General features: G+C 47.6%; 4 protein-coding genes across 6 annotated transcripts in view; all 4 read left to right on the forward strand.

Annotated features, from left to right (window-relative positions):
• The first annotated feature begins 43,741 nt into the window (after positions 1–43,741).
• Positions 43,742–87,967, forward strand: LOC113573073 (A disintegrin and metalloproteinase with thrombospondin motifs 16). Of its 2 annotated transcripts, none has more exons than XM_035530414.1 (22): positions 43,742–44,172; positions 44,267–44,366; positions 46,221–46,555; positions 52,534–52,924; positions 54,505–54,710; positions 57,872–57,955; positions 58,576–58,735; positions 60,868–60,973; positions 61,216–61,353; positions 63,288–63,441; positions 67,050–67,145; positions 69,614–69,762; positions 69,955–70,127; positions 70,612–70,742; positions 71,655–71,778; positions 73,097–73,341; positions 75,010–75,136; positions 75,998–76,124; positions 83,961–84,165; positions 84,892–85,101; positions 85,888–86,035; positions 86,851–87,967. In XM_035530414.1, the coding sequence occupies exons 1-22, from the start codon at positions 44,089–44,091 to the stop codon at positions 86,964–86,966; spliced, it is 3,609 nt and encodes a 1,202-aa protein (XP_035386307.1). In that variant the 5' UTR covers positions 43,742–44,088; the 3' UTR covers positions 86,967–87,967. The 2 variants fall into 2 exon arrangements, with proteins under 2 accessions (XP_035386307.1, XP_035386308.1); XM_035530415.1 differs by having other exon boundaries at positions 70,645–70,742.
• A 4,091-nt stretch (positions 87,968–92,058) lies between these two features.
• Positions 92,059–109,713, forward strand: rprd2b (regulation of nuclear pre-mRNA domain containing 2b). Its single transcript, XM_035530493.1, has 11 exons — positions 92,059–92,260; positions 101,163–101,292; positions 101,430–101,557; positions 101,927–101,973; positions 102,079–102,205; positions 102,296–102,471; positions 102,944–103,223; positions 103,769–104,059; positions 105,106–105,309; positions 105,811–106,081; positions 106,148–109,713. The coding sequence occupies exons 1-11, from the start codon at positions 92,059–92,061 to the stop codon at positions 107,871–107,873; spliced, it is 3,582 nt and encodes a 1,193-aa protein (XP_035386386.1). The 3' UTR covers positions 107,874–109,713.
• Positions 109,714–111,590: 1,877 nt separating this feature from the next.
• Positions 111,591–121,591, forward strand: tars2 (threonyl-tRNA synthetase 2, mitochondrial). Of its 2 annotated transcripts, XM_027003103.2 has the most exons (18): positions 111,591–112,085; positions 112,982–113,160; positions 113,653–113,767; positions 113,852–113,973; positions 114,084–114,192; positions 114,503–114,567; positions 114,657–114,735; positions 114,895–115,041; positions 115,137–115,235; positions 115,890–116,056; positions 116,691–116,853; positions 117,082–117,219; positions 117,578–117,655; positions 118,848–118,948; positions 119,066–119,167; positions 119,249–119,321; positions 119,432–119,546; positions 119,862–121,591. In XM_027003103.2, exons 1-18 carry the CDS (start codon positions 112,002–112,004, stop codon positions 120,002–120,004), a joined length of 2,079 nt encoding a protein of 692 aa, XP_026858904.2. In that variant the 5' UTR covers positions 111,591–112,001; the 3' UTR covers positions 120,005–121,591. The 2 variants fall into 2 exon arrangements, with proteins under 2 accessions (XP_026858904.2, XP_035386385.1); XM_035530492.1 differs by lacking the exon at positions 117,578–117,655.
• An 8,635-nt stretch (positions 121,592–130,226) lies between these two features.
• The window catches only part of adamtsl4 (ADAMTS-like 4), a 33,304-nt gene continuing 26,378 nt past the window's right edge, over positions 130,227–137,152 (forward strand). The window contains exons 1-4 of the mRNA XM_027003102.2: positions 130,227–130,475; positions 131,516–131,585; positions 134,882–135,486; positions 135,676–136,159. Coding sequence (XP_026858903.2) covers positions 130,453–130,475; positions 131,516–131,585; positions 134,882–135,486; positions 135,676–136,159 — 1,182 coding nt within the window. The 5' untranslated portion in view covers positions 130,227–130,452. The remainder of the gene's footprint in view (positions 130,476–131,515; positions 131,586–134,881; positions 135,487–135,675; positions 136,160–137,152) is intronic.

The following is a 137,152-nucleotide window of genomic DNA, read 5'->3' on the forward strand; positions in this document are numbered from 1 at the left end:
GTTTGCTCATGTCGAGAGAACAGGCCGTTTAATTGCCGGCGTGATTTCCATTGGGCTCCGAGGGGAAGCTTAGCCGCGCTGGCTTATCTCAGAGAGCTCATTATATTAATGCCGGTAATTATGTGTTTTGCTTACTTTTGATGTGCCAGTGCTGAAACAGGATGCACTCAGTAAGAGGATGAACACAGAAATGCTGGTGCCGTGCGTGTGATGTAATGTCTCTCTGCTGTTGTTGTTGGTTATTGTTGTGCGTGTGTGTGTGTGTGTGTGTGTGTGTGTGTGCGTGTGTGCGTGTGCTTTCTGTAAATCCTGACAGTCTAAAAAGAAGACGGGGAGTTGGAAGAATAGCATTACAGTTAGGTTATGAGAACTGAGGAGCACATCTGTGTTCCCTTTCTTGTATTATTCATTTATGTTTCTTAGAGGCACAAGGATCACGCGAGGGAGGTGTCAGAGAGGAAGGGAGAGGCTGCTGAGAGAAGCAGGAGAGCAGGGAGGGAGGGTCCTCCACCCAGAGCCCTCCACCCACCGTCCTCCACCCAGAGCCCTCCACCCAGAGCCCTCCACCCAGAGTCCTCCACCCAGAGTCTTCCTCCCAGAGCCCTCCACCCAGAGTCCTCCACCCACAGCCCTCCACCCAGAGCCCTCCACCCAGAGTCCTCCACCCAGAGTCTTCCTCCCAGAGCCCTCCACCCAGAGCCCTCCACCCAGAGTCCTCCACCCAGAGTCTTCCTCCCAGAGCCCTCCACCCAGAGTCCTCCACCCACAGCCCTCCACCCACAGTCCTCCACCCACATTCCTCCACCCACTCTTCTCCACTCTCTTCCTCTCCTTTCCCATCTTATTCAGTCTTCTCCTCCCAGAAAGAAAGATGCAGACACTGCCCTGCCAGTGAACACCCGGTGAACGTCCTGCCGAGCGCTGGCTAAAAACCCAAGTGTAGAGGGAGCGTCTGGGGATGGGGTGGTGAGGGAGGAAGACTTACTGCCCGACATTGCCCTGGGCAGCCTGGGATAATAACTCAGGAAGCGCACAGGCCAAAGGAGTTGTTTTTCATTTGGTCTGGTCATGGAATATGCTGCCATTGTTACCATTGTTCTAGGCACCAGTAAACCCCTGACTGACCACATTTCTAGCAGTTTCATTAAAAACACTGACCATGCCGTGAATGTCTGGCTTCTGTTTAATTTACACAGCGCTGCGTTTCCGTGCTTTAACCTTTCTGACTTGTGCCACGTGACGTAATTATCTTCTCCCGTATCAGAAAAGTGAAGACCATGCACTTCTCTGGTGTCGTGGAAACACAGCGGCCCACTGTGTGGGGATTGTGTTGACGCACTGGATTAGGAGAATAAAGCTCACTTTAGTAATCTGCTGCAAAATCACTGGAAGAGAAAACATTTCCTCTCTTCCGATTGGGTTCTCTTATCTCAGTTCCTGTTCATCACCCTCCCCCAAATTGTCTCTCTCGCTCTTTCTCTCTGTCTCTCTGTCTGTCTGTCTCTCTTCGTGAAGTGTCTTTGCTGAGATGCCGTGTGCTTTCAAATGCCGTGCCGATCGTTTAGCGCTCCCTCTCCCTCTCTCTCTCTCTCTCTCTCTCTCTCTCCTGCGCACCAGCACAGGCCCCGCTGCACGTCCAAGCCTGGCAAAAAATAAGACCCCAAGCAGGCGATCCCACCACCTCATAAGTGTCAGTCGCTCGGGGCCACGCAGCTCCCACCTGCTTGTTCCTGCTCCTCCTCCAACCCCCGTTTCTCTCCTTCCCAACATCGCTGTCTTTGACCTGTCAATGCGGAGGATCCAGGCAGGAGAACATGCCCTTCTGAAGAGCCTCCTCTCTTTGGTCCTGGGCCCCGAGGAAGAGGGCACAGGGCTTCAGGCTGGCAGCGACACGACGCTTACCTTCCCCTGCGCCGTGGCAACACGCGTCACCCGCTGCTCAGATGCGGGTTTTCAGGGTTTTGGTTGTTTGTTTGTTTGTTTGTTTTCCCTCCTTCTCCCTCCCTCTCTCTCTCTCTGTCTCCCCCTCTCTCGCTCCCTGTTCTGAAAGGGCCGCGTTAAACGGAAGATCAGGAGGCCCGCCTTCTGCAGATTAAGACTACAATGGCCACATTCTCGGGTGTCAGACCGCACGTCTCAGAGGGAAAACAAAAGGTGAATTTACATCTTGATGTGCGCGTGGAGAAGACGCAGCAGACACATGGGAGAGACCTGCCATTTGACGAAAAATAAAGCAGGCTTGATATGCGAGGCCTGACATTCGGAGAAATGAACCACACTCAGGATGGATGGGGGGAGGCGTTCTCTCTGGATATTCTGAAGTTTGGGAGCTGATCCAGGTTTCAGAGTTCTGTGCTCTGGCTTTGTATTTGTGCCACTCCCCTATGTATCAGAAATGTCTGTATGTGTGTTTGTGTGTGTGTGTGTGTGTGTGTGTGTGTGTGTGTGTGTGTGTCAATAATATCTTCCAACAAGCAAAGCCTTGTGGATGCTGCTTCCTCAGTTTTGGAGCCATCTTAAAACCCTATAATTACATCTGATATGAGTAAGACATAAGCAAGACATGACAGCGTTTAAGTGAAAGCCTAAGAAAGCAGATCTACAGGCTGTCCCAGTGAGTCACTGGACATGACGTGGACTAGGCTGTGAGGTGTTGGGTTCCATTGTTCTAGGCTGTGAGGTGATGGGTTCCAGTGTTCTAGGCTGTAAAGGGCTCAGTTCTGGTGTTCTAGACCATTAAGGGCTCAGTTCTGGTGTTCTAGGCTGTAAAGGGCTCAGTTCCAGTGTTCTAGGCTGTAAAGGGTAAGTTCCAGGGTTCTAGGCTGTAAAGGGCTCAGTTTCAGTGTTCTAGACTGTAAAAAGCTCGGTTTCAGTGTTCTAGGCTATAAAGGGCTCAGTTTCAGTGTTCTAGGCTTTAAAGGGCTCAGTTCCAGAGTTCTAGGCTGCAAAGGGCTCTGTTCCGGTGTTCTAGGCTGTAAAAGGCTCTGTTCCGGTGTTCTAGGCTGTAAAGGGTAAGTTCCAGTGTTTTACGCTGTAAAGGACTCAGTTTCAGTGTTCTAGACTGTAAAAAGATCAGTTTCAGTGTTTCAGTGTTCTAGGCTGTAAAGAGCTCAGTTTCAGTGTTCTAGGCTGTAAAGGACTCAGTTTCAGTATTCTAGGCTTTAAAGGACTCAGTTCCAGAGTTCTAGGCTGTGATTTATTTCCCTGTATTAGTCTATGAGGTTCTGGACCTCACTGGACAAGACTGTGATGTGTATTCCCTGTTGGCCAGTGTCCATGTTCAGTTTGCAGTGTTCCTGGCTCTCTGGATTCTCCCCTGCGATAAGTATTCTCGTCTAAACCGCTGCTTCATTCAGTTCACCTCGCCAGAATGCCGGGTGACTTTTAATATTCTCCCTACAACACAGGTTCGCAGTGTAAGGGGCTCTTTAAATATGTAAAGTATATACTTCAATCTGGTCTGTGATAACAGCATCTATTATCTCCCTGCCTGCTCCGGACGAGGCTCCGCTGTACACGCCGAATCATTCGGATCAGTGTCTTATCGGGGATAATAAGCCGCAGAAAGTTCTCATCGCCGGCGGTGAGGAAAAAAGTTGCAGTTCATTTGGCGAGCAACTAATTTCGGCGTGGAGACACTTCAGATTTCAGGGGGGAGGTAGTTAAGTCGTGGTTAAAAAGATGAAAAACATCCCCGCTACAGGTGCGAACAGGCAATTAGCCGTCTCTTCGCATCAAGGCCAGCCTACTTTGAGGATCATTATCTTGTTCATTTACTCTTCCTCTCTCTTCTTCTCTCTCCCTCTTTCTCACTCTCTCTCTCTCTCTCTCTCGAAAACAGGAGGACAGCAGAGGCCTCTTCTGTTGTGTCTTTGTTCGTGTGTCATCGGTGCGTATCCCATTTTAAAATCCAGACAGAGAGAGCTCATTTATATCGTGGAATAACCTGTGTTCTGTTAAGCAGCAGCGCTGACAGATGAGCTCCTCGAAGCAGTGATTTTTATTACAGAGGGTAATGACATCTCGCGGGGTGTTTATTGCAATTGGGGGGGGGGGGGGGGGGGGGGGGGGGGGGGGGCTACAGTAAGTGAATGCCCCAGCATTCCATCTGTGCCCAGAGATGTGTTTGTGGGTACCGTGTTTTTTATAGCATGAGCGTGCAGATTGTAATTGCTGTCTATTTACACCTCTGGGGAAAGAGGACGTCGCATCTTTATTTAACAGTAGGCAGCAATTAGTGGGAGTGTGTAGGCCACCTTTCCTGCATCCCTCAGACCCCACAGTTTGATGATGTGTTCCACGTCTCTGGAACTTTCCGTCCACTGCCCTCTCGCTGCTTGTGCGGGCCTCATCAGCAGAAGCGACAGTTTGTCAGACCAAGGGGAGCGTCCCTCCTGATCCCGCCTTCGTGTGTCCTAAACAAATGCGCCACCTAAATTGCTGGCGAGATCCCGTGCTCCAATTTGTCTCAGCAGAAGAAGAAGGACGTCAGCATCATTATCGCCGCCGGGTAAACGGCCCCGCTCACCCCCGTCGGAGGCTTCAGACCCGCAAAAGCAAACCCCTATTAAAGTCGGGAGCGCAAGAAACAAGGAGAGAAAGAGGTGGAGAAGGGGCTGTTTCGGGTGGAGAAGGGGCTGTTAGCAGGAGGTGGAGGGGTAGAGACGGTGAGTGGATGAGGAATAATGGTATTGGTATCAAATTTATTCCAAGGATGGGGGTGGGGGGTGGGGTGGAGCAATTCCTTGCTCATCTCCCTCCTGACTGTGAAAGGAGACACACCGTGGGGTCGCAGGGTCAAGCCGAGGGAGACAGCGGCGTGTGGGAACTGTCACGCTCCGCCACCTGTTTTGACATGCAGCGGGCCGTTTGTTGTCTGTCGAACATGCAAATTCGCCGGCCGACTGTCATAAGGCAGAAGCGATCTGCAGGAGAGAAAATGAGCCCACCTGTACCTGCTGAACGAAGTGATGGACAAGCGTTCAATCCCCTCCCCCTCCCTCCCCAAAGCCCCCAAAGCTACCCCCCCCCCCCGCCGCGACCCCGCCGCCCGCCGGCCCCCCACCCGCAGTGCAAAAAAACGCTCTCCCTCTCTGTATTCAAAGAGAGGCAGCCTAGAGCCCGAGGGGCAGGCCCCAACCTCGGGCCTCTTTAACGGCTCCGGCACCGGGCACAGCTGGAACCCACCTGACACACATTAGTCATCTCATAACTCAGCCTCCTTCATAAAATAATCACATTTTACAAAATGGCTCCAGCAACCTGATTCATTAAAACGTGTTAAAATGACAGATTTAACCGCAGTGTAACTAGACCTGGTGCGTTAGAAGGGTCACGATAAGTGGAATAGTGTCACGCTGTCATTAATGAACTTATACATACACTGACAACTTCTTACAGCCATTATAATGATATTAGTCGCTATGTCAGTGTTATTTTTCCAGGTTAGATTTGTTTGTAGTTTGTATCCTCTTGTAAATTAGTCCGGAATTCAACTGACAGATCTGCAACCTTCCTCCCCAGACTGCACACCATCCAGCCTAATTGAGCAGGAGAGGGTGGTATGGGGGTGGTGCTCTGAGCTTCTTCAAATGCCTCTGGGAGTTTTAATTGCTTCAGCGAGAACTCTGTGACGTCTCCCGAGTCTAGTCTGTGGAACGGATTTCAGACATCATAGCCTGGCTAACTGCACTGGGGTGTGGAAGATCTCACTGGGGTGTGTGAAGCCTCTGCAGAACTGAACCTGCTATTACCAGTCAGATGCAAATGTATTAAACTGCCTTTTTACAGTGACTTGAAATGTGTTGGCAAAGCACCATAAATGTTGCCATTTGCAAAGGTGAAGACAGTGGGATCCCCAGTACTTCAGGCTATGAGTGGATGGGTTCCAGTTTTCTAGACTGTGAGGTTCTATTCCACAGTGTTCTAGACTGTGATGTGAGGGGTTCCAGTGTTCTAGACTGTGAGGTGCTGTTCCACAGTGTTCTAGACTGTGATGTGAGGGGTTCCAGTGTTCTAGACTGTGAGGTGCTGTTCCACAGTGTTCTAGACTGTGATGTGAGGGGTTCCAGTGTTCTAGACTGTGAGGTTCTATTCCACAGTGTTCTAGACTGTGATGTGAGGGGTTCCAGTGTTCTAGACTGTGAGGTGCTGTTCCACAGTGTTCTGGGCTATGAGGTGCTGCGTTCCAGTATCCTAGCCTGTTATGTTCCACACACCTGTGGAACTCTTCCATGGCCAGTCACCGAGCTGAGTGATTGATTAACTGATCTTCCTGTCCTGTCCCTGGGTTGTCCCAGTGGTTCACACCAAGATCTTTCATTCACACACATTTTGAATGGAGAACTTAGAAGTGCCACCTAATTCTTGCCCAACACCTCTGAAGAGGTGGGAGCGAATCTGCGTCAGTCTGAGTGAGTTTAAACTCTACACATCTACCCATGTGTGGACACCTGCTCCACGCTGTCTCTGCATTGTCAGATCATTGGCCATTCGTTTCTTCCAAATGGCCCACTAAAAGCGCGGGATTAAGCTTTCCTCTTTACCGTCACAGCTGCTAGCTCGCCTCTGTGCACAGCCCGCTTCAGTGGAATACGTTCAGACGCCACCTTTACAGTTCCAGGGGTGGTTTGCATAAATCTGGCTGATATTCGCAGAGAATCACACATATCAAAGGTTTCCCGTCTTTGAAGTGTGGTAGTCTTTAATTCCCAAACAGATTCTCATGATAAATAAATGCATTATTTATGAAAATGGAAAAAAAAAGGGGGAGGAAAGGGGGATGGTTGGAAAACAACACTCAAAATGCATGAACTCAAAACAACACTCAAAATGCATGAACTCAAAACAACACTCAAAATGCATGAACCAGGGCAGGCAACATGACATCCTGCCTGGTGCTGTCTGTCTATACCACACAGCACTGCATTCCAGCATATGTCTGCCTCGCTGGTGTCTGTCTCGCTGGTGTCTGTCTCGCTGGTGTCAGCCTCGCTGGTGTCTGTCTCGCTGGTGTCTGCCTCGCTGGTGTCTGCCTCGCTGGTGTCTGTCTCGCTGGTGTCAGCCTCGCTGGTGTCTGTCTCGCTGGTGTCAGCCTCGCTGGTGTCTGTCTCGCTGGTGTCTGCCTCGCTGGTGTCTGTCTCGCTGGTGTCAGCCTCGCTGGTGTCTGTCTCGCTGGTGTCTGCCTCGCTGGTGTCTGCCTCGCTGGTGTCTGTCTCGCTGGTGTCAGCCTCGCTGGTGTCTGTCTCGCTGGTGTCAGCCTCGCTGGTGTCTGTCTCGCTGGTGTCTGCCTCGCTGGTGTCTGTCTCGCTGGTGTCAGCCTCGCTGGTGTCTGTCTCGCTGGTGTCTGTCTCGCTGGTGTCTGTCTCGCTGGTGTCTGCCTCGCTGGTGTCTGTCTCGCTGGTGTCTGCCTCGCTGGTGTCTGTCTCGCTGGTGTCTGTCTCGCTGGTGTCTGCCTCGCTGGTGTCTGTCTCGCTGGTGTCTGTCTCGCTGGTGTCTGCCTCGCTGGTGTCTGTCTCGCTGGTGTCTGCCTCGCTGGTGTCTGTCTCGCTGGTGTCTGCCTCGCTGGTGTCTGTCTCGCTGGTGTCAGCCTCGCTGGTGTCTGCCTCGCTGGTGTCTGTCTCGCTGGTGTCTGCCTCGCTGGTGTCTGTCTCGCTGGTGTCTTCCTCGCTGGTGTCTGTCTCGCTTGTGCTTGGACAGGGACCAATGTCCAGTTGCTTTATTTCACTCTTCTTCCCACATGGAGCGTTAATGAAGAGGACTCATTTCCCAATTTAAATTAGATTAAATAGCATTTTTAAGCATCCTATTATTAGCTATATACATATACACGTGCGTTCCGTTAAGTGCCATTGTAAATTAATCAGCATTGCAGAGTAAAGCACATATACATTCAGGAAAGATACATTTTTATAATTGATGCATTCTGTGCCGAGATTTGACCGCAACGCTGTTCTCTCATACGCCATCATCGGTCACTGAGGCTACGCTTAAAAACAGCCCGTTATGCATTAACGCCACCGCCGGGCTCATCCATTAATGCCAGCTTAAATTTAAAACCACGTCCCACTTTTCCAGTCACTCGGCACCCACCAACCTGCCCGACCGTTAGAGCAAGTGTTAAAACACGCCGCCTTGGGCAACGAAGTGTGTCTAAACGTCCTTCGCAGATCACTCAGGCGGCCTGCCACTCAGGCTGAGAGCCTGTTATACAGACTTTACTTAATAATTAGTTAATGGGGAACAGGGGAATGCCTGCTCGCCGAGGTGAGGCGGGGGGGGGGCGGTCACGCGCACCGAAACCGCTTCCATAACAATACCCGGCTCCATTCTGGGTTTTACACGGCTTGCGCCGAAGCATGACCTGGCTGTGTCTTAGACGTACCTTAACAGTTTCCTTACGTGGGGTGCTGAGTACGTGAAGATCGCATATAAAGCCTCTGAGTTCATTAATGCGGCCTGCTGGGCATGGGTGGGGTGGTGGGTGAAGGATATGGGGAGTAGATCCAAACACAGAGGCCATGGGCAGGCAGGGATTAATGACGCATGAGGTGCCATGGCAGTGGCTCCCTTGCGGGTAAGTGATGAGCCGAGGATGCTCCGTGGAGGGCGTCCGTTTAACCTGGCCCGCTGCAAGGCTGTTTCCACGCCCCGCCTCTGCCCGCTATGCCACGCTATGATTTAACCACGCCGCTCCGCACACGTCGGCCGAGCTCACCTTCATCCCCATCGGTGTTCGCCGGCGGAAGGTCATCCTCCACCCGCTCTAGCATCATAAATCTGCCCTGGGCCACCGCACCACACCCGCCGCGCCCGTGCAGCAGGCGGCAACACCAGGAGACACGGCGGGCGATCGGAGACTCCGCTGGGGATGGGAGCACTGGAGGGGAGGGGTACCGTGGGGAGTGGAGTTGGGGGGGGGGGCTTTTGAGGAGCTTTATGCCTGGGTGGTTTGTGCAGTCTGGGCTGAGATGACAGGCCGGAGCCACAGGACCACAGGCGTTTCGCGCTCACACAGCCCACGATGGAAACGGCGCAGCCCGGCCGACGGTCGGATTAGCATACGTCGCAGCTGCGGGGCTGCGGCTGCCTGCGCGGTGCACGTCTGCAGGAGGGCAGATATTTTATTCATCTCTCCAAAAGGCCCCCGACACCGAAGGCGATTTTTAAAACAAAGTGAACAGCGCAAGGGGGGAAAAAAAAACACTGTACGTCTGCACTGAAGACACTGCCTAATCGCAGAGGAGTGTGTGTGTGTGTGTGTGTGTGTGTGTGTGTGTGTGTGTGTGTCACCCCAACAGTCACTGTAGATACCAGGGTCCTTCAGTTCTTCCCCCCACCTGTTTAACTGAGCCAGTTTCACACCAGGTGGGTGTGCATTTGCACGCGTGCGCGTGAAGCACCCTGAACGATAACTGCCACCACCCAACCATCTTCACCACACCAGCAGGTCCCCCGCCGTCACCATCCCGATAAGCTCCACCGCCTCCGGCACCAGGAGGTTCAGACAAAGCACTTCAGTAACTCGCCTCTAAATTAAGTGCAATAATCATAATCATAATCATCGCCCCTTTTCTTTTTTTTTTTTTTTATAATGGATCCATTTTTGTGACTCTGAAATGTCTTTTCTAAGGAAAAGAAAAGGGGTTCATGAATGCCTGAACGTAACTGGGTTATGCTTTTCTTTGGCAGCTGACTGGCTGTCTCAAACAGCACCCTGCTTCTCTGTTCACTAAGCCAGCCTCACCAGGTCTGGGAAATCCTCGCACGTCCTCGCTGGGGGCCTGCTGAAATCTTTTTGACGATTTTCTGTAGTTCAAACAGGGGGAAAATATATTCCCTTTGACTCACTGGATACCCAGCCTTGAATGTGCCCTTTTTGTCACAAAAACACTACACTTCAAAACACTACACTTACCTCAAAACACTACACTTACCTCAAAACACTACACTTCAAAACACTATGGTAAAGAAATGCCTTGACTCATCACAATGGTTCTGTCATTTTATCATTTCCTCTTTGTCTTTTGTTGCAAAAATTATGGAACAAATAATGCCTTGTCATTTGTTTTTGGGTTTTTTTTTGTAAGATTTAACATTTGAACAAATGATTAAGATAACTGTGTTGAGCAAAGATTTATGAGAAGGTTTGGAGAAACACAGTTGCTGCTTTAGCACATGCATGCAGTCTTCTAGTTTTTCCATGCAGAAGTCTGTGCCCTCTACCTCAAGGTCGAAACCGAACTTTCCCCGAGCGCTTTCCTGTTTTTCTCCAGTGTCCTCCTGATTGCCGTGAAGCACACAGGCGCCACACCCCCCACCCCACCCCCGTGTCTGGATGCGCTTCGTCTGACGCAGCACCTGTCCGCACGGGTGAAGCCGCGAGGTGGAGAGGTCAGCGCCTGCCTGCCACGGCCCATGTCATCCGGGGTCAGGGGCGGCCCGAGCAGACCGGCCCGACGCTGTTCCTGCTCCGATCCCGCCGTCTTTCCCTCGGGCCCCGTGCCAGCCTGTGGACTCCGAGCTTCCGTTCACATAGAAACATGCTTCTACAGAACCTCGGTGGCAGCAGAGCAGTGTGAGGTAGTAGAGATATGAGGCAGCAGAAGGGTGTGAGGCAGCAGAGAGCTGTGATCCTGTGCTTCACTCATTGGACTGTACAACAGTTCCAAGAGGGAACCTGATGATCTACGTGAACAAACACTCGCAGGGGACACACAGGTATCACACGCGGAGTGTATCATTTCAAATCATTCCACAAGACATACAGTCAAGAGAAAATGCTCTGTATTGAGATGTTTGGGGTCTTTGTGTGTGTGTGTGTGTGTGTGTGTGTGTGTGTGTGTGTGTGTGTGTGTGTGTGTGTGTGTGTTTGATGTGACTGAACGTTCAGCATATGCACAAACCCCAGCTCTACCCCAGACAGTGATTGATGTTGAGATCCACTGATCCCTTCTGTATTCGTGCACACACGCTCACACACATTCACATACACACACTCTCACACAAACACACTCACAGACATATACACACACTGTTCACTCAACCATAACACACCAGCACTTTGGACCCTGCTCTCCACAGACTCTTCAGAGTGTGTGTCTGTCAGCTTACCCCTTAATCTGCCACATACACACACACACACACACACACACACACACACGTGCGATCTGGGGGACTTCCCGGCAGCATAATTATGGCGTAGATCCTCCTGTGTCAGTGTGTACATCAATAATAGTAATGACAGGACTGATCCAGTTACTGAGCGTTCAGTACATCAGGGGAGATGGAGGAATGGCTTACACAGCAGCTCTCTCACACACACACACACACACGCGCACATTGCTGTGCTGTTAGTGCTAAAGAAAACAGCACGTTGAAAAGTCCTTCCGCCCAGGAGCTGAGGGAGGAAATAGCGATTGTCAACCCTGAGCCTGAGACAGAGCGTGCTCAGGAGACAGGAGGAAAGTCTCGCTACGTGTGTGTACGTGTGCATGTGTGTGTGTGTGTGTGTGTGTGTGTGTGTGTGTGTGTGTGTGTGTGTGTGTGTGTGTGTGTGTGTGTGTGTGTGTGTATGCGTGTGCGCGTCCGTGTGTGTGTGTGCGCGCATGTGTGTGTGTCTTTATGTGATAGGGAAACACAAGAGAAACTTGTATAAGTACAGTGACGAGTTTTCGAAAATGTCACATACCTACTTATTTTGGTGGGCCTGATTGTAATATATGTGTGCATGTGTGTGTGTGTGTGTGTGTGTGTGTGTGTGTGTGTGTGTGTGTGTGTGTGTGTGTGTGTGTGTGAGAGAGAGAGAGAAAGAGAGAGAGAGAGAGAGAGAGAGAGAGAGAGAGAGAGAGAGAGAGAGAGAGAGAGAGAAAACATTATGGTTTTGGTGAGAGAGGTGCACTTATACCTTGCACAAATCTATCTATCTATCTATCTATCTATCTATCTATCTATCTATCTATCTATCTATCTATCTATCTATCTATCTATCTATCCTAACAGGTTTTCAAGGTTATATATTTTTTATTCAGTGATGAATATTATGTATACTCAAATTATAGACATCTTCTATAAACCATGACATGATGCAGCTGATATCTATGAGACAGCGCAGCGTCTTTGTAGTATGTAGGATGTAGTCTGAAATATGTAGTATGCAGTATGTAGTATGCAGTATGTAGTATGTAGTATGTAGGCTGTAGGCTGTAGGATGTAGTATGCTGTATGCAGTCTGCCATGGAGGTTTTAAACACCATCATCATGGGTGAACTGGAGGGGTTTGGCCAGGACTCTACAGTGGATGCCTGCCTTTCCACAGACTGCTTGAAAACACAGACCTACTTCCTGTTCCTTGCCTGAGCTACTTCCTGTTCCATACCCTGATCTACTTCCTTTTTTACCACTTCATCTACTTCCTGTCCCATACCCAAATCTACTTCCTATCCCGTACCCAAGCTACTTCCTTTTTCATCTCATCTACTTCCTGTCCCATACCTGAGCTACTTCCTGTCCCATATCCAGAGCCATTTCCTTCCCCAAAGTTGATGCTTCTCCCGAACTCATACCAAGAGTCCATTTCAGGACCTATTGTTTTCACAGACAATCATTTGCAATCCATCAAAATCTGCACTGGCCCACCCTGTAATGTGAGCACTTTATCCTGTACACACACACACACACACACACACACATACTCTCACATGTCTACAATTTCTTTGCTATAGCAAGACAGCACTGCCCCCACATGGCGAAACATACATAGTACACTCAAATGGCTTGCTGTCCTCCGAGGATTAATTAAGCAGGAGGCTGAGAAAAGTACCCAGACCATCACCACCACCCACACCAACAACCACACCCACACGTACACCACCAACATCACCCACACTAACACAATCACCCACCCCATCACCCATACCAACACCAGCACCAGCACCCACACCAACACCCACACCCATACCACCAACATAAAAATCACACACACCATCACCCACACCCACACCATTACAACACTCACACCCACACCAACACAAACACCCACACCCACATGTACACCACCACCATCACAAACACTAACACAATCACCCACCCCATCACCCATACCAACACCAGCACCAGCACCCACACCAACACCCACACCCATACCACCAACATAAAAATCACACACACCATCACCCACACCCACACCATTACAGCACTCACACCCACACCAACACAAACACCCACACCCACACAATCACACACACCATCACCCACACCCACACCATTACAACACTCACACCCACACCAACACAAACACCCACACCCACATGTACACCACCACCATCACAAACACTAACACAATCACCCACACCAGCACCATCACCCACACCAACACCACCACCATCACCCACACCATCACCCACACTAACACAATTACCCACCCCATCACCCACACCAACACAATCACCCACCCCATCACCCACACCCACACCAACACCAGCAGCCACCCCATCACCCACACCCATACCAACACCCACACCCACACCATTACAGCACTCACACCCACACCAACACAAACACCCACACCCACACAATCACTCACACCATCACCCACACCTTCACCAGTACCCACACCCACTCCCACATCAGCCCCCATGGTTCTTCTTATGGTTCTTCTATGGTTCTTCTTACAGTTCTGCCATGGTTCTTCTTACGGTTCTCCCATGGTTCTTCTTATGGTTCTTCCAAGATTCTGTTGTTGGTACAGTTCTGTTAGCCATTCTTCATATGGTTCTTTCACAGTTCTTATTACACTTGTACTTCACTCTTCATTTAGCAACCAGAAACTCCAACAGTGCGAAAAGTCACAGAAAAGTGAGACTTTTTATGACGTAATTTATTTTTAAGAAGAGAGATCTCTTTTCGCTCGGGCATTTGTCAACTTTTCAAGAATAGCTGGGTGGGTGTAAACGCATGTGACACAGCTAGCATGGCGGCTCGGAGCAGATCAAACTAGGAGCCCCCCTATGAATGTGTGCTCACTGATTAGACTTTCTGAAGACACACACACACACACACACACACACACACACACACACACACACACACACACAAGCACAGTGTTACGTCATATTCACCTCATCATTCATGGCTTGTATGGCAGCCAGACAGACAGAGCCTAAAAGATATTGCACCATCTTAAGTGGCATGTGAACCCATCTAACTCCAACTGAGGGAGACGGAGACGCACTCCGAGTTGAAGCACGCACGAGAGAGAAATAAAGTTGCGCTCTCTCTAAGCACTCTGCAAACAGATCCACGAGGCCAGGATTCCCCATGGCCTTTTTAAGCGGAGCATGGAATTCCAGGCAGGGCTTTGGCATCCTGTACAAGGACTTCATGGGATCATTGCCTCTCAGAGTCTCCGGAGAGGCGTTGGGTCTCACAGAAACCCGGTGAGGAGGCAGGAATGCTCCCAGATATTACGCTCCCAGAGGTCAGAGCTTAGCCCTGGGAGCTCTCCGCCAGGGCCCACATGAGGTGGGAGTGGCCCAGCTTCAACAGGCACCAGGAGAAAACTCACCGGGCGAAAACTCGTGTGTGCTGGTGACGCTCTGATTCCAGTCTGATATCAGTCTGTGGGCAGTCTGACGCCAGTCTGCCGTCCTGACAATATCATAGTAATGAAGCCGTTTTTAAAAGACTGGAAATAACAAGAATTTCATATGGAATAAACCACATATTTTCCTGTACCCAAGTCAGAGCTTTTGATTAGAAATGTCAATATCCGCCTGTACGATAATGAAGATAATAAGTGTCGTGAGCGTCTTTACAATGGCTGTCTGGTGAAACGTGTCCACCAGCCCAAATGCTGGCCGTCATTCCATGAATAATGCAAATGACACAGCAGCCTGTACAGTAATCGGACACATCCTTATGAATTATAATGTGTTTTTTTTCTTATTTATTTATATGTTATCTCAGCTTCTTGCGTGCTTCAGAGTGATTTATCGCTTGCCAATTAATTATTAACCTGCGTAAGAATTTCTGGCTCACATTGTGAGAAAGAAATGCATGTCCTACATTGAAGGAGATGACAAACACCTCAAACTCAGTCGTCTGGCGTCCGAGACTAACAAGACCGTAACCCAAGGAGGACCCTTATGCTCCATTACCGAGGAACCACTGGGATTGTTTGTGTGTTAAATGCAAGAATTTCTTTGAGTTTCAGCTAATCAGTGTCGCAGAACCTGAGCTTAATTGTAACGGGTCGGATGCTGTTACTGTACATTGTATTTATACTAAACCCATATGAGAAAATCAAATAAAAAAGGTTAATCACCCCTGTACTCACATACAGCACTGCCAATAGTTTAAAAGAGTAGTTTTTCCACATTTTATCATCTTTGTTGCAGTTAAATGTAATCTATAGAAAACACGAAAGCAAGAAAGAATTCCAGGAACTGCAGGTCCCAGTGGAGGTGAGGGCTAGTCCCTCTCCCACCCCAGCCTCGCTCTCTGATCTGCTCTTGGGACTTTGCACCACGAAACTTAGCTAAAGCGCTTCTCTCTTAACAACAATCTGGATCCCTGCGATAACCAGTGAAAAATGTCGGAGGCAATCCGCTCGGCTGCGGCTAAAACCTTCCCTGATCGCACCTCTTCATTAGGAGGCGTCTAATCTCGGCCCGATAAGCCCGAGCCGCTAATGCTGCGGAGTCAAAGTTCGAGCTGCCTTCGATGTTGCGATGCTTACCTTACCCAAGTTCCTGCATGTTCATTAGACAGTTTTATCTGTGGCCGCCTCTCCAATATCCATCGAGATGTAGTGGGAGAGGAGGAGAGATATATAGAGAGAGAGAGAGAGAGAGAGAGAGAGAGGGAGAGAGACGGAAGGACAGAGAGCGGGCTAGAGAGGGCAGGTGGATTTGTGGAGAAAGATAAGGACTGGCCGCTTTCCTGAGACAGAGCTGACCATCTCGTCTGGGTCTCTTTAAGCTTTGCCCTGTTGGAGCTTTAAAACTGGCTAAGGAGAAAGAGAGTAATAGAAGGAGAGAGAGAGAGTGAGAGAGAGAGAGAGAGAGAGAGAGAGAGAGAGAGAGAGAGAGAGAGAGAAAGAGAGAGGGGCCTGTGGTTGCCATGCCGGGTCCTGGAGACGCTTTGGCAGACGACAGTTCCACACTCTACTCATCAATTTTGCATCTCCATTTAAAAAGCCTATCACCAGTCTCGCATACCTTCCCTTGGCCCGTGGCACACATAAACAGACACTATTTATACACAGCCCACTCCCCTGACAATTGGTTTTCAAAAGGAAGATGCGATTTGGTACCCTTCTGATATCAAAGCCGGAGCATGGCAGATGAATGGGCCTGTGTTGGGCATTTCAAAACCCAACAAAGATTTGGATGACAGCAGAAGAGCCATTTTGCATGAGCAGCGTTTCCAAGCTGCACTCCTCGTCCATGTTTACCGCTACCCTGCTCACCGCGATCGATCTGGTCACGTCTACAAAGCCACTAATTACGGCTAACGTGGGGCTCTTAGCTGAGTTTGAAGGTAATGGAGGAGCTGATGCCAGTGTTGCTCACACACTGAGGAGAATCTGAGGACGGGACAGAAGTCATGGTCCGCGTTGTATACATCCCAGAAACCACGTCCCCCCGTCCCGAGAGAGCGCGCATGCCGTCGATGACTTGCAAAACCACAACAGGAGCGAACTGTGTTGCTGTTATGTTACTGGCAATTCACCAGTAAAGTGATATTAACCAGTAAAATTCTAGCTTGATTGGTGACTATATGATTTTATGTGACAATTCTCAGCTAGACTAGACAACAGAGGACATTTTCTTTTTTTTAAACCTGAAAACAGGGCTGGCGTTTAGGGAAATATAGTCATTCTTTATGATTTCTCCATCAACTAGTGTTGAGTAGTGTTGAGTATAGTCTTGTGTGGAGCATGCTATAGTGTTGAGTAGTGTTGAGTATAGTCTTGTGTGGAGCATGCTATAGTGTTGAGTAGTGTTGAGTATAGTCTTGTGTGGAGCATGCTATAGTGTTGAGTAGTGTTGAGCATGGTCTTGTGTGGAACATGCTCTAGTGTTGAGTAATGTTGAGCATGGTCTTGTTTGGAGCATGCTCTAGTGTTGAGTGGTGTTGAGCATGGTCTTGTGTGGAGCATGCTATAGTGTTGAGTAGTGTTGAGCATGGTCTTGTGTGGAGCATGCTATAGTGTTGAGTAGTGTTGAGCATGGTCTTGTGTGGAGCATGCTCTAGTGTTGAGTAGTGTTGAGCATGGTCTTGTGTGGAGCATGCTCTAGTGTTGAGTGGTGTTGAGCATGGTCTTGTGTGGAGCATGCTATAGTGTTGAGTAGTGTTGAGCATGGTCTTGTGTGGAGCATGCTCTAGTGTTGAGTATGGTCTTGTGTGGAGCATGCTCTAGTGTTGAGTATGGTCTTGTGTGGAGCATGCTATAGTGTTGAGTAGTGTTGAGTATGGTCTTGTGTGGAGCATGCTATAGTGTTGAGTAGTGTTGAGTATGGTCTTGTGTGGAGCATGCTATAGTGTTGAGTAGTGTTGAGCATGGTCTTGTGTGGAGCATGCTCTAGTGTTGAGTGGTGTTGAGCATGGTCTTGTGTGGAGCATGCTATAGTGTTGAGTAGTGTTGAGCATGGTCTTGTGTGGAGCATGCTCTAGTGTTGAGTGGTGTTGAGTGTGGTCTGTGGATGAAAAATATGATGGTGCTGAGTAGGAATAAACTCTGGTGATGAGTATGATAATAATATGATGTGGTGATGAGTATGCTCTGTTGTTAAGTATGAGTATGACCTGGTAATGCCCTCTGACCCTGTTCCATTTGGGAGCACTGCCCTTAACCCCCATACTCCATACATAACTTGAGCTTAACTGCCCCCATTATTCAACGCTGCAGCGTTCTGAGATCCCGTCAAAAACCGTCTTTCTGTGAGAGGACGTTTTTATTACGGATGTCCCCCAGTCCACAAAAGGGCTTCCCGAGCTTGTCTGGGGGCCCGCCTGTCATTAGCCTTCATGAACGTTTCATGAAGTAATGCATCCCTGCCACTTCACGGACGCCATGCTAACGTCACACACTGTTTGAGTGCACGTATGGCCCAGTGGTTTTCTTTCCATGCAGTCACTGACAGCTCCAGATCTTCTGTGCACTGTGTACCCTAACCCTTACCCTAATCCTGACCTCAACCCTAACCCTAACCCTGCCAGCGGGCCACAGATGGTACATAGAGCTCTCCACAGGCACCTTGCACATGGCCACAAGCACAACCCCATATTCCTCTATATTCTTCTATATTCATCTATATTGGTCCACATCTATATTCATCTATATTGGTCCACATTGATTAAGATCTGAATGTGCAGTCAGATTTATAGCAACACAAAAATACTTAATAACAGAGAAACCCTGGACCTAGATCCCTATTCTTGAGATGTTTTATTAAAATTATCCGCAGATTACAGCGTGACGATATGCCCTCTCTACCCACCGATTAGAAACACGTATTAACGAGAAACATCGTGTAGGTGTATAGTAGCGACTATAGCGCATATGTTGATATAAGTTTCTAAGTGACAGTTTATATAAGCCATCCTCCAGCTCTTCCACAGGACAGCTGGCTGCTGTCGGGCCACTCTCGACTCAGCACTGACATTACCACGTGTAAAAACTCCAGCAACACTGCCGTACCTGATCCGCTTATGCCAGTGAAACACCCACTACCACGCCACTGTCATGTCACTGTCAGTCCTGCGTGGAAAACGGCCCTCCGCCCGAACACCACCCCGGTCTTCAGCGGCCCCATAGTCCCACACTTGGTGACGGGCAGGGTAGGGGGGTTGCGCGCACAACCAGCACACCAACAGATGGGTCGCAGACTGGAACTGCACGACTATGCAATGCACATAATATAGGTGTACTTATTAAAATGGCAGAGTCTATGTGTAAGGTGCACGATTCAGATGAAGAGTGTTGCCAACACTCGCTGATAAAGTCCTCGTGGATGGTGTTTATTGACTAACGTGTTGCTGCTGCACCTGGGTGGGAACACAACGTTACCTTTGCTCCCGTGTCTGATCACGCTTGCCTCCGTGAAGGCTGGTAAGAGTCCCACGCAGGGATAGTTCTCTTCAGCATTGTGTTGCTAGAATTCATTTTGACTCTGGGCTGCGTTCATTATCCTTTCTTGTTATATTTTAATCTTTTTTAACATATTTCTTTTACATAGAGTGCACTTACTGAAGGTTGGCTGTCTGCTCTTCTGAGTTAACTAATGCTTCTGCCCAGCTAGTTACATGAGAGTGCACTGTCCTGAGAGTGCACTGTCCTGAGTTTCTGCTCTTGGTTTTGCTTGAATAGTTTAAAAATACACACACACACACACACACACACACACACACACTCACACACACACACACACATACACACACACACACACACTCACACACATACACACACACACACATACACACACACACACACACATGCATATGCGCACACATACACACACAAACACACACACACACACACACACACACACACACACACAAAAACACATGCCCACACTCACACACATACACACACACACACACACACACACACACACATGCATATGCGCGCACACACACACACATACACACACACAGAAATACACATGCCCACACTCACATGCACATGCCCACACACCCACACAAACACACACTCACACACACACATGCATATGTGTGCACACACACACACACACACACAAATACACATGGCAACACTCATATGCACATGCCCACACACCCACACTCACACACACACACACACACACATATAGACACACACATATACATATACATATGCACACACATACATGTACATGCCTACTCTCCCAAATACACTCACACACACACCCACATTCAACATCTGAGGGTTTGCTAGCTCTGTGCATGACCTCGCCTGGTGACACACCTCAAAAAAATCAACTGCTCACAGGCATCAAAAGACACACACATGCCCACAAACACTCACACACACACACACACACTCTTCTCTCGTTCTTCATGCACGGTGACTTTCAGCCGAGAGCAAGGTCAATGGTGGGAGAGTGGGAGCAGCTTACAGACAAAGCCCCCCCCCCCCCCCAAACCCACACACACACTCTCACACTTACATCCCTCCATCCTCCGAGATGGCTACACGAACGCTCCCCACCCCACCCCGTGCACCCAGCCCCTGGCCCATTCGACTCTCTGAAGTTCTCTCAATCAAAGTGCTGCACTGTGGATAATCAAAGGCCCTAAATAACTCCAGTTCCCAACATGGGCCACTGGAGGATTAACAATCCACTAGCCAGGACTGGCTTCTTCGATCGGGGGCACCTAATGAGAACTCCCCAGCGCCCCGAGATCACAGCCCGGACTCCCTGCCTGGCGGTCCAGAGCCATGGAAGCCCTCCACAAATCCTTACGCGATCCTATCAGGACAGATGAAAACAGATATTGGCTCCGGTGTGTCGGCTGATTAAAAGCACGGCCGTGGATTAGGTGGAGATGCAGCAGCCCTGATCGCAGTGGCTCATTTACATGGTATTAGCGGCCTGACAGATAGCAGCCATGAGAGGCATCTAACGCAGCCACTGGAGCTCCATGTGGATCAGGGCCAGGGGCTGTTTACTCAGATCTGAAGCAGGATTAGGTCTTGTTTGCTCGGTTACCCATAATGCAGCGCTGCCCGCTAAGTCCTTGACGACACGGCTGCGACAGGCACTGTCGCCATCGTTATTTAGATGTTTTGTTTTTCGACAGCCCGTCCCGTGGCTGCAAGTCCGTGAGGAGACGTGGGCCTGTGGCCGCACAGGCTTTGATAAAATTCGCCAGATATTCCGCCACGCTGGAGCCTTCTCCAGGAAACAGATCGCAGTCCCTGATTGCCTCTTTGGAACCGCACGAAATATTAAGACACTGCTCACCGAAAGCGCCGTTTATCATTATTTTAAAACAACGACAGCTCGAACCCAATTCAACCCTTATTCTGTATTAAGCTAATGAGCTGGTATGAAGCACATAAGGAAAGATGCCAAACAAGGTTGAAGCCTGAAGACGTTTGAAGAGGTCCCGCGCACAGAACAACGAGTGCGGCTGTGCGACGGCACTCGCCGTTGCTCCCGGGAAAATTCGACTACTCGCTCATAACCCTGTGTATTCAGAAAGCCACCACCGAGACACAGGCGCCTATCACCATGGAGACGAAGGCGCCCATCATCCATACACAGTCCATATTAATAGCAACACAGCACTGGTAATGTGACAATTAGTCAATCAACTGTCTCTCCCCCTCGCCGACAGCTGTGCAGCTAGCAAGGGAACAGCAGAGCCGGACTCCGACACACATCTGACAAGTTGCTTCCTTGTCACGTCGCAGCCTTCTAACTTTAACATTTTTATGTCTCGCCTTGGCAGGTTATTAAAATAAATGAGCCCTCTTTGGACTGCCAGAACTCTGCTACCTAATGGGACATGAGGAATCCACAGACCAGCAGCACACTCTGACTGATCACAAAGGCAGTGAAGGAGGCTAGCTAAAGTGGACAATTAATGACTGGAAATATATATATATAATTTTTACACAATTTTTTTGCAAAGACCATTGAATATTGCCTGTTATTTTACTAATGCAAGTGATGGCTAATTTCTTTTTCTTTTTTTTCTTTTTTCTTTTGGCCTGGTTTTGACAGGGCAGCGAATAAGCATCTGTGTCCTGGTGTCACTGTGAACAGCAACCCCCTGGTAGAAGACGAGCCAGCCGGCAGTTTGCAGCTCTCCCTAGGAACTGTGCTGGTGAGGGCTGAGGGCCAGGGGAGGACTTTACACGTCACACGTCTCCATAATAAATGATGTAAGCATGACTGCCTGATCACAGCCTTCATCTTATTTGAATTCATTAATTTCATGTGTGTAATTTGGGGTGCCTGGATGTCTGTTTAAAACATTTTTTGGTGTTGCTGATTTATACGTGAGCACAAATACTTGTGTAAAATAATAAACACTCAACAAAAATTGACTGTTACGCTATTTGTGTGTTTTAAAAATATATTATCCACTAAATGAACTTAGAGTGGGTGAGTCACTGGCAGCTATTTTGGGGATACTTTTTTTATATCAATGCAATTAATATCACTAAGTCAAATGTCAAGCATTTTCTGATCTATTTATCCAGAGCTGAAGATATGTCTGACTTAAACTTCTCCTATATATCCAATATAAATTCATATAAAATTTAATACCATTCGTAACATTACAAATTTTTGTGGACTTAATGATTTTGAATCACTTTGTGGTTCAAATAACACTCACACTTTTGTTATTATATTCTACTGTTTAATCAGTCTGTACTACACTGTTTAACCACTGGACTGTTTAAGTACTGTAATATTTATTTGTATTTAATTATGCAATGTTACTCACTGTTTCTAAGACTAGTTTACATCATACTGTTATCATCACCATAACAGTCCCTCTTCATCCTCATTTTTTAACTTGTGACTCCCCTAGGGATCTTCATCATCATCATCATCATCATCATCATCATCATCATCATCATCATCATCATTTCTCTCACTCTCTCTCTTTCTCTCGCTCTCTGTCTGCTTCTGTCTTTCTCAGCCATCTGTTTCTCTCTTTTGCTATGTCTTTGTCTGTCTCTCTCTCTCCGGCTCCATCTCTCTCTCTCTCTCTCTCTCTCTCTCTCTCTCTCCATCTGACCCCACTGTCAGCAGTGCTTTCATCCCTGATTCCAAGGACACTCGTCTCTGTCTCCCGGGAGGAGACCTGCCACCCTCAGCTGGTTTGCTGGGTTTGCACACTGTTATTCATTCTATTAGCTCTTTCCACTTCACGCCTGATGTGCTCTTGTTTGGCTTTACGTTTCAAAAGCATCTGCGTTTTTAAAATTCATACGCGCCCCTTCACTCCTGATCTACATATCCTCCCGGGCACCTTTCCCGCTGGCGCCTCGCTCAAACCCACGCCACCCAGCACAATGTTTCTGTTTGCTCCTCTGTTTCCTGTCTCATTCAAGAACGAACAACACAAACTCTTAAACATTCCTGACTCATGACCGGTGGATTTGCCATTATTTGATTTGCTTGAAATTTCACCTTTGTTATTTTTGTTTGCCGTAGTGTTTATATTCACACCAAAAATGAGAGGAACCGAATAACACAGGATGATGTTGGGGTCTCATTGTTTTTGCCTACAGACAGAAATGTTGATGTGTGGTTGATACGTGGTTGATGTTTAGATGATGCGTGGTTGATGTGTGGTTGATGTATGGTTGATGTGTGGTGGTTGTTGTGTGGTTGGTATGTGGTTGACACATGGTTGATGTGTGATTCTGTGGCTTCTGTGTGGTTGTTGCATGGTTGATGTATGGTTGTTTCGAGGTTGTTGCATGGTTGATATAAGGTTGATACCTTGTTGATGCGTGTTGCTTCCCTAATTATTGGTTCTGAAATGGATGCCCTTATGACAGACCTAAAGCAGGTGAGATGATTGGCCCACGTGCGAGTGAGATGATTGGCCCACGTGCTGCCTTCACCTCCTGTGTTGCTGTGTCACACCGTTGCTCAGGTGAGTCTGAGTCTAATCTCTCACCCATTAGCGTGCATGCACACCACCCTCCTACTGACATACACACAACACCATCCTACTGACACACACACCATCCTCCTCCTACTGACACACAGCCATCAGGATTCCATCTAAACTCTTCTCTGTATGGTGAAATATTGTCAGGGTTGGGGGGGGGGGTCATAACATTCCCAACATTCACTTTTCTCCAGTTTTCTGGAGGCTCGGGGGGGGGTCTAATGATCGTGAGGTCTTCTCCCCCGGCCGCTGATGACAGGTCGTGCTAACCGATGATGGCGCCCATGCACAGCTGCACGCCGCTTATGTTATTTCTGCTGACAAGGCAGCAGAAGCCGCCTCATTTTTTTGACATTTGACCATGCAAATTCGCCGCTGCTACATTATTCCGCATTTACCACCTCTCTTCCCAGCTGACAGTGCAGCCCGAGCCGCGCTAATAAAGGGTGCGGGGGAGGGGCCGGTTAAATATGGATGCAAAAGGTGACTTAATGAAAGATTCCTCTAGGTGCTGTCACACCCCGGCCCATCTCGGCCAATCGGACAAGGCCCGGACTCCAGCCCAGGCCACGCAGGGCACCCAGATGAAACAACGCGCCGGCGGATAGTTAATGGCCGTGATCAATTTCGTTTTTTGGTCTTTCGTCCAGGGAGAACGGGAGGAAAACACGAATATTTCCTCGAAGTGTGTGTGTGTGTGTGTGTGTGTGTGTGTGTGTGTGTGTGTGTGTGTGTGTGTGTGTGTGTGTGTGTGTGTTGGGGGGGCGGACAGAGAGGCTAGCAGGTATGCTACCACTCTTTAGCTCCTCATCTCATCTAATAAGGCGCCTCTCTCCGTTAGCGAGTTTATTTATTAATCTCCTGGCACTTGTAGGTTCCTCATATATTCAAGCCGCTTTCTCCCGGGCCCGGCGGGGGTGGGCAGGACTTGTGGGATGGGCAGGCTGAGTAGCTGGTTTGATGGTGCTGGGTGGGTCACCTCACCTGCTGGGCTACAAGTCATCAGGGATGGTGAAGTGACAGCTCCTCCCCCGGACAGTCTCGTCGTAGCCACCCTGCCCTTGTAACTGTTAATAATGTGCCACGGCTGCTTTAAATAAGGAAACCTTTGATGGGTTTTCACAAGCCCTGGCCTCCCCACCTCTCTCTCTCTCTCTCTCTCTCGCTCTCTCGCTCTCTCTCTCCTCTCACTCCCTGCATCACCCCTCCAGCTGCTTCTTTGTTGCTTTCTCTCAGTCTTTCTCTCTGTAGGTCTTCATCTACCTCTCTCCTTCCCTCTTTCTCCTATCCTCACTCTCTCTCCTGTCTTTCAACACCAGTCTACTTCATATTATGTCGGTGTGCGTGCGTGCGTGCGTGTGCGTCGTGCGTGTGTCGGGGGGGGGGGGATGGGGGGGGGAGGATTGTGTGTCAGGGATGCTTCTTGCGGCATGTGCAGACTGCAGGATTTGACAAGTAAATAAACCTCATTAGAGGGCCGGGTAAAGTAAAGCACTCAGTACGCTGACAGCAACGCGCACTCCCGGGCCTGCACAACTGCCAGCCGTCGTGGCAGCAGGCGTCAGTGCCCGAGTGCTCCGCCATCCGTGCTGGCACGGCGCTCTCCGCGCTAATTAACGGCCAGGTAGGGGTTAGTAAATCAGAGGTGGACTTTTGAGAGGTTAACTTTTTTTTTCTTTCCCTCCCCCACGGCGTCGCTGTTCTTAAAATCGACCGAAATATTTGAAAGTGTTTTTGATCGCTGGCTCGCTGTGTCCACCGCTGACCGTTTTGTTTGGATCGCTGATCATTCACGGCGTCCTTGCATGTCTGCACTGCGGACAGATTTAACGTGAACAGGGCGACGGATTGCGTTTTTTGAGCCTTTGAACTGTAGTCTTTGTTCAAATTGACACGGCATAGAAGTGGACCCGAACCTGTTTCACAGATCGAAAACTCTTTACATTCAAATATGAACGCGCTTCCATCGGACTGTTTTTAATAGCTGCTCAATTATTGATCTCCATAAAGAAGAACCACATATGCACTGGAGCCAGGCGGGGATTGTGAAAACCAGCTCAGTGAACGTACCGCAGCTCTTGCGATCACAGGCAGACCCGTTTCTGACAGCGAGGTCACCACGCACCTCTCCAGTGTGGTGGGCTGTGCGGTGTTAGAGGTTTGGAGTGGTGCCGCCTTCGCACGGCTATTTCAGTACTATGCCTCTATTATTTCTTAGGCCCCTACGCCGCACAATACGTTCATAAGGCGATAACTGTTAATTCGGTGTAAAACACTAAACTCGCCCTTCAGATTATGTGTATCTCTCTACGCTGTCTGCCTTCTGGTGCAAGTGTCATTTTGCTTCCGCGGTTGCGGGTTTTTCTCCAGTTCTTTTTTGTGTGTGGGGGGGGGGGGGGATGAAGGAGGGGGGAATGTTTGTTTCTGCTCCATTTCCTCTTTTTCTTCACTCTTTCGGCGCTCCAGGCGTGAGCCCTGCTTATTGGATCTCTCTGTTCTGCCCAGACTGCTGTTGCGGCCCGCGTTTGAGCTGCTCCAAAATAATTTAGAGCGTTGTTGACATTGCACTCACCTCCCTGAATGCGGTTAGCTGCTACTAAGTGCTTTGTAGTGAAGCCAGCTTGCTTTTATTTGGGGTTTGTCTGAGCCCATAGCAGAGAAAGCCAGTGCTTTATCAATAGCGAGAGGGACCGCACAGCCCGGAGCGCTGGCAAATATTGCGGCATTCCGAGTCTTGCCAGGAACCTTCAGCCGAGCGGCGCTTCCGACGATGCAATATCTCCAGGTTTGGAGGAAAATCACTTTCCCGGAATCCACACCAACTTTCGACAATATTTATTTCCTTCAGAAACGTACGCTGGGTGGCGTCTCTACACGAGACGGGACGATGGTTGTCGGAAGAGCTGCTTCACACACTCACACACACAAAATAAAAAAAACGCACAGCAGCAGAAACACACACACACACACACACACACACACACACACACACACAAACGGCACCCGCACTTTTATTTGCGACTTGTGTTTAGATCTGCCGACATGTTTGTTGGCAGTTTGAACGAAATCTACGCGCTGGAGTAGGAGCTGAGAAGGTTGGGGCTTGTTTTTTGTTTCTTAGAGGGGTTTTTTGTTTGTCAGTTAATCAGTTTTGGTTGCTCGTGTCAATATTTAATTACGTAAACAAACACACACAAACAATTTAATTGGAACGTTATCAAGGAAATAATCGGCCTTCTCGTCTCACTTAAAATTCTGTCATGAAAAATGTAATTATGGTTGACAAAATTAATTATGGAGTGTGCACTGGGAACTAGCAATCAGAGGCAGAGAAGTGCAAGAAGCACCCACTCTAGGAATTATGCAAGTATCCGAGTCCACCCCAAAAACGTTATGACACAAATAGTCCTTCATTAGATGATGCTCTGCTCTAGTGTTTATTTCTGAGTCATTTATAACTCCCTAGAACAGTGTAAGTCTCAGGAATGACTGCTGTTACTATATTTTCATGAGTATTTTTTTTTTCTGCATGACTGTTTTGAAATTATATGCCAAATTAACACCTAATTAATTATCACCTAAAGACTGTGGCTTCCCACCCAGGAATCATGACATTTCATCATTATTCTGGCTTGGTAAGAAATATACTGTATTAATGAATATACTGTTTTAAGTGTTGAGGACTTCAACATTTAACACACCTAACACACAAGGGATATGAATCAAGCTTCCAGGGTCAGTAATAAAAGGTGTGTGTGGGGGGGGTGGCCCTCGGGTAGGGATTGGGGTAACACTTGTTCCTCTGTGTTGAAATGAAACTGCATAATTAATGGTGCACAGACAAAGAAGTACGTGAAACAGTGTGTGTACACAGCATGTTCTCTTAATCAGCCCTGGCTGACTGAGGCGGGATAAAGGTCTGGCCTGCCCCCCTGTGGCCAGACAGAGGAACTGATTTCATCTCTGGAATCAGCATTCTGCTCTACAAGCTCCTCGTAGGCCTCACTCACTACTAATAACCCCGCCAGAAATGTAGTGGGGGGTTTTTTGATGGAATAACCTAAACATGTTGGTAAATTAATAACAAATTTGTCATCTAAATTACAAATAGTTCCTACTAAACATAAGGAACCAGGTGGCGGACTGGACTGCAGAGTTTTGTAGGCAACAGAAGATTCTGATACTTCCTGTTCGTGTTGTGTAGACGTCGTGCAGCCACAGATAACGGAGGTTCCCCTGCAGGCATGAACTCAGGCATTTAAGACAACACCTCATTAAGTTCTCCCATCTCTGTTCCTGCACTTTATCTTTCTTTCTACTCCCCTCCCTCTCTCTCTCACTGCTTCTTGACGCACTTCAGAGCGTTAAATAAATATGTCAGAAGACATGTTGTCTCCTCTCTGGTCTGCCCGTCGAGTCTCGGTGCTGACCTACAGTCTCGGTGCTGACCTACAGTCTCGGTGCTGGCCCGCGGTCTCAGTGCTGACCTACAGTCTCGGTGCTGACCTACAGTCTCGGTGCTGACCTACAGTCTCGGTGCTGGCCCGCGGTCTCAGTGCTGACCTACAGTCTCGGTGCTGACCTACAGTCTCGGTGCTGACCTACAGTCTCGGCGCTGACCTACAGTCTCAGTGCTGACCCGCGGTCTCAGTGCTGAACCGCAGTCTTGGTGCTGACCTACAGTCTCGGTACTGACCCGTAGTCTCGGTGCTGACCTGCAGTGACCTGCAGCTGACCCGCGGTCTTTTTGTTGACCCGCGGTCTCGGTGCTGATCCGCGGTCTTGGTGCTGACCTACAGTCTCGGAGCTGACCCGCAGTGTCTGTGCTGACCCGCATGGCCTGACGACACGATGGCAGCGTGGATGAACATTACACACAGACAGATCTGAGTAGCCTTCAGCTCTCTTAAACACACTACACACACATGAATACTAAAACCCACTGTAGAACAGTTTGGGCACACTAAAACAGGTGAAAATCTCCTAACTGCAACTCACCCGAAGTTTACTGTATGTTATCACTCCTGATTTTAACCTTTATATAAATGTTATAACTATTTTATATTAATTTACAACATATTTTTCAATTGTCATGCTGTGTTTAAAACTACCTGAAATGACAATGTACTTTTTTATATTAACTCATGTCTAATGTCATTTTAATCATTATCAAAATCATCAAAATTCTTTTTTTGCAAAATCTTTAAAGTCTTTAAAGTGCACTGGCAAAAAATTTAATAAATGAATAATTATATTGAATAATATCATGGAATGTTTATACACTTGATCCTCCACCTGTAGCAATCATCAAATATGATCAAATATTATCAATTATTATTATTATTATTAATCATCAAATATGATCAAATATTATTATCATCATAAAATATGGTTTTCAAAAAGGAGGGCATGACAGCACACATGCATAACCACTTTTAGCAAATTTATATATTAGACTTACAAGACCAATAATAATTTCCTTCAGAGCCTATACAGACAGTTAATCTTATTAATCCCCATTTAGCTGTTTCTTACCAATAAAAAATTAAACACGTACAGAGTAAAAATATAGATTTATTTTTATGGTCATAGAATAAATTTTTAAAAATTGCCTTAAGAATCCATTTTCAGTAGTTCTGATGTATTCAGGTGTACTTAGATATGGAAATGGATATGGCAGATGTTCAATCCACATGTGGGAATCTAGTCTGACACAGATTCACCCACAAATGCTGGTGCTTCACATCTAGAATTCTGTCAGAATTTTTTTTAATTTCTGTTTTATTAGACTTACAAGCCTGAAAAGTCATTTAATGAGTGTAGGTGGTGGGGTGTGAGTGTAAGACTTCCTGGGTCAGTAATGAAGCTTGTTTATGTCGCTAAGATTTATGTCAAATTTTTGTCATACATGGACAAAACGGATGTGGCAGCACAATGAACCCAGTGATTGGGCATTTAACGAGCCCGCCCCTCAGAACATCACTATCAGCTGTGTGATTGAGCGTTATTGGGCCTTGTTAAGGCACCACACAAGCGATCGTATTGAACAGGGGCTTCATATAGCTTGTCTGTAGCTCAGTAGCTGCGTTGCTGTGAAGCGGTTACACACGCTAAGAAGCCGTCTGACCAATGGTGACTGTAGAACGCAAATGATAGCATGATAAACATGATCAATATGATCAATAAGAATGAAAACCAAATCCCACACATTTTAGGCGTTTTAGAAATCCTGGCTACACGCATTTTTAGGTCCCAAAAATGTGGACAATGTCCAGGAAAGAGAGGATGTATGGTCACTGTCGCTAAAACAGTTGGCTAGTAGATGCTAATACATTTATGTTTAGCAGATGCTCTTATCCAGAGCTTAAAAGTCAACTTAAACGTGACGACAAACATCTTATCCACTTAAAAGTGACGACAAACGTGCTTTGCCATCTACTCATAGAATACATCCTAGCCAAGACAGTAGAGTCAAAGATACCGTTGAACTAGAATACCAAACCAGCTAGCAACCTGATTTGACTCTGTTAATTTTGTAGTGCTCACTTCTCATGATCCAGTCAAATGGTGATCTCCCACCCATAATTTTTTCCCTGCCCTGCAGCCAGCCAGCAAGCTCTACTCACCTGAAGATCTTGAGGAGACATGCAGTGTTTGATGTGTAAACCTTCCTGTCAGTTTCCTGCAGTGATAAATCATTATTCACTACTCTTTGCACCTTTTGAAGTTCCCTTCAACCTGAACGATTTATTCCCTTCCATACAGTTTGAACCGTTCTTCAATGATTTATTCCTTACAGTTTGAACTGATCTTCAGTGATTTATTCCCGACAGTATGAACTGATCTTCAGTGATTTATTCCCTACAGTTTGAACTGATCCTTTCACTCCCTACAGTGTAAACTAGAGGAAGCTGGAAAATGGGTCTTTCTGCAGGTGAGTTCATCACTGTCACCAGCTGTGTGTGTGTGTCTTTCTCACAGTCACCCGTGGATCTGGATTCCTGGCACGACAAGACAGTTTGATTCCGCCGAAAACCCACAGAGAGAGAAAGACAGCATCAGATTACGTACAAAAGGAACCACAAGTCATGAAGGCCCTGCAACTTTTCAGACGAGCTCGGCCCTGCAAATCCTTACAAATTTGCAGCGGTGAGATCATGCAGAACGAGTCCAGGATGGCCTGTGTGCTTTGGGCTGGAGCTCTGAACCTTCGGTGACGTCTCACAGACCAGAGATGTTCCAGTCACTCGGCCTGAGGGCTGGATTCACCTCACTGTTCCCAGCAGCCAGGTGGGATGACAAGGTGAAGCTTGTTTCGCAGAGCAAGCAAGTTCTCAGACTCTCCAACCTCAGCCGGGAACAGCAAAGACAGCTGCTTTTATTATTTGTTCAGTAAAAGTATTTTTTGTGTTACAGCTACACCCCATGATATGAGGACACCTGCGTGGCCACTCTGGTACTTCAGTATGAATGTACTACCGTCGCCAAATGTACAGACAGAGCTCTAAACACAGCGAGTAGCGCTCTGAGCTCTAGATACACTGATTGGCACTTCATCCCTTATTTCTAATTATTCTGATTAGTATTCCATGACTAAGCTCTGGATTCAGTTATTAGTAGATCTCTAAGCTCTAGATTCAATTATTAGTATTATATCACTAAGCTCTCGATTCGGTTATCAGTATTACATCACTAAGCTCTAGATTCAGTTATTAGTATTATATCACTAATTGCGTAGTGCGTAGTGATTAGTGATTAATTAGAGATTAGTGCTCCCTTCACTGAGCTCTAGATTCAACAGTTAATGTTCAGCATCCCCATCTGTTTTACATCTGCAACCCCACATTGTGAAGCTGCTGTTGTGTAGTTTAGATAGTTTAGTCATTGTTTCACACACCTGTCAGAACAAAAGTCCAAGGTCTGCTCAAGAAGGTAGAATAATGTTTCTCTGAACACATCAGTCATGTACAAACACTGCTGGAAATTTGGCTTGTTTTTGTGTCTGAAGCAAAAACCTTTCAAGACTCCACATGTACAGTATTATCGTCTATATAATATTATTTACAGTTGTCTGAAACCAAATGTTTTAAGACTCACCATTTGCAATATTATAGTCTACATAATATTATAGTCTGGCTTTAAAATGGCAGCCTTCTGCAGCACAAGTCTGTATGCAAAGCTTCAACTGTGTGTAAAGCTGTTTCCTAACCAACAGAGGGCAGTATTGAGTTACATGGTTATTTCACAGACGCTCTTCCATAACAGTTGGCACTGGGGTGGCACAGACTGCATGCCCATTCCCATGACCAGGCCAGCTTCCTCCTGAACTTTGAAGGTTGAGTGATTTCTTCCCCTCAGTTGTACAGTTTTGTTTGTTGAAAAATGCCTGTGCTATCTGTGCTACCTGTGCTAACTGTGCTAACTTCACTCTTTGCTGGTCCCTCACACCCACACAAACCTGTCACTGAGGGAAATTACTGTCATTATGTAAGATTTCACTGTAATGGTCTATACATGACGTGTCGTGATTAAAACCTAGACACACACACACACACACACACACACACACACACACACACACACACAGGCAGTACATTTTTTATGTGCTCCTAACAGGCACAGTATAACGCAGGTTCTTATAGTAACTCCTCTAAAATGCTTTAACTGTGTGACCAACAGCAGTAAACCTCTGTGTGAGAGAAGGCTGAGCTGCTGGCCTGGAGAAAAGCAAAGCATGTTCTCTTGAAGAGCGAGACTTTCCTCAAAGTTCTCAGGTTCTCCTGAAGAGCGTGACTGTCCTCAATGTTCTCACATTCTCCTGAAGAGTGAGGCTGCCCTCAGTATTCCCACGTTCTCCTGAAGAGCGAGGCTGTCCTCAATGTTCTCATGTTCGCATGAAGAGTGAGGCTGCCCTCAGTATTCCCACGTTCTCCTGAAGAGCGAGGCTGTCCTCAATGTTCTCATGTTCGCATGAAGAGTGAGGCTGCCCTCAGTATTCCCACGTTCTCCTGAAGAGCGTGACTGTCCTCAATGTTCTCACATTCTCCTGAAGAGTGAGGCTGCCCTCAGTATTCCCACGTTCTCCTGAAGAGCGAGGCTGTCCTCAATGTTCTCATGTTCGCATGAAGAGTGAAGCTGTCCTCAGTGCGCTGATATTCTCCTGAAGATCAAGGCTGTCCTCAATGTTCTCACATTCTAATGAAGAGTGAGGTTGTGCTCACGTTCCGATGTAGTCCATAGTTTCTGGGAAGCGTGTTGTGAAAAGGAACTTGCCATCTTGGCGGGAGTGGAGGTGCATCTGTCTGAGAATTTTTGCCCGGTGACCTAGGAATGTGACTAAATGTCTGGAATTTTTCCAGGTCTGATGGTTTCTCACGCTGAACTCTGACCCCGCACTCTGGCTACAAGAAAGAAAAACGCACTCACATTAGCACTCACACTTCCCCTGCTTGTTGGAGATCATTCAGATGAGCTCTTTATTACGGAGGGTATTTGCATTCGTTGTGGAGAAAGAACACATTGAATTTGTGCTTAAGGGTGAAGTGCTATGGAAATCAAACAGCCAAGTTTGATCCAGATATGGGTTTGATCCAGATATACTCAAATGAACTTAGCAGCAGTTTGGTGCGATGTGAATAACTGTTTGAAAATGGGTGTCACTTATCTCAGTTAGCTGAAGATGTATTAAATTTGTAAATGTTGGCCAGTGGACATGCCATCTCTGTCTGTGTGTGTTTGTGAATTCGTAAACGTGCTCTGCAGCCAAACGCTAACGTTGCTGTCGTTCATTTGTTATTAGACTGAAGCCATCAAGCTTCATTCATGCCCTTCTGGGTTTTTGAGGGCACAGCAGTTCCAGACAAGTGCCTACCCTTCCCATAGACCTCACTGTAGACCTCTTCATGCACCTCCCCATACACCTCCTCATGCACCTCCCCACACACACCCCCATACACCTCCTTGTACACCTCTCCATATACCTCCTCAGGCACCTCCCCATACAGCTCCTTGTATACCTCCCCATACACCTCCCTATACACCTTCTCATACACTTTCCTGTACAGCTGCCTGTGCGCCTCCTCATACAGCTCCATGTACTGCCCATCATTCCCCTCCTGACCCCAGGCTCCGCCCCCTATGGAAAAGCCCAGACTTCTCTGTGCCTCACTCACCATCCCACTGCTGTCAATCAGGTGTTTATCCTGATTTAAACACGCCCCTCTGGAGAGGATTAATTAGCATCACAGTGGGATTAGCGCAGCGCAGCAAACTCACAGATTCTGTTCCTTGGGGAGCCGTAGGCACTGAGGTTTGCGTGTGAGCCTCACTAAATGCACTGATTCGTGTCAGGAGGCATCAGCAGGAACAAATTAGGCAGTACAAAGAAATTTGGTGGAGCAGGACCGGTGCTAGCAGTGAGCGCTAACAGCCCGGGCTGGTTACAGCATGCCAGTTATTACACTTCAATGACATTTCCAACCCTGCTCCAAACGGAGAACTCCAGGGACCAAAGTGACAGTGCCTGGGCAGAGGGGCCTGCAATGACTCAGATAGGGAGTGTCTAAAAAGTGTCATTTCCCTGTGATTGAGGAGAGTACCAGAGCGAAGTCTTTAAGTTGCTTTCTCATGAGGTGCCCTGTCTCCTGTCTGCAGTGATCAGCTGGCTGCCCTGTTTGGGTTATCTCTCCCCCATTTAGCAGTCCAGTCTTTGTGATGCCAGAGAAATTGGGGCGGGGGGTCTCTGTTCTTTTCTTTCTCTCTTTCTTTTGTAGGCTGGTACGGAACGGGCTATAGGTTCCCAACTCGTGTGGTCTTGACCCCCCCCCTCCCCCATGCAGCAGGATTTCTGTGTGTGTGTATGTGTGTGTTTTGTGTTTGGGTGTGCGTGTGTATATGTAACTATATATAAGTCTGGATGGAATTAAAAAAGAACATTATGCATGTGTGTGCATAGTCTGCTTTTGGGAATGTGTTTGAGAGTGTGTGTGTGTGTGGGGGGGGGGGGGGGGGGGGTTCATCTTGGGGTGCAACCGGAGTCGCTGCAGCTGCTGTGGACCGGATGAAGAAAGCTGTGCTGTGGAATTAGAGTGCACACACCCACACACACACACCCACACACCCACATACACCCACACACCCACATACACACACACATACACCTACACACCCACACACACACACACATACACACACACACACACACATACAACCACACACCCACACACACACATACACCCACACACTCACACACATACAACCACACACACACATACACACACACACACACACACACACACACACATACACACACACACACATACACACACACACACACACACACAAACAAACACACACAAACACATACATGTAAACACACACACACACACACACAAAGGTTAGTTCTGTCACCAACTCCCAGATCAAGCATGACTGTCAGTGTTGGACCAACAGAAAGCCCCTGGTGGTCACTTTAGAAGTGGACGCTCATGTCCTATAAATGTGAAGGACAGAGATGCCCCTCCTTCAGCCCATGTTACAGCAGGGTCGCCTTCTTCATTAAAACCCATTATACTGAATTATAACACAGTGCTGTTCAGCAGAAGTGCCCCATTCAAGAGTGGACCAATAGCAGAAGAACATTACGCGTACCCACCAGCTATTACATCACACATAGCCAATATCTATGACATCACACGTACCCACTAGCTATGACACCATGCTTACCCACCAGCTGACATCACACATACCCACCAGCTATGACATCACATATACCCACCAGCTATGACATCACATATACCCACCAGCTATGACATCACATGTACCCACTAGCTATGGCATCACGCTTACCCATTAGCTAAGACAACACACATACCCACCACCTGACATCATGTGTACCCACTAGCTATGACATCACAGATCTGAGGTGGTGGTGGGGTTGGGTCATTTAATTGGACCCCAGGCTGCAATTGGCTGGCACTGCCAGCTGGAACCAGCAACCGCATTACTGTTTGTGATGGGGGTTTCATGGCCACACACACCAGGTGGCGTTTGTCGCTGTACTTTCTTGGTCTCCCTCCTGCAGTGTGAGAGATCGCGGTTGTCCCCACAGCGCCCAACGTTCTTCCGCCGCTGAGTCTGCAGAACAACGTCCGGTCCCTGCGCATCTTAGCACCGACGACTCTGCCGCTCCAGCTAAACTGGGCCAGTGACGAGGGGACTGACCACACAAGAACGCAGACCTTTCACACAAGGCCAAGACAGCAGGCCGTGGGCCGGCATGCCACCCAACAGGAGGACAGAGGAAAGGCGACAGAAAAAGAGAGAGAAAGTGCTCCAAGCTGGCAGTTAGAGGGGGTGTCTGTGGGGGGATCGCGACTAAATTACCTTGGTGGCTGTACTTCATCCAGGCTCGGCCTGGAACCTGAAATTTTAGGGCAGCAGTGACAGGAATGGGTTCTTAAAGCACTGTGGAGTTTGTGTTTCTTTAGCGAGATTCTGTTACATTTGTGCACATGTGACGCCAGTCCCACACTGAATCAGTGTGTCACCAGCTTAGTGGTACAAGCAGAACTAAATGTGATCTAACGTGGCAAATAGCTGTCGTACGTGCTCTGTCATCTCAGTCGCACGGTCTGCTTTACACTAACGTTCCCGTCCGAGGTGGTTTTTGGACGGCTTTTTTTTATTTAGTACTCTCCAGCCGTGTTCTTGTGTTGGGTGGCCTCTTCCCATGGTGGGTGGATCTTTGAGTCTTTAGTCCACCATAGAGAGGCAGAGAGTGAAAGAGTGATGGATGGAGAGAAGTTGGAGAAAGGATTGAGAGAGGGAGAGAAAGAGGGTGAGACCAAGAAAAAAGAGGGAGATTGAGAAAGAGGGAGAGAGGGAGAGTGAGGTGGTGAGAGAGGGAGAAAGAGAGAGAAGAAGAGACAAAGAGGCAATGAACAAAAAACCGGCATCTTGGATATTAAAGTTTGAGAGCCAGTCAACCCCTAACCCCCCCTTATTGATCAATAGCTAAATCCCTTCAGCAAACACCTCCAGGGGCACTGTTTTATTGTGCAAAACAGACTTTCCTTACCACTCTGTCTGAGTCACGCATTCTGCATGTGCGTGGAGAGGTATGGTCAGATTCACCTCTGAAATGAAGACATTTCAATTCAGCCATTTTAACTGCATACATTTACACCATTTCAAAAAAGATGTGAAGGAAGTTGTAGTCAGCAGTCAGTTCAGAACTGTTAGTCAGAACTAGTAGTCAGTAGTGTTGCGTTTAAGGGTGGCTGCTTCTGAACATCTGTGGCAGCTTTCATCTGAAGCTTTGCTGTATTACTTCTCTACCAGCAGTACTGTCGGTTAATTCATCCAGCGTTTCCACGCAATGAGATATTTCGTCCAGGGCTTCTATACAGTGAGATATTTTGAGCAGGGTTTATATACAGTGGTGTATAGCATCCAGGCCTTTTGTTTGGTTGTAAATGTAGCTGATTTTGTCCCCCTGCCCTTTCTGAAGCTGCGACTCATGCGAACATACTAACTCATACTACTTTTTGGTTTTATGTTGAAACGTTCTGGGGTGTCCATGATTTTATAAGGGTACCAGTACACTTGTACATAACTGTGCTCTTTTTTAAATGTAAGAGTAATTGACTAACTTCCTATATCAATTTTACAGAAACTGTAAAACTTCAGCAACACTCTCTGAGGTTACCCACTGTTCTCCTGTTTCATGACTCACATGTTTGGCAAGAGGTTGGCACACAGCACAGCCAGAGTGTCCATGAACTCCGAAACACCTGCTCATGTGAAGCGTCCATGGCCAGCACACAAGAGTTCACAGTCCATGTCCATTTTAAACTTCTCTTTGTCTTCACGCCAGATTATGCTGCTATCACCATTGCAGCCTGGCTATAGTCGCCAGGCTCCTGTCTGAGGGTGATTGAGGGCTTTATGGCGATTAGCATCATGTTAGCCAGCAATTAGCGCTGTGCTAGCCAGTGATTAGCACTATGCTAGCCAGCACTGCCACGTTTAAATATGCTTAAAGATCATGAAGTGTGGCAGGTGGACTGGAGGGGGTTTTGGCAGTAATGCGAGAGTCAGTCCTGACCGGATCACTACCCAGACCGGATCACAAGTCAAACTGGATCACCACCCAGAGAAGTCACTGTATATGGGCTGGACAAAGAGAACAGAACAATCTCACACGGGAGGGAAAAGGAGTACTAAGAGATAAGCATACAGAAAAGAGGAGACTGGAGAGAGAGAGAGAGAGAGAGAGAGAGAGAGAGAGAGAGAGAGAGAGAGAGAGAGAGAGAGAAAAGATGGGAAGATAACAAATGGAAGGTTGATCTCAGTCTCCTTCGTGAGAGGTTTTCAGAGTTAACAGCTGGGCAGAAACTTCATCAATCCTAAAAGTCCTAACTTTAACAGTCAGAATGAGACCACACTGTTCCATGTGAAGTTGGTCCCACTCTTCATTCAGAATGATCACTTCTGATCACTTCCAAAGACAAATAGTGGGTCTCAGACCTGAGAGTGAATCTCTGAACCTGAGAGTGGATCTCAGACCCAAGAGTGGATCTCAGACCTGAAAGTGGATCTCTGATCTGTCCCAGGCTGAAACTGTGATGGGTTTGTTTGCTATCATCCTGATCATCATCAGCAGCAGCAGCAGCACTAACCTGCTCACTAGGGTTCTGGGAAGCTGTGCAGTGTGTGTGTGTGTGTGTGTGTGTGTGTGTGTGTGTGTGGACACATGGCGTCTCCATCTGTGTGTACAGTGTTACTAGGCTGGATTGCACAGTGGAAAAACCATGACATACGAGGACAGAGAATTAAAAATGAGGGCAGAAATCTCTGAATGGAGTATTACACTCATATAAAGACATGGGAGTTCCTTTTTTATGTGAAAACAGCCCTTTAGCATGAGGGAATTATTCAGTGTTTCACATGCAGTGAGGTGTATTAGGAGGGTAGTACATTTATCATCCAAAACAACTTATAGTTATGACTGAATACAACAGAGGGTTAAGGGTCTTGCTCAGGGGCCCAAGAATGGCAATTTGGCAGCGGTGGGGCTCAAACCAGAAACCTTCCCGTTATAATGCAAGGGCCTGAACAGACTGAGCTACCACTGCCCAGGTAGCAAGTTGGCTAGTTTATCTCCCATATATAGTAGGGAGCAGAGCTGGTCCCTGCGTTACTAAGAAGCTGGGCACTAATTGTAGAGATGACAGGATGCTGGACTCAGCCATGTTTGGCCTGGTTGTGGGGAAGTCCTGGCCCTGGTCTCAGCCATGTTTGGCCTGGTTGTGGGGGTGACTGGGGATACAGAAGCCTGTGTAGTCAGACTGCTGTAGGTATGTGTGGTCTCCATTAGCCCAGCCCATTCTGTCTTCCTGAGGGACACCAAGGTGAAAGCCAGACATTCTTACTATGGGTCCCTTTCTTGCTGCCTCTGTCTCTACCTCTTTCTCTGGCATATGGTCTGTTTTTTTGGGTCAGTCTGTGAGTCCTTGGCTCTGAGGTTTGGGTCAGTGGGATCTGGCTTGACTTCCGACCCCCCCCCACCCACCCACCCACCAACCACTCTCCCCCAAGGTTTAGGCTAATGCCACAGGGGAAACCATGAGGAGAGAGAGGAACGCTGTTCCTTCCTGTGGAAAAGGCCAGTGGGGCTGAAGGGTTCTGAAAGGGCTTTTTTATCCAGCACAGGTTGCCAGATACGCAGCCCAGAAAGCTCCTCTGCTTGGTCCTGACACATAGTCCCACTGCCATGCTGCTTTTATGATAAGCTTTTTGGTGTATTTCAACATTGCTGTCCTGTCTCAGCTCCTTCAGTCTTTCTTCTTTCCTTTCGGAAGCTGTTTCGCTAGTATTCTGTGCCTCATGAGAACCGTGTCTATGGTGGAAATGTTCACCGAGGCAGGGCTGTCTCTGTGGATGACTGTGCTAGCACAGGGCTGTCTGCATGTACGCACCTCTCTCTGTGGATGACTGTGCTAGCACAGGGCTGTCTGCATGTACGCACCTCTCTCTGTGGATGACTGTGCCAGCACAGGGCTGTCTACATGTACGCACCTCTATCTGTGGATGACTGTGCCAGCACAGGGCTGTCTGCACGTACGCACCTCTCTCTGTGGATGACTGTGCTAGCACAGGGCTGTCTGTACGTACGCACCTCTCTCTGTGGATGACTGTGCTAGCACAGGGCTGTCTGCACGTACGCACCTCCCTCTGTGGATGACTGTGCTAGCACAGGGCTGTCTGCACGTACGCACCTCTCTCTGTGGATGACTGTGCTAGCACAGGGCTGTCTGCACGTACGCACCTCTCTCTGTGGATGACTGTGCTAGCACAGGGCTGTCTGCACGTACGCACCTCTCTCTGTGGATGACTGTGCTAGCACAGGGCTGTCTGTACGAACGCACCTCTCTCTGTGGATGACTGTGCTAGCACAGGGCTGTCTGCACGTACGCACCTCTCTCTGTGGATGACTGTGCTAGCACAGGGCTGTCTGCACGTACGCACCTCCCTCTGTGGATGACTGTGCTAGCACAGGGCTGTCTGCATGTACGTACCTGCCTCTCACTCCGTTCTCCATCATGGTCTCTTTCATTTGATCCAATTAGCTGTATTTATCTTCTTTCTGTCTCCTGTCTCTCCTCTCCCATCTCTCTTTACTCACTGTCTCTAATTTCTTATTGTTCTTTTCTGCATCCCTTACTCTCTTCTCCTCTCCTCTCTTCTCCACTCCTCTACTCCCCTCTCCCCCTGTTTTTTCCTCTGTCCTACCAGTGTTCATCCTCATCCCCATGCCTGATAATGGAGGCTCAGTTGTGAGAGGAATTTTACCAGAGAGGTGAACGTGTTTCCACGGGCGCTGTGCCATGGTCCACTCAGAGTCAGGCCGGCCCCAAATTCCTAGACAGTTAATTAAACTGCACTCCTGCAATCCCGCACTCTGTTTGGGGTGTGTGTGTGTGTGTGTGTGTGTGTGTGTGTGTGTGTGTGTGTCTTTTTATTGAAGCAGTGCCTTGGTGTAATATTTGATTGCATCTGTTATAACAAGGTTATTTGGATGCCCTGTTGGTGCAAGGACATATTTCTGACAGTGTGGTTGGAAGTAAGAAGGTTATTTGCGTAGTTCAGTTTGAGGTGATTGTAGCCAAGACTATTTTGCAAGATGCAGTGTTGTAAACACACTGTTTGTGATGCACAGAAACTCTCTGCCTTGTCTGATCACCAATCTGATCACCGGCTCCCTTCTCCCAAAAAGTCAGATCATCAGTGCCATGCCTCCAAAGTCTGATCATCAACTCCCTGCTCCCCAAATCTGATCACCAGTTCCATGCCCCCCAAAAGTCAGATTATCACTGCCATGCCTCCAAAGTCTGATCACCACCTTCTGGCCCCTAAAATCTGATCACTAGCTTGTTGTCCCCAAAATATGCTTACCATGTCTCTGCCCCAAGTCTGATTTCATTAACCCCGAAGTCTGATCACTAACTCCCTGCCCCCAAAGTCTGATCACCAGCTCTCTGCCCCTAAAATGTCTCTTCATTTCTCAGAATTTTTTTTCTTCTTCTATTCGTAGTCAACACTCTATATTTGCGTGTGTTGCACAGTTTCATTGCCTCTGTCTTTGGGACAAGCCTGGCTCTGTGCTTTCTGCAGCTATTGGGTTACATGTAACATATAGGACAGGCACGCAATGTGACCGCCCGTCGTATGGAACAAGGGGGTATCCAGTGGCCGTGTTTCACCTCTTGGCACTAGGAAGAGGTTCTTTATTTTCTGCTGGATAAAGAGTCATTCTGAAGGGCAGGAACAGTGTCAAATTTATCCACAAGAGTCCGAAGAGGTTGGAATGAAGCCGGAGTCCGACAGGGTTGAGGTCCTGTGTAGGTGTACAGAGCCCAGACGTAAAATAATATTTGTTTCCACGACGGCATGAATAAGAGTGTAGCATTATCATAGCATAATTTTCATCACACCCCACATACAGACAGCTGATTTACAGACAGCTGGTTTTCCTACTGTGAGAGAGATTCCCGTTCCAGTGCACTTTGTCTTAACATGTTGGCAAACTCCAGGAGGGTTAACCTTAAAAGCTCTTAAATCTGAACACATCTCTGATGGGGTGCCATAATGGAGCCTTGTGTTCTTCTGCAGCAGTAGCTGCCAAACCCATAAAGGGTAGCGAACTGTTGGTCCACCAGACTGCACAGCATGCAGGCTCCTGGTAATCCCATGGAGTGGAGGCTGTTTTTGCTAATTTATCTTAATTTGAACTACACTCCCAGGCCATAACCATGATTTCAGCCCAAATTTCCAGATGGATGTGTGGAAAGGTCTAATCAGAATGTCGTCACTGGGGTGTGTCGGGGCATTAGTTGACTGTGACACTCGCAGTCAGCGTGCACACTCACACACACAGGTGGCCGGCCAAATCTGCTCGAGCTGATGGTCAGTGTAGAAAATATAACACAAATATATCACATGCAGCATGGACTACACAATGAACTACAGTAAGTACTGCAGAGTGAACTACAGAAGTAAGATTTATGTGCCTTGTGTGTCTGATATGTCTGTGTGTGTCCACCCACTTCTCCACCCATGCCACCATCTGATGAAGAACAAAGGGCAGTGGTAACTGAAACATTTTATTGCTGTTTCCAGGGCTGTGCCCATTCTCAACATCCTGCATGTTCTGTGCACAGATGAGAATCACAGGCAGACCCTGTGCACAGGTGAGATCCACACACAACTGCACAGGTGAGAATCATACACGACTGCACAGGAGAGGATCACACGCAGACTCTGTGCACAGGGGAGAATCACACACAGACTCTGCAAAGGTAAGAATCACACACGACTGCACAGGTAAGAATCACACACAGAGTCACACAATGCAAACCATGCTGTCAAAGGCCATATTAATGCCATATTAATTAAACACCTCAAATCCCTTTTGGGATATGGCCCTGAGCTGACAACATGCAACATGCGATGCTATTCACTGTAAATGAGTGAATAGGCACCGGTTAACGCAGTTCACTGTGGAGAGGAACCATGAGCAGGCTGGACACGTATCACAGTTCTAAGAGAGCTGGTCTACTACCTGTGTTGAACAGAACCACGTGGATAAAGGCACGTCTGCTCCGAGGAATTACGTGACCACCCGCGCCGGCTGTTTCAGGGCGAGTGGGTCGGGTTGACAAAGGCCCCGAGCTGGCCAAATGAAGTTTGCCCAGAGTAAATGTGTGCGTGGGCAGGAGAGACCTGGGGGTCGAGAGTGGGAACTGACCCAGACCCGGAGACAAGTCCCGCCCAGTGGCCCAAAAGTACACACAGGCCCACTGCCATTGTTCAGCTCAGCAAACAGGGTCGCTGCAGCACAGGGTGTAACCCGTGAGAACTGAAAACAAAGATTTCTTCCTCTGATGAGCGGTAACAGGTGCAGAAGTGAAATGTATTCGCCCCCGCCCACCGCAAGCCCCTTCCTTGTAAGTGAATCAAATCAACCAGTGACACCGAGAGAAGAGCTGCATTATGCATTGAGCATGGCTTATGATGACGGGATTGGTTTGTCTCAGTTTCACGGTGTTCCATGCTAGGATTAACCCGGGGGGGACGCATTTACGCACCCCTTTCTCCAGAGTCCTGCAGCGCCGCTTTACGACGGAGCCTTAAAACCGTCTCCCTTCCACAGAGCCAGAAACCCATCTCAGCACATTTACTGCGGCCAGCTTGCAAAGCCGCCTTTAAAACTGACAGACGCTTCTACTTTCCCTCTGAAATACCAGTAAATTAGCCATGGCTCTTCCAGAAGGACCATGTGTCACACTGTATGAGGTGTGATATGAATATATGCACTATAAAGTGACTTGTCCATAGGTTAGTGGAGACTAATCTGCAAACGTCCCTGCCTGCAAGGTTTAAAACCAGATCACCAGTTCGAAACTCTGAATCAGCTCACATGTCTCCCACCCGCTAGGCGCGCCCATCGCTTAACACGCGCACAGGTGTAACTCGTGATTGGCTGCCGTGAAACTAAAGCGCGCTCACGGGCGGTGCGGGGAAATGAAGACACGCGAGCGTGTCTTGCGCGAAACAGAAGCAAAACTTGGACATTAAAACAAGATGTGATTAGTCCGTTTACTGAGGACACGTTGAGGTAACCGAAACATATACGTGCTCTGGGGGATGTGTCTTCACAGCTGCGCTAAACGTTTGCGGAGGGATGGACACAGGACCGGTGCTATGAATTTGGACATGAGTACAGTTGCGGTAAATTTCCTAGGATAATACAAGACGCAAGAAGGACCGATGTTTCATTCCCGACTGCCCAGACGGCTTTTGGACCTTAGCTCACGGGGGTTTGTCTGGGCAGAGATTTGGATCAGAGGTTAGAAGTGGACCTGTTGCGCTCGGCAAGTCATGGCTTGCTTTGTGCCAGACAGAACAAGCTTGACATCAACTTTCGTTCCAGTAGCGATTCTTTTTATTCTGGGAAACTATGAGGTGAGCATTAGTTCAGAAATAAAAGTGAAAAAAAAACAAAACAAAAAAAAACTATGTATATCTTTGTTACGCATCTGTATTTGAAAACTTTTAGTGCTTCCAGCTAAGCTCTCCGGTCCCCTATACGGAACCTAACGGAAATGACGAGTCTTCATCCTCGTTACTGGAATCCCTCCGGCTCCCGCTGGACTCAGGTGAGAAGCCAGCACACACTTCATAAAATGCCACGTTTGAATGACAGCGGCCTTCAGTTCCACCGGCTTTGCGATTTCTTTACGAGGTGTCACACTGTTAAAATTAGACTGGAATCGCGTCCTTTCTCAAGTTCCAGAAAAGTGCTCTAGGCGCTGGATTGAGAAGTGCACACCGGTAAAGGACCCGTCGGGGAGCGCTAGATAACGGGACTGCGCCTAACGGGAAAAGCATCCGACAAATGTTAAGCTTGCATGGACTGAGCTGGTAAACAGTACACGCGCAGCATCATGACGTCCCTGTCAATTGCCAGACTACTGTGATTTTTTTTTTTAAGTGAGGAAAAAAAAGAGAGAGAGAGAGAGAGAGAGAGAGAGAGAGAGAGAGAGAGAGAGAGAGAGAGAGAGAGAGAGTCAGGGACAGAAAGAAGGAGAGAGAAAGAAGGAGAGAGTTACTCCTGCAGACTGGCAAGAAACTCTCCATCAAAGCCTCTCACTAGCTTTAGCCCGTCTGATGTTATTTGACTCGATCCAGGGGACTGTGTGTGTGTGCATGTGTGTGTTCAAGACACAGAGGCATATGTGTGTTAGAGAGAGACAGCGATTTTGCTATTATGAGTCCACGGACAGCAAACATACTGTTTTTATCTGTACAATGATTTAGGGTTGAACTGTGCAGACTCAGGAATGAGAGATGCACAGTGCGCACTCCCTCACCATGGAAACGCCACTCCATATAGTCTCTCCACTGCTCTGGTTAGACAGAATCTTATTTGCTCATGTCTGTGTGATAATTATTATTATTATTATTATTATTATTATTATTATTATTATGTGACTCATATCCAATCCAATGGATTCTCCCCTTCCTGAGACAGAATCCGACAGGACTCTCAATGCTGTGAGTTTTTATTACCTAAGAATAACTACACAAGCATTTCTGCATTTGGGTGATTTATATGTGACCGTTGTCAGCCGGCAACAGTGAGCTGGATTGAATTAACCCTTGTTCATATACATTTACATTTACGACATTTTTTATTTGCTCACTTCTCTGTGGAGGGCTAAATAATAATCTGATTTTAATTTCACATTTTTATTTTGAGAAGTTAGCGTGTTTAGTGCAGTCACTGGCTGTGCAGGGTAACCTCCAGCTCAGGAGAGAACCGAGAATAGAAACGGCTAGGGTTGGGTTATTATGATAGGGTTATAAATGGTTAGGGTTGGGTTATTATAGGGTTATAAATGGCCAGGGTTGGGGTTATTATGGTAGGGTTATAAATGGTTAGGGTTGGGTTATTATGATAGGGTTATAAATGGCCAGGGTTGGGGTTATTATGGTAGGGTTATAAATGGCTAGGGTTGGGTTATTATGGTAGGGTTATAAATGGCTAGGGTTGGGTTATTATGGTAGGGCTATAAATGGTTAGGGTTGGGTTATTATGGTAGGGTTATAAATGGCTAGGGTTGGGTTATTATGATAGGGTTATAAATGGCCAGGGTTGGGGTTATTATGGTAGGGTTATAAATGGTTAGGGTTGGGGTTATTATGATAGGGTTATAAATGGCCAGGGTTGGGGTTATTATGGTAGGGTTATAAATGGTTAGGGTTGGGGTTATTATGATAGGGTTATAAATGGCTAGGGTTGGGGTTATTATGGTAGGGTTATAAATGGCTAGGGTTGGGGTTATTATGGTAGGGTTATAAATGGTTAGGGTTGGGGTTATTATGGTAGGGTTATAAATGGCTAGGGTTGGGGTTATTATGGTAGAGTTATAAATGGCTATAATGGTATACACTGGCTAAGTATTGCTGTTAATATAACATGGTGTAAGTATTTTTTGCATGTCCTGTAGAGTATGAGATCGTCGCGCCATACGAGGTGGACCAGCAGGGGGAGTATGTTTCCCACGCAGTGGCGCACCACCATCGCAGGAGGCGTTCGGCAGAGGGCTTTGGGACCATCCTCGGTGGCATGGCCAATTTCAGGCTCCACGGGCTTGGCGAGGACTTCCACCTGGAACTGTCACCTGCCTATGGCCTGATCACCCCCGGCTTCATGGTCCAGACCCTGGGCAAGAATGGCAGCAAGAGCCTGCAGCCCTTCCTCGAACAGGAGTTCTGCTTTTACCAGGGGTCAGTCAGGTCAAAGGCCAACTCCTCTGTGGCCCTGTCAACATGCACTGGGATGGTGAGTAGGTCTGAGCAGTTAGCCAATGAGTACACAGGATGGCAGTCAAAACAATGGAAGATAAACATTATGCAGTTGTTAGTGTCATTTCTTTAGCTACAAGTGTCAGAACCTGTGAAAGAGTCATAGCTGTAATCCTGGTTCTTCTTGCTCTCTGTTCTGCAGCAGACATCTGCATGCTGTTGCTTTGGTTCTCTTGCTATGGTTCCGCTGCTGTGTCACTGGGAGAGTTCTGCTGTTATCTAGAGGATGGGAATTCTCAATTCTCAGTCGCACCTCGGACCCAAAACAAGTAGAACAATGGATTGAAATATTTTCCATATCACACACGGAAATCAATTCATATTCCTTTTTTAAGACCAAACATTGCCTAGATTAATTAAATTCAATCTGTGTGAAAATTTCAGTCATTAAAAAAGTAGATCAGGACCAGCCCGGGTGTTGTGGGCAAAACTGTAGCAGGGCTTTGGGTTCTGATGCCGTGGCTCTCTGCTACAAGTGGCTCTCCTTCCACCCTCCATTAATTACTTAGTAGCATGAACTGCAAACCCAGTTACCTTGACATATTCCCTCCTAGATTATTGAGCATGATGACAGAGACCCTTTGCAGATGTTCTCCCTGAGTCTCAAATGATATCCTGTTAAACAGACACGTGCCCTATGGCTCAGATCAAACCCAAGTCATGCCATGTGCTGCTTGTGGCTGGGAGGGAGTGCAGAACGCACTCTCATAATATATGTTAGCATCACAGTCCGAAACTTTGCATGCTAGAATATCTCATTACGAAACGGTAGCGCTGGCCTTGGCATGAGACATACTACATTAACTAAGATTAACTTGGGAGAGAATGAGACTGAAACAAACTACAAAAATAAATAAATATATGGCTTGGCAGGCCCAGGAAGACACTCCCTTCCCCCTCGTTAACTGGGTGTGTGGTGGGCTAAGCTTCCCAGCACAAAGGCCCCTAAGGACCCGGGTCCGGTCCGGGGTTGGCAGAGTGCGGCCGGTGCAGTAAACGTTCTCATGACTCCATCCTGACAAAATGGGTCTTTGTCGCCCCACCTCCCAACACAGGAGATCCTCCTGGGTCTGTCCATGACAGCGCGAACCCGGCATGTGACGTTCCCCTGAGCCAGTGACTCACTAACCCACATCGGTTTGGCTTGAGGAAGAGCGAATTGTCTGCTGGAAGGCGGCAGAGCCCCAGGGTCCGCCAGACAGTACGCAGTATCGGTATATCAGTCCTGAGTGAAAACACGTAGCACATTCACATCATTAAGGGTCTATCAGGATGCATTACGTAGTTCTCGATTCATTTTGGACAGGACCTTTGGTAGTGACAGGCACTCAGACCCGAGCAGAGAGACTGACCTCCGACCCACAGATATTCTTCAAACTGTGCCTGTCATATGTAATGCGCCAACGTCATGTTATTTTGTTATGCTTTTGAGAAAACAGTGTTGTGTCCCAGATTCCTCCAGAGGTCTTCCTGTTCAACCACCACTTAGCATTTAAAGTAAACATTACAAATATGACCATAAGCACAAGAGCTATTTGTAGCATTGCATTCTGGTCCCTCCAAGCCATCATGTGCAGGGAGTTTTTAGTTTGTTAGAGTTGAAACTAGGGGAGAGGGCTTTTATGCACGAGGATCGGAGACAGTAGCATTCAGGAAGGAAGATTAATCTGAAAAGTGAGTCAGTACATGGTGACATACTTTGTCAAAGCATTAGCTTGCAGTACATCACAACTAGGCTGGGAAGGAAAACATGACTCCCAGGTGAATTAATCTGGGTTTATGATGGCTCAGGAAGCATTTCACTATGACTCCTAAAAATCTTGACCAGTGCATCAGAGTGAAATTAATGTGACTTATAGGAGACTGGTGATGACCCAAACTGACATTTGAAATTCTACTTTACATCAGCGTTATTTTTCTGCCTCCTGATTGGCTGATGATGGAAGACACTGATTTTAGATCTGAGTGTTATTACCAGCTGTGAATGGCTGTCTGTCGTGCTGTTGCTGTTTGCATTCGAGGGATCTTACTGTTACACTCTCCAAGAGCCCTGGTACAGTGTGGGGTAGACGAGGGGTGTGGGGTAAGGGAGGAGTGTGGGGTAGAGAAGCAGGAGCAGAAGAGAAAAGGGATGCATTTAAGAATGATGTGAAAAGCTTTGAGGAAGAAAAATTGTCGTTGTATTATTCTCAAGTAAAACACACAAAATTCCCCTGAACTGTTAATGTGGGCCAGTAACTGAACTTGGGTTCTTCCATTGTTTTCTGTCTATAATCATTAATGTGTGTGACTCAGCCACTAGACCGAGGCATTGGTTTAGTCTGAACCAAAGACAGTGAGTCTGCAGCCATGCCAACATTCTCTTAAACATGGACAACTTCCCTGTGTCACTGGCCACCTTTCACCTGACAGTGTTAACTTCCCAAAACTCCAAAACGCCTTCGTGTGATAACACTCGTCCGGTGGCACACTCTCTCTCGGGGTATGTGGCCATAGTCCCCTGACTGTTCTCCAGTGGATGGGGGGGGGGGGGGGGGTAGACATGCAATCAGCTTCCAATAACCCCTTGAAAGTGAGCCTGTTGTGGCTTTTGAGTGTAGAGCGGTCAGCCTTATGTTTCCAAACCGCTAGGATTACATCGTCCTCAGATGTGTGCTCCTCTTCGACTGCTCTGTGATACTGTTTGCTCTCCACCTACATTACATCACTGGGACACGTCTCCCATTACCCAGCCCAGGGTCACTATTGACATAACCTCGGATATAATGGAACGCATGTGATGGCAGCGAGATGCACGTTCAAGCACGCAAAGGCTGTCACTTAAAAGTAAATAGCCCTAACGCGACTTGGAGAGGATTAGGCTCGACACGGACCCAGGGACCATCTGGGCCTCAGGCCTAGCAGTGAAGGGCCCGGTGTGGGAACAGGTTCTGCTTCTCGGCGCAACTGGCCCTGGGCAGCCCGGAGTTCACCGACGTTGGTCGTACGGAACGCCCGTCCAGTCTGCAAAGTGGATCAACCGAGTTGCGGTTTCAGGCCAGAACGGTCAGGTAACTAGGGCCATTGAAGGCTTCGCTGGTCTGTGGTTAGCTTAGTGGTTCAGGCAGTCAGTGGCTTTTAAAATCTGGCTTGTTTCTGGCAGAAGTTCTTCTGAACTTCTCACTGTTAAGCTGTGCCTTCATAAATTTTAGAGCTAGTGCCAGGGTTTTTTTCAGCACTGTAAAATTGGCTTTGACAAGTGTTTAAAGTGAGTTTATGGACATGCTCTAATGGGGGCAAACTGCACAGGGGTCATAACAGCGCACTGAGTGAACAGCCCAGATGGGCCCCTTTGTGTGATCAGTGATATTATATTATAAACATTATATAACTAGTACTGTAGTACACAAGGTTTCCAGAGAGTCAAGACATTTTGGACTGGGGTCTTTCATCAGCTGTGCAAGCGAAGTGCTTCAGATGCTTCTTAAGTTCTAGGAGCTGAAACCAGTTGTATATGTGTACATTCCTGAAACCAGTTGTATATGTGTACTGCAGACAGTTAAGTTAGAGTCAGCCCCTTTTGAAGTTGGAGTCAGCCCCTTTTGAAGTTGGATTCAGCCCCTATACAGTGCACGTCCAAGTCTACACATACGTATGACGTCTTCTGTGAAAGATACAAAGGATGTGTTTTTTAATGACAGCTTAAAAGGGCCAAAAAAGATCATATTCAAACAATGAGTGTCCTGTACCCCAGTGTGCTGAAGTGTCCTGTATCCCAGTGTGCTGGAGTGTCCTGTACCCCAGTGTCCTGGAGTGTCCTGTACCCCTGTAACCCAGTGTGCTGGTGTGGAGCCTCTCTATGTGCTGTAGTGTGGGCTTCACACACACTGATGGCTCAGTGTTTGCCTACATCTTTCCCAAACACACACACACACACATATTCCTGATCAGCAGCTGTGAAACGTGGCTTTTTCCAGTGATCATCACGAGAACGCTTCAGAACAAACACCCTGTTCTGACCCAGTCCCAGATTCCCAGTTCTGCTCAATGGGCATCTGAAACTCTGTGAAGGCCTCATCCCCAGACGGGCTTTTGTTCGTCCACTCTCGTCCGAGAGGCGGAGCTACCGTCAGCCCAGCGTGGGCAGCTCGGATAGACTGCTGTGCAGACAGGCTTTGGGGAGTTCGACCTCTGACCTGGCCTGGATCAGGGCAAGAGTGAGATTGCAGAGATCTTGGGAACTCTGAGCTGATGCGGAACCTAAATGAAAGTTTTCATTCCACTGTTTATGAGCCACACAAAATAAACCAAGTTTTTTTGAGCTTTTAAATATGGTCCGTTGTTCTCTGCTGGTGTGTAGCTTATTTTCAGAGTTTTACCTGCAGGGAAGACAGTTTTCCTCTGCTGTCTTTTGTCATTTAGAAATCTTCATGTCTAAAAGCTTTGTTGCTTGGAGACACCTCATTGCCATGGTGCTAACAGTGCTGACCCAGTGTGTGTTTCTCTATAGTCAGATATGATTGGTGTGTGTTTCACTGTAGTCAGGTCTGATTGGTGTGTGTTTCACTGTAGTCAGGTTTGATCCACATGTGTGTTTTGCTGTATTCAGGTATGATTGATGTGTTTGTTGTCATGGTATATCCACATGTATGTTTCGATGTAGTCAGGTCTGATCAGTGTGTTTCCCTGTAGTCAGGTCTGATCAGTGTGTGTGTGTCCTTGTAGTCAGGTCTGATCAGTGTGTGTGATTTGTTGTAGTCAGGTCTGATCAGTGTGTGTGTTTCCCTATAGTCAGGTCTGATCAGTGTGTGTGTTTCCCTGTAGTCAGGTCTGATCAGTGTGTGTTTTGTTGTAGTCAGGTCTGATCAGTGTGTGTGTTTTGTTGTAGTCAGGTCTGATCAGTGTGTGTGTTTTGTTATAGTCAGGTCTGATCAGTGTGTGTATTTCCCTGTAGTCAGGTCTGATCAGTGTGTGTGTTTCCCTGTAGTCAGGTCTGATCAGTGTGTGTGTTTTGTTGTAGTCAGGTCTGATCAGTGTGTGTGTTTCCCTGTAGTCAGGTCTGATCAGTGTGTGTGTTTCCCTGTAGTCAGGTCTGATCAGTGTGTGTGTTTCCCTGTAGTCAGGTCTGATCAGTGTGTGTGTTTTGTTGTAGTCAGGTCTGATCAGTGTGTGTGTTTTGTTGTAGTCAGGTCTGATCAGTGTGTGTGTTTTGTTGTAGTCAGGTCTGATCAGTGTGTGTATTTCCCTGTAGTCAGGTCTGATCAGTGTGTGTGTTTCCCTGTAGTCAGGTCTGATCAGTGTGTGTGTTTCCCTGTAGTCAGGTCTGATCAGTGTGTGTGTTTTGTTGTAGTCAGGTCTGATCAGTGTGTGTGTTTCCCTGTAGTCAGGTCTGATCAGTGTGTGTGTTTGTTGTAGTCAGGTCTGATCAGTGTGTGTGTTTCACTGTAGTCAGGTCTGATCAGTGTGTGTGTTTCCCTGTAGTCAGGTCTGATCAGTGTGTGTGTTTCCCTGTAGTCAGGTCTGATCAGTGTGTGTGTTTCCCTGTAGTCAGGTCTGATCAGTGTGTGTGTTTTGTTGTAGTCAGGTCTGATCAGTGTGTGTGTTTTGTTGTAGTCAGGTCTGATCAGTGTGTGTGTTTTGTTGTAGTCAGGTCTGATCAGTGTGTGTGTTTTGTTGTAGTCAGGTCTGATCAGTGTGTGTGTTTTGTTGTAGTCAGGTCTGATCAGTGTGTGTGTTTCCCTGTAGTCAGGTCTGATCAGTGTGTGTGTTTTGTTGTAGTCAGGTCTGATCAGTGTGTGTGTTTCCCTGTAGTCAGGTCTGATCAGTGTGTGTGATTTGTTGTAGTCAGGTCTGATCAGTGTGTGTGTTTCCCTGTAGCCAGGTCTGATCAGTGTGTGTGTTTTGTTGTACTCAGGTCTGATCAGTGTGTGTGTTTTGTTGTACTCAGGTCTGATCAGTGTGTGTGTTTTGTTGTAGTCAGGTCTGATCCGGACGGAGCAGGCCGATTACTTCCTGAGGCCGCTGCATCAGCAGCAGCTGTGGGCGGAGAACTACACAGCACCACCTGACCACCACCCTCACATCCTCTACAAGAGACACACGTCACCACAGACAAGTGGAGGGAGAGAAAGGAGACACACACCACCACAGACAGGTGCAGAGAGAGACAGGATCTCGTCCACAGTGCAGAAACGCCATGGAAAAGAGACCGAGCTCATGGATGCATTCAGAGACAAAAGGAGGCCCAGACTCTCCACACACGAACACACGGAGCTGGGCAACGGTTACCACGGACGCCACAATCGCCATAGCAACTACAGACATGGAACACGGCAGAGGCAGCATTACTGCGGAAGAAGGAAGAAATGTATGTAAGCTTATTCTATTCGACATTCGTCTGTATGAACATGTTGCTTTATTCTGTGTTCATCTACACTGCCTTACTCCATATTAAACTAACGTGCTGCATTTATCTGCATTACGCTGACACACATTTCCAACCCACTAAACACACAAATCCCAAAGCTACTGTGTTTGCCATGTACAACCCAACTGCACAGCTCTGCTTCTACACCTGCCCTGATTCAGCTTGCCCCCACCTGCCCCCACCCCGCCTGTTCATTTAAGACCATTCGAATGTTACAAAGGCTTCAGAACCTGAGTGCGCTCAGTCATACCTGCGAGCACGGCCGTGTGTGAGTGTTCACCACACTCGCTCCTGGGTGAGGGTCACACACACTTTATGTGTAGTTGTGGAGTAAGTGTGATGGGGTTGCACCTGGTCGCGGGGGTAACCCCAGCCTGTTTACATTTCATCCTCCTGACATCATCACACACCTGTGCGATGTTTGGACAAGGTCACATGACCGCCCAGCCTGCTCTCAGGTCTCTTCATGTCAACATTTCACGCTGCGGGAACCCCGAGCTTCACGCTGTGCCACTTCATACATGTCACAATTCTACTCTTCCCTTTTCTTCTGCTTTGTTTTTGTTGGTTTCCATGTGCTCTTGTTTACTTCTCAGCCCCACCTTGGTTTACTCCCCCCATTACCTATTTGGTTAGTGTCTCCAGCTGTTGGTACTTACCCTCGTCTACCCCTGTGTATTTATACCCCTCCATTCCTTGTCTAAACTGTGAAGTATTTGTTTTGCTGTCTGTATGTTTCTATGTTAGTTTTACCTGGGTACTTATTATAAAGGCTTTATTCCCTTTGCACATGCAACCTGCTTAATTTATCCAATCCTTACAATACATAAGGACTCAGTAATGAACCGAAGCCACGCGCATCCCTTCAGTGTGTCGGAGCATGTCAGAGGAAAAGCGCGTCGGAGGAATGTTGTGTGCAGACAACATTGCGCACATGGCCATCTGGGGATCGTTAGCTTGTCGTGATCCGTGCAACCTTCTGTTCATGCTGTCCAGCAGAGCCTGTGTGGCTTCTCTGCTCCCAAAGTAACCGAACATGCAGGCAGGAATGACTGGCTCCAAGTCAGGCTTGGTGTGTGTGTGTGTGTGTGTGTGTGTGTGTGTGTGTGTGTGTGTGTGTGTGTGTGCGTGTGTGTGTGCGTGTGTGTGTGCGTGTGTGTGTGCGTGTGTGCGTGCGTGTGTGCGTGCGTGTGTGCGTGTGTGTGTGCGTGTGTGTGTGCGTGTGTGTGTGCGTGTGTGTGTGCGTGTGTGTGTGCGTGTGTGTGTGCGTGTGTGTGTGTGCGTGCATGCATGTTCCCATGCAATGTCGTGCCAGTTAATTCAGGCCGATTAATTATGGAATTCCTGCTTTATCAGCACCGACATTGCTGAAGTGTGTGTGTGTGTGTGTGTGTGTGTGTGTGTGTGTGTGTGTGTGTGTGTGTGTATAGACATGACTTCATATTATAAACCTACAAACAGTTTATGATATGGACAGAACCTGAGTACATTTTGGCTTTGATCTTTTCCTCCCCTCACAGACGTGCTTAAGCCCCCTGGTAAGGACCTCTACATTCTGCCCGATGAGTACAGCAGGTTCCCAGCCAGACGCAAGCGGGCGCCGGGACCTCCAGCTCGACCTAACCAGAAGTTAAATGTGGAGACGCTGGTGGTGGTGGACCAAAAGATGATGGAGAACCATGGGCGAGAGAACATCACCACCTACGTCCTGACTGTCCTCAACATGGTACGTTCTCTGCCAATGGTCTCTTCCGTATCTCCACTCCACTTTTATTGATTTTATTGATTTATGTCTGATTCATCTCTCCTCTGTCTGATTAATCTGTCCATCTACATACACTTTTCTTACTGTAAAACAACACGAGATGGAGTGGGGGGCAGGGGGTGTTGTGGGTCAGACACCTGAGAGCGATCAGACGTTTCAACACCAAGGTGTTGCTGGATTCCAAAACAAACCGAACCAAAAGGTCCCGTGCGCAGGTCCGGCGACTGAGTTATGACATCTGAGCCTTTTAAAACGGCTCCTTAATCCTTAATCTCACAACTCTGTCTCTGAGGATGGAGGTCTCACGTGGGGAGGAGGCTTCCCTGGAGAGAGTGTGGCGCCTGTAGCCAGAGAAATCAAGGCGGGCCAGATCGGAAACCTTTCGCAAAAGCCCGGATCGCCAGTTTCTTCAAAGCGAATCGCTGTACCCTATTTGCTGTTTGCCTTTATCGCCTCAGTTTGTATTGTGTGTTTTTTACATTGTATTTAGTTATTTAACAGGGACAGTGTTCATTAGTCAACCGAAGGAAACCCTGTAAATGAGACAGAGGGAGCCCTGTAGGCTGCCTCTGGGCAGATTTTAGAATGGCAACCTAAAAATAACAGGTCATCACAAATAAAACATTTAAATAATCAATGCAGACTAATAATCAATCCAGTACAAACATAATTAAATCATTAAAAGTGAAAACCCGGCAGACAGTAGATGTCACGGTAGGCCGGTCAACCATCAGGAGGGACACGCCCACTCCTGCTCAGAAGCGCCTCACACACCTGCCATAGTCCCAATCACACGCATACTAACCTGAACCACCTGATCCTTATTTCCTCTCTCACTATATCTCACTAAGCCCACAGGTTCCTGAAGCCAGCGCTGCACATTAGTGGACCAAAGAGCCGCACGCTTTGCCTGAGCTCCGCTACACTCATCCAAGCCAAACGCCTGTTTGGTTTAACCGTTTTTTATGGAGAATAAAGAGGACTTTATTTCAGTCTCGTCTCTATCTCCCTCTGTGCCGCAGGCAGTTCAAATGTTCACACATTCGATCGTTAAATAAGACAAAGCTTCAACTGACCAGTAAGAGAACGCTAGTCCTTGTTTCTCTAATATGAACGGGTAGTGCGTTCCATTCTGTAGATGCTGGATGGAAATCTTAGTGCTTGTCCTAATCTGAGTGCTTCAAGTTTCAAGTTTCAAGTTTGGTTTATTCGTCACATACATAGTCATACACAGTATAACTCGCAGTGAAATGGTGGAGAGTGCTCTGTCCTAACTGAGGAAAAGAAAACAGGGGTGCATAGAGAAAAATATATATATATGCAATATATGTGCTTGTCCTAATCTGAGTGCTTGTTCTTTGCATGCAAACTGTTTTAAGTGGAGGGGGGGGCAATATTGTATAATATCTTAAAAACAAGACAATGGTTAACATATTTAACCAAGTTTTCCCTGTTCAGAATTCTGATACGTATTTAAAATTTGATGGCTGTGAAAGATGATTGATTTCTAAAAATGTAAGACCACGTTAAAGTGGCTTCATTGTAGATTTGTTAGCCTGTGTCCAATTTATCAGGACAAGGCAAGTTTATTTATTTAGCACCTTTCATGCACTGTGGTCACTCAAAGTGCTTTACAAATAAGAAAATACAAAGAAACAGATACACTGCCTGGCCAAAAAAAAATTAGGTCACACACGCTAATATTTTTGTTGGACCGCCTTTAGCTTTGATTACAGCACGCATTCGCTGTGACATCATTTCCATAAGCTTCTGCAATGTCACAACATTTATTTCTGTCCAGCGCTAATTTTTCCCAAAGATCTTGTAGTGATGATGGGAGATGGGGTTCAGGTCTGGACTCTGTGGTGGCCAATCCATGTGTGAAAATGATGTTTCATGCTCCCTGAACCACTCTTTCACAGTTTCAGCCCGATAAATGCTGGTATTATCTTGGAATATGCCTGTGCCATCAGGGAAGAAAAAATCCACTGATGGAATAATCTGGTCGTTCTGTATATTCAGGTAGTCAGCTGACCTCATTCTTTGGGCACATAACATTGCTGAACCTAGACCTGACCAACTGCAGCAACCCCAGATCATAGCACTGCCCCCACAGGCTTGTACGGTAGGCACTAGGCATGATGGGTGCATCACTGCAGCCGCCTCTCTTCCTACCCTGATGCGCCCATCATTCTGGAACGGTAAATCTGGACTCATCAGACCACATGACCTTCTTCCATTGCTGCAGAGTCCAATATTTATGTTCCCTAGCAAATTGAAGCCATTTTTGCCGGTTAGCCTCACTGACAAGTGGTTTTCTTTAGGCTGCACAGCTGTTTAGTCCCAATTCCTTGAGTTTCCTTCGCATTGTGTGTGTGGAAATGCTCTTACTTTCACTATTAAACATATCCCTGAGTTCCACTGTTGTACTTCTACAAACAGTCACCATACGTTTAAGTGATTGCCAATCATGATCATTCAAGATTTTTTTCCGACCACATTCCTTCCTTGAAGATGATGTTTCCCCACTGTCCTTCCACTTTTTAATAATGCGTTGGACAGTTCTTAACCCGATTAAGTAGTTTCAGCAATCTCCTTAGATGTTTTCTCTGGCTTGATGCATGCAAATATTTTGACCCTTCTGAAACAGATTAACATCTTTTCCACGACCACACGATGTGTCTTTCGGCATGGTTCTTTAAGAAATGAGAAACTACTCACTGCATCAGTTAGGGTTAAATAACTTGTTTCCATCTGAAATAATCACCCATGAAGTAATTATCCAATAGGAAGCTCTTACCTATTTGCTTAGTTAAATCCAGGTGGTGACCCTTTTTTTGGCCAGGCAGTGTATAAGAGAATAGAAATAAAACAGAAATATGGTTAAAAATGAATAGAAATAAAAACAGAAATAAAAGCACAGACATTCGCAAGATCTAGCACCTCAGAAAGGCTATTGCAAAGACAGTTAAAATTCAGACATGAAATTAAAACAAGGAAAAATAATTTAAGAATAAAGAGAAGAATTAAATGTATCAGCAAAGTGTCATATATTAGTTTCTTCAGATCACCTGCTGCTGGGAATATGGCACACAGGTGCTCACAGAGTTTTTCCTGTGCAGGTCTCCACCCTGTTCAAGGACAGAACCATAGGAGGGGACATCAATATAGTGATCGTGGGTCTGATACTTCTGCCTGAAGACCAGGTGAGGGACTCACAGTTTCAGTCTTATTTTGCATTGTGTCTGCTCATATGTGTCAACACTGGGCAAGGATCCAAAGTAGTTCTCCATTTTTTGCTTAAAAAGTGTATGTGTGTGTGTGTGTGTGTGTGTGTGTGTGTGTGTGTGTGTGTGTGTGTGTGTGTGTGCGTGCGTGCTTTTTTTAATGCTCCTAAGAGAGTCGTTTCTTTGGCCCATGCGGCCTGGCCGACATCATTTTACGTTGACGGCATTCCAGTACTGTGGCAGCTGAGTGTTGTGTCTGGGAACATGGGCCCAAAAGGCCCCTGATACTGTTACACCTGCTGTAACGTACACAAAACCTTGCAGGTGGAGGAACGCAGACAATCACCATGGTCTCCTCTTTTGACCGCACAATTAATGCCAGTTACCCACAATTCCTTCTGCTTGTCCTGTGGGGTTAATTGTCTGTAGACTTATTAACTAAAGGGGTTAAGAAAGGTAATGGGTAATTGGTCTGTGGAGGGTTTATGCTGGACTGTGGCCAATTCTCCTGACAATACTCACCTCTTTTCTCTTCTCTTTTCTTCTCATGTGTGTCCCCATATTTTACTTTCCTCCTCTTGCTCTCTCTCTCTCTCCAGGAAGGGCTGGTGATTAGTCACCATGCCGATCACACCCTGAACAGTTTCTGCCAATGGCAGTCAGGGCTGACAGGACGGGAAGGTCGTCGTCATGACCACGCTATCCTCCTCACTGGACTGGACATCTGCTCATGGAAAAATGAGCCCTGTGATACTCTGGGTGAGACTATTGATCCAGGGCCAGTGTCTTTCTGGCTATACAGTTGCATTCATTACGAGATGAAAGGGAAAAAAACTTGGTCCTGGATCAGCATCCTATAAAATTCAGACAACAATCCAGTCCAAGGTGTTTGCCAAGCTGCGCTGGACTCTGGACCTGCTGGACCATAGTGAGATATCCCTGGAAAAGGTTTCCTTTGTAATACTCCACAGCAGCTGTTCCAGGATCAGCTTTATGTTACTGGGACCACATGGGATATGTACCTGTGGAAGTAAGAGTCATGTGTCTAGGGATGTAGGGGTTTTGTGTCTGGGGCAGTAAGGTTTATGTGTCTTGGGGAGAAGGGATTTAGTGTCTAGGACAGTAGGGGTTTAGTGTCTGTGGCAGTACGGGTTTGGTGCCTGGGACAATAGGGTTTAGTGTCTAGTGCAGTGGAGGTTTGGTGCTGGGAAAATAGGGTTTCATGTTGGGACAATAGGGGTCTAATGTCTGGTGAAGTAGGGGTTTGGTGCTGGGGCAGTAGGGTTTAGTGTCTGGTGAAGTAGGGGTTTGGTGCTGGGGCAGTAGGGTATAGTGTCTGGTGAAGTAGGGGTTTGGTGCTGGGGCAGTAGGGTATAGTGTCTGGTGAAGTAGGGGTTTGGTGCTGGGGCAGTAGGGTATAGTGTCTGGTGAAGTAGGGGTTTGGTGCTGGGGCAGTAGGGCATAGTGTCTGGGGTGATAGGGGTTTGGTGCTGCGGCAGTAGGGTATAGTGTCTGGGGTGATAGGGGTTTTATGATGGGGCGGTAGGGGTTTAGTGTCTGGGACAGTAGGGGTTTGGTACTTTGCCCAGGGCCACAAAAGTAAACTGGAACTTCTGGGTACTGGTACTGACAACTGGCCTATTAGAAACCCAGCCTCTGATCAAAAGCACCTGGTCTGTCCTGGGATTCAGGCTGGCTTGTGGGTCAACTTTTCTGCATGTCTCTTCTTAGCGTCCTCCAGTTTTCCTCTACACAGGGGAAAAACTAGGGGATTCTAGATGAAGTCTGCCAGAACCAGCCCTTACACCTGAACTCTTTCCTATGAGAATGGCAGGCCTTTTCCCAGTCCCACTTCAGTGACTTCAAAGCAGCTAACTGCTTAGGCCCCTAGCCCCGCTAGCCCATTAGCTATGCTCTTCAGCCCCAGGGCCTTGGTTCAGAGGGGCCTGGAGACCTGGTGTTTGTGTCTGGGGCTGTGATTAAGACCTCCACCAAAGCCTGGAGCTCTCAGAACGGCAGGGGAGGAGACGCTAATGAGGATCTCACGTCGCTCTGATGTCAAAGAAAGATTAAGGCTAGTGTTATGACCCAACACACCCCCTCCAACCACCACCAACCCCAGGTAGATAGGCCGGCACTTCCGGGAGTCCCCACACAAAAGAGAAATGAAGAGAAAGTACTCCATAAATTAAGATACAGAGATGCAACAGAAAACAAATATGATGTTCACATTGTCCAGACCATTAAGACTCCACAAGTAGAAAAATGCTCCCAGTATTGGCACCATACACTTCTACCTCTTCTTCTTCTGTTGATGTTGTTGTTTTGGGTTTTTTTGTGCCATTCCATATTTTTTTGTACTGTTTCCCTTGTCAACATCTCTCACACATACTGTAGTGCTTCAGGTTTTTGTGGCTGTGATGAAAACCAAACGAATCGAGTCGAATGTGAAACAGGCTCCATTCCCCACGCACCTGCCAGAGGCCTGTGGGCCAGACTGGCGCTGCGTGAGGCGTTTCCCTGCTGTGCTGGAGGAAATCGGCGGCCACGTTTCCTTTTCAGGATGGATCTGAAGAAGAGAAGAAGAGTTGGATCACCCACTCGAGCTATAGCTGCTGCATTCCGCCTGTGTTCGGCCTGTCCTGACTTGTGATTCGCTCGAATAAACCTACTCTCCTGGCAATTAAGCTGGATAATGAATCTTATATGAATCTTATGTGAGTCTTTTCAGTTAAATGACCACCTGGGCTATTGAGCTACATCCTTATGTGAGTCAGCCAAGCCGGATATATCTGGTTTGTCCTTAAATGATGTCCTTACTGGCTTGGCTCAGCGTGGACAGGCGCTGTAGTGGTGGCATTGATGAAAGCACTCTCTGTCTCCTCCTACAGGGCTCGCCCCGATCAGCGGGATGTGCAGCAAGTACCGGAGCTGCACAATCAACGAGGACACCGGCCTGGGCTTGGCCTTCACCATCGCTCACGAGTCAGGACACAAGTAAGACCTGCGAGACCTCGGTGGGACCCACGAGGCATGCCGCTGTCATCCTCGTCCCAGGGGCTGACCTCCAACCCACACAACCCTTCACCCCTGATCGGGCCGAAGGGAACTTTCAGAACACGCCGCTGTCCGATCAGGCGTGTTAGGTTTGGAAATGAACTGGAGGGAGGTTTGTGTCAACAGGTTTTTCACCCTATGAGCTATAAAGTAACCGAACACAGGTTTCCTTGTGCTTTCAGTTTTGGAATGGTCCATGATGGGGAGGGAAACGTCTGTAAAAAGTCTGTCGGTAACATCATGTCCCCAACACTGGCCGGACATAACGGTCTCTTCTCCTGGTCCTTCTGCAGTCGCCAGTATCTTAGCCGTTTCCTCAGGTGAGCACCATCCCTGTCACACAGCCAGCACACGGAGTGCTGGAACTACAGACCAGATGTCTCCGGATATGAACTAAGGAAACCACAGTAGATGTAGTTTGTAAACGACCGGCCTGCGTCTTTCCCGAGTTAGCTGATTCCTAGAGCCGGGGTGCGGTTGGACGCCCGCCGGCTCGATCTGGCCTTTCCCCTTCTCGTTCGGCGGCCCTGGCCCAGCAGCTGCACATATCCGGAACGTTAGGGTTTGCCCTCCAGTGTAAAGTGAGTCCGGCACAGACCATCACGGCGGTAGACAGCCGTCGGTCACATGTTCCAGCCTATTAGCAGCTCTGGCGGGAAGAAACAGACTTGCGCTAAAAACACGTTGGCCCAAATGAACATCTCTGCCCTTTACAGAGAATCCTCTCCACCATCCATGAGGCATCCAGGGTCCCATGCTGGGATGTCGAGAGTCTAGACACAGCCTCATCCTTTAAATGCGCTATTTGCAGACATCGCCCGGAAACAGAGCCAACATGGACGCCGCACTGATATGCGGCAGATCGGGCAGTATCGGGTTTCGTCGGGCGTCGCAGGTGAAACCGGATCGTGCCGGTTCCACCGGGCCTAAATTAACTGGTGGGTGAAATGAAGTGTGGAGTATCCGCTCCCCGCATTGCTGTGACTGATTTAGCGAGTCCTTTGTTAGCTATCGCTATGATCTCAGCCTAGTTAGAGGACGTCTGGAGTCCAGTCTGCGAGCCAGGGGTCATGTACATAAGCCCAGGCTGAAGGAGGCTCTTGGGCCTGGTCACACACCTGGTGTGAGCATCAGTACGTTTCCTGCCTCTCTGTCACACTAGATCTGCAGTGACACTATTTCACACTGTTCATCAGTGTAGACAGCAGACTGTCACAGTCATAAGGAAGGCTGTGTAGAAGAACTACAGACAGAGGAAAGAGAGAACAAAGAAAGTGTTATTCGCATCTGTACAGCACTCATATTAACCTGAGAAAAGACAACAAAAAGCACACACGAGACACAGCAATCATTCACACACACACACACACACACACAGATACATACCCTCCTCCTTCCTCCCCCCAAACACACACACACACACACACACACACACACACACACACAGATACATACCCTCCTCCTTCCTCCCCCCAAACACACACACACACACACACACACACACACACACACACACACACACACAGATAGATACCCTCCTCCTTCCTCCCCCCCCAAACACACACACACACACACACACACACACACACACAGATACATACCCTCCTCCTTCCCCCCCAAACACACACACACACACAGACACACACACACAGATACATACCCTCCTCCTTCCTCCCCCCCCAAACACACACACACACACACACACACACACACACACAGATACATACCCTCCTCCTTCCTCCCCCCCCCAAACACACACACACACACACACACACACACACACAGATACATACCCTCCTCCTTCCCCCCCCAAACACACACACACACACACACACACACACAGACAGATACATACCCTCCTCCTTCCTCCCCCCCCAAACACACACACACACACACTGGCCATAAAGTGAAACTGGACTCAGAGGCTCTGTTAAACTCATCAGGGCTTCTACAACATGATCTGATCTTTAACTGTAGTTTTGATTGTGTAAAACATACCATATTAAAATCATAAAAGTCTGCTATCGTATGACACGGAGGCCCAGACTCTGCTCATAATGAAGGGATTCAGTGACATGCCATGACAAGCTGTTAAGCTTTAAAGAAAAATCACATGCCACCGATGATGAGCTGTTTTGTTTCCATGGTCACCCCTTCCCCAAATGCACCCTGCAACATAACATGGGGATGTCAGAAATGTAGTTTGTTTCTAAGCCATGTGATTTGCGGCATCTGTGTCCTGTGGGTGTCGTAGCACGGCGCAAGCCACCTGCCTGTCAGACGAGCCCCATGCCGCGCAGGAGTACCGGTACCCAGAGAAGCTTCCTGGAGAACTCTACGACACCGACACGCAGTGCAAGTGGCAGTTCGGAGTGAAGGCCAAGCTCTGCATGCTGAACTTCAAGAAGGCAAGGACAGCTCTTCTTCATCTTCATCTTCATCATAATTTTTGTGTTAGTGACTGTGTAACCCAATCACATTATTTACAAACAGAAGAGAAACTGAGTTTTGAGATTGCTGGTAGAGGTTGGTGTTTTATGAGTATTTGTTGGTTTGTTTGTTTGCTTCCTCATGGGCTCTGTGCTGGAGCCAGATTGTGGCTTCTTGTTTTGTGGCTCTCGGGTTGTATTATTACGATGGTGGAAGTGGACATAGACTTGGAGCGGGGGCCCAGATTCCCCCCAGATGTCTGATAACAAGGTGCTCATGTTCTACCTGAAGACGAACGCTGGTTGCCAGATTGCACCAGACTTACACCCATTCCTTGATTCCCCCCAAGCCTTCCAGTGAGGAGGGGTCATGCAGATCTCTCCCCTCCGTGATATTTGGCCACTGCTACTCTCTGGTGAGCCACTTCACTTTGATGGCGTCTGGCCGCTGACGCACACTTGGGGAACTTGCTGACCTCAGCAGGGGTTTTCCCACAAATAACCTCCCCTCTAAAAAGTCTCAAGTCTGACAGGTTCCATGGAGGGGCCTGATGGAGTGCAGTTGGAGAAGCTCCCTCTTGCCGCTGGCCAGGTGGACTTGAGTTTGGCCCCTGCAGCTCACAAAGAGAGCGCTAAATGTACCCCAGAGCCCCACCACAGAGAACCTGCACGCGCCGCCCTCGTGAGTGTCCGTCATCTCCACACACTGGAGGTTCTGTGACACAGAAGATGAGAACAGCCTAGAATCTGGAGCATCTGGAGCAGGCTGACCTGGGGGTGACACCAGGCGCTAGCGTGGGAGGACAGTAGCCATGAGACTGATATGGCACTGGCCAAAATTATATGCATGTTCCACACCGTGTACATTTCGCATCTGCAGCAAGAAGCAACAGACATGCAGCTGTTGGGGGGTTTTTTTTGTTGTTGTTGTTTTAAATAAACACTTTAAATGTGGAATTTAGTTCAAAGAGTTTCTGTTTGGTGCACCAAATGAAAGATTGAACCAGTGACATCAGATAGTGTGTGCCTGACACATACACACATTCCACATCTGTTTCCCTGAGACCGTGTGGTGACCGGACCAACAGTGACATGTTTGTTCATTTAAAGGGCTGTACGTCTATCCTGCTGATTTTTAAAGAGCACCTACATTTTTGGGTTCATCCTTGTCAACATCAAATCAAAGGCAGGGTAACACTTCACATTGCGTTACCTGCTGTGACTGTTAGTTCCAGTTTATTATACCAGATATCAATGTGCATCAATTATCAGTTGATACTCTGTGCTTAAATAATAGAAGATTATAAATATGTACAAAGTAAAGTGTGCGTAGAGAGTATCAATGTATCAAACAGTATTACTTAGTATATTACAATATTATATCTACAGTAACAATAGTAGTGTAATTTACAGAGTTACCATAGTTTAAACTTGTCTTTTACATACAGAAGGGGAAAGAGAGAGAGAGAGAGAGAGAGAGGGAATAGTTTTTACAACATTCTCTCTGTAAAGGATCACAGCATGGTTACTTTCGCAAAGTCTATTTGGAATCTCCCTCTCTTTCCCTTTCACTGATTTGGCTTCAAGATTCAAATTTGCATTGCTGATTTCTGTTCTAGAGGTCTAGTTATCTAGATTGCTCATCTCTGTTCTAGTGGTCTAGTTATGTACATTGCTCATCTCTGTTCTAGTGGACTAGTTATCTAGATTGCTCATCTCTGTTCTAGAGGTCTAGTTATCTACATTGCTCATTTCTGTTCTAGTGGTCTAGTTATCTAGATTGCTTAATCTCTGTTTTAGTGGTCTAGTTATCTACATTGCTTAATCTTTGTTTTAGTGGTCGAGTTATCTAGATTGCTCATCTCTGTTCTAGAGGTCTAGTTATCTACATTGCTCATCTCTGTTCTAGTGGTCTAGTTATCTAGATTGCTTAATCTCTGTTTTAGTGGTCTAGTTATCTAGATTGCTCATCTCTGTTTTAATGGTCTAGTTATCTATATTGCTAATCTCTGTTCTAGTGGACTAGTTATCTAGATTGCTCATCTCTGTTTTAGTGCTCTAGTTATCTAGATTCCTCATTGTGATTGCTATAGTTGTTTAGTTGTATAGATTCCTTATCTCTTTTCCTTTAGTCCCATACATGTCATTAGAAATACTAGAAATACTAATCACTCCCTACTAAACACACCACACTCCCTACAAAACACGCCACACTCCCTACCTTGTTTCATATTGCAATTTTATCTTCTTTTTTTTTTCATGTTTGTGTTTGTGTGTTTGTCTGCATGCATGTGTGTGTTTGCTTGATTGGCTGCATGCATAAAATCCTCTGCAAATTTTGAATAAATATGTGGATAGCCCTCGTGTGTGATAGCCCTCGTGTGTTTGATAGCCCTCGTGTGTGATAGCCCTCGTGTGTTTGATAGTCCTCGTGTGTGATAGCCCTTGTGTGTGTGATAGCCCTCGTGTGTGTGATAGCCCTCATGTGTGTGATAGCCCTCGTGTGTGATAGCCCTCATGTGTGATATCCCTCGTGTGTTTGATAGTCCTCATGTGTGATAGCCCTCGTGTGTGATAGCCCTCGTGTGCGATAGTCCTCATGTGTGATGGCCCTCGTGTGTGTGATAGTCCTCATGTGTGATAGCCCTTGTGTGTGTGATAGTCCTCATGTGTGATAGCCCTCATGTGTGATAGCCCTCATGTGTGCGATAGCCCTGGTGTGTGTGTTAAAGGCCTCATGTGTGATAGACCTTCTGTGTGTGATAGTCCTTGTTTGTGTGATAGTCCTCGTGTGTGATAGTCCTCGTGTGTGTGATAGTCCTTGTGTGTGTGATAGTCCTCATGTGTGTGATAGTCCTCATGTGTGATAGTCCTCATGTGTGTGATAGTCCTCATGTGTGATAGACCTTCTGTGTGTGATAGTCCTTGTTTGTGTGATAGTCCTCGTGTGTGATAGTCCTCGTGTGTGTGATAGTCCTTGTGTGTGTGATAGTCCTCATGTGTGTGATAGTCCTCATGTGTGATAGTCCTCATGTGTGTGATAGTCCTCATGTGTGATAGACCTTCTGTGTGTGATAGTCCTCGTTTGTGTGATAGTCCTCGTGTGTGATAGTCCTCGTGTGTGTGATAGTCCTCGTGTGATAGTCCTCATGTGTGATAGTCCTCGTGCGTGTGATAGTCCTCATGTGTGATAGTCCTCATGTGTGTGCTAGTCCTCATGTGTGATAGTCCTTGTGTGTGTGATAGTCCTCATGTGTGATAGTCCTCGTGTGTGTGATAGTCCTCATGTGTGATAGTCCTCATGTGTGATAGTCCTCGTGTGTGTGATAGTCCTCATGTGTGATTGCCCATCTGTTTGTGCTGTCGATCTCCTCAGCTCAGACAGACACCATGCTGCGGTGTCTCTGGTGGCTTCACATCTATCACCAGGTTGAGCTCTTAGAGCCCCATGAGTTAATGCACCTATTTTTGTCTCTCTCTGCTCTCTCTCTGCTCTGTCTCTCTCTTTCTCTTTCTCTATTTCTCCTTCTCTCTTTCTTTCTCTCTCTCTCGCTCTCTCTCTCTCTCTCTCTCTCTCTCTCACCCAGGACATCTGCAAAGCGCTGTGGTGCCACCGGGTTGGACGGAAATGCGAGACTAAGTTTATGCCAGCCGCCGAGGGGTCAGTCTGTGGCCCTGAGATGGTAAGAGACACGATCACACAGTTACAGGAGATGTGGAGAGACACAATCACACAGTTACAGGAGATGTGGAGAGACACAATCACACAGTTACAGGAGATGTGGAGAGACACAATCACACAGTTACAGGAGATGTGGAGAGACAGTCACACAGTTACAGGAGATGTGGAGAGACACAATCACACAGTTACAGGAGATGTGGAGAGACACAGTCACACAGTTACAGGAGATGTGGAGAGACACAGTCACACAATTACAGGAGATGTGGAGAGACACAATCACACAGTTACAGGAGATATGGAGAGACACAGTCACACAGTTACAGGAGATGTGGAGAGACACAGTCACACAGTTACTGGAGATGTGGAGAGACACAATCACACAGTTACAGGGGATATGGAGAGACACAGTCACACAGTTACAGGAGATATGGAGAGACACAGTCACACAGTTTTAGGACAAGGTGCTAGTCTCAGAAACCATCCTCCCCTAAAAACACAGCAAAAAACAGGAAGGTGAAGGTGAATATCGTGAGAGCTTATAAAGGAGGAAGGGATACTAGGTAAAAGCTATGCTTCTTATTGGTGGGGTGGGCGTGGGGCGTTGGTGTGGATTTTCTGTTAAATGGGGAGGGGCTGTTGAGTAAGAGTTATGCTTGCTATTGAGCAGTGACACGGTGTAATGCAGAGTTCAACACTGATCTGAGATCAGGATGGAGGGGGTGTTCCAGTGTGTATGTAACAGCCAGCTTTATAAAACAATGTATAAACCATTAAGACATTAGAAATGAACTGTCTATGTTAAGGATGTCTATGTTAAGCTGTGCTGGATGAGTAGTCTTTGATGCATGGCTTTATGAAGTCTAAGCTGTACTCATAACATACTCTGAACGCTGCTGTTTACACATTCATTGTCATAATTAAAGATACCTGAGGAAATCCATTCGAAATTACCACGATCCAGACCTTGAGGTCATCAAAGTTAGCCGGGGTCACGGCTGGGGTCATGGCCGGAGGCAGCTGTCTCCACACAGACAGGGCTTGTCCACGGTACCCACTGAAGCTCCGCTATAGATGCTTAAGTCAGTGGTGCTGTGTGTGCACTTTGGTGGCACAGCAGGCAAACCGCATGCGTCTGGTCAAATTGTCCGTCCCTCTTGAAAAATAGGAGGTGTTGCCAAGCGTGATTCAGTGGAACATGTATTACTTCCTCCTCCATGTGACTCACACTGTGAACTTTCATGATGGTGCACTGATGCAAAACAGTGTGTCTCACCATCCATAGCACATATCCATGAAATACGTGGGAGGGGTTCTGGTGATCACATCCCCCCCCCTAGTGAACGCACTACTTCTGCCCAACACTGGGCAAATCTCGCTGAGCTATTCTACACACACACACACACACACACACACACACACACACACACACACACACACACACACACACACACACACACACACACACACACACACACACACACACACACATAGACACAGACACACACAGACACAGACAGACAGGCACAGTAAATATGGTTCAGTGAGTTACAGCCTCTTGCTGAGGGCTGGTTTTGGGATGTATTAGATCTGAAGGTTTAAACTCCGGCACTCCCAGAGAGAGCCCATAACGCTGCCCATAACCAGACAACTCCAGCAGGAATCCCAGGCGGAATCCCAGGCGGAATCCCAGCCGATCATTCTGAGGCCATCTCAGTTAGACTGGAGCATCTTGGTTGGGCCGCACGCCCAGACAAGCTGTTATCTTCCAGAATGGACACTGGAATAAGCAGAATGCCTTGGTTGAGCTAAAACATGTTAATATAATGCTGATAGAATTTCATCCCTCCCTTAATCTATGGGGGAGAATACAGTGGACAGGACAGAGTGGAGACAGAGAACAAAGTGTTGTTCCTGAAGATTTCTGGCATTTAGAATTTGACCGATGTGATGAGAGTGGACCTGTTGGTTCAACAGTTAAAGTCATTGTACGTTTACATGTACATTTATGGAATTTAGCAGAAGCTTTTATCCAGAGTGACTTACAAAAATGCTTTGTCATTTACTCATGGAGTACATCCTAGTACAGTACAGCAGGTTAGAGTCCAACATACCAGTGAACTAGAATGCTGTTGAGATACAGGGATCAATGCTGATACCTAGAAGTGCAAAACATACAATCTCAGATAACAACCAGTGCACTAGTGTACTAGAGTTTAAATTAGTCAACATCAGTGCAATAAAGAATACACGACAATAAGTACTAGAGTTTAAAGTTACTGTCCCTGTATTTTTCAAATTTCCTACAAATTATAAATTTGCAAGTGTATAGAAAGAAATGTGTGTGCGTGTGTGTGCATGCGTGTGTGCGTGCATGTGTGTGCGTGCGTGTGTGTGTGTGCATGTATGTGTGTGTGTGTGTGTGTGTGTGTGTGTGTGTGTGTGTATGTGTGCGTGCATGTGCTCTTCCAGTGGTGCCGTCGAGGGCAGTGTGTGAAGCAGGGGGAGGAGGGTCCCCGACCCGTGCACGGTCAGTGGTCTTCCTGGTCCATCTGGTCCAGCTGCTCCAGGACCTGTGAGAGTGGTGTGACCTACAGAGAGAGACACTGCAACAGCCCCAAGTGTGTGTTGATCCCAGACCAGCAACTAACTTCACTAGATTGTTAACAGTTAAAAAATCTACAACTACCTAAGGCCCTACAACAATCATGAATGCACCTTGTATATTACATTCAGCTTATGCACAAACACACACACACACACACACACACCTTTTAAAGCAAGCAGTTACAGTGTACACCCCTGTGTCCCAGGCCAGCTTCTGGCGGACGGTTCTGTGAGGGTTCGTCCCGCTCCTATAAGCTATGTAACACAGAGGACTGTCCCCAGAACAGCGTGGACTTCAGAGCCGCCCAGTGTGCCGAGTTCAACAGCAAACCCTTCCGAGGCTGGTACTACACCTGGAGACCCTACACAAGAGTGGACGGTGGGTGGGCCTGGTTTACACACACACGCACACACACATACACATACACATACACACACACAAACATACAAATACAGTGACTGTGTAACTGTGTGACTGTGTATAACTGTGACTGTGTGTGCAACTGTGTATGACTGTGAATATTTGACTATGTAACTGTGTGACTGTGTGTCTTACCGTGTGGAACTCTGTGTGTGTGTGTGTGTGTGTGTGTGTGTGTGTGTGTGTGTGTGTGTGTGTGTGTAAAACTGTAATTGTGTGACTGTGTAACTATGTGTAATTGTAACTGTGTGTAAATGGGTACAGCTGCAAATAACCGTAAATGCATATCTGCAGAAAACTGCAGCTGTTGTAACAGTATCTAACAGTGAAATGTGTATAAATAAGTAACGGTGTGCTACTGTGTAATATGTTGAATAACTAGATAACAGAGTGTGACTGTGTGCGATGCTGTGTAACTGTGCCTTCTCCTCCCGATCTCCAGACCAAGACATGTGTAAACTCTACTGCTTTGCAGAGGGCTACGACTTCTTCTTTGCGCTGTCTAGTAGAGTTCTCGATGGAACCCGCTGTATGGAGGACAGCCCCAACGTGTGTGTGGACGGCCTGTGTGAGGTGATGCTTCTGCACTTACACACAGTGTGACTGTGCGGGGGGGGGCACTGATCTCCAAAGATCAATGCAGTTTAACTGTTACTGACTCTTTAGAAAGAGCCTACAGTTGCCCTGTCTCAGAGAGTCTTGCATGTCTATCCTGACTGATGAACCAGTGCACAGCATACAAACGAGGAGGTTTCATGTAACATTAAAGTTGTGCTGGGACTAAACAGTATCCTCTATGCACTAGTGGCCTACGGCTTCTGTGATGGAGCCTATGGTTGTATGTCTGTGGTGTGTGTGTGTGTGTGTGTGATGTGTGTGTGTGTGATGTGTTCTGTCAGATAATGTCTGGCATTGTGTTCTGTCCTGCATCCAGAAACAAGGGCTCCCTTCGGAAAATTCTGGATACAGATTTCAAGCCTCATATGTGCCTCACATATCTGCCCAGACACAGTCAGCTCCAGCTCCATCTCACTGAATTTTATTCCATCTGGCATATTTCAGTAGAGGACTCGTTGACTTGACAGAACTACACTGACATAAAATGCAGGTAGATTGCAGCAAAGTGGGGAAAAGAATTTGTTTCATCCGACGTAATTTGCAAAAATGGAACTAATGAGCTGTGAGTAATGAGCTATGAGTAATGGAAGCGGTTCCTCAATATCACGCTTATAGGTCACATGACACCGAGTTGCTAGGCAGTCGTATGGGATTTGGGTCGCTTTGTACTACAAATTACACTTTTCATACGAGGAATGACGTCATATCATCGTAGTCTGGGGTTATTTTATTCAAAGGGGAATTTTCAGCAGTCAGTAGAAGCTGTAGTCAATTTGAGCCGTGCTCAAAGGGATTGTGAATGTGTCCTGCGCAGCTCCAATGCATGTGCGGTGCAGGTGTCTGAGCGCTGTGTGTTGTCTCCTGCAGAGAGTGGGCTGTGATGGAGTCCTGGGCTCCATGGCAGAGCTGGACATGTGTGGGGTCTGCAATGGAAACAACTCCACCTGCAAAATCTACGAAGGCAAATACACCAAACAGCATTACACCAACGGTAAGACCAACACAACAACAGCATTACACCAACAGTAAGACCAACACAACAACAGCATTACACCAACGGTAAGACCAACACAACAACAGCATTACACCAACGGTAAGACCAACACAACAACAGCATTACACCAACGGTAAGACCAATACAACAACAGCATTACACCAACGGTAAGACCAACACACCAAACAGCATTACACCAACAGTAAGACCAACACAACAACAGCATTACACCAACGGTAAGACCAACACAACAACAGCATTACACCAACGGTAAGACCAACACAACAACAGCATTACACCAACGGTAAGACCAACACAACAACAGCATTACACCAACGGTAAGACCAATACAACAAACAGCATTACACCAACTGTAAGACCAACACAACAAGCGCATTACACCAACCGTAAGACCAATACAACAAACAGCATTACACCAACGGTAAGACCATCAAAACAACAGCATTACACCAACGGTAAGACCAATACAACAAACAGCATTACACCAACGGTAAGACCATCAAAACAACAGCATTACACCAACGGTAAGACCAATACAACAAACAGCATTACACCAACGGTAAGACCAACACAACAAACAGCATTACACCAACGGTAAGACCATCAAAACAACAGCATTACACCAATGGTAAGACCAACAATACAAACAGCATTACACCAACGGTAAGACCATCAAAACAACAGCATTACACCAACGGTAAGACCAACAATACAAACAGCATTACACCAACGGTAAGACCATCAAAACAACAGCATTACACCAATGGTAAGACCAACAATACAAACAGCATTACACCGACGGTAAGACCAGCACAACAACCACATTATACCAACCGTAAGACCAACACAACAAACCGCATTACACCAATGGTAAGACCAACACAACAAACCGCATTACACCAACAGTAAGATCAACACAACAAACCGCATTACACCAACGGTAAGACCAACACAACAAACAGAATTACACCAACCGTAAGACCAACACAACAAACAGAATTACACCAACCATAAGACCAACACAACAAACAGAATTACACCAACCGTAAGACCAACACAACAAACAGCATTACTCCATCCAAAGGCCTTTTTTTAATACACCACAAGATAAAAAGCTGATTAGAAATAGTTTTTTTCAGATCATAATCTTACTTTTGACACTTTTGCTGAGCTTAACCTCTCTCTATGAATTTACTGAAATTAAATATATATATTATAATAATTATCTTTATTCTCTGTTTGTGTGTGTCTGTATGTGCATGCGTGCGTGTGTGTGTGTGTGTGTGTGTGTTAGATTATTATGCAGTGGTCACTATCCCTGCCGGGGCCCGTAGCATCCACATAGCAGAGCTGAACTCCTCTAGCTCCTACCTGGCCCTGCGCAACACCCACAGGAAGTACTACCTGAACGGCCAGTGGACTGTGAACTGGCCCGGCAGGCGCTCTGTGGCTGGGGCTGTCTTCTACTACAGGAGACCCTACAATCAGCCTGAGAGCCTCACCTCCACCGGGCCCACCAACGAGACCCTGGTGGTGGAGGCGAGTGTCGTAGGTTTGCTGATTCAGCTGCTCCACCTTCCGAATGTTCCTTCAACTTCCACAGAAACGGAGCTTTCTTGGCTTACGGCGTTACGCGAGCAATGGGAAATCCAGATGAATAAGTGAAGAGTAGCCCAGATAATCCAGACACAGACACAGCTGTGTGAGCTGGGGGGGGGGGGGGGCACCTTCGCACGGAAAGTTTCTGATCCTCCAGACCTGCTAGATGTTTGCCGTAGTGCTGCTCGAGCGCAATACATCACTCCGAAGGTTTCTTCCAACTCACACAGCAGATCAGAGCAGTCACCGCGGCGGCTGCACTCCACATTATTTATATATCGTTGTTTATCGATATGTATTTAAATTTGATTTATATATCCCTTAATGCCTTTTGAGGAAAAATCCCACAAACCTGAGGTGCAGTGCAGGTCAGTACACACATGCGTGTCTGCTGCCTGCTGGCCTTTTCCAGGGTTATTATCTCTGCTAAATGCCTATATTAGGAGTTTTGTACAAAATGTCATGCAGACCCATTATGCTTATTGCTTTCCAGAACAGAAATAGAAACAGAATTCAAATTATACTGCAGCGAGGTGATCTTTTTTCTTTTTTCTTTGTATGACATAAAGCAGTTTTGCAAAAAGGCAGCTGTCTTAGTTACTGTCTGTGCTGTGTGTGATGTATGTATTTCTGTCTGTGCTGTGTGTGGTGTATGTATTTCTGTGTGTGGTGTGTGTATTTCTGTGTGTGGTGTGTGTATTTCTGTGTGTGGTGTGTGTATTTCTGTCTGTGCTGTGTGTGGTGTGTGTATTTCTGTCTGTGCTGTGTGTGGTGTGTGTATTTCTGTCTGTGCTGTGTGTATTTCTGTCTGTGCTGTGTGTGGTGTGTGTATTTCTGTCTGCTGTGTGTGGTGTATGTATTTCTGTGTGTGGTGTGTGTATTTCTGTCTGTGCTGTGTGTGGTGTATGTATTTCTGTGTGTGGTGTGTGTATTTCTGTCTGTGCTGTGTGTGGTGTATGTATTTCTGTCTGTGCTGTGTGTGGTGTATGTATTTCTGTCTGTGGTGTGTGTATTTCTGTTTGTGCTGTGTGTGGTGTGTGTATTTCTGTCTGTGTTGTGTGTGGTGTGTGTATTTCTGTCTGTGCTGCGTGTGGTGTGTGTATTTCTGTCTGTGCTGCATGTGGTGTGTGTATTTCTGTCTGTGCTGCGTGTGGTGTGTGTATTTCTGTCTGTGCTGTTTGTGGTGTCTGTGCTGCGGTGCAGTGTCGCAAAGCATCCCTAAGTATGTTAGCATTGGGATGTGTGTATTTATATACTGTGTGTTGGCACTGTGTGATGTATGTGGTTTTGTCTATATTGTGTGGTATGGTTGCATGAAGTGTTTTTCTATCTGTAGTGTGTGGTGGTGTTGCGTGGAGTGTGTTTCTGTCTGTAGTGTGTGGTAGGGCTGCATGGAGTGTGTTTCTGTCTGTAGTGTTACATGGAGTGTATTTCTGTCTGTAGTGTGTGGTAGTGTTGCGTGGAGTGTGTTTCTGTCTGTAGTGTGTGGTGGTGTTGCGTGGAGTGTGTTTCTATTTGTAGTGTGTGGTAGGGCTGCATGGAGTGTGTTTCTGTCTGTAGTGTGTGGTAGTGCGGTATTCCAGCTCTCCGTGTTGTCCCCATGTGTAGGTCCTGGTGGATGGTGGGCAGGCGGGTGTGTGGTGGGAGTATGCGGTGACCAGCAGAGGGACAGAGAACAAACATAGTTACAGCTGGGCGGTCATCCCGACCCAGTGCTCGGCTACATGCGGAAGAGGTACTGTGTTCCAGTGTAACACACACACATACAAACACACACACACACACAAAACGCAACACGCTCATATACATTCACACATTCTCACACACATAAACACACACATACACACAAACGTACACCTCTGTCATCCAGACAGTATAGTGAATGAGTGCAGAAGTGCAGTAGGAGAATGCTATAGACCACTGTTCCATCCAGCTGTTCAGTTTGATTGGTCTGAAAATGGTTGGCAGTGGCTAATACACACTAGAACACACACTCCCTTGCAGTGCAGAGGGTAAGTGTGCATATCAGGCTGTTAAGATAACCGCTCCTCAGAGAGGGCTACGGAGGTGCCTTCCTATGTTGGAGACGCTGGCCCTACTCCAGAAACGAGTGGGGTGGACCCCTGATGGCCCCAAGTTACAGGGAGCAGTGTGAGAGCCCTGAGTGACTGACCCCTACTTCGGAGTATGCTCGGTGTTGTGACCAGTCTGCAGTGGGCAGCTCGACGAGACCAGTACAGCAGCTTGGACTGTGTTTTGTTTTGTTTTAATCAGGCTTAAAGATCATTAGGTCCTGATGTTTCTGCAAGGCAGCAGTAAAAGAGTAAATAATGTGTGAGCTATTAGAGTGTGTGTGCTGGCTATTAAAGTATGTGTTCCTGCTATTAGCGTGCGGGTTTGTTAGTGGAGTGTGTGTGGTGTTCTTGTGGAAGCTTGAACTAACCCCAACTCTAACCCTAACCCTAACCCCAACTCTAACCCTAACCCCAACCCTAACCCTAACCCCAACCCTAACCCTAACCCCAACTCTAACCCTAACCCCAACTCTAACCCTAACCCTAACCAATTTAGATGTGTTTTGCCCTGTGTGACATAGGCGAGATGATCACAAAAGCATCATGCTATAGAGACCTGCGTGTCCAGGTGAACACGTCCTCCTGCAATGCCCGCACCCGGCCCAGCACGGGGGTCCAGCCCTGCAACACACAGCCCTGCCCTCCCAGGTAAGAACAGCCCTGCCTTCCCAGAGAAGAACAGCTTATGACGCATGAGGGGCTTGTGTGGTGTTATTGAATATAACATGCTGTATTTCCCTGTAAAGGAAAACAGAAAACCAACAACCAAAGCACCTTGCTAGGGTGTGTGTGGTGTGAGTGTAAACAGGAGAGCTTTTCCCCGCGGAGTCCTGTAATTAACGGCTTGTGCCGTGCGGGAGTTTGTCCTAATCGCTGTCACCTCTGGCTGGCTCATGGGCTCCGTGCCTGGTCCTATGAAGGACCGTTAAAAGCAGAATGCAAACACTACTGAACTGTAGCCATGTCCAGCTGGCATACTGCACATTTATAGTGCCTTCATTAGATTGAGAAAAGTGTCATCCCGAATTCGTGGTTGTGTATTGGGTCTGTGTGTGTGTGTGTGTGTGTGTGTGTGTGTGTGTGTGTGTGTGTGTGTCTGTGTGTGTGTCTGTGTGTGTGTGTGTGTGTGTGTGTGCTGGGTCTGAGTGTGTGTGTGTGTGTGTGTGTGTGTATGTGTGTGTGTATGTGTGTGTGTGTGTGTGTGTGTGTATGTGTGTGTGTGTGTGTGTGTGTGTGTGTGTGTGTGCATGTGTGTGCTGGGTCATATGTCATATCTTCATACTTTACGCTTCTCTTGTGTTTGGGCCCTGGCTGGGAATTGTGCAGTTCACTGAGGACCAAATGAAGAGTGTCACTTCACACACAGAAAGTGTGTCTCTCTGTCTCTCTCTCTCTGTCTTTTTCTCTTCCTCTCTCTCTCTCTCTCTCTCTGTTGCTGTAAGTATTAGTACGTGTGTATGTGTGTCAATCCACTTTCAGGCACAAGCTTGTAGATGTCAGCAGTCTCAAATTATATGGGATACAGAAACTGAGTCTTAAACCATGCTGACATACGCAAATGTACACACACACGCACACACACACACACACACACACACACACACACGCACACACACACACACGCATACACACACACACACACACACACACACACACGCACACGCACGCACACACACACACACGCACGCACACACACACACACGCACACACACACACACACACACGCACACACACACACACACACACACACACACACACACACACACACACACACACACACACACGCACACACACACAGCTCTACATCTGCAGTGGCCTCTAATGCCAAAAAATAGTTTCCCTGTTTCCATCCCTCCCACCTCCCCTCTCCTCCCCTCTCCTCCCCTCTCCTCTCCTCTCCTCTCCTCCCCTCTCCTCTCCTCCCCTCTCTGGCTTGTTTCTCCTCTCATTACACATGTCAGTCAAAGCACAGGACACGTGCCCCTGACTACACATGTCAGACTGGGAGACCCATAAGCCCATCTGAGAATAGCAGGTTAAGTCAGAGTTCACACCCACACACCCCCTCCTTCTCGAACTAGAATATTGCTCCACTGGGACTATTAGCTCAGGTCTTTAGTTCTAATTTTGCTACAGGGCCTTCACTGTGTCTGCGGGACGGTGAGTAGCCAGTCTGTTAGAGGGACTGAATTCTGGCGCTCTGTGTCCTGCGGAAGCCGCAACTACCAGCGCTTTCCACAAGACTCCTGGCTTGGCTTGTGTTTGCCTTTGTTTCTGCTTTGAACTGCAGTAGTGAAAAGTCCTGGCAACTGTGAGAAGATCTCACTCACGTTTTAATACCGTGTTTAACCTTGCCACCGGATCTTATGAACGTAGTATGTAGTATGCTCTTGGAGTGAACTGTATGAGTATACGTTCTGACTATGCAATCTGAGAACACACTCTGCCCAATTACCCTTTTAGAGTGTGCACTCTGAAAATGCACTCTTAGTGTGAGCACAGTATGCACCAAAAAGGTGAAACAAAGGGGCCAGGTGATTTTGAATTAAGGTGAATACAGGTGGACACAGGGGGACACAGGCGGACACGGGTGGATACAGGGGGACACAGGTGGACACAGGTGGACATAGGGGGATACAGGGGGGTACAGGTGGACACAGGTGGATACAGGGGGGTACAGGTGGACACAGGGGGATACAGGTGGACACAGGGGGATACAGGTGGATACAGGGGGTACAGGGGGATACAGGTGGACACAGGTGGGTACAGGGGGATACAGGGAGATACAGGGAGATACAGGTGGACACAGCTGGGTACAGGGGGACAGAGGTGGATACAGGGGGACACAGGTGGATACAGGTGGACACAGGTGGATACAGGGGGGTACAGGTGGATACAGGTGAATACAGCGGGACACAGGTGGACACGGGGATACATGGGGATACAGTTGGATACAGGGGGGTACAGGTGGATACAGGTGGGTACAGGGGGATACAGGTGGACACAGGGGGATACAGGTGGACACAGGTGGACACAGGGGGACACAGGTGGGTACAGGGGGATACAGGTGGACACAGGGGGATACAGGTGGATACAGGTGGACACAGGGGGACACAGGGGAATACAGGTGGACACGGGGGTACAGGTGGACACAGGAGGGTACAGGTGGATACAGGTGGACAGAGGTGGACACAGGGGGATACAGGGGGACACATGTGGATACATGGGGACACAGGTGGATACAGGTGGACAGGGGGATACAGGTGGATACAGGGGGTACAGGGGGATACAGGTGGACACAGGGATACATGGGGATACAGTTGGATACAGGGGGGTACAGGTGGATACAGGTAGATACAGGGGGGTACAGGGGGATACAGGTGGATACAGGGGGACACAGGTGGAATGCATGGGGACACAGGTGGATACAGGTGGACACAGGTGGATACAGGGGGATACAGCGAGATACAAGGGCATACAGGTGGATACAGGGGGATACAGGTGGATACAGTGGGTACAGGGGGATACAGGTGGACAGAGGGGGATACAGGGGGTACAAGTGGACACAGGGGGACACAAGTGGATACAGATGGATACAGGGGGACACAGGTGAACACAGGGGACACCGGTGGATACAGGTGGATACAGGGGGGTACAGGTGGATACAGGGGGACACAGGTGGATACAGGGGGACACAGGTGGATACAGGTGGATACAAGGGGGTACAGGGGGATACAAGTGGACACAGGGGGACACAGGTGGATACAGGGGGACACAGGTGGACACAGGGAGATACAGGTGGACACAGGTGGATACAGGGGGACACACGTGGACACAGGGGGATACAGCTGGACACAGGTGGACACAGGCGGGTACAGGTGGACACAGGGGGATACATGGGGATACAGGGGGTACATGGGGATACAGGTGGACACAGGTGGATACAGGGGGTACAGGTGGATACACATGGACACAGTTGGACACAGGTGGACACAGGTGGATACAGGTGGATACAGGTGGACAGAGGGGGATACAGGGGGGTACAGGTGGATACAGGTGGATACAAGGGCGTACAGGGGGATACAGGTGGACACAGGGGGACACAGGGGGATACAGGGAGATACAAGGGGATACAGGTGGACACAGGTGGATACAGGGGGACACAGGTGGATACAGGGGGACACAGGTGGACACAGGGGGATACAGGTGGACAGAGGTGGACACAGGGGGACACAGGTGGATACAGGGGGACACAGGTGGATACAGGTGGACATAGAACGATACAGGTGGACACAGGTGGATACAGGGGGTACAGGTGGACACAGGTGGATACAGGTGGATACAGGGGGTACAGGTGGATACAGGTGGACATGGGTGGACACAGGGGGATACAGGTGGACAGAGGTGGACACAGGGGGACACAGGTGGATACAGGGGGACACAGGTGGATACAGGTGGACATAGAAGGATACAGGTAGACACAGGTGGATACAGGGGGTACAGGTGGACACAGGTGGATACAGGGGGTACAGGTGGATTCAGGTGGACATGGGTGGACACAGGGAGATACAGGGGGTACAGGGGGATACAGGTGGATACAGCAGGATACGGGTGGACACAGGGGGATACATGGGGATGCAGTTGGATACAGGGGGGTATAGGTGGATACAGGTGGACACAGGTGGACACAGGTGGACGCAGGTGGATACAGGGGGTACAGGTGGACACAGGTGGACACAGGGGGACACAGGTGGATACAGGGGGATACAGGAGGACACAGGTGGACACGGGGATACATGGGGATACAGGTGGATACAGGGGGATACAGGTGGACACAGGGGGATACATGGGGATACAGGTGGATACAGGGGGGTACAGGGAGATACAGGGGGACACAGGTGGACACAGGTGGATACAGGGGGATACATGGAGATACAAAGGGATACAGGTGGATACAGGGGGGTACAGGTGGACACAGGGGGACACAGGTGGATACATGGTGATAAAGGTGGGCTGTCAGAGGAGACACTGGTACTCCTGACAGGAAAAAGAACTGTCCTACTCTCACTGTCCAACACTGAGAACATTTTACTGTTAGTTTTTCTTCAGGTGAGCGAGTGGGGCGTGGCAGAGGGGCAGGAGGTGGTGTGGACTGGACAGAGCAAGTTTGAGCACAGGTCCTCTTTGACCCCTGAAAGAGAGGCTGTACAATTGGCCATCAGTGCATCAGTGCACGGAGTGTCGTGATCACTTAAGATGTTGTGGATTCAAACTGCTGACCTTGTCCGTGTGTGTGTGTGTGTGTGTAATGCTTTTATTTTTAGGACGCATCAGTCATGCTCTGTCTATAGTTTGCAGACAGCTCTGTGCCACTAAACATTAGTGGAGTTTTAGATCTACCAGGTGTAATCTCCTCCTCCATGTGACCCTCTGCTATATGTCTCTGTGGTCGTCACAGGCAACTGGGACTCAGAACACTTCAGGAACAAAGAGAGGGGACTGTGAGTTACGTGGATTAGACCCAAACAGGGTTGTGTGTTTGGCAGCATTTTAGTACACAGACCGGAGTCCACCAAGGCATGCCTTATTTCTTTAGAGACTGAGAGAGAAGACAGAGAAGAGCTAGGGGCTCAGAGTAGAGCTCTGATTCACCCCCAGATATTTAATTATTTTGTCACAGGCCAAACTTTGTTCCTAGTGGCGTGGCTGGGGCACTTCAACAGGGCTGTACCATTTGTACCCAGGGAAGGGGTGGTGACTGCCAGCATTTTAGACTGGTGGATGTTTAAATCTATGAATTCTAGTCTCTTTCAATCTCTCCCTCTTTCCTTCTGTCTTTGCATCTCTCTCATGCTGTCTAGATTGGTCACCGCCGCCACAAACTGCTGTTAATTTTGTTTGAGGTGTGTGATGTCATGTCTGCACACCATAAGCTCCGGGGTTTATGAGAGGCGAAGGTTAAATGTCATCCAAACTTGGCAGTGCACACACACACACACACACACACACACACACACAGGAATTGGTCTCAGAGTTTCTAATGTCAATGATGCCTCTGTTAACTCATCACTTCTGTAATTGATCCTGACCCCCCCCCCCCACTACTCTGATACATATAAGACTAAGACTTTTGTTGCTGGGACTTTATTGGAGCTTCTCCCATCATGTGCCGTAACATGTGCAGGTCGCATATCCCCAGAAAACAGAGCTCATCCTCGTTCAAAAACAGTGCTATGCTATGCGGAATGCCAGGAAAACCCAGCACACACTGCATGGTTATTAGCCTGATTCTGACAAAATGTTCCATTTGTAAATGATTTGCAGGTTAGGAGGTGAACTGGAAGCAATTCTCACACAGGTCTAGTAGTGAGAGCACTGTGTAATCTCGAGCTGATAGCAGACACGCAACATATTCAAATGTTTGAAAATATTGAAATACCTTTTTCATATGTGCTTTTCTAGGCATATAAATGCACTAACAAGGACCGCCAGTAGCACGGTTTCCATGGTTTCCACGCCCATGTTTGCCATGCAAGATCACACTGACTCACATGAGATTTGGAGTGTGGGAGATTGTTTCATGTGTGCGTTGTTCCAGTAAAGGAGACCAGATGTTACGTTTATATTGATTATGATTGTCAGAGTCCTAAAGTGTGTGCTTAGCAATGGTATGTATCTGTGGAGAACTGATACGTGTGTGCCAGGAAAGTTCATTTAACAAGGCCCATCAACCCTCAATGGCCTAGGAATGTGTGTTATTACAGTGTGTTAGTACAATGTGTTAAGAAAGTGTGTTAATACAGTGTGTTAAGACAGCATGTTAGAAAAGTGTGTTAGAAGATAAAGTGCTCTGGAGATGAACTTAGAATGCACATAGGGACACACACACGTGCACACACACACACACACACACACACACACACACAACCACACACACAACCACTTACACACACCTTCGCTTGGCCATCTTGGGATCATGGAAATAGGTGCACCTGACATCAGTCTGAGTTGAGTTAACGCTGGGAAGCTAATACCCTCTCCCCATCACTAGGCAAATGCAGTCATATACACACTCATACATGAACATGCACACGAACCCACCACATAAACACACACACACACACACAAACACAGACACATGCACACACATGCGCGTGCACACGCGCACGCACACGCACACACGCATGCGCACACACACACACGCGCACACACATATGCACACAAACCCACCACATAAACACAGACACATGCACACACGCACACACACACACACACACACACACACACACAGACACATGCACACACATGCGCGTGCACGCACACACACACACACACACAGACACAGAGCAAGTTTAGTTCATATTCTCTGTGACGTCTTTTGGTCTACAGTGGAAAAACACCAAACTATATGCCAACAAACTATTGGACAATACTTCATTTTGATAGATTTGTTAATGATTTATTTGTGCATCAGCCAACGTGGAGCTTCACTATGTTTTGTCAGTGCTCTGTTCGTTCAGATGCAGACCGTGTCGTGTTGATGACCGTTTTATGACGTATGTGGAGGATTTACAGATAAGCATAATTTCATTAAAGCACCGTGGAATATAATGCTGGAATGATCTCGGACAGGAGTGAATCAGGGTCTCCCTTGGCATCCGTTGGAATCATGTCTCACAGCTCAAGTTACTGGCCACAGTAGTGGAAATTTTGGAGAAGGCACCGGCTAATATGATCAGTTCCATTCAAGCACATTATGTAGTTCACAGGAATGATTTACTGGCATCTACAAATAAAGAAGATATTTACCTCCTGACTCATTAGGAGGTTCCGCTAAAAATATCTCATGTTAAGCCTTGAGCCTGCATGCAATTGGTGGATCGGTTTTCAGCCAGAGGCCTTGCCAAGCCCCCTGTGTACAGTCAGCCAGGTATCCCACCCACTCTGGATAAACTTGGACTCCTTTATGATGGGAGAGCCTGGTACTCAACATTCTCAGTGTTGGTGTTTTACGTGAAACCTGAGCCGTACGTCAATGCCCGACAGGAGACTCGCCTTCAGAACCGCCAATAAAGATCAGTAGAGCCTCGTGTGTGTCTTGCAGGGGAGGCGTGTGACTGGTACGGGGGGCAGGGGGGGGTAAAGAGGTATCTGGGGCAGATAGGAAGAGGGCAGGGAGTATAAGAGCAATGCTCGGTGAGGCCTGATAAGGGCGGGGAGAGGACTGATAGATGGTAGATAGAGGGTTGGTAAGGGTGGCAGATGGTTGGTAGAGTTGACAAGGGTATATATGGGTTGGTAAGGGTTGGTTCCAGTTGGTAGAGAGTTGTAAGGCCTGGTATTGGGTTGGTAGAGTTGGCACCAGTTGGTAGAGGGTTTGTAGTGGGTTGGTAAGGTAATCATTTATGGTATTAATTCTGTATTTGTTGGTGTGTCTGTGTGTGATTGTGCGTATGGCTGTATGGTGTATGTATGTGGCTGAAGCTGGATCATCGGAGACTGGAGCACGTGTAGCCGCACCTGCGGCTCAGGTGAACAGCGGAGGCAGGTGCAGTGTGCGCAGCGGACAGGTCCCACTCAGTCGGACGTGCTGGAGGACAGCCGATGTGTGCGGCCTCCCCCCGCCCGCACACAGGCTTGCAACACACACACCTGCCCGGCCGCGTGGGTCACCGGCCCCTGGTCTCAGGTGAGTGAAGGATGGAAATGTCTCCGTCACTGCCGCAACATCAGGTCATCAGGGGGTCTGCTAAAAATGAATGCCATGATATTGGCTGTGGATACATCTCTTTAACACGCCACTCCTGCGGAACGTGCTAGGTGTTACTTCCCTCTAAACAAAAAGTCCTGTATGTGTCTCTCAAGAGCCCGAAAGCACTGTAACTGCTTCCCTGCTTAGACCACGCCCAATCCAGAAACTGCTTACATCACTTCCTCTCTGCACACATCAGTTCTTATGAGCACGAAAGCCTGTAAGAAGGATATGATCCTCCGCCTTCTTCTCCGTGCACGTTTCCACGTTCAGCGTGCTGGGACCGGGCACACAGTTCACGTGCGCTCGGTTCACGTGCTTTGTTCTGTTGGTGTCAGTGCTCCCATAAGTGTGCCAAGGGCCTGAGGAAGCAGACGCGGACGGCGGTGTGTATGAGCGGCACGTCAGGGCCACAGACGCTGGTGCTGCCTGACAGCATGTGCGTGGTAATGCCCAGACCCCGCAGCCTGCAAAACTGCGTGACCCGGCGGTGTCATAAGCCGCCCAAGACACAGTGGATCCTCTCCGCGTGGCAACAGCCGAGCAGTCTTTTCCTGTCAACTCCCAACACTCCCGCTCTCGTTCTGTCTCTGTGTGTCTCTCACTGTCTCTCTCACTCATTCTCCCTCTCTGTCCCCTCTCTGCCTGCGTGTTACGCCACAGTGCTCTGTGACGTGTGGGGCAGGCGTGCAGGTCCGCTCTGTGAAGTGTGCGGAGAAGGATACAGAAGGGAGACACGCAGAACTGGCAGCCAGGAAGTGCCGGCATACGCCCAGACCCTCAGCCAAGCTGCAGAGGCCGTGTGTCCGGCCGGAGTGCCCCCGTGGGCCCGGCACCTCCTTGCCTCACTGGTACACCTCGCCCTGGTCCCAGGCAAGTTCACACTCCCGCTTAACCCCACAACCTCAGCCTTGCCCTACTCACCCCCCACTCCTCCTCAGCCACACTCTCACCCATCCTACACTCCACCTCAGCCCCAGACCCCCCTCAATCTCTCTCGATACACCCAGTTCATGCGTTTCCGGTACTTAAAGATCCTTCTAGAGTGTGTGAGGGAGAACAGCCTAAAATATCTTTGCTGTCCTACCAAGGCAGTGCTGCTCTAGTGAGTCATACTCACTTTGTTTCCAGAAACCAGACTGGTTTTATAAAACTCCACATCCCTGGCAGTTACCGGCTAACCGTCAAACTCAAATGGTTTTGTTTCATGTTGTGGTTACCACAGATCCAGCCATTCTTTCCATTTACATCCAGATCTTACAGTAGACAGATTACAGTAGATTATAGTGATGGCTAGCGTTGGCCACAAGGTTGTGTAACATTAAACTTTTCAGGGGGAAATCCAACGTACCCGACAAATTGATAGTGCCAGCTCCTTCCTCATTGTCACCGCCAGTCAAATTCTAGAAATCGTGGAACAAGAACCATGAATAGCTTTGCAGGACAGGCAGGAAATATTTGGTGACCTGTGAGCTTTTAAAGAGCATTCACACCAGATCTTCAAGGCATGTACAGTTCTACCGTCAACACTGCCAAGCAGCATAAAATTCAGTTTTGTGATTTGGTAAGAAAAAATTCAGGTGTCCAAAAATGACACATTTTTCACTGTGTGAACTTGAGTGTGTGTGTTTGTGTGTGTGGGTGTGTGTGTGTATACAGTGTACAGTGTCATGTGGTGGAGGTGTCCAGCTACGCTCTGTCCAGTGTCTTGTGCATGGCCGTCCCTCTCCAGGTTGCTCTGCCCAGCTGAAGCCATCAGCATCACAGACCTGCAACACAGCCTACTGCCACCAACACCCGCACCAAGGTACACACACACACACACACACACACACACAGCCTACTGCCACCAACACCCGCACCAAGGTTCACACACACACACACACACACACACACACACAGCCTACTGCCACCAACACCCACACCAAGGTACACACACACACACACATGCACACAGCCTACTGCCACCAACACCCGCACCAAGGTACACACACACACATACACACACAGCCTACTGCCACCAACACCCACACCAAGGTACACACACACACACACATGCACACAGCCTACTGCCACCAACACCCACACCAAGGTACACACACACACACACATGCACACAGCCTACTGCCACCAACACCCGCACCAAGGTACACACACACACACACACATGCACACAGCCTACTGCCACCAACACCCGCACCAAGGTACACACACACACACACACACTGCCTACTGCCACCAACACCCACACCAAGGTACACACACACACACACACACAGCCTACTGCCACCAGCACCCACACACATACACAAAAACGCACACACACAGTTCTCACACACAGAAACAGGAAATAAAACAGACAAAAATTTAAAAGAATGTTTCAGTGTTTCAATATCGTGTCTAACCAGTTTACAACTGCAGTACATTGATGTTTGATTACTTTCTGGAGGGTTTTGTCTTTCCCTTGTCTGATACATTATTTTGTCTGATACAGTATTTTGTGTGATACAGTATTTTGACTCAGCAGAGCATCAGTGAATTGAATCCCCCATTGCTGTGTCTGGGGAAGTTTTCACCTCCTGTCTCCTTCTTAAGTATGTTGTGTGGGTGTCTCCTTCTCAGGTGTGGTGTGTGCAGATTCCTATAGCTGGTGCCACCTGGTTCCCCAGCACGGGGTGTGTAGCCACAGGTTCTATGGGAAACAGTGCTGCAAGTCCTGCTCACACACCAGCGTCTGAGTGGCGTGCGCCTCCGTGTGTGTGCCACAGTGAAGCCCACTGGGAGCAGAGACCCCTGGGAGGTGTATGGGACCCCTGGAGTGGCAAAGAGGGTCAGCACCAGGACCCGGCTCTGCCACGATCTGGCCAGGAGGACTCCACTAGTGTAACCCGGCAAGGACAGTTATCTCCGTTAACTCTCAGAAAAAGACAGTTATCTCCATGGTAACTCTCAGAAAAAGGCGCAGGATGAAACTGCGGTTTTGGACACACGGATATGTCAGACGAGCAGGAAGAATTCCGACCTTTTCAGCATGGCTCCAGGCTCGGTTGGCCCACGCTGGGATCGGCTACAGGAGAATCTCTGTGGATCAGCTGCTAAAGCACAAATCAGACAGTGATGTGTAGAACACGCAAAACAGCCTTTCTGGAATGTTCCCTCTCGGAACTCTCCATCTCTCTCTCACTGTCTCACTCTTTCTCGCTTTGTCCATCTTCCCACCTGCATCTCTCTCTCCTCTCTCCTCTCTTTCTCTTTCTTTCTCCCTCCCTCACCCTCCCTGCCTACCGTGCTCAGCTGTAGAACCAATGGCATGGGTAGGCTACAGGGGTGTCATCCCAGCTGCTCTGCCTGCACACAGTCTTTCCGTGGCTCACAGTGTCTCTGCTGACAGTAAACACAAAGCTCTGTAGTCTTTGAAGTGTTTCTTAATTAACATGAAAACATACTGCGTCACTGGGAGACATGGTTTGTTATTTTTGTATGTTTTGTAAAGTGCTGTTTATTGTGCTCTTGCATTAAAGGTACCATACGTAATATGTTATGTATTAAAGGTACAATTTAATATGTTATGTATTGCTATTTCCGGTGGTCCATCATCTTGCCGTGCTACAGCTATTTAAAACTGTACATTTCAATAACATTAATTTCTCCACTTTCTGTATGGAATCCAGCGCTACTATGTTCAACTTTAAAAGAGGGCCATCATCAAATCTAAATATTAAACTGCAAGACTTCTATATTTCCAGCATGGTCAATACAGTGCTTACATATTTATTAGTGCACAGAAGTGGAAAGCTACATTTTCCCAGTTACATTAACGTTTTGAACAAATTCTACTTTTAAGAGTTGTTTAAAGAGTTGTCTACTTTAAATGGTATGTAGGGTATAGGGTATGTAGGGTATAGGATGTGTAGAGTAGAAGGTTTAAAGGGTATAGAAAAAGCCACTTTCCTGCTGGTGATTAATCCTAAGAATAACCCTGTGATTGATTAACCCCAACCCCATGATTGATTATGGTCATATATATGCTGAAGACTTGATTCAGTGTATCAAGCGTCGATAAATCACAAATGCAAAGTCTCCATTGCATTCTCTATGATTTGGTGGACTAGACATCATTGGCCATTCACAGAAAACAGCACAGGTACATTTTAGTTTAAAAGGCAATACAGGGTAAACATCCAGCTGACCTTTGCACTCCTCAGGTAGTTGTCATGCACCCTGGGTTTGACAGATCTGGGGAAAACTACATTTCGTATTATGCACCCTGGATGTGGAATAAATTGCGGAAAGATTTTAAACTAGAAACATTATAAACTAGAAATATCCATTGGAAATTTGAGGTGCATCATAAATAAGGTGGTAAATGAGTCGTTTTTCTTGAGAGGCCTTTGAGTTTAATTCGTTGTTTTGTATTTTCTGTCATATATGTTGTATTTTGATATGTTGTGAGATGAAGGGTATAGGGTATGAAGCGTATAGGGTATAGGGCATGAAGGGTATAGGGTCTGAAGGGTATAGGGCATGAAGGGTATAGGGTATGAAGGGTATAGGGTCTGAAGGGTATAGGGCATGAAGGGTAAAGGGCATGAACGGTATAGGGTATGAAGGGTATAGGGTCTGAAGGGTATAGGGTATGAAGGGTATAGGGCATGAACGGTATAGGGTATGAAGGGTATAGGGTCTGAAGGGTATAGGGCATGAAGGGTAAAGGGCATGAACGGTATAGGGTATGAAAGGTATAGGGTCTGAAGGGTATAGGGTATGAAGGGTATAGGGCATGAACGGTATAGGGTATGAAGGGTATAGGGCATGAAGGGTCTAGGGTATGAAGGGTATAGGGTATGAAGGGTATAGGGTATGAAGGGTATAGGGTCTGAAGGGTATAGGGTATGAAGGGTAAAGGGCATGAACGGTATAGGGTATGAAGGGTATAGGGTCTGAAGGGTATAGGGTATGAAGGGTATAGGGCATGAATGGTATAGGGTCTGAAGGGTATAGGGTATGAATGGTATAGGGTATGAAGGGTATAGGGTATGAAGGATATAGGGTTTGAAGAATTCTTGCAGGACGGTGAGATCTTTGTGTCACAGACAGAGGTGTAATGAATGTAGCAATAAACGGAGGTAATAACTTCTATCCAAGGCGTATGTGACTAAAGCAGCCAGCTCTTTGTGGGAAGGTGCCAGAGTGTCAAGCCAGTGGAGTAAGAAGCGCCATGCTCGGCGTGGGAGCAGTAGACGCACGGCTGACAGCTGCACTAAGACCCTGCTGACGCAGCACTTTTACAGAGTCCATGTATCTTCCTTTCCAAATGGAGCTGATCTGACGGAGAGACTTCACCACGGACGCACTGTACTGTGCAAAAGTCTTAGGCCACCCAATTAGAGTTGTTTTAGCAGTGGTAGAGTGACATATAATATTTCTCAGTCTCTTTATTAGGATACAACCAGAAAATATTTTAAAATTTTAAATGCAGTTTTTTTTTGTTTTTTTTTAAAAGCATCTTCTATAGGCTATAGTGGAGAGTGTTTAATGTGGCTTCCCTGTAGCAGGAACCTGGCTATCTCAAACCTGAATGGAGTGGAACCTGAAGATGACCTCAGAAAACTTCATTTTGTTCTGAATTTTTTTTTTTTTTTTTTTTACATATTTCCTGTATTTTTTTGTTTGTATCTTAATAAAGATACTGAGATATAATAATATATGGTCATTATACCACTGTTAAAAAATAAAACCTAACATGGGCCTGTGTGAGAATTTTGCACAGTACCATACATATTATATAACACATGGGGCTGGCGGTGAATATGCTGAGACAGCCACGCACGCAATCACATGCTTCTTTATTGACAGTTTTAAGAACTAAGGAAGTCAGGAAATGCCTTTTTGAGCTACGGCTGTAGTCAAATACTCAGAGCTTTGCAGGCTTGTGACTTGGAAGGGTGAAAACACACACTCAAACACACGCACACACATATAAAAATAACAGATAAGCATCTGACGTTTATGGTGAAAATGTCCTTGGCCAGATTTTGAAGATCCCAGTGTTCATATGCTGTGACTGGGGCAGTAGTGAGTATTTCTACATTTACATGAACTCTGGTGGGTGTGTGTACGTATGCATGTGTCTGTGTGCATGTGTGGTGTTTGTGTATGAGAAAGAGACAGCGAAAGAGATCTTTTACTGTATCGCAATGTGCTCAGGATCTGTGCAGTGATTTGGGATCTGTGATTTGTATTTTTGAGATCTGTTTCCTTCCTGCTGCTTGAGTTTGCCTTTTTGTCAGCTAATTTGTCTACACGCAAAACTTCAACAGCCTGGACTGAACTCGGCAGACTGAACTCACCCCTGTACAGCTGCACAGCGCAGGGAGGAAATGTGAATATTCCCAACGCAGCATTAGTGTTACATGCTTCATTAGCCAGTCATATTACCCTGGGACTAGATGTTCTCCATAAACATGTATATTCATGCATACTGACAATCACTTACAGTCTTAAACAGACTCACACAGTCTCATAAAGTCTCATATGGTCTAATATAGTCCTCACATGGTCTCCTGCTGTCCTATGTTTCACACAGTCTCACACTAAGGACACTGTGCAGTTCTGTCCATCACAACGCCTCCACTTGCTGGACTGGTACCGGTGTTTTCTCTCCCGGCTGTCAGGTGTTGATAACCCTCCTGTGATGCTGAGTGAGAGGGATTTCTTCTGTTTCTGACCGTGAAGCGCTGACCCGAGGCAACCCACAGAGGCCCGGCCTCAGAACAAAAGTAGAAGAGGTAAACAGTGTGTGGATGTGAAGGCTGTAACAACACCCCCACCCCACCCCCACCAACACCACCACCCTCACGCTACTTTCATACTACAACCTGCTCTTCTCTACGGGGTCAATATGTACTGCCTCCTCTGTCACCTCAGTCTGACCTCCAACATCCCTGTCCCTCTTATGCCTCTCAGACTGTTGATAGTCCTCGAGTTTCAGAAGAAGAAAAAAACTTGTGCATATTCAGTGTGTGATGCAAATCAGTGTGTGATGCCACTGTTGCGCCCCTGAGAGAGGCCCTTAACACTCAATTGCTCAAGTTGTACTCAATCATAATGGTAAGTTGCTTTGGATAAAAGTGTCAGCTAAATGTTCAGAAAGGTCCTCCAGCTGATAAAGTTGTGTGTGCTTGTGTCCTATCATATCAAACACAGAATGGACTATATATTTATATTAGTGGAGTCAGTACCGTCCCGGATTCGAAGACTGAAGCCCTGGCGTGCTCCTCTGGTGTCTGCATGACACGTCCATGGAGCGGCCTTACTTTCGTGTATACAGCGCGACGAGATCGCCCTCTGCTGGACAAAGTCCGCTGACTCCGCCCACACTAAAAAGGGGAGGCCAGCACAGGGAACAGGCTTGCGTGAACGAGTTATCCGAATGAAAGAGGGACGTTTGGGAGTGTTTTTAGTCATCTTTAGTTTTCTTAACAACTATAGAGACATCCTTGTACATTTTATCAGTATACTCAATATATTTTGATTAAATGTTATTATGAAGTAAAAGTAGAAAATATCACTTTGTTCTTTATATTAGGTAAATTGGCTGAAAGTGCATGATTTGCTTATCTCTTTTGCCCTTAGAACATAATAGGCATAACTATACTCGCAAATTCGAGATTGAAAAAAAAACTTCCTATAGATTGCGTTTAGAAAAATACAAAACCGTTTTAGTTCTAAAACGGTCCTTTTGAACGCGGCCCAAGTCCGCCTCTACGGTCTGCGCCCCCTAGCGGTCACGTCTAAATAAGGTCTGTTGACCGGGAAAGTAAAGGAAAGATGGCGGCTGGACCCGAAGCGGCCAGCAGCGGTCACAGTGGTGGCCGCAGCTCTTCTGCCGCTTTGGAGGCATCGCTGGATCGCCGATTTCAAGGAGTTACAAACACAATGGAGTCAATTCAAGGACTTTCTTCTTGGTGTATTGAAAACAAGAAGTACCACAGCCTTATAGTTCGGTACTGGATGAAGTGGCTTAAAAAATGTGAGTTTCTGGTCTAGCTAAAATGGCTTATCTATTCTGTCTACTGCTCTTCTGCTAACAAAAATCCAAGTAGCTGCTCGGTCGACTGTCTGGGAAAGCACTTTCTGGTGATGACAATTTATGTAAATTGCAGCCCGCTTTTGCGGTTTTTTTTTTCTTGTCATTTCCCTCGTCTTTTCCTATAGCTAAGCTAAGCTAAAATAGGCTAAGCTAGCTGGCTAATGCTTACCTCACAGTGTTGCCTCGCGCCTGCAGTTGCCGAGATGGAACGTTATCACGTCACAGCAGTCGGTTGCTATCTTATCTTAGCTTAGCTTAGCTTAGCTTAGCTTAGCTTAGCTTCGCTTCGCTTAGCTTAGCTTATTTTAGTTTAGTTTATCTTAGCTTAGCTTATCTTGGCTTAGTTTATCTTAGCCAGGGTTAGCTTACTGTTGTTGTAGGCCGAGCTGTACTTTTGCAAGCATTTGCGTGTCGCCTCGCAAAGTTAAACTCGCCCAAATACGAACTACACTTGTGTACACATCTGACCCGACAGCTAACGTCCCTCAGCTCTGGCGGTTTGGTTTCTGAGGTAACTACGACTCGCCAGACAAAGATCCGCAGCCATATAGTGTGTTCAAGGGCGCTGATGGTGAAGTTTTTTGTGGACTGGGGCAGTTTGGTGGCCTGCCCCCAGTCACTGGGTAGCCGATGGTAACGTTTTTGTGGACTGGGGAAGTTTGGAGCCCTGCCCCCAGTCAGTGGGTGGCTACCAAGCCAAGTATCCTGGGCCTGACCGACGTTGAAAATGTGTTGTAGCGTTAAGATGTGCAAACGTATCTTAACGACATCTCTGCCCCACCACAAGACACCTCCAGCTAAGTGACTGATGTCAGAAAGTCCTCGCCTAGCGCAGCATCATCAAATGGCTCCGATTCCCCAACTAAGGCTTTTAGTAAATGTGGGTCTTAATGCCATTATGAAAGACATTTTCATACATAAGCACATTACTAAAAACAAAAGCCCTAAAATCCAATAAAGCTGGTGACATGCCCAGTCAAAGCAAAGTATCGACTGAAATCTGCGTCGGGGTGGGTGATGTTATCACAATCGTGATAAATTAAGTCACTTTTTTTAGCGTAGCGTTTGTATCAGAAGAGGCAAGTACTTAAGAACATTGCATGAACCACATGTTTAATAAGAAAAGAGATGCTTTTAAAAGGCCAGATCCTGTAAACAACTATGTCTGTTACAGTTATGTTATCTGTTGTTTTCCGGCTGCTGCTGTTGTAGAGGTTATTGTTGTAAACTATTGTGCTGCATTGAGTTATGCAACTTGTCAGCAGACATCAGAAAATATCATAAATTTGTTATGTAATCTATTGCAGTGCACAGGAAATATCCCTGCTTCTCTGTTCATATAGTCTAAAAGGATACATTCCTATGATAGCATTTTACAATGACATGTTTACATTTATGGACGACTCACTAAAGGTTAGTTAGTCTCATAGTCCTAATATGCTGAAAGTGTTTGCCAGTAAAGGGCCCTTTACCCAGAAAACCACATACTGCAGTCAGTTTTGTCATGGTTTAAAAAAAGGTTGTTTTGTTGTTTTTTTCACCTTCTGGTAAAGTAAAATTAGGCTACATACATTTTTTATGTCTTTTTGTTTTTATTCTTTGTCATTAATCACTCACTTCAGTGCTCACTGCTGGTTGATTGTGGATTTATGAATCTTTTGCTATTGTTTAAAACAATACTTTGAACTTAAAGGGCAGTGTTGATCAGTGTACTTCACCATGAGGAGAGAGATTTTATTATTTTGCGAGGCTGTGGATATTTCTGTAGGATAACTTGCTTGACTTGGTGCCGTTTTGGCTTGTTCTGTTTATCAGGTGTGTTGAGCTGGTACATTTGCCAACCAGAGGGTCACAGTGCCCATCTAATGACCGTACGTGATCGCTCCCATGCGGCCCATATATGAAGTCAGTTACTCCTGTTTCTGTATCTGTGTTATCCATTGTATTTTAAAACATTTTACATGGGAAGGTTTATGTAGTAGTAGTATTCCCAGAGCAGGTGACATTTCCCCAGGTGAACTGAAGTCGGTCTATAGGTTGGCTGATGCTAGGCTTTAGTGGAATGGTGTGGTGGTGGATAGGGTTATATATCCTTCTGTTTAACTGAGCCATTGCACTGCATTGGGTTTGATTCTGGTCCCACTGTTATTCCTAGAATGGGAACTGTAGAGCTCTACTGTACTTCGTGTAAGCTATAGAAATAAATAATTCCTTGAATGTATTCTATAGAAAAAACCATTTGTTCTAGTTTAATTTCCAGAATGTAGTCTATAGAAAAAAACTAAATTTGTCATTTGTTGTCTTTTTGTTGCTCTTCCCGATGAAGTATTTTGCCACTTTGTAAAATGAGTCGAGATTTTATTTCCCTCAAATGCACATTGAGCTACAAGGCTCTTCCCTTTTGGTAAACTACAGTGTATAAAAAAAGATTTTGGCTATGGTGGATGATTTATGTTGTGCTTTGGGGTATATTGGGTTTTGCATAGTGTTGAAGCAGTAAAGCAGAGGTGAGGCCATGCCCTGGGACACACCGGAGGGGGCGTCTGCCCCGCATGACCCCATTCTGTTGGCTCGGTGTATTACAGATTCGCTATGTTGCTGACGTCTTTTACAGCAGGGCCTCGTCCATGGCTGTGCACATAGACCGGCAGTGTCAGTCACCAGCCCCTTCAGCTCTGTGGCGTTGCACACACAAATTGAATAACAGAGAAACGAGTTTCCTTTAAGACAACCCAGCACTCCATTCCCTGAGATGCCTTAAAGTGGAAACCTTATATTCCAAGACACCTTAGGTAATCCAGGAAAGGTTTACCTTAAGTCAAAACCTTAAGTCAAGGTTTTTACATAATGTGTATGTACATATAAAATGGCTCTAGTTTCTGTAGAGCAGTAACGAAAATTAAGGTTGCGTTTATATTTGTAGTTTGGCCCAAAGCAGAAAATTATACAGTTTTGTTTTTTAGTCCTGATTCGCTTAGTGTTCACACTGACAAATTTACCATCAGACTAAAATATATAAACAAAGGTTTTTATGATATATATTGCAACAATAACTACGATAATACCAGCCAAACTAGAAAAGTGTTCTACACTGTGTTGAATGTGCATGTAGGGTTTGTGAATGTGGGGCTTGTGCCTGAGGGGGGTGTTAGTTTGTGTGTGTGTGGGGCTTGTGCCTGGGGGGGTGGTAGTTTTTTTTGGGGGGGGGGGGGGGGGGGGTTGTGCATGTGAGGTGGTAGTTTTTCCCTGTTGAAGTTCAGGAAGAGGTGGCAGAATGCATTAAGGAGGCAAAACTGAGGAATTGCTCATCTGCATTTTGAATACGTGGGTGTTTTTGTGCATTTAACTGTATAGATAATCCAACCCTTTGGACCATTTAGTGTTTTTGGTCTGTGCTGTGGTGGTGGTGTATTTTAGATATAATTGGCCTGAATTGTGTCATGATTGTAGCTGGGAAGTGGTGTGTGTGCCTCTGACTGTTTAAGATCTTCCTCTGCCTTTAGTTGTGGATGCTTTAGTAGCTCTACACTGCCAACTACTGGACATGAGCAGGACTGTTTTGTTCTCTCTTTTTTGGCATGAGGTGAACATTTCTTTAGTGCCCTTTTCACAGTGTTCCTGGATTATTCTTTGTGGAAAATGTAAACATTTTAAAGGACTTGAAGAAAGAAACAGGTTGCCAAGGTTTCTGGCAAACCCAGGCCACCTGGACCCATTTGCATGTATAACAATGCTTAACCTTCAGGAAAAGGCAGGGTTGTTATTTATTGATTTCATATTGAAATAACGCCTTAATAAGAATTCAGTACTTGGGTTACAGGAGCGTACATTTGTCTACTTTAATTTCCTTTTCAGATGGCTTGTCCACAGTCATGTTTACACTGAAACTGTTAACGAGTCTGTGTGTGTGTGTGTTTTTCACAGGTCCAGGTTATACCACAAGAAGCCCACATCCCCTAATTAACTAAAAAGCCCTGCCTGAGCTGCTGATAGCAGTAATTAGTTTTTGATAAGAGTAATTTGTTTTGCCTCATGCTTTAATTGTGATTGTTAAATGTGACTAGCAGTCACGAGTGCACATCGGCGTGTGTGTGTATGTGCACGCGTTTCTAGTGAGGAGACGTAGCATTTCCAACGGTCATCACCGCTATGCACTGTGTTTAGACAGGAAAACACACCAGCTTCATTCTAAATGCCAAAGTCTTTCCTTTCTGTTTCCTCCTCTCACTGTGTTGCAGCAGTGCGTTCAACATCCCCTCATACATTCCGTTTGGTGGAACCCCTGCCGCCATCTCAAGGGCCGTCCCATTACTGTGTTAACGGAAGTCAAGGCTGTTGGACAAGCCTTTGGAAGGGTGTGTGGGAACGGGTGTACTCAAATGTTGCACTTCCATTTCAACAGTGTAAACGATGACGAAGCAGAAGACCCAAAAAATCTTCACCTAAGTTAAAAGTTCATGGCCCGGGCATTTATTTAGCTAGCTTATCAGCTCAGTGCAGCTATCGTGGAGCCAGTTGTTATAAACGATAGAACAATGAAAACACCACTCTATGTTCAGGCTTTGGATCTTTCAGTGGAAATGTTGCCTTCTCATCAATATGACATTAGACAGTGTCTTCCTGGACAGGTTAGAGAAACAATATAATGAGTCCGGCAATTCCTGTGCTATGAACTGACACGGAGGCGAGGGTAAAAAAGGAAAAGTAAAGTTTATTCAAAGACTCAGCCTGAGGGCGTCTCCGTTACACGCGCACGCACACACAAGCGTCTGTAAGGGAGAGGGTCACTTCCCCCTCCCTCAGCCCACCCGCAGATGGAAAAAAGAACAACTTCCTACTAGGAGTTGTTTTGTCCCGCACCGATCTTCCCAGCACCAGCGTCAAGAACTTGGGTGGGTCAGACAATGGACAAGGTCGGGGTCAGAGAGATGAGAGGACGCGCCTGTAACACCTTAACTTGCTGCACAAACTGTTCGAGGTTGATTGACTATACATTTTCTATTACAGTCTGTAGCAAACAGACGAAGCACCAAAGGAATCACCTCAGTGGAACGTACGTTTGTGTTTAACTGCCGAGGGTGAGTGCGTTCTGCCCCCTTCGTCCTCTCCTCCCCCTGCGTGATGCTGGCACTGTGCCCCGGCGAGGTCATGTTGAAAAGACCGTCGAAAAGGGGCCCCCGAGACATCAGCCTCCTGCTTCCCCTGCGGCCATAGTAAGCTGCTGAGCTCAGTGGGTCGACAGACCGAGCGTACAAAACCAGAGTGGGCCCCCCGCAACCCATTCATCTGGCAGCGTGCTGTCACAGATGGGACCTTGTCGGCTCTCGGGTGAAGGTGCCGCGAAGGCTACGAGCTGTGAGCCATTCAGACACGTCACTTCTGACCTCTTAAAGACAGGAGTGATGAGGTGCATTTTAAATTACATTTAGGGTGTGACATCACCTTTCGTGACGTGGGCTGCACTGTACAGCCGAATTGGCTTTTGGGAAGGGTGTGCCACACAGAAAGCGGGTTTTCAGAAGGAGTTTCTCCTCTGGAGAGTGGCTTATGCCAGGGGTGCCAGCACAAAACGCAGGTCATGTGATGGCCACCTGAGCATGCTGTCTGGATGGATGAAGTCAACTCTCGGATGTCTGAGATACGATCATGAAAATTGAAAGCGGTTTCTGTTGGAGTGTGAGTGACTGAGGTAGAAAGGTGTGGGTGGGGACACAGGCAGCTTAGGGACTATGGAGCCAAACCCATCTGATCCCTGTAGAAGATGGTATGATCAGAGGGACCACAAGCACCCCGCTGCCAAGCAGAGGCCTGAGCCCAGAGCAGGGTTGGGTATCGTTTGGGGTTTTTTTCCGATACCAGTGCTAAAATGAAACTTTCAAACAGTGTCTGAACTGCTACTTCATAAAAGTTATGTTTCTAAGGCAAATTTGTACTTCAAAGTGAACAATATATTAACACTTTAAATATATATAAATATAAATAAATACAAAACACCTCACAAATTTACATAAGCACTAGTGTTGGAATCCTTTTTGGTGAAATATAAGCACTCTTTAGACCATTTAGCTTCAGACATTTTCACTGTGTTTAAGCTGCCAGTACCTAGATAATGGTTGGGGTCTGCTGCTCTCAGAGTTAGCGTGATGGGGACTAGCATGATGGGGGACAAGCGATGGCTGTGTGACACGCAGTAATACTTCTTATGCCTGTAGCATCTGTTCTGGAGCACCAGAGAGCAAATATTTGAATCAGCAGCTGAGGAGTATTTCAGCGGAATATCTCATTTACAGCAATTACATGTTTGGAGTCCAAATTTCTTTATCTTAGAACAAAGGCAGTGACCTGGATGAGCTTTGAGAGGTTGAGAGAGATTTGTGGACTTGTATCTTATTTACAAAGACTGTTATCAGTGCTGTTGACTTGATATTAGCATTGTTGGTAACTTTTGTTCTAAAGAAGCAAAATTATGAGTCCAAACACGCATGTACCAATTGACTGCATATAGGATTAAGTAAGTAAATCTGAATTTCAGTTTGATCTGGTATGTACCAGTCATATATGAACTGGTGCCATATTGGTACTGGATTTCGGTACCCAACCCTACTCCAGGGCCCAAAGATGCTGAATGTGAGGGGTTTTATTAGACAGTGTTGAGGAGGAAGGGGATTTTTGTGTGTAGCAGTTTGCGATGCATTATATGAGCCCAAATATAGTGTGCTGCGTTGTGTGTTGTAAATTCACCATGCCTTGTTGCAGATTCTAAAGAACGTGGTGTAAGATTAGTTTGCATTCTTTGGGCCAAGGTTGTTTACATTTCTTGGATAAAGTGAAGGTCATTAAATTTGAGTGCGACTGAATTTGAGGAATCTAATGGGTTGCAGGCTGACGTGCACTAGAATGGTTCAGCATACCAGCAGGGGTCTCAAGAGACCGTTTACTCTGAAATCTCACATCACACACACCGTGACGATCAGTAATTTGCACGTGGCCTGCCACAAAATAAGTGCGTTCTCTTTTATGAAACATTTATTTACTTTTAAAAAACTTGTGTGTGTGTGTGTGTGTGTGTGTGTGTTTGTCTGTCTGCATGTTCTATGTATTATGTAGCATCAGGCACAGACATAGAGAACAGCTGTAGTTCAGACATCAAGTGGGGTTTGCTAGAATTTAAACCAATTCAAATCCAAAGCCACAATAGTTCTCACGGTGTATGTAGGTGTTTAGTGGCATTTCCTCTGATTCTACATGGCCTTCCTCCATTTATGTATCTTTCTTGCGACAGCCTTTTTAAGTGGCTGTCATCCTGATTGGACACTTGTGCGCATGTTTAAAAAGCTACGAGTGTGTCTGTAGAGGCGTCTCAGAATCCGAGGAGTGTTAGGCCGACGCGTTTGGGGAGTGCGTGTTTATTAGACACAACTCCTTATGTGATTACAGATCTTAGCTTTGCCGTTCAATTGAAGAAGGGTATCAAACGCTTGTCCGGTTTCTCTGCAACTAAACAGCGGGAGCAGCTGAACTCGAGTAATATTGTGCCATGTTGGGTACCTAGCGTTCCTCGCAGCGTGGGTCAGTTTCACTCTGGCCATTTCTTAAACCGCATCCGCTTTTGACTCTGATGTCAGCTTCCACACGTGTAGTGTTTTGAAGGACCGGTTCACTGAACAGTGTTATGCTACATATTCATGTTACCGACCTTCCAATATTGTCATTTCAGAAAAAATACTGTTGGCTGCTCTTATCCATGTCACAAGGATTTCTCAAGGGCTCAGACACTGTATAAAGTAACATGATTTTATTGGTTTGTTTGTCCTTGTTGTTTGCTGTATTTCACTCACATGCAGGCAGGTCCACAAGTTGACATCCAGTAACAGCTCAAACACATTAAACCCTTTGGCTCTTAATCCTTTACAATTTTATGTAGCTTTGCATTTAACAAGTGTTTGTGTATGTTCCATTATTCCTAATACATGCAGGTGCCCAACATGTATCAGCAGCAATTGTATTTTCTGCCAATAAATGGTCAATTAATTAATATAATTGCTGGTCTTTTATAAGAATTTCAGCCAATAATCAAAATTGATAACAGTGTACTGTTTTTTCTAATATATACATTGTTTCTGCATGTGCCTCTTACAAGTTCATTATCTGTGTTGGGTACTTTTTCCTTCCGTCATGTATAAGGTGTGTGTGTGTGTGTGTGTGTGTGTGTGTGTGTGTGTGTGTGTGTGTGTGTGTGTGTGTGTGTGTGTGTGTGTGTGTGTGTTGGAGAGAGAAAATGTGGTTAGAAGTGTTACACATTTGTTGTGCAAATAGAGAGTTGATGATGATGTGTGTCTGTGTGTGAGCCTAAGTTGGTTTTCCAAACAGTAAAGACATATATTATGTTACAATGTTGACAGATTTCCATTCCATCTTTGTTAGTTTTTGCTTGTCTTGTAGAAAATATGATTGATTTTGACATGGTATTAAACCCACTAGTCTGTGAGGTGCCTAGACTTGCACTCTGCAGGATTCATCTCCCACTGTGTTTTGGCTCGTTCACACAGGGAGACTGTAGGCTAAACTGGTCACTGTGATATGATCATCATTAAATGAATGCTGTAGTAATGTAATGCAGTACTTTAATGTAGGTGGTTTATTTGACTTGTGCACAAAACCAGCTCACACCACATCTAACCAGAACACCAGAGTGACACCCTCCCCCCAGCTGGATGGAGGAATATAAAGGAAACTGTTCAACACCTTAGTCCCATTGCCTGCAGCTCCTTACTGTACCCTGAGTGTGTGCGTGAGTGAAGTTTACAACATCATCCTCACCCTCCTCTTCCTTTCTGCTTAGCGGACGCCAACCACAGGCTGAATCTCTTCTACCTCGCCAACGATGTCATTCAGAACTGCAAGAGGAAGAATGCTATCGCATACCGCTCCACGTTCGCCGACATCCTACCAGACGCCGCCCTGCTGGTCAGGTCAGTAGCCCACCTTCTGCACGCGTGTGCACGTGCATCCATGTACATTAGATGACGACAATCATTTTTCATCTTTTTTTCTAAATTTCTAAGCTTGTATTTCCCATGTGTTTTTCTGTGTTTGTGTGTTTTTGCAGGGATGCTAAAGTACGCAAGTCAGTGGAGAGGATCTTTAACATTTGGCAGGAGAGGAGCGTTTATCCAGAGGAGCTGATCACAGAGCTGAAGACTGCTCTGCAGAAGAAAGAGCAGGCACCCCCTACTGGTAACTGTTTCTCTGCCTTCTGCAGAACCAGCACACACACTCATCACTGCACACACATCCTCACTGATCATAACAGACTGGATGAGTTAGAAAGATTAACAGGATACAGTGTTCTGAAGGGAAATCTCTTCGTCCGCATTTTTTAATGAACTGGAAGTGTTGGTCTTTTTTTGGAGTGAGTTGGTTTTTCTTGGCAGCGTATAGAGCCCTTAGAGAGAACGGAGAGCATCACCACAGTATGAACATAAAAGCATAGTTTCTGATTATGTACTTTCACTGTAAATAGTGTAGAATGCTGAGAGGGACTGTGCAACCTTTTCCTCTTAAACGTTATTTTATCTCCTGTTTCTTTCTGTCCCTCACCTTCAGTCAACCCCAAAACTGCTCTGAAGTCCAAGATCGTGGCCGAATTCGCTGTAAGTGTCTCGGCCGGGCCCGTCGCTCGGCCCGTCGCTATCGTGCTCGCTTCTGCTCTCCAGCTTATGTTGAGTGAACTTTTCCCTCCCTCCCACCCCCCTCAGCCCCATGCGCTGATGGAGCGCCTGGGGACATACAAGCGCTCTCTGGAGGAGACCGACCTGAGGGAGAAGCAGTTGGCCGCACTCCGGGTGGACGTGTGCAGCACCGAGGCTCTTAAGAGGCTCAAAGGTGATTGGCTGGGTCCTCTGCTCCATGTGAGAGTCTCAGGGTAGCAGTTATTGGAGAATGCTGAACTGAATAACTCTCTCTGTCTTTTAGATAAGGCTGGAGGGAACAAGTTCTCGAAAGACTTTGAGGAGGGCAGCGGGAAGCTCCAGGAGTTTGTAAAGATCCTGGAGGCGCAGATGCAAGCAGGGCCCCCCCTGCTGGACGCTCTGGGCAATGCAGACGTCTTCTACGAAATGCAGTACAAGGAAGTCAAGATCGTGGCCAACGTGAGTCAGCTGTTATGCAGATGGATCACATTTAGCTGTTAACTTGGCAGGTCTTCCCAGCCCCACTTCCTGCGCAGTTTGGAGTCGTTGGCATCTGCCGTAGCCAAAGCCCATAAAAAAATGGAAGCAATAACACACTGTAAGAGAAAACATTGTTGCTTGGGGAGCTAACTGATTTATTAGCTAATTAGTAACTATCCCACTGCTAAGAAAAACAAACTTCCACTCTCTGCTATATTCAACTTTGTTTTTTTTTTCCTGACAACAACAAAGTGAAGAAACATGTACAAGAATCCAGTTGAAGTTGTACAACGTTTTTATTTTACGCCGTCTCCGCACTGACCCAAAATGGCTGGCCACAATTAACAGCTTTAAAGTCTACAGCCTGCCGCACAAGGACAGTCGGGTCGGCATCGCACGTTCGGGCGTTTTGACCTCGACACTAAGTGCTTCTGTGTTTCACTCTGTTCAGGCCTACAAGACCTTCGCCAACCGGGTGTTGAACCTGAAGCGCAAGCTGGACTCCCTGAAGTCCACGCTACCCGGCGCCGAGGACTCGCCCATCCCCTCCCCCTCGGAGGATGCGCCCTCGCCCACAGGCTCCGAGTCGCCCTTCCACAGCCTGGGGACGAGGGGCAGCCAGGCGGCAACAGACCAGGAGGCTGCGAGGGCGGCCGAGCAGAAGGACAACCGCGCCGTGGAGGACATGGACCTGTCCGAGGAGGACGAGACCACCACCTCGGGGATCATCGGTGAGGAGAACGCCGCAATGGCGGAGATTCGGTTTCGGTGTTCTGGGTTTGGCTTCGAGAAGTTTTTACCTGTTGGGTGCATGTATGAGTTCTTATTGCTGATGTTACTGTAATTGCAAGGTTAAGTTAACTCTATGGATTAAGAAGCTTAGACTCTCGCTGACCAATACTATGCCCTCTTGGTGGCCAGTTGGGGTTTTTTGGCATATTAAGTGACAATCAGACACACTATCGCAATGTGATTGGTGCGTTGAATTAACAGGTATTGACTAATGATATTAATAACATTTATACTTTCTTTTAAAGCTATGCGATTAAACGTGTACCTTCATTTAAAGCTAAACACTCTTTCAAATGTTTGTAATATTTTACTATTAATATTTTGTACATCAAAAGAAAGTAGTTAGCAGCAACCTCTAGTGACTAAAATAATTCCAATAAGGAAACAGCACCAGTACGAATTCTCTTCAACCAGTGAACGCTCTTCAGTTGTGCTATCAGAACTAGCTGCTGTAAGAATGTGTCTTGCGCTTTTCTTTATGCAGTTGAAGAAAAAAAGGAAAAAACATGTCCTGCAGCTGTTTCCAAGGCAACACACGTAACAGTGACCAAGTCCCCACACATCATGGCCTCCCCTACTGTAGCCGCTCCCACAAAGGCAGCGTCTGAGCCTGCAGCCAATCTGACCCTTCCCTCATCATCTGCTCCCGCGCCCACCACACCTGGCCCTGTGGGTACGGCAAGCTCTGCCCCTCTGCAGGTGAATTTGGCCAACGTGGACCTGGGCAAGATCAGCTCCATCCTGAACAGCATCACTAGTGTGATGAAGAACACGGGTAAGCACCACACTAAATACTACCCTAAATACCACACAAAACTACACTATATACCACACTAAATATCGCACGAACTACACTATATACCACACTAAATTACACACTAAATACCACACAAACTACACTACATGCCACACTAAATTCCACACAAACTACACTATATAACACAGTAAATTCCGCAGTAAATACCACACCAACCACACTAAATGCTGTGTGACCCACACTAAATGCACTAAAGCCACTTCATCATAGAGATCTCTCTCCGACTCTGGCTACCCTGTTTTGTATCCGTCAAACGTCAAGCAGACGTCAGACAGCCCTGTTGCATTAGGGGCCTCGAGTGGGTCCAGCTCTGAGGGCGTCACAGAGGCCCCGCAGTTCTGCGAACTGGTCAGCCTGGACACCTGCCGTGTGGGCAGGACGGCAGCACCCTTGCCGCTCTGCTCATCGCCCAGCAGCCCCTGGCGCGTTAGCCGTGAGCTAGCCGTGAGCTAGCCATGAGCGAGCCATACAGGCCGGGCTAGGTGGAACACAGCCACGCCCGTCGCTATGCTGTAAGGTGTGTGACGCAGCGACAAAGAGTCACTTCGCTTTCTCACGCTAGTTAGAGGTGTGCGCCAGCTGCTGCCTCGAACGTCTGTTCTGCACCGTCGGGTGGAGTGACCTGCTGTCAATCGTAGACTCGAGGCCCATGTCTTCAAGAAGCACTGGAATGAAGGTTCTAGCTGAGTGGTACTGTTCCACTTTCACCTACTCTACTACCAGAAGGGTTTCTCGCGTGCATACAGCTGAGTGCTTTTGCACATCGCTCTGGAAGTATCTGCTAAGCACCGGGAATGTAAACGGCCAGGTGACGCACCTTCTGTGGTTCCCAGTTTCTGAGGCATTCTGATGGTGAGATACCACGCAGAGGTTTGCATCATTGGCTTTTACGTGGAAACGTTTAACACTGAGCGGTTGTTTTTGTGTCCAGGTTGTGTTTCTTTACGACTCATGCTGTTCATAGTATGTTTAGTGCTTGTGCCTCCACCCCTGGTTTTCTACAGGTGTGAGTCCTGTGTCCCGCCCCTCGCCAGGAACGCCCACCACACCGTCTAGCCACACCCCCTCATCAAAAGCTCCTCTCACGGCTCCCAGTGGAGCTCCTGTGTCCAACCCGCTGGCTAGCATACTGTCCAGAGTGGACATTTCCCCCGAGGGCCTACTCAGTGCACTCACGAAGACACAGCCACACGGTCCTGGCCTGCAGGGTGAGACAGACACACACACACACACACACACACACACACACACACACACACACACACACACACACACACACAAACATACTAACACACAGTATGTAGAGGTTTTATTTATCAGTTTAACTATTACTATTAGTACTGGGATTTTCTTATAACTGAGATTCAATGGATAAAAAATGGTGGTAGGTCAGTTGCTAAGGTACTTGGCACATTAATTTCTAATCACAAGGTAATCGCGAGGTTGCCAGTTCAAGCCCCTGTTGGGCCCCTGAGCAAGGCCCTTAACCGTCAGTTGGTAAAATTTGCCCAGTTGTTGTCATAATTTTTCATTGCTTTGGATAAAAACCTCAGCTAAACACCATAAACTTGAAATGCTAGTCAGAGCAGTGCCTTGCTTCTAAACATGATTTTTATATAGTTACATATAGTTAACTTTTTTTTTTTTTCTGCACAACTCTCTTGGATGATCTCTCTCGCTCTCTCTCTCTCTCTCGCGCTCTCTCTCAGGTTTGTCTTCTTTGCTCTCATCTGCCCGTGTGGGTTCTCTCACCTCACCAAATGCCCCATCTTCTTCCACCTCAACAACTTCAGCTGTCACCACGGCGACGGCAACTGCAACCCCTACCACCACCACCGCTCCAACCACCCCAAAGATTCCCAAACCTTCTGGCAACAACTTCAAACGTGAGTCAGAGCGAGAGAGAGGACTGGAGTGGGAGAAGGTGAAGGAGAGGGAGAGGGAGCGAGAGAGGGAGCGAGAGAGGGAGAGGGAGAGGGAGCGAGAGAGGGAGCGAGAGAGGGAGCGGGAGCGAGAGCGGGAGAGGCAGGAGAGGGAGAGAGAGAGGGAGGCGCCAGCCATGCCCAGCCTGGAGTCCAAGATCAACAGCTTCCTACAGGGGAACCCCTGCTTCAGCGTCCTGGGCCTTGGCCTGGATGACGGCGGCAGTAACAGCCCTCTGCTGGTAGGGGGCGACGCGGCCGATGGCACCCCGGTCCGAGACGAGAGCGGCGGCACCCCAACGCAGGACGAGATCATGGATGCGCCCTGCGTCCTCGGTGATCCCCCGAAGGCGGGCCGCCCGGGCGCCCTCTCGCCTACGGCCTACCGCAGCGATCCCTGGGACAGCGCCATTGCAGCGCGGGACGCTGCTGGCGAGGATGAGAGGAAGGACCGGGACTACCGTACGCCGTCCTCATCCTCACGCGCTCCGGCCTTCAGCCCAGGGGGCAAGGGTAAGAGTGCAGCCAAACCCAGAGAGCAGGACGGGGCGAAGAGGAAGGGCGGGTCTAGCGCAGGCTCCGCCTCCTCCTCTGCAGCCTCTGTGCAGGACACAGGCGCGAAGGGTGGAGCCCCGCGCCGGCTGAGTGGTGGGTCTCAGAACGGAGGGAGAGAGAAGGAGGAGAGAGGGAAGAAGGGATCGAGGAAGGAGATGGTACCCGGAGACAGCGAACACTACCATCGCATCGAGACCGTGGTGACGGCTACCGCTGGCAGCGAAGGCACGCCCATAGAGACGCTCGGCTACAGCCGTATCCAGACCGTCGAGAGCATCCGCGTGATTGGCCGGGGTCTGAGGAGGGCAAGCGGAGTTGCTTCCAGAGCGGGCGGGGCCTGGTATGAAGAGGAGGAGTTTATGGAAGCCCCACCTCCACATCACTCTGGCAATCATGTGCCTGAGAGTTCTGAAGAGCTGGCTTTAGCGCCTCCCCCTGTACATCTGGTGCCCCCAGGGCAGTACCCACCTACCCCGTATACGAGCGAGGACCCCGCCCACCCAACACAGCCTCATGCTATCCCTCCACACCACCCCCCTCCTGCTCCTTTTTTCCCTGCCCCTCCAGTTCCACCCATGCCCCAGCCCCCACCCCCTCCTGTGGCTACACCCACAGCCCCACCCATGCCCCAGCCCCCAGCCCCTTCCAGAGACTTCCCTATTTCCCCTACCTCTGCTGTGATGGTGGGCGGGGTCCTAGTGCCCATCGACCGAGTCCTGCCCCACCCTCCTGCTAATCTGCGCCCCGAGGCTGGCGGTCGTGGGGGTGGGGCTAGCAGCACAGCCCCAAATCGGGGCAAATCCCATTCGCTGCTTAGAGACCCCCTTCGCCCGGGCACTCTCAAAGAGCAGTTCGCCCCTCGGCACGCTGCCCCTCTCCACCGCCCCGGTACCCCAGGAGTGCCGCCACCCCTCCTGGGTAGAGGGCGAGAGGGGCCAAGCCCCACTCCTCCCTCACCCTCCACCCCGACGACGCCCTCGTCACCTTCAGACCCCCGACCCCTGCTGCCCTCCCCGACACCAGCCACGGCACAGCGAGCGCGCCCGCCTCATTCGCCCCTCTCCGTGCCCCGCCTGCCCTCCCAGCACCCCCTCCTCCACTCTCCACAGAGCTCCTCCCCTCTCGCCCAGAGACCCTCCCCGCGAGGGCCCCTCCCACTGCCCCTGCCCTTGCCCCTCCCACGCCCCAACCTCTCCAGAGAGCCCCTGCTGCCAGGCGTCAAGCGCCCTGGTCCCGCCTTCAGAGGCGGACCCCTGCAGCCACCGAAGAGACCCTTCTTGCCCCCGCGTTACTAAAGTCACCATTAGGCTCAGGGTCACAGGAAGTGTAGAGCCGTCTCCATCCCCAGGCCACAATACAAGCTAAACTCACGCCACCCGCTCAGCGAAGCCTCTCTCAACCGCAGCCAAAACGTTCAGACAGGGCCCATACTAGGGGAGAGAAAACACGGAAGAAACGCGAAGACGGCCGCAGGAAGATGGAGGGAGTGAAGGAGATTTAAGGTGGTTATTCAGTTCGGTCCCGTTTCCTTTTGTGTGAGATGAATGCATGAAGAGTGCGTGTGCGCGTGTGTGTGTGAGCGCGCGCGCATGTGTGTGCACCCATGGGTGTGAGAGCAAACATGTAAAAACTGCTCTGCTTCCTTAGCTAGACCTCTGATTCTAAATGAAATAGAAAGTTTGCTTCTTGTAACCGGCCACGCTGTCCCGCTGTCGTCGCCTCCTGCTTTTAAGGGCAGCAGACAGAAAGCTGGGTTACTGCCTCCATGCGTACCAGGACAGTCTGCTTCTGCTTCACATCCAAACTGCTCACAGGCATAACCTTAGAATAAGCGTTGGCCAACCACGATCCCACCCAGTGTTACCCAGCCCTCGTCCAGCTCAGATGACCCTCAGGCTCGACTTCGGAGAAGCACCAGTCCGGGGCTTTGGAGGAAGTGAGCTAGCTGAATACAGTGGACACAGAGCTTCCCCACCCAAAAAACACACACACACACACACCCCTGAGAGTAGATTACCCGCCTTCTGTCCTGGTTTTGTTGTTGAATCTGAACCGAGCTCTCCTGTGTATCACTGGTAATAAAAATCCTGCACTGAGAACCACGCCTGATGGGAGCTGTAATGGGGGCTGGGCTTTCTTTACCCTACTGACGACAATGTTATCTTTTGGTTTGGTGTGGTTTTCCATTTTTGGTTTCTAGAAACGTGAAGACAGAATGTGTGACTAAAACTATTGCATTTTAAACTTGTTTTCTTCCTTATGATCTTTTTTTTTTGTTTGGGGTTTTTTTTTTTTTTTGTTTGGTTTTTTTTGGTTTTTTTGTTTTTTTTCTCGCAACCTTTCCTGGGACGGTGCAGGAACTGTGTGCTGTGGAGTGTGGTCTAGGAAAGAGCTGTGAGTGGTGTGTTAAACCAGGAGAGCTTTTGTCTCCGACCTCTGACCATCTCCGCAGGCATCCAGCCTGCGCAATTCGCCTCTTCTCCCTGACACGACGACATGTGTGTTCCACCACATGATTATTATTTGTAAATTGCCTCTAAAGGTCTTCGCAATGTCAGAAATTGGAACACAAAGGTTACGCAGAGGCACCTGCTGTTGAGAAAAGGCCCACCCAAGACTTCCTAGACCACCTGCACGACGCATTTTATGTACCAGTTCCCCGTTTTCCCATGAATGATACATTTCGAAGAGAAATGGAGAAACCCTTTAATCAATAGTCAGAATACAAATCAAGTCCTGAATTCTTTTTCCCATTATGATTGTATATGATTACGGTCCGTACATTATGTACATAGTTACAGACAGCATTCTACCATGCATTTGATATGTTTAGGATATGTTTGAAAAAATGTTTTGATTTGATTTTGATTTCTTTTAAGTCTTTTTTTTTCCTGTCACAAGGTTCTAGTGTTCTGATGAAACAGTATTTTGCTTAGTGCAAAGCCTAATGCTAAATGTCTGCTTTAAACCTTCTTATTGGTTTCACCAAACTGAAGAATGGGTAGGAATGCTAACATTACAAGAAACTGTACATTGTAGTAATTTTTGCATGTATGAGTAGTGAAACTAGTTGTTGTGATTTTTCGCCTCCCCATAACAGTGTGTGCTGAAATGTTCAAGATCTGAGGAACGTCATGGCGGTGTCTTCGTTTTTTCCCTCTCTGCATTCACATTTAGACAGGGCCTTCCACTTGAGCCTGGTTCCTCCCAACACTAACCCCGAGCTGCGCTCAGTGCTTCACACTTCAACACATCCATGGTGGCACTGGGTCCCAAGGTCCCAGAAGAGCATCCTCCACATCACAGAACAGCACGAAAGCAAATGATTAACCCCAGTTAGAGTACGTGCTGCTAGGCTTAAACAAGCATACCTGTGTGGCTGTAGAACACATGAGATTTATTTTAAAAGGTTGTCGACAAATACAGCTGTTTTAATGTGACACTAAACTGAACGCCCTCCAGCTTCATAAGCCACTGTTCTGTTCTGCACTACTTGCTGTGAATGTGCATATTATTGAGTTCACCCTTAATTCAGTGGGATACATGGGAAAATGTGCTTTTTTCACATTCAATTTGGGGCCTGGGTAGTTCACATTAATCTAGATGCAGTTCAAGAATAATTTGAGGTTTTTAATTTTGGGGAGTTTTTTTGTTTGTTTTTTTTGTTTACTGCTCTTTGTGCTGTATAAGACATGAAATTTTATATTTTCTAATCACTCTTGGCTCCACGTACACACCACCTGCCATCCTGTGTTTGCAAAAGCAGGACTGTTTGGTTTCCCTTAAGCCCGACTGCCTGGGGCCCGGTTCGTTCAAATAAGGACTGTTCTAAACACAAGACTACTTCTACACACAAAGCCTGTAAACATTTCCTTTCCAGCATGTAAGGCTAGGCTAGAAAAGTAAGTGTAAGTGTGTGTGTGTGTGTGTGTGTGTGTGTGTGTGTGTGTGTGTGAGAGAGAGAGAGAGAGAGAGAAGAATCACAGCACCACTAGAATACACAAGCTCCCTCTTTACGTGGGTCTGATACTGTAGTGTACACCAACACTGATTTTCAGTAAGTGGCAAACTTAGATTCAAGCCTGTGACTGCTGCAACCCTGGCTGAATTTATTGGATTTTAGTCTAATCCGACAGTCGTTTCACGTCAATACGCCGTGTGACCGTTTGACGTTAGCTCCTTTGTCGCCATCTTCCGGTCAACTGATATCATTACAAATGGTTCACTCGCAACTTCACTATAACTGATAAGTGTTCTTCCCGAAATCTGGTTTATAATTCACCTGCCAGAAGGAGAATTTGCTATATTTTACATTCCGCAGCCTAAAGGCCACCGTTAGCTTTGCAATCGTGTTTGTGCGGTCTTGTACTCGGATAAGATATTGGCTTTGAACGTGGGTGGTCCTTCCCTCGCTGAATAATTAGACCTCTGTTCTGAACTTTCATTTATGAATTTGGCTGGTTTTGTTTATGCATGAAATAGGCAGTTGGTTTTGGGGGTGTTTAAATTGGTAAATTTAGACATTACGCACGTGCAGGCTGCATTTGCATAGTTCTGCTGTCGGGTTATTAATCCAGTTCTAGTCGATGTTTACTATTCTCTTCTTGGCCTGTTCAAATATAACAGATATTGCCTTTAGCCTGTTCGTGTTACTGATTGACTGTAGTCTAACATTTTCGGAACGGCTTCCCAGCTAAAGGCAGTTGCAGGACAAATGGGAACGACTTTAAAGTGTGAGGAGCAGTTTGTTGGCCTGGGTAATATTCGTAGCATTTAGCAGCCGCTCAATAAAGTTTAAAACCACAAGCAACACGCGATAATACGGGGCTCGTGCGTCTCCACGTCTGCATCACGGACGGCGGGATGACGTACAACCGCACGCGCATCGTTGCGGGCCTTTTAGTCGATGCGTCGTTCGTCTCTTCGTGGCAGCGCGGGCCAATCATTTTGAACCTCGCGTGAGCCGTCCCCTGCCCGAACTCACGCGGAGATCACGCGCCGGTTGGGTAGGACTACCGCGAGACACTCATGGCCTTTTCTCTGCAGTGTGTTTAAATGCGCTCGTGCGCGTCCAGGGACTTGAACTGAAGGGGGAGGTTTTGTATTTTTGAAACGCGTTTTCTTACTTTACACTTCAAACTGTTAGTTTCTTCCAGTTCTCGTGCGCATAAGTCCATGCAGAGCTTTTCGTTGTTAGCGGTCCTGCTGCCTTGCGCACTCGCGCGTTGACGCGCTTGAACGCGCCCTCATCCTTCCTTCTAATTGGGTTGCTCCGGAAAGCGTGTTCCGCCCCTTTTCGCGCTCCACCAATGGGGGCTGGATACCCTCGCAGTTGCTCCGGTGTCATGGCGGCGCGCGTTGTGTCACCGACATTGTGGGAATAAATAAGTATTTTGTTCGCAATATTGCCGTTCAGATGTAAAATGGTCATGGCTTTGTTCGCGCGGTGGTCCCTCCGCCGCGTGACACTGAGATCAGCGTTGCGAGACCGCAGACGCCACAGCAAGGTGCGCGCGATTTTAAACCTAGTGTTTGCTGGCGTAAACCAAAGAGCAGCTGCCTCTCACTTCTGCAAACTAGTGTGCATATGACCCGCGGAGATGCTTTGCCTAACGTCCTCTAGCAGTCTCTTAAATCTGACCAGCGTCTCTCAGATGATTTCTGCTACACTGCTATTTTGCCATTAGTCTAGAGCAGCTAGGAGTGTTGGGGTCTTACCCGGAGACGTGTGCATCGTGCAGTGTACCATGCTCCTAGAAACGCATGCCAATCCGTAGCACGTACTTAGTTAAGAATCCTTTTATCCAGGTCATTGTCCAGATTAGGAAGGCTGACCACCTTCCTGTCCACCTTCAAATAAAAGCACTGAATTGGTTTGTTTATGTTCTCTATGGCAATCTATTTCCACCAAGTTTTTTCTAGTTCTGTTACATTGGGCAGCATCTTTTTTAATCTTTTGTCCCACAAACTGAAATAAGTGGACTTCATAGGACTTTTTACACTGAATTTGAATCTGTTTTCAGAATTTTTCTCTGACATTTTGAAGTTGTAAAATGTAATATTTAAATATATGTATGTGTATTTCATCACACTTGAGAGATGAGTTTCATCACAGATGAGAGTTTATTTTATCACACTTAATTTTTTAAATTTCATTACATTTAAAACATGTTAGGCAGTGTTGGGGTTTGATGATATTATTATTGTTATTATTATTGTTATTACTATTATTATTATTATCTTTTTTGTTTCCAGTTAAAGCTCTTAGAAAATATGAGTGGGTGTGGAACTATGACCCTGGAGTAAATTTGACTATATAATGCCGGATGTAAAATCCTGTTTTGTGAAATGATTCACACAGCATGTCATGATTATTACTTTATGATTATTTTGTGTGTTGTAGTTACATCCCCCTTCTGGCCAGTCAGAGCGACTACGGGTCTTTGAAGCTCTGAGGAGCAGTCGGTCAGGGGAGAAAGGGGCAGTGCAGGGTCAGGATCTAAGCATCCGATTGGCTGACGGTAAAACAGTGAAAGGATTGTCCGGCGTCACGACTCCACTCCAGATAGCCCATAATGCACGGTGAGTTCCTAGCTTTGTTCTACGTTAGAATTCCCACTTCAATCCTCAAACACTTACCTTACTGTCTGTAGTCAAAAACAGTTCATCATGAGTCTAAGTTTTAGGAGATGAACTGTCCTGACCCCTGGAACCCCAGTACAGTTGCTGTTGTGTTGGGCCGTTAAAGAATCGACAGCGCTGCACTCCGTAATGTTCACAGCTCGCTTCAGCTGGCTGGGAAAGAGGGGCTTGTATCGGAAACCTCCTCCCAGCGTTTCCCGTCCTAGTCCCGCGAGCCGGTCCACATTTTGCTTCGTTCCAGCGTGCTCTGCTCCCATACCAATGCATTTGGAGCAGGCTGGGACCTGGACTACAGCAAAAATGCCGGGCCGGTTGCGGGGGGGGATGTGTTCTGTTCTGTCCTGGCACACAGCAGACACCTGCATGGGTCTGGAAGAGATAACTGCATATATGTGTGTGTGTGTGTGTGTGTGTGTGTGTGTGTGTTTACAGTGTAAAAGGAGCAGTCGTAGGGAGAGTCAATGGGGAGCTTTGGGAGTTAGCTCGCCCTCTATTGGAAGACTGTGAACTGCAGCTGCTAGGCTTTGACTCCCTGGAGGGTAAAGAGGTATGTGTGTGAAGGAGTGCTGAAAGCACGTAGGCTGTGGATGGATACATGGATAAGTGTGTGTGTGTGTGTGTGGTGCTGTAGGTGGTGTGGAGGACCGGAGCATGTGTGTTGGGTGGTGTTATGGAGACGCACTTTGGTGCTCAGGTGTACCGAGAAGGGGTGTCTGACACAGGACTCTACTGTGACTATCAGCTAGAAAACAGGTACTGTGTGTGTGTGTGTGTGTGTCCCTCCTCTTCCTCAGCCGTGTGTGTGTGTGTGTGTGTGCGCATTTTCCCTCTCCTCCTCATCTGTCTGTCCTCATCTTCCTCAGCCCTGTGTCTCTGGAGGAGGTGGAGCTGAGGTGTATGGAGAAGGCAGGGCTTAAGATTCCTCTCTCCAGACTAGAGCTGACAGTGAAAGAAGCCCGAGAGCTCTTCCAGGTCAGCACCGCATGACCTCGTTAGGGGTAATGTAGCTATGAAGTAGCATGATGTCATGTTTTGTAGGCTAATTATAATTGTTTTCCTTCACCTTCTAAAATTGTAAAGTGTGTTTTATTATGGGATAACACTGTTGTTGTTGGGTTTTTTTTTTTTTACAGGAAAGTGTTTTCTTGTATTGGGAATTTTTTGTTTTGTTGTTAGATGTCAACTTGTGTTGTCGGATGACGTGTTGGATGACGTGAGGTCGTGTTGTGTGTTAGGATGATGTGTTGTAGGATCTCATTGACCATGTCGTGATGTGTTGCAGGACAATGTTCTGAAGCTGCGGCTGGCAGAGGAGGTGACACAGGGAGACACAGTCAGTGTCTACAGGTGTGTGTGTGTAACCATCAGGGCTGCATGTCCTAATGTGAAAACGCGTACATTCTCTAATACAGTTCCACTCCCTCTCTCTGTACCAGGTGTGGGGAAAGTGTAGGTGTGTGCCTTGGTCCACTCCTCCCTCATACAGGATTCCTCCACTCCTTTAAGATGTTGCAGGTGTGTCAGCCACAGCTGGGCTCCTCCCCCAGTGTAACTACAGCTGGGCTCCTCCCCCCCAGTGCAGCCCCAGCTAGGCTCCTCCCTAAATACCCATCATATCTGCCTGATCTGTGCTTCTTATGTTTTGTACGTGGATCTTACCCACACCCATTCCAGGTGTCCCCTGTGACTCTCCCGGGTGGCGCTAAAGGGGAAGGCATGCTGAGGATGATGGCCGTTTCGTTTCCAGGAACGAAGGAGAGAGACCAGTGGCTACGAGAGCAGGAGGAGGCCAGAAGGAGAGACCACCGCCGGATCGGCAAGGTGAGCCCTCCTCTAGATGTACTCCTCCTCCACCACGAGCCACCACAAGATGGGCCGTGGCCACCTGCGTAACGATGCTGTGTGTCCGTCTGCAGGAGCAGGAGCTGTTCTTCTTCAACGACGTCAGTCCTGGCAGCTGCTTCTTCCTGCCAAAAGGGGCCCACATTTACAACACCCTCACAGACTTTATTAAGGTACCAGTTATTTACAACACCCTCACAGATTTTATTAAGGTACCAGTTATTTACTACACCCTCACAGACTTTATTAGCATACCAGCTATTTACTACACCCTCACAGACTTTATAAAGGTACCAGCCTTTGATGTAACACTGATTTGTTACTGATTCAACAAACTGTTTTTATATATATATATATATATATATATATATATATATATATATATATATATATATATATATATATATATATATATATATATATATATATATACTTTTATCTTACATAATATGTACATATTTTTTTAGTTGTTTGCAGACATGCAAACAAATAGGGTTTCATGTTTTTGGGTTCAGAAAAACACATGATCTGGGCTGCAGACCGTGTTCATAATGAGGACACGTAATATGGTTTTCAGTGTTCAGAAAGAGGACATGTTATCTGGTCTTGAGTGTTCAGAAGGAGGACACGTTATCTGGTCTTGAGTGTTCAGAAAGAGGACACATTATCTACAGGCATCCACTTCCATTTCCATCCTTGTACTTGTTGTTATTGTTGTTTGGTTTTGTGGGGGTTGTTTTTGGGGGGGGAGTTGTTTGTTTGTTTTTTTTACACCTCTTCTTCTTGCCCTCATTTGTTCTTCCTGTTTCCCTCTTCCTCTCTGTCAGAGTGAATATAGAAGGCGGGGCTTCAGCGAGGTCATCACCCCCACCCTGTACAGCACGTCACTATGGGAACGCTCCGGTCACTGGGAACACTACAGCGAGAACATGTTCACCGTGGCGTGTAAGCCGCACACCTTTGCCCTCAAGCCCATGAACTGCCCTGCTCACTGGTAAGGAAGACCCACACTCTGTAACCCCTCAGTGCAGTCTGGGCAGTGTTACAGCGCCCTCTGCTGGCCTCTTCATTCAGCTCATTTAGTTTTGCTAGAGGAGGAAAAACCACCATAAATGTTGGAAATCTAGAGTACTGGCAACATGTACACAGTAACAGCACTGATGAAACATATATAAAACAAGACTCTAAATATTTAATGGTTTAGGCCTATGGAATAGTTAATTTCTTTTATTTATTAATTATGAAAACATAAGATGAAAGTCACTCTTTCTTTGCAGTCAGTTGATTGTGAGTCTGTGCTAGCTTCAAGCTCAGCTCAGTGCCATATTGGATGTGTTGCTTTGACTCATAGCTGTGTAGTAGGCTGGTAAAAGCACTGGTTCAGTTTAAAAGGCGTTTAACGGTAGGGGCGTTTAACGGTAGGGGCGTTTAACGGTAGGGGCGTTTAACGGTAGGGGTGTTTAACGGTAGGGGTGTGTAACGGTAGGGGACTTGAATGAATTTCTCTGCAGGTTTAGTCATTTCTTCTTCCTCTCATATGTATCCACGATCCCTGGGTGTTCTAAGGATTTCTGAGCCTGTGATTGGCCACCGGTTGTGTCATTTGCGTGTCGTCTCGCCCCCTGCAGCGTGATGTATGAGCAGAGGGTGCGGTCATGGCGGGAGCTGCCGCTACGCTGGGCTGACTTTGGCGCGCTGCACCGCAACGAACACTCGGGGGCGCTAGGAGGTCTAACCAGGGTCCGCCGCTTCTGCCAAGACGATGCACATATCTTCTGTACCCCCGAACAGGTACAGAGCGCGCACACACACACCCGCACAGGCCCATACTCACTTTTTGGAAAGCAGGGCATTATAGATGCTCAGGCTAGCTTTAGCTACTGTTCACCACCAGTAATGAGTTAAGTTCTGGGAGAAACCTTGTGCAGCTTTAGGACTGCATGCATTCTCTTGCTCTCTCTCTCTCTCTCTCTCTCTCTCTCTCTCTCTCTCTCTCTCTCTCTCTCTCTCTCTCTGCAGCTGGAGGAAGAGATCACTGCATGTTTGGAGTTTGTGCGGAGTGTGTATCGTGTGTTTGGTTTCACCTTCCACTGCCTTCTGTCCACACGCCCCACCCCCTGCCTGGGAGAGCCCGCCCTCTGGGACAGCGCGGAGCAGGTAACGGGTCCTGTTACAGTCTCGTAATAGCATACAAAAGCATACACCCCTGACACCTCCCACTGACTCCTCCCCCTGATCCCTCCCACCTCCTCCTGTCCATTCTAGCCTCTCTCCCTTTTAATTCAGTTTGCATGGCTTTGTTGGCATGAATTAGGATTTTCAGATGTTGCCAAAGCATGGAGCAACACATTCATATAATGACGCAAGTGGTGATTTGATTGACAGTTTCTATGTTTCAATAAAATGAAAATGTAAATAAATCAAAAGTAACCTCTGTGCATGCATTTGGTTGCATGTGTGCATCTGTAAGTGTCTGCGTGCACTTATGTGTGGGTGGGTGGGTGTGTCGGAGCAGCAGTTGGATAGGAGTCTGCAGAAGTTTGGCGAGCGCTGGGAGCTGAATTCTGGTGACGGGGCATTTTATGGGCCGAAGGTGAGACACTCAAGACAGTGAACACACACACCATGTACTGCACACACACACGTCAAAACATGGTGCGCTGCACTACACACACACGCGCGCACACACGTGTGGGGGGGGGGGAAAAGTCCTCCGGGTCACATGACCCTGGCTTAGCCGAGTCAATAAGGACGTGATTTGGATTTTGTGTTCGTTAGAGATGAAGGCTGTGAAGAGATTCACGCAGTCTGTGCAGTGGAGAGGGCGTGTTCACGCAGTCTGTGCAGTGGAGAGGGCGTGTTCACGCAGTCTGTGCAGTGGAGAGGGCGTGTTCACGCAGCTCACACATTTGCTGCTCTTTGCTCTTTCCTCTGGTTGGACTGCAGTCACTCAGCCTGGTCTCAATTGTTTCTCACTGTTTCTGCTTTATATCATTGATGGTGAGCAAATACCAGCCTGGTTCTTGCTTACATTTTAGAGTCTAATAACTTAGTAGTTTTGATTTTTGAGTCATGGTTGTCCCAGTGGGTTTTTTTTTTGTGTCTGTGGGTGTTTTGGTAAGTTGGTGCAGTTTGTTGCTGGATTTGAGATGCACCCAGAGCTGAAGTTTCTGACTACTGCATGTTATAACGTTCATAAATTGTGCCGCAGACATGAGCTGACATCTGTTCAGTTCCCCTCTGTTTTGTTTTCGACATTGTCTGAAACATCTCAGTGTCCATTCAACTCCACCCTTCAGAGACACTGGGTGAGCCCTGGAGGGAACGAGTGTGTGTGTGTGTGTGTGTGTGTGTGTGTGTGTGTGTTTGTGTCCTTGAGGAGTAGATTCCTGAACACACTCATATAATTCCTCCCTCCTGACTGCCTGTCAATGGGCTGTAACTGAGCAGTTGGTCCAAGGCTCGCATGCAGCAGGTCGTTAAGCGTCCTGGCTGTGCTGACGCCCCCAGGCAGGCTCTTACACGTCATACTGCTACCAGGCCAATTCTGCCTGTGCATAATTATCGACAAGTCAGCAAACTGTTTAATTACTGCATTACTGCGCTGAATGCGTTTAGCCACACAAGCATCTGAATACGGTTACCTCTGCACGTGGCTGTACCCAGTTACCACGGGTACCTCAGTGTGATATGTTGTTTTTGTAGCATGGAGATGGAAATGATTTTGTTGAGATGAATGCAGAGAGCTGATTGGACCTTCCTAGCGTGGCCTTGTGTCTGTCCAGATCGACATTCTGATTCGCGACGCGATTGGTCGACGGCACCAGTGCGCCACAATCCAACTGGACTTCCAGCTGCCCATCCGCTTCAACCTGCAGTATGTGGGGTGAGTGTAGCGCGGCGTTTGGTGCGTGTGAGCACGGCGCTGGATGCGGCATCGACGTAAGTTTGAGCGCAGCGAGGTCCTCCACGTCCCCGTAAACATCTTCTGTCCCCGTCCTAGGGTGGACGGGGCAGCACACAGACCTGTGATGGTGCACAGAGCAGTGTTGGGCTCTCTGGAGAGGATGATCGCTATCCTGGCGGAAAACTTCAGTGGGAAATGGTGAGAGATGTGTGTGTGTGTGTGTGTGTGTTTGTGTGTGTGTGTGAATTCTTCTATAATACTCACTTTTCTTCATCTCAGGCCTCTGTGGTTGTCACCAGCTCAGGTCATGGTGCTCCCTGTAGGGACTGACATTGAGCGCTACGGCCGAGATGTGAGTGAACATCACCCTGTCGGTCGGCAGATCTTTGATGTCACTGCGCAAAACTAAGAATACTTCATTACCTTTCACTTACTGATTTGATGTTTGTTTGTTTTTTTAAGGTGGTGCACAGATTAAAGGAGGCAGGCTTTATGGCTGACATTGACGATGACCACGGCGCCACGTTAAACAGGAAGATTCGTTCAGCACAGCTGGCCCAGTACAACTTCATATTTGGTCAGAGGCTGTTCAGGCTGCATTCTGAAGTGTTTTGGTCCGGAGTGTTTGGGCGGTGCAGTTACTGCGTGTCAGAGCCGTCAGTAAAGCCGTACCAGTTGTATACACAGACGTTAAAAGCTTAGCTGCCGTTTTGGGGTGTGCGTGTTAGTGATGGAGTACTTATTAGGAATGTACGCTTTATCTCAGCTCAAGTATGATGCCTAAAAAAAAGTTTTTGCTTTCTCTTTCCCTCCTTCTCCTCTCCTCTTTCTATCTGTTCCTCCCTCCCTCCCTCTCTCCCTCCTTCCCTCTCTCTCTCTCTCTCTCTCTCAGTGGTGGGAGAGAGGGAGCAGAGTAGTGGCACCGTCAATGTGCGGACAAGAGGAGGGAAGCAACTGGGTCAGAGGTCACTGGAGGACGCGATGACATCACTGACGCAGCTCCGAGATAGCCGCAGCAACCAAGACGAGTTCTGAGCAGCCCTGGAGGTTATGACCCTGACCTTTACCACCCTGCAAAACTCCTCTCCCCACCCCACGACAGTAACACACAAGCCAAGCCCAAAACATCTGAAACACGTAGACACACACACACACACACACACACACACACAAGATGATGCTCCATCTGGCTGCATATAAACTTGACTCTCCAAGTTTTATCTTGCACACACACACACACAGCATATAAACACACTCTCCATCAGTTTAACACCTAAACCAAACGGACCCTTTTTGTTTTGCCTCAACTCCATCAGGAGAAGGTCAATGGAAAGGCAAGGAATGGGTCCACCTCAAAGTCTCGTACTCTCCGCTTAACTGTTGTGTTTCCAATAAAAAAACAACTTCATTCATAAATCATCTCTTGGGTTCTGTTTTGAGACAGTCCCTTAATGGCAGGAGAGGCCTCAGGACCTGAGCTTATGTTCGGTGGTCCCAGAAAACAGCGCATCCTTTGAAACGATGTACCTGAGTGATGTAGGGTGGTTTTATTGCTGCTCGGTGATGCTGTTATGTAAAACGGAATGGATCCTGTGTCTGAAGGACCCGACGGGAGGGCAGGCGGGAGAAAGGGAGGTTAGAGAAAGCAGAGAGGGAGAGAGAGAGCGGGGGTGGGGTTTCATTAAAATTGGAAAATTGTAGGAAAGGGAGTGGTTGTGTTGTTATTAAAAACAGGACGTAGAGGGGGTCAGTGACACAAGTGATTAGGGAGGTTTACTGTTCAAAACAGCACCAAAATGGAAAAAGCATGAGTCACCCATAGCAACCAAAGAAGGGCGGAGTATGCACGCGCGCACACATACACACACCCCACAGACACTGTCAGAGCAGGAATGTACACACACAGACACTGAACAGATTCAGAGCTGACAACCCAGACAGTCAGATCCGTTAACACACCATTATCACAGAGACTTCAGAAGAGTGTGTGTGTGTGTGTGGTGTCTTCAGCCCCCATCTTAATGTAAGCAGGAGTGTAATAGAGCAGGAGAACCGGAGAGAACGAGACGAGAGATGGTGAGAAGGAAAAACCCCGATCAAAGGTCTGACTGTTGCGCTCCACAGGCTGGACACAGAGGGTGAAGTGTCTGTCTGTGTGTGTGTGTGTGTGTCTGCCGTAATTTCTGCTGCTACATCAACATTCTAGACCTGGTCACACTCATTGCTCCAGGCCAGCAGCACAGGTAGGGCCTGTACGAAGCCTCCACACTTATGTTTACTGAAAAACTTGTGCCACTAATTTGGTGAAATCCAACACGCGTCACCTGCACGACCTTCCGATGCCAGCAGGACCTCCGCTCGCCACTGAGCTGGTCACATGACTGACAGGCCGGCCAATGGCCTCTTCCTGATTGCCCCAGCTCTGCATGTTACATGACTGACCTGGTCACATGACTGACAAGCTGTACTGGGCCTCTTCTATCGCCACATGCACCCAATCACGGGCAGGGCTGGAGTCATGTGACCAGCTTTTGTGTAGAGGCAGGAATGTTTACCATGTCTTCCCCCTCCCCTCAGAAAATGTATTTCCATACTAAACCCAGTAAATGTTTCCTGATGCCAGTCTTGGATTCTTTTTTTTTTTTATTTCAGCAACTGTAGTCACTAAAGTGTGCTGTGTTCCTGGTAACAACTGCAAGAAACTTTACTGGAGATAATCATCTCTCTCTCTCTTGCTCACTCGCTCTTTCTCCACACACTTCTCTTAAAGAAACTATTGTTTATTCTCCAAGCAAAGCCACACAAAGTTCATCTGAAATTATTTTTAGCGTGCAGTGGAGAAAGGGACTCACAAACGACCGATTTAGATAAATCTGGGGAAACACTGTGACTGTGCCAAGTTACATAGAAGTTAAAACGACGATGCTAATATACAAGACAGAAAAGGGCATCCGAAGGCTCATGATTAAATGTTTCAAAAGCTCCAGTGTAATATCATCTACTGGAATATTGTCAGTGTAATATTGTCTACTGGAATATCGTCTGCTGGAATATCGTCAGTGTAATATCTGCTATAATATCGCCTTCTGTAATATCGTCCTGCTTTTCTGAAGTCGGTGTCTGAGCACTAGCACTGACTCTTCTGTTCAATTATCGGAGACGTCGGACTTCCAGTGTTACACAGGTGGCTGACGTTTATGGAAAGTAGTTTTATAAATAAACAAGTCACATAGCGGTCCATTTTTACTCAGAGCAAAGACCGCTCTGACTTCTATATTAAACAATGATTGGCGTAATGGTTCGGGTATATTCCTTTGAACGTGCTTTTATAAATTCTGAATTAGCAATGCGTTCACGCTAACATTTGATCCTAGGCTAAATGTGTCGCACTGGCAGCGGCAGACTTGGCTAATTGAAGGACAAGCCAAAAAAAACCGACTTGGGCACCTATCGGCTGATGTGAGGCCCCACCGCCGTGCAGTAAAGCTACGGATGACTGCAGGCACACGTCAGCTCTCCGTTTTCAGAATGACCGCGCCCCCTTTTGGGTGAAAACAACTGCTGTAGAAGTACCGGTTTCCAAGTTGGAAAAGCACCACATGCATAAAAGGTTCTTTGTCGCATTTTTTCATCAAAAAGGCACCTGCAGGGAATATCCGTATGACATCACATGCGATGCCACATCTCTGTTCCTCCTCTAGGAGGTGCTATTTAAGACACGTCCAGTTTTCTTTCTCTAGAGGGCACGTCAGGGGTTCCCTAGAGGGCCCTCAGTCATGTTCATGTTTCTCCATGTGAAGGGCAGAGAGTGGGGCACTTCCTCTCGTTTTTACCACTCTAGAGGGCGCTTTGGCCATGCATGGGTGTCAGCGATGGGGAGGTCTCCAGGCGCAGCAGCTGTGACATAAACAGAAGACCCTCCTGGATTGGTGAAGGAGACCACCACACTCCTGCCAACCGTGAGAACCTGTCAAGAGATTAGAGCATAGCTGCCCAAAATACCCCTCTCTGAAAATACCCCTCTCTGAAAATACCCCTCTGCAAAAATGCCTCTGAGTGCGTCAGGGCCGGGTCTTGCCATTTTCTTCATTTAAAAATAAACGGAGGCGGTTCAGTGGCCAAGGCCAAAACAATAACCGGAGTGCTGAGAAATTCCTCACCAAACTGTGACCCCAAACGTGCCGTCAACAACCCCCACGTCTCTGTCTCCACTCCGCTGCCTTCACAGACTGTGGCCTTTTTGGAACGGCTTAGGTCACAGAACATACAGTTCGTGTGTACTTAACGCGGGTGCACAGGTCATGTTTACGTTCACACATTTATTTTGGTGTTTCAGGCGCAGTTTGAGTGTGTGGCCTCATATTTATCCAGTCTCAGGATGATAAAGAGAAGTCATGTTACTGGACTCCTTTCCATCGCCTGGCCTGTTACACGCCCTGAGCATCAGGCCGGCATTTCTGTCTTCTTTGCCCAGAGCTTTCGACGTGGGCTGGATTTCCAGTCCATCTCATTCAGGTCGTGGTGTTTTGTCTGGCTCCCGGCTCCAGACCGCCCACTGTCCCTGCACTTTCACTTAAGAGTTTTTGGAGAATTTGCACCTCAGCTGGGTTGGTGGTATTCTGCCTGGTATTGGCCCTGGAGCAGTGAGTAATGAATGTGTCCTCACTCCTGGGGCCAAAGCCTTGCCAAATCTGCAGACCACATTATAGCATCCAGCATGCCTCAGCTTTGATTGGCTAGTGTTATAGTATCCAGCACACCTCAGGTCTTTGATTGGCTAGTGTCATAGCAGCCAGCACACCTCAGGTTTTTGATTGGCTAGTGTTGTAGTATCCAGCACACCTCAGGTTTTTGATTGGCTAGTGTTATAGTAGCACACCTCTGTATGAGTGAAGAGTCGATGATGTTTTGACACAAACAACTATAGAGTTGTCTTGTCATCATGATCCCCCTCTGCGACACACACACACCAGTCCAGTTGCAGGCAGGGTCCAATGGCGTAGAGCTTAGAGAAATGCTGTTCAGATAACAGGCCATGAAGCAGGCCTGCTGAGATCAGTGTCTGCAGTCGAAGGAACTTTTTGTAGATAACCAATAGTGCAGGGAATTTTGTGTCTGGTACATATTTACAAAGATGAAGTACTTGCCTGGAACTAGCCTGGTGATAAATAACTAAAGTTTAAATTTACACAGAAGAATGAGGAAGACCATGGTGGCTGTGGATTTATTCTGGCAGCCCTGTTGTAGTGGGAAGCGTAGACCTACACTGGTCTGACATCCTCATCCATTTCTTCATCCTGTCCAGTTTCTCTTGCACTGGAAGGGGGAAATTTATGTACCGTTCCTGTAACTATTAACGACAAAGACAACACGGAGGATGCCATCCATCCGACCACCACCCAAAGCATCCATTGCGGTTGTGTGTACGTTCCAGAAAGAGGTTTTTTGTGCGTGCGTCCGTGCGTGCGCGTGGAAAGGCAAAGCAACGTTTGCGAAGAGCGCTAACGGGGCGGCGTAACCGAGATTCACGTTTATTAACTGATCGTGCTTTTTACTGGAACCGTTTCCGTCCAGATCGCTTGCGGTTTCGGGGGGAGGGAAAGAGCTCTCATACTTCGAAGACAGGGAGGGGCGCGTGACCCCGTACGCACTGAACTTCTTGAACTGGTTCATATTTGCGTTGCTTGCGTGTGCTTCCGGACCTCCCGCGGCGTAAACGAGGATGACCGTGTGTTTACAAACACCGTCAGAGATTGCTGCCGGTGCGTGCTCGCGACGGCACGAGCTAGAGTGCGCGCGGTCTAATTTATGAAGAAAACTGCTGTTTCCGTTCAGTGTGGAGAAGCGGCGCAGCGCGACCGCTTTTACGGCCACGTGGGCGCAGATTTCACAACACGGGAATGGAGCTCGAGCCCTTTCTCAGCGGGGAACCTTTGACTTTATTTTTGCAAATTGCTGGAATGACACTTGTCCTCAAACAGACCCCTCAAACAGATTAACCAAACCACGGGCGCCCACTGCTGATTCCTGCGTTTCGTCATATCTGTCTTATATCGCGGAGTGAGGGTCATTGAGGGTCATCACAGTCTCATTCAAAGATGCCTGTCAGAAGATGCACTGGTTGTGTAAAGTAGGCCAAACGTTGCATATATGTATATTAAACGTTAGTTTTATAATAGTTATGTAATAATGGTAATATAGCAACAACAGCAACAATAATATTCAACACAGCCTGGATTTAGTTTGGCAATTGTCATGCAAAACTTGCACTGTGATTTGGTTCAGATGGCAGGAGTGTGTGTTCATGTTAGACACTCAACACTCCGTGGCTTTTGGCACAGACACTTTTCACTGACGCTCGCTGGTCTCTCCTGTCCGCTGGTCTCTCCTGCCTACTGGTCTCTCCTTCCCGGGTCTCTCAGCAGTGAGCCATAAGCCGCTGTGTGGCCCTGTGTTAGGACACTTAAAGTGGAGTCATTGTTTCTGCTGTTGAGTGCGGGTGGGCGCAACCTGATCCGAGAACAGTTATGTAGTGACGCCTCTGGATGGAGATGGCTGTTCTTGGGCCAGCACGAGAGAGCTGAGCCTAGTCGGCGTTGAGAGAAAAGGAGCAGGGTGGAAATCAGAAGCAGCTGTTGGATGCAGGAGCTGTTTGACGTGGTGCCCGTCAGGCTATGAGCTGTTTGACGCGGTGCCCGTCAGACTGTGAGCTGTCCGTCAGAACAGAGGGAGTGACGGCTTGGATCAGAGCCACTGACAATGTTACCAGGTTCATGGATCACCCTAAGCACGTTGCTATGTTCGTGGATCACACTAAGCACGTTGCTAGGCCCTTACAGTGGCCACGGACCTCTGAAGGCACTGATGAAAAACATTCACTTTGAGACTGCTGCACTGAGCAACAGGAGGAGGGACTAGATTGCACTGTTTACCCATGTTTACCAGTTGAACAAGCAAACAAACAAACCAAGCCTAGCGGTTCAGCAATGTGGTCGACGGCAGAGGCATATCGATCAGCTCAGCCAGTGCCTGACTGTCATTCAAGGGTTCCGCTTAGAAAAATCACTTTGCTCGTGGTAAACACATGCACATTTAGATGGTCCTCAGTCCTGAGCACTTGCCGGCCCGTGCATGCGTGCCTGCAGCTGTTTCCCTGGTAACAAGCATGCTGGAACAAAATACGTGGCAAGGTTTGTGAATGCTGGCATGGACAGTAGTGAGGTCTATAGGATATAACACTCATGTTGTGTTTTCTGTGTCCTTTGGACGCTTAGTTTACCTGTAAACAACAGCAGTTTGCAAACCAATGTCAGTGGTCTCATATAAGTGTGGTGATATTAGTGCGTAAAGCAACCTTGGACAACAGCCCCAAGAATTCCAATCAGAAGAATTTCCATAGGAATTTTACCTCTTATCCCGTCTGTAGGCCAGATGGCATGCAGTTCCGCTTCTTATCTCAGGGGGATAAAAGTATACGAAGGCATGCAGCAAAACAGTGAAGTGTGTGTGACCATGGGGAGCAGGACTTATCCCAGTGATGGGGCGTGGCCAAGCTTAGGCTATATGGTCAAGCAGTGCTGAGTCACCTGACTGCCGCTGGCCTCTAGTGGCAAACTTGACAGGTAAGACAGGTGTGACATGTGTGACAGTATTACTCGACTAGCAATCAGAAGGTTGCCAGTTCAAGTTGCCACCCGACGGCCCCTGAACAAGGCCCTTAACGCTCAATTGCTGAATTTGTATTCAGTCATAATTGTCAGTCACAGCTAACAGGTGTGGCATGTGTGCTCTGAGTGTGTGTTCATATTGTGTGAGCTGAGATGCTCTTGATCCTTCACCCCACACTACATATGTACATTTGATTCACCCCAAACTATACATGTACATCTGATTCACCCCAAACTACACATGTACATCTGATTCACCCCCATCTACAGGTTTATCTGATTCACCCCAAATTACACATGTACATCTGATTCACCCCAAACAACACATGTACATCTGATTCACTGCAAACTTCATGTTTATCTGATTCACCCCAAACTACACATGTATATCTGATTCACCCCAAACTTCAAGTTTATCTGATTCACCCCAAATTACATGTGTATCTGATTCACCCTAAACTACACATGTACATCTGATTCACCGCAAACTACACGTGTATCTGATTCACCCCAAACTACACATGTATATTGGATTCACCCCAAACTATATGTTTATCTGATTCAACCCAAGCTACACGTGTACGTCTAATTCACCCCAAACTACCTGTATCTGATTCTACAGCTGGTTGGGCAGGTTTTTGGACAGAGAGCTCAAAGGTTTTGTTTCGCCTTTTTTGTTTGCCTTTGTTTTGTTTTACAGATGCAGTGTTGCTCAGGACTGAGATCAGACCCCTAACAGCTTCGTCAATCTGTCTGATTAAACTCTGCTGACCTGAGTAACCTGACAATGGTGGAACAGCCCATGTCTGTGCTGCCTCAGTTGATCAGACTGACTCCAAACGAGGAGAATCTGTTGTTATGGGTCTGTGGCGACTGTCTCTGCCGTGAGGCTCCTCGGTGATGAGCGTTTGCGGGGCGACCCGACCACCCCCCACTGACCCCCGCTCCCTTTCCCCCTCTCTCACATTCAAATTCAAAGAGCTTTATTGGCATGAACTGGAATTAACAACTGATGCCAAAGTGACTATCAGAATTATTCATTTTAAAAGTAATAAAACTTTTTTAAAATATTGACTTTAGCCCATCTCTCTCTCTCTCTCTCTCTCTCTATCTCTCTCTCTCTCCCCTTCACTGTCTCTAATCTCCATTCACCTGTTGGAGAGACTTCCTTGCTCTCTCCCTCTGTAGTTTGTATCACTGGGATTTGGTTTCCATGAGAACCTCTTGGAGCTGTTATCTGACCTCCAGACCAGAACCAGGGACAATTTCACATTCCTCTGTTCTACAAATACACCCCTCTTCTCCACCCTGTCCCCTTCTCCACCTATTCTCCACCATGTCCGCTTCTCCACCTCTTCTCCACCTCTTCTCCACCCTCTCCCCTTCTCCACCTATTCTCCACCCTTCTCCACCTCTTCTCCACCCTGTCCTCTTCTCCACCCTGTCCTCTTCTCCACCCAATCTTTATCTGATTCTATCTGGATGCTTACCAAGGCTTAAGACCACTCACTAGGAACAAGAGTGTGTGTGTGTGTGCGTGTGTGTGCGTGTGTGTGCGCGCGCGTCAGTGGGCTCATTTGGCTGCCTTTTCGAATAATAGCTGATTCATCTGCAGTTTTTGATGTCCAAGGAGGTTTGGTACAGTAGGCTATTTTTCATATACTACTTGTTAAAAATTCAGATTTGATTTACAGATGCATGATGGGTAAAGTTGGCTCAGGCCTGAAGCCTCAGTATGTGTTCCAGCTGTGTGGAGCCTGAACAGGGACACTGCGAGGGGGAGGGGTGGGTCAGGGGTCAGCGCTGCAGTAGCAGACTCCATCAAGCCCCAGCAGCTCAAGCAGTGTGTGTGTGTGTGTGTGTGTGAGTGTGTGTGTGAGTGTGTGTGTGTGTGTGTGTGTGTGAGTGTGTGTGTGAGTGTGTGAGTGTGTGTGTGTGTTTGTGTGTGTGTGTGTGTGTGTGTGTGTGTGTGTGTGTGTGTGTGTGTGTGTGTGTGTGTGTGTGTGTGTGTGTGTGTGAGCTGCTTCTCCCTATAGCTTGGCCCAAGGCCTTCTGGGAGAGGGCAGGAGAGAGAGTCATAGTGTGGCCCAACGCCTCCGCCCCAATGGGGAAGCAGTGATAGGAGATAATGCCCCATTCCAATGGGGCAGTTGTAATGGGATATAATGCCCTGCTCCAATGGGGTAGTTGTAATAGTATCTAATACCCTTTCCCTCAGACCCAGAGGGGCACCCTGAGACATTTGTAGGGGTGGAAGAGCCCAGAGGACAGAAATAGTCCATCTGATTAAGTGCAGCGGTGATGTAAGACAAACAGACTGTCTGATAATCTCTCTCTCTCTCTCTCTCTCACACACACACACACACGCACACACGTTCTTTCTGCCTTGCTCTCTGAACACCACACACACACACACACATATTCTCTCTCAACAACATGCGTGCACACACACAAACACACGCTTTCTCTCTAAAAAGCGAAGGTGCACACGCGCACACAGCCATTGACCCGGCAGTATGAGGTTGTTAACGCATTTTTGCAAATGCAAACTCGCGTTAGATAACGCGAATAGATCTACGGCGAAGGAACCTGCTGAACCTAAGATAAACGACATCTCAGTGCCTAGTGAACGGCGTCACGCGCTCGCCACGCATGCGTTTTGTGACGACCGCGTGAAACGGAGCAACACCGAAATGCATCGCCCTGCCCTCTATCCCCGGTAACCGATCCGTACCGATGACGTAAGGGAGCCTCGCTTAACCTATGCCGAAGTAGCTAAAACGCTCCCGAGCGAGTCCAGGGAGTCCAGGAATGTTCTTTGGCTCGAACGGAATGTCGTCTGAGTTTTTCGTGCCGGTTCGGGTCTCGGGTACACTGACTCGGAGCCAGCCAGGCCATCTGAGCAGCCTCCGTTTCGGGAAAGTGACGTTGCGCCCCCTGACATTCAGGGTAATTTTTAGCGGGGTTTATCTTTTTGCAGCCTGTATAATCACATCCGCGCCGCTGTGGCAGATCACACACGCATTCTGGGTTGGAATTGACATCCCTACATTTCCTACATGTGAAGAACGTCAGTTATTTGTGTACATTCATACGGAAATGTTCGCACCCATACCACACCAAAAAAAAAGCTAGTAAAATATTATTGGTAACAAATAATAATCATATTGCAAGTATTGTTTTGTTGTTGTTTTTCTTTTTGCATTGCTGTTTTTCTTTATATTTTTTTCGGTCTTTGGGGAAAATGTTTCTGCTGAGAATTAGGTCTATGTTGTGCAATATATGGATTGATTTAGTTGCTAAATTTATTTTAATCAGTCAGATTTGGTTTAATCCGTCACTAGCGCACGGGTGTGTACAACTTGGGGAGAATAATATATATGGTAGTGTGGCAACCAACGTTTATGTTTACGAATATATATATATATATATATATATATATATATATATATATATATATATATATATATATATATATATATATATATGCTTCTACTTTTCGAGACTGTACAAAAAACTCGAGGGAACAACAGAAAAAGTGACCTAGCTCTCCCTCTCGAGGTGTGTGTGTGTGTGTGTGTGTGTGTGTGCGGGTGCGCGCGCGTTTAAGCTATGTGTGCGAGAGAGGGAGAGTGTGACAGACGAAAGCGATAGAGTGGGCTACGGCAAAGCGGAGAAAACTTCGATAGCCGCTTAGAAAAGTTTGGAAAAGCCACCTGGACAAACCAGCAAAGTGACGCGCCATTCGGACACATAACGGCCGTGTTTCCTTCAGGTTTCTACGGAGAAGGCGGACTAACTCCGAAGAGAAAAAGAATGTTGACTCGGTCTCTGTGCAGGTAAGTTCGATGACCGACCGGGTGATTACCCCGATAAACATCCTTCCCGAATCATTGATCCGCTTCACGCATTATGAACGTCTCAACGGAGGTCATTTAGGATGTTTTTCTGTGTTTGTTTTTACTTTTATGTCTGTAGCTTTTATTTGTTTTCGCGCTTGAAACAAAATTATAAACTTTAAAGCGGATTTGTGTTTACTGCCATGTTTCTGTCGAATCCTCCGTGTGGCCCCGGGACGCTGCGGAATCCCGTGTCGGGTTTAGCGCAATCGTGGTAACGCTTTGAGCTGGTCGAGTCGGTTCTGCGGTCAGACCGAAAACGTGCATAGAAGTAGGGGGTCCTTATTGCGGCTTCAGCGACTCTTTTCAGCCCGCACGGCCGAGACCTTTGTGTTCCTTTTAGGGGTGTAATTGCTGAAGCTGGTACCTCGGTACGCCGCTGAGAGGAGGGGGCCGTAATTTGTGGTCTCCTGTTTAAGATAGTCGTCATTACGGCTTCGCAGTGTTGGGCTGCGGCTACACACAAGCCTGATGCATCGTTTTATGTTGTCATGTCTTAAACACCAAAGCCGCAAATGAAATGGAAACAGAGAGAAAGTAACGAGCAAACAAGAACCCTCGATGTCCAGTGCGATTAACCGACGGTCGGGTACTGTTGATTCGAAATAAAGTTGAATTCATCAAAGCAGTTGAGAGGAGCTGCCGAAAGCGCTAAAGAAACCTAATTAAACCACATCGTGGCATTTAGTAGGACCTTGCACTCTCCAACACGAATTTAAAGGCTCCAGGCGACCCTTACTGGACTACTAAAATAAATGTATTCCTACCACGGGCCCCCGCAAGAATCTGCGTTTCTTTGGAGCGTTTACAGTGTCCGAGCGGAATGTGTTAAGACGCGGATTAAACGAACAGAAAGGGTCCTGTTCCCTATTAGCCAGATTAGAAGTGCCGCGTCTTTACGATGGAAACACGGCCATGCCTGGCTGGCGCGTTATTTTCGTAGGGGGTTCACCCTGCTTTTTCCGCCTTCGTCTTTGCAGGTTGTGTGTTTTTTGGAGCGCGGTGCTGAACGTCATGTGTGTGACCGAGGAAGATAAGTCTGAAAAACAAGTAAGTGATGATCATGCAGATATACTATCCTTATTTACCTGGTCCGTGTGTGTGTGTGTGTGCGTGCGTGTGTGTGTGTACATGTGTGTGAGAAAGAAAACACCACACACGTACACACATATCACATCACATCACATCATGTGCACAATTAGCACTACAGCTGTGTTTGTGTGTGTGTGTGTGTGTGGGGGGGGGGGGGGGGTACACAGAGAGAGAGGTAATGTAACCTCTACACTTTCAATTCACCCTGTACTCTTTCTCTACACATGTGTGGGGGGGGGGGGGGGGGGTACGTGTGTATGACAGAGATAGAGAAAGAATGTGTGTGTGTGTGTGTGTGTGTGTGTGTGTGTGTGTGTGTGTGTGTGTGTGACAGAGAGAGAAAGAATGCTAGTAAGTGTCTCGGTGCGTTTCAGGGAACCCAAGAGAGCATGTACATACGTGTTTGTAGAGAGGGTCAAATGATGTGTCTGGCATATTGTGTGTGTATGTGCAACTAACTAAAGCTTCTTCCATCTTCTACTATGACTCATTCGTTTTCTCACATTAATAATTGCTGTTTTTCTAATGCTGTTACACAGTTAATCATACACATGCACGCACCTACAGATCTGTGTTTTGATCTGTGATCTGTGTTTGTGCCTCTTCCTCTGTCTTCCTGTATCTCTTCATCTGTTATTGTGTCTTCCTCTGTCTCTGTGCCTGTGACTGTCTTCATTCATCTGTGTCTGTCTTCCTGTGTCTGTTTTCATTCATCTGTCTGTCTTCCTCTGTCTTCCCCCATGTTTTTGTCTTCATCTATTTCTGTGACTGTGTCTTCCTCTATCTGTGCCTGTGACTGTCTTCCTCTATCTCTGTGTCTCTGACTGTCTTCCTCTCTCTGTGCCTGTGACTGTGTCTTCCTCTATCTCTGTGACTTTGTCTTCCTCTATCTCTGTCTGTCTTCCTTTATGTCTGTGTCTGTGACTGTGTCTTCCTCTATCTCTGTCTGTGACTGTGTCTTCCTCTATCTCTGTGTATGTCTTCCTTTATGTCTGTGTCTGTGTCTTCCTCTATCTCTGTGTCTGTGTCTTCCTCTATCTCTGTGTCTGTGTCTTCCTCTATGTCTGTGACTGTGTCTTCCTCTATGTCTGTGTCTGTGACTGTGTCTTCCTATAATCTCTGTGACTTTGTCTTCCTCTATCTCTGTCTGTGTCTTCCTTTATGTCTGTGTCTGTGACTGTGTCTTCCTCTATGTCTGTGTCTGTCTTCCTATAATCTGTGTCTGTGACTGTGTCTTCCTCTGTCTGTGTCTGTGACTGTGTCTTCCTCTATCTCTGTGTCTGTCTTCCTCTATCTCTGTGTCTGTGACTGTGTCTTCCTCTATCTCTGTGTCTGTGACTGTATCTTCCTATAATCTGTGACTGTGTCTTCCTCTATCTCTGTGTCTGTGACTGTGTCTTCCTCTATGTCTGTGTCGGTGACTGTGTCTTACTCTATCTCTGTCTGTGACTGTGTCTTCCTCTATCTGTGTCTGTGACTGTGCCTTCCTCTATCTCTGTGACTGTGTCTTCCTCTATCTCTGTGTCTGTGACTGTGTCTTCCTCTATCTCTGTGTCTGTCTTCCTCTATCTGTGACTGTCTTCCTCTAGCTCTGTGTCTGTGACTGTGTCTTCCTCTATCTCTGTGTCTGTGACTGTCTTCCTATAAGCTGTGTCTGTGACTGTGTCTTCCTCTATTTCTTTGTCTGTGACTGTCTTCCTATAATCTCTGTGTCTGTGACTGTGTCTTCCTATAATTTCTGTGACTGTGTCCTCCTCTATGTCTGTGTCTGTGACTATCTTCCTATAATCTCTGTGGCTGTGACTGTCTTCCTCTCTGTCTGTGTCTGTGACTGTGTCTTCCTCTATCTCTGTGACTGTGTCTTCCTCTATGTCTGTGTCTGTCTTTCTATAATCTGTGTCTGTGACTGTGTCTTCCTCTGTCTGTCTGTGACTGTGTCTTCCTCTGTCTCTGTGTCTGTGACTGTGTCTTCCTATAATTTCTGTGTCTGTGTCTTTCTCTATGTCTGTGTCTGTGACTGTGTCTTCCTCTATGTCTGTGACTGTGTCTTCCTATAATCTCTGTGACTGTGTCTTCCTCTATGTCTGTGTCTGTGACTGTCTTCCTATAATCTCTGTGGCTGTGACTGTCTTCCTCTCTGTCTGTGTCTGTGACTGTGTCTTCCTCTATCTCTGTGGCTGTGCCTTCCTCTATGTCTGTGTCTGTCTTCCTATAATCTGTGTCTGTGACGGTGTCTTCCTCTGTCTGTGTCTGTGACTGTGTCTTCCTCTATTTCTGTGTCTGTCTTCCTCTATGTCTGTGTCTGTGACTGTCTTCCTCTATCTCTGTCTGTGACTGTGTCTTCCTATAATCTCTGTGTCTGTGACTGTGTCTTCCTCTATCTCTGTGTCTGTGACTGTCTTCCTATAATCTCTGTGTCTGTGACTGTGTCCTCCTCTGTCTGTCTGTGACTGTCTTCCTATAATCTGTGTCTGTGACTGTGTCTTCCTCTATGTCTGTGTTTGTGACTGTGTCCTCCTCTATGTCTGTGTCTGTGACTATCTTCCTATAATCTCTGTGTCTGTGACTGTGTCTTCCTCTATCTGTCTCTGCCTCTGTTTTTCTCTGTTTACTCCCTTCTTTCTCTCACTCTCATCATTTCTTGTAAATGGAAACAAAATGTCATTTCTTCTTGTCCGTGGTGCAAAACACATACATACACACACATACACACAAACCCACATACACACACCCAGACTGGATGTTGCGTGATTTTAGTGTATGTATGTCCATGATCCAAGTCTCTCTGCCCTTCTGTTTGTCCATGGCACTCTTACTCAGAAACGACGACCCCTTGTGAACTATGAAGTAAAGCCTAAATCCTGTGTGACCGCTAGCAAGACTGGGGCTGACATTAGAGGGCCTGACCAAACTGTTACTGCCCTAACCTCGTTGCCATGGTAACAAACTTTGTGCATGCTCTGTGAGGAATTATTATCAAAATAGTCACTTAATTACATAGGAGAGATGTCAGGCAGCTGATGTGTACGAGGTAGGGTGCTGGATTCAACATGCCCACTGTTCAGTGAGGACTTGTGCTGTTTGTTTGTTTTTGTTTGGTTTTCATCAAGGAGACTCTGAACTGGATATTAAAAACATGATTTTGTTTTCCATGGTCTGAAACTTCTAAACATGTTTTTAGCTCGTCAGAGATCTGTTGCTGCGTTGCTCCTGTGGTCTGTAATTGGAGGTCGTTTGCGGTCTGTGTGTCCCAGGTGTCCAGACGGCGCTCTCGGCAGGTCGAGGAGGACGGCCCTGAAGGCTTGTGGAGCCCATGGAGTGACTGGGGGACATGTTCTCAGAGCTGTGGAGTGGGCGTGTCAGAGAGACGGAGACACTGCATGCCGCCGCCCCAGCCCCCAGCTCAAACGTGGGGTGGGCCGGCCTACGTGATGTCGGGTGTCGTGAATCACTCCCCGGTGATTTCTGCCATCAGGCCATACTATCCTTCCACATATCCTGGCAACGAGCCCCCACAGTTCAGCAACGGGGCGGCTGATAGGCCGCCGTTTTATTCCCCCTCTTTTTCAGCGAATCAGAGTCCCGGATTGCCCCTCTATAGGAACACAGCTGAGGGGGCGGACCCAGAGCAGCCCAATCATTTGCTTCCTTTCTACAGGCCGGATTTCACACCTTCCAATCAGCAGCCGGTTTCAGTTTACCGCTCACATCCTTTTGCTGCCTCCTCATCAACTTCACTTCCTTATGGCCAGCTGGGGAGAGCCTCCAGACGTCCGCCCAATCATGGGTCAGCAAGAGCTGGAGGGGGTGGGAATAGGCGGTCTGTCTCTCCCAATAGGGATCCATCATCTGTGAGAAGGTGAGGGTAATTATCACAGTTAACCTGTCACACAGAAGACACACGGGCATTTTCACACAAATTACATCTCTCACATATCTCCCTCTCTCCCTCCGTCCCTCTCTCTCTCTCTCTCTCCCTCTCTCCCTCCGTCCCTCTCTCTCTCTCTCTCTCTCTCTCTCTCTCGCTCGCTCTCTTTCTCTCTCTCAGGTCTGGTTCCTCTATCCGTCCAGGACAGTTTGGTTACGGGAGGGTTCCGTTCTCTCTCCCTCTCCACAGACAGAACCGCCACACACGACATACGCGTTTCCACGGCAACGTCACAGCTGAGCCCAAGGAGGTGAGCGCGGCGGCCGAAGTGAACGCGGATGGGGAGGCGGAACGGAGCAGCCCAGAGTCCAATGGAGAGGCCGAGGTCGGAGACGGAGAACAGACCGACAGGGACCTGCTGCCGCAGGGAGACACACGCGCCGGGAGACCACGCGAGAGAACCATTATCCGCCGGGCCCCGCCTCCTTACTCCTCCCCTCTCCACAGACCACATCCTCCCCAGGACCTGCCCTCTTACGGCCAGGCCCCGCCTAGCCCCAGCTTCCACGCGTGGAACGGCCTCCGGGAGCAGGAGACCAGGACGGACCTGCAAAACTACAGGTGCTCCGGAAAAGACAGAGAGCTCCGCACGTGTAGCGTGCAGGTGAGAGCATGAGCACATCACCAAACACAGACACATGTGAATGCTTGTGTGATACTCCTTGTGGAATCGCCGGAGATGTCTGCGCGTCCCTGTCTGACTGTGGCGTTCTGGGTGAATTCCGTGGTAGTGGGTGCCACTCCCGGAGCATTTCTGGTTTTTCTGTGATAATGTGGACAGCCACAGACAGGAGGTCGTGGTCCAGAAAGTGTAGCTGTGGCATCGGAATGGCCGTGTTTGTATGTGTGTGTGTATGTGTATGTCTGTGTGTGTGTGTGTGTGTGTCCAGAGCCTCACTGCTGACTGAGTATCCACACGCTGATCTGGTGGGACTGTGTATACCTGCCAGAAATACCATCACATGCCAGTTGGCTTTCGTGCATGCATGAATCTTATTGGCTGTTCATGTTGCTTTAGAAACATGTGAAAGTTCGCAGAGATGGCTACCGGCCCTTCCCCAGGTCTCAGCGGAGTCATCCGCTTCCGAGCGAGCCCAGCGTTTTGGAAGTTTCTGGTAAACCGCCGCCTGGGTGGATCAGAGTTGAGTCTTTGAAGTTTCAAACGACTCCATCCCACCCACTCTCCCGGGCCAGTGAAGGGAAGTGACAGATCTGGCCCTCGCTGGCTCCCAGTCCAGCCCGCGTTTCCCTTCTCTCTCCGAGTCCCCCCAGTCGGCCCGGCGGCCTTGCTTATCTGGCAGAGGTGTGTTGGGATCCAGACGGAAGCAGGTGACAGAAGGTGACAGAAGAGCTCTCCGGGCAGCATGCCTCATGAGGAGGTTCTTCTCCTGGGTTAGCTCTGCAGATTTGTCCTGCAGGTCCTGGTCTGAGGAACTGGAGCTGTCAGGCTCACACACATCACATTCCGGCTGCTCCAGTTCTTTGTCTGCAGCGGGAATGTGGCTGTAATTGCTCCCCGCTGCTGGGAGACCCTCTCATGCAGATACTGAAACCTAAACCACAGGAGCAGCTCTTTATACACCCATTACTATAAGGT

The sequence above is a fragment of the Electrophorus electricus genome, chromosome 10 (genome assembly GCF_013358815.1).
Source record: "Electrophorus electricus isolate fEleEle1 chromosome 10, fEleEle1.pri, whole genome shotgun sequence".
NCBI lineage: Eukaryota > Metazoa > Chordata > Actinopteri > Gymnotiformes > Gymnotidae > Electrophorus > Electrophorus electricus.

Bases quoted from the DNA above. Each gene is read 5' to 3' on its own strand.
- rprd2b (XM_035530493.1), top strand. From the start codon at position 92,059: ATGGCGGCTGGACCCGAAGCGGCCAGCAGCGGTCACAGTGGTGGCCGC. The intron at 101,558-101,926 runs GTAACTGTTTCT...CCTCACCTTCAG, and splicing joins AGAGCAGGCACCCCCTACTG to TCAACCCCAAAACTGCTCTG. The intron at 104,060-105,105 runs GTAAGCACCACA...GGTTTTCTACAG, and splicing joins TAGTGTGATGAAGAACACGG to GTGTGAGTCCTGTGTCCCGC.
- LOC113573073 (XM_035530414.1), top strand. From the start codon at position 44,089: ATGGCTTGCTTTGTGCCAGACAGAACAAGCTTGACATCAACTTTCGTT. The intron at 57,956-58,575 runs GTGAGGGACTCA...CTCTCTCTCCAG, and splicing joins TACTTCTGCCTGAAGACCAG to GAAGGGCTGGTGATTAGTCA. The intron at 75,137-75,997 runs GTACTGTGTTCC...TGTGTGACATAG, and splicing joins CTCGGCTACATGCGGAAGAG to GCGAGATGATCACAAAAGCA.
- tars2 (XM_027003103.2), top strand. From the start codon at position 112,002: ATGGTCATGGCTTTGTTCGCGCGGTGGTCCCTCCGCCGCGTGACACTG. The intron at 115,042-115,136 runs GTGAGCCCTCCT...GTCCGTCTGCAG, and splicing joins ACCACCGCCGGATCGGCAAG to GAGCAGGAGCTGTTCTTCTT. The intron at 117,220-117,577 runs GTAACGGGTCCT...GTGTCGGAGCAG, and splicing joins TCTGGGACAGCGCGGAGCAG to CAGTTGGATAGGAGTCTGCA.